Source organism: Phaenicophaeus curvirostris, chromosome 1, assembly GCF_032191515.1.
Source record: "Phaenicophaeus curvirostris isolate KB17595 chromosome 1, BPBGC_Pcur_1.0, whole genome shotgun sequence".
NCBI lineage: Eukaryota > Metazoa > Chordata > Aves > Cuculiformes > Cuculidae > Phaenicophaeus > Phaenicophaeus curvirostris.
In genome coordinates this window covers 104,860,352-105,004,530 of record NC_091392.1, presented here as the reverse complement: position 1 = coordinate 105,004,530, position 144,179 = coordinate 104,860,352, and positions in this window count along the sequence as shown.

Here is a 144,179-nt window from a genome sequence, read left to right as displayed (position 1 = left end):
TCCACAGGTTAGCTACACATAGATCTGGAGTCATGTAGGGATCTGGCCTTGTGTAAGTTATCTTGATTATTTCTTAATCTGTCTGTCCCAGTCTCCTCAGCATCAGAATACGATTAATAACACTAATGAGAACTGTGGTTCTGCAGACAACCATGACCTGATGCTTGTTTTCAGCTGGTGACAGAAGCCACTTGGCTAATTCCCAGGAGGACCCACAGGCAAACTTCTATGCGTGATGACAATTAACCATGGCGCTAATTTGCCGGGCAGCACGGTTCAGCACCGCGGACAGCGGCCCGACCGCCGCCTCGTAGAATAGGAGGCGGCGGTCGGGCCGCTGTCCGCGGTGCTGAACCGCAACTTTCCCATCCCTGCCGGTGCGTTCCCTGGGAGAGCGGCGGTGATTAAACTAACTCCTCCCTTCAGCTGCGATAATTGCACCGCCACGAGCCGGTAGGAACGGTGCCTTCCTCTCGCTCTTCACCCCGCCCCCCCCACCCCCCTTTTTTTTTTCCTTCTGCCTAGACTGTGCAAACTACCGACCGTGCCGCCGAGGAGGCTTTAATTCCAGCGAGATCTGCCAGCAGCCCTTCCCCGACAAACTCGGGGCACGCCTCTGGCATCCCCTGGGAACGCGTTTCGGGGCTCCCTGTGCCCCAGTCCCGCCGTCCAGGTAAGAGCCGGGGGGAGAAGGGAAAAAACGGTGTAGTGGGGCGCAGGCTGCGAGCGAGAGAGCGAGAGAGCAGGGGGCTGGGCGGGCCGGTAGAGCATCCTCCTCTTCCTCCTCCCCCTCCTCCTCCTCCCCCTCCTCCTCCTCCTCCTACCTCCGTGACTTCCCGGGCGCTGACGGTGCCGGGTGCTCCCTCAAAGGGCGCCTCCCGACAGGTAACTTCCCGAAGTTTGGCCGGGGCTGCAGGTGGGGAAGCCGGGAGGGAGAGGAGGATCCCAGGAGCGACGTTCGTCCCCGGGTGGTGCGGGTAACACCTGGTGCAAGACAACGCGTTGCTTCCAGGAAAACTTGTTCGGGGCATCCCTCGAGATCTTAATGCCAAAGCTACGGGAGGGATCTGTGAAGTGCTGGTGTGAAGAAAAGGCGTATGAATTTTGCTTGTCTATCCTCTTTTACTGACAGCTTAATGCGTAAAAATGCTGAAAGTCTTTTATTTCAAATTATGGATTGTAATATACAAAGTGGTTTGTCTCATAAAATGTATTAGAGTCTGGTATGTAAACTGGAAATTGCAGACTTCCTTTATTAATTTGGAACTAGCATAATATATTCAATTTTGTTGATGTTATAGTAAGAAAAAGTTAGGCTATTCAAAGAGCTGTAATTAGCACTGGGAGAAGTAAAACAAATGCAAATGAGTTTGATGGCACTTCAGTAGAGGTATGTTTTGCTGAAGAAAACCCAACCTTATCAATTTAGGCTTTCTGCAACCAACACAGCAGGAGGCCTTTCTTTTGCAGCTTTCAAAATTTTGGATTAGAGGAAATACGTCCAGTGTATACATATGTGTACAGAAAAATAATTTATGGTCAAGAAGGAACATTAATATACAAGATAGGTCCTTAAATAGGCCTTTCGATTTGGAAAAATAGCCTCTACTTATATTGCATAACAAAAAACCCTTGGGTCAGGAATGGCCAGGGTACCAGCTGTAAATCAAGGGAAATAACTATCCTGCTAGCCAAAGATATGACTTGTTATTTAAAGTTGTTGATGCTGGGTCACTTATTTAGAACTTAACATAAGGCATATGCACTTAATGAATCAAAATACTTGCAGAAAATACCTGTTCAAAATCAATGTTACTTTATTCCAAGTGTTAAGGGAAATTGATGATGTAAATTAATTTTGGATTTACATATTAGGTATCACATTTCAGGTAGTTCTTTGCAGTTGGTACATGTTCCAGTATTTCTCTGGTATTTTTATACAACCAGACACAGAAAGTGCAGAAGTGGTCACTCTGGGATTTTACACAAAGCATAAGCCAGGAATACAAAGGTGATTTTATTGAAAGGATTAATTCACTTGTCTTGTGTTTCATGCTAGGTGGCAAGAAGTAGGTATACTTGACTGCAGTTTAAATCTGATACAAATAAGAGATGTTTAACCTGCATTTACCTATCCAAGACTCCATCAACAGTGTGAGTCAGATAAATTAGAATGATTAACATAGACGTGGAATTTTCGTAAGACTATTGATACAATTAACAGTAACAGTGTACTTTCAGCTGTCTGTCCATGTTAATAACTTGTGTGCAATTGCAGAAAACTCAAAGCAACAGAGGTACAGGCTTCTTCTTAGTTAATATGTAGGAATTGAATGTAAATGTGTGGATTTTCTCTCTTAAATGACCTTTACCTGTGTGCAGAGGACTGCAATCTGATCTGTGTTGCTCAAGCTCTTAATAGGTTACTTGCAGTGTGCAGTTTCTTTGACTGGTTATGAATTTCAGTTGCGTGTTTTCCTCTTGGCTTCTGAATGAATGAAAAAGCCTGTGCTGACATCAGTAGAGCTCTTGAAATCAGCAGAGAAAAACGTTTATACTGAGGATTCCTTTATTCCAAAATTCCTAGATGAAGCAGGTTATAAACAAACACCAGATGAAATCTGAAAAAAACCCAAACCCCTACCCAGTCCTGTATCCAGTCATAGAGAAATGAAAAGGAAAACAAATGGCTTTATGGATGAAAGCCATTTCTTAACTTGTTTTTACTAAACTTCAGTAGGATTAATGTTTTGGATGTAAATTTTTGTGCAGGTTCAGGTGCTAGGTGGATGCTATTACCTTCCTTTGTCCTTCACTGACTCCTTGTTTATGCTAAATTAAGTTTCCCAACTGCAAGAAGTCATCAGGTTTTTTCACAAGTACCAATTGAAATTGCCTGACATGCCTACAAAACTGGAAGCCTAGTCATCTGTTTAAAGAATGTTTAAAGCTGGTGTTTTAATTTTGTCAGTTATCTGAGCAGTGGAGAAACAGTTTATCTGACATCAATTCCCTTGGAATATGTAGGTTTTTCTGTGGAATAACTTATCTTAATGAATGTGGGGAATTGGCATCAGATTAAATTTTTATCCATGGTTCAGCTGATTGAAAAAACATAGGAATACCTTCAGCTCAAGGGGTTTGCCTTTAAACTTTGAAGGTGGAGAATCTGTTACAGGGTCAGCTAGGGATTATAAGGAACAACAAATGACTACTTGCGAAGTCTCTTCTGATGAAATATTTTTTTGAGAAGGAGAAAACAATCTGCATCATTGGGAGGAGGAGCTGGGGGGGAAACCCTGGAGCCTGGATACCTGTTTATCTGAGTATCACAGTCACAATATTTAATTAGTCTGTGATATCCTGCTAATGCGTATCTGGTTTACTGTGAGTGAGAGGAAAGTACTTTACAGAAAAGAGAATAGTAATAGCTGTTACAAAAGAAAGAGACGAGCAGTGTGGCTACAATTGGAGCCGAGGCAGAAGGCACCCATATTGGACAACATGGAAAAGACTAACTTGACATCAGGGGATAAACTTAGGTGAACAGGGAAAAATAATGCTAGTCTTTGTCCAAAATAAACTCAGTCAAAATGTCAGAACGAGATATTGCTTTTATTACAATGTACTGATGCTCAGGCATTGATTTTTCTTTTACCTGCTGGTCTGCTTCTCAATCAACAGAATTTCTTCATCAGCTCTTCTTGGCACCTCACAACTTCATGGGGTTTGACTGGGAATTGTGGCTGGGCCTCTGGAAAGTAGCATGCTCTTGATTATGGGGAAAAATATAACATTACATTCTGAGTAGACTAGGCAATGTTTTTTCCCTTTCTTATCTGTTTTAAAACATGACGAGGAAAGTAGCTGTTTTATTTGTTATGACAGCTTCTAAAACCCAAGGCATCCAAGAATGCTGAAGTTTCTCTTTTAGACATGAGACAAATGCCCCACAGCAAGAAATCCAAACCAATGGCTACGGAAGAATTTCCTTACTTGTTCATCCCATAAATAAGAAATTTCTGTCACAGAAATACACTAGCTAGATCCTAGAACCATTGATATAAAATAATGGATAAAAGAGTGTTCTTAGGAAGCTTGATCAGAATAAAGCCTGGTTCAGCTCACAGACAGCAAGTGTCTGCCATCAAAGTTAGGTGTTTCTAGCCCTGGTGAATCAGTTCTTTTAAATCACTAGGTAGAATTATGCATTGGAAAGATATTTAAAAATATTATTGAGGATTTTAAAATTTACTAGCTGTTGTGCATTTTGTCTTATAGAAGGCCAAACAGATAGACTCTGGAGAGATCATTTAAGAGATAAGTGTCATTTCAATAAATATTAAAAACTGCTTGACTACTCTCAGAACGGTTTTTGGTAAATTATGCAGTCTCTGAGTGTATGAAGGTATGATTAGTGTTATGGGTGGAACATAACTATCTCATTCCCCTGGGGTTTCTGGCTACTTGGATTCTACATAATTAACAGGAAAAAAACTAACCACTGTTCCTATCTCTGTTGGTAGTCCAACTCAGAAAACTAGGTGATTTTTTTTTTTACCTTTCCCATTCTGCAGAGCTATTCTGCTCTGGAATATTTTTTCAAGTCCAGAAATGTTATTTTATGTTAGGCAGAGGGCATTTACAAGAATAACTATGCCAATGTTCCTTGATAGTAGTAGTGATGTAAAAATATGTAGTCTATAAAAAACACTGTGGTTTAGTAATTTATTAAATCATTAGATCTCTCAACAATCCTATGTGATGCCTCAGTGACATTTATTCAATAGATCAACTTCCAGATAATTCAGTTTTTCTAAACAGTAATGTACGATATTATTATGTACATTTGTAACTGTACAAAAAAAGAAGCCAGTAGGGACTAAACTTGCTCTCGGACAAATTTGGAAACCCTGTGTATGTCAAATAGCACAACTGGCATATATTTATTCATATGTTGGTTGTTAAGAAAGGTAGTAGTCTTTGATGAACTTACTCAGATTTACTGTCCTGCTTCTATGCACCTGAGATGCTTCACAAATCAGACTGCCACCAGGCCTCCCTTGGAATCTCTCCATTAAGTATTGCAAGTCTTTTGACTGCTGAAAGAGACTGTATAATTGATTTCTGCAGCCATGCTCCTGTGCTGGGGAGACTGTAACAGTCCTGCTTCTATGTTCCCAGGAGTGCACAGGGCTACATAGTTTCCTAAGCAAGTCCTAGCAGCGATTTACCATTCTCATTTGTGTATGAGACATCCAGATATTTCAGAGTGGTTTCCAGTCATTAAATATATACTATGACACTCATGGAGATAGTTGTTAAACCCTTTCTTCTGATGGGAGTAGGAATTTTTTTCCTTTATTTTTTTCTTGCTGAGCTGGAGAAAAGGATGCACTCTGAAGATTCTTGTGCTAAATTCTACCTCTGAAGAGATGAAGTTAGGGTTGGATCTTGTTAGCTGAACCATAACAACTGCCTTCACCCTCCTAGGCAGCAGGCTAAAATATGTTGGCATAAGCACACTTGCACTGAAAGGTCTTTACATTATTTTGGTCACCTTAGGGGTTTTGGAAGTCCCACTTCCAGTCTCAGCAGACAAAAAGGTACCAGTGGAGTTTCTTTATTCTAGCTTTTTTTCCTCTCTGCACTTAAAGTGAAGAGATGCTTTAACCAAAGCATTTGTTTCCCAGGGGGAAATAAAGCTAAATTACACCAGTCTTTGTCTACTTCTGATTTGTATTGGAGACTAACCAGACCACAGTAGCATCTCCAGGACGTGAGAGGTGGGCAAGTGATATACACCACTTCTTATTCCTTCCTTTTGCAGAAATATAGTTATCTTACCTAGTGTGGTGCCCCCTTTTCTCCTTCAAAGTGTAAGAAAAGAAAATGCATCTTAAATCTCACCACTTTCTAATGTAAATGTAGAGTATGGAAATCAGAAGAGTGGATGCTTTAGAAAGGCGCTTATGTTTAAGCAGTGCATCTTGTTCCCACTCCTTTATCTTTGCTTTTTTGTTGTGGACTTTCATCTTAGAAATGAGTATTTCTCACAGTTTTCTTTTTCCCTAACCTTTCAGTATTTTTTCTATGTGTGTCTAAGATCAAAGTTGTAATCTCTGAATTTAATTTAGTACACCTTTCTCTGTGTGATGTGCTGCTATTTCAGAGGGTACAATGCCACTATTAATCATCATAAAGAAAATGCATGAAAACAGGCCAAAATATGTGTCAAGCACTTCAGTGTGATGGATGCACAATATATGGCACCATTATTATCACTCAGCAACTTGAAAACTTTTGGTCCTCACATTTTCTTCCTTGCAGACATCATTAACTTGCTCATGGGATCCAATACTTTGTGAAAAATATATTGCTTGCTTTTCCCTCATCCTTCATGTTGTATTGACAGAGCCAGTTACCTGAAATTTCTTAATGCATTGTAAGTTTACTTCTCAGTGTATGAGATATCAAAGAAAACCAGAACAAATGGTTTTATGGAACAAAAGTCAATTATATTGATTTTGATCTGTTAATGCAAAAGAAGATTGTATGAATGATTATAATTAGGAAACATGTTTATTGGTCACAGTTGTATTTACTCTTTGGCTTTGTTCTGTTTCATGAATCAGGAAGAATCACAGAATCACTAGATTGGAAAAGACCCACAAAATCATTGAGTCCAACCATTCCTATCAGCCACTAAACCATGCCCCTCAGCACCTCTTCTACCCGTCTTTTAAATGCCTCCAGGGACAGTGACTCAACCACCTCCCTGGGCAGCCTGTTCCAGTGCCCAATGACACTTCCCATGAAAAAGTTTTCCTAATGTCCAGCCTGAACCTTCCCTGGTGGAGCTTAAGGCCATTCCCTTTCATCCTGTCCCCTGTCACTTGGGAGAAGAGGCCAGCTCCCCCCTCTCTACAACCTCCTTTCAGGTAGTTGTAGAGAGCAATAAGGTCTCCCCTTAGCCTTCTCTTCTCTAGGCTAAGCAACCCCAGCTTTCTCAGCCACTCCTCACCAGACTTGTTCTCCAGCCCCCTCACCAACTTTGTTGCTCTGTCAATGAATGAGGATAATATTCTGCTTCTTTTAGGATTTTTACAAAAGTCATGCACTGTCCAGGTTCAGCAAAGCTTACAACACTTGGAGTAAACTGGATCCAATTTATTATGGTGGGGGGGCATGTTAACAACTAATGAGAAATGTTTGTGTAATCTCACAAACTAGATGGGCTTAGGTGTAAATTTACAGCATTTCAAGTACTTGCTGATAAATAGTATTACCCAATTCTGGATGTTGTTGGCTGGTAATGGGTAATGATACCTGTATTCCTGGTTTTAGTAGGCAGAGAGCAGGGCTAGGTGTAACCCAGTGCAGAATGGGGAGGGCTATGTGACTTTGGAGTCCTCATCTCGTGTGCCAGGCAGTACAAACTGTACCAGGTGCTGCTGACTGCGGTAGGAAGACCTACTCTTTTCTAAACTGTCTGGTATATTTAGCCCTAGAGTAAGTTACATGAAGTGGTATATATGTGGAATGTGTACTAAGAAGGTGGCTTGCCTTATGCACTGGTGGTACTGTGACACTTACTTTCTGGCCCTGTCCCTGGAAAGTCAGGTTCCAGAGTCTTGCTGGAAGACCTAAGAGCTGCTTATTTCTTGTGCCTGAAGCCTTCGAAAGATTGTTTTGATGCCATGACCATGATAACACAGCTCCTTCTCGTTTTTGTGACCCAGTCTGCACACGAGCATCAACCATCCATCCCTTAAACACAAGTCTAGTGAGACAGAGCACTGCAGACCACAGATTTTCCCCGAGTGAGATCATTCATGTGTTGTGCTCTAATCATAACCTGCAGAGACAGTATGTAGGGAAGTGTTTTGAATGTGGAAACTGAGGATTATGAGTAAATGGGGTTGCAAGCAAGACTTCTGCAAGTATTGTGTTCAAACGTATCCAAAGCCTGTTGATATTTTATAATGTATTATATACGTATGTTTGAAAGGTTTTTTTTTTTGTCTGGGAAAAAAAGAAAGGAAACAAAGTTAGATGCTCACATTTTGCCATGCTGCATTTCATTTTCTTGCAAAAAAGAACATACCTGATTTAATAGGTTTCTTTTTGTTTCTTTATGAGATTTTCGATATTTTGTATTTTTTTTCTAAAGCACTGCTCTAAAGATAAATGCCTTGCCTAGGAATCTTGGCTTCTATGACTGAACTTTGCTGCTGTTTTGTGAAAGGACTGAAATGGTGAACCATGAAGACAGCAACAACATAGGACAAAACCAAAATATTGTTTTTTATTTGATTGTTTATGAAGTAAGAGTATATTTTTGAGTGGTGGGTGCTGACAGAACTGCTTTCAATGGCTTGTTATAGTTTCCACAACTATCTTCTGCTCCCTTTGGTGATACAGTACAATCTGTATCAGATACTATCATCTGAACAACTGTAAGAAAAACCTAAAAAGCTAAAGTTGTCCAATAATTAAACTTTTTATTGTAAAATATGTTTTGTTTTAGAAAATTAAACCCCATCATTTCAGTCTTAATGAAATTGCCATGAAGGTCTGTAATGTTTTGTAAAATTGAAATGACTAAATTTCAGCACACAAAAGAACTGAAGAAATTATCTTTCTAAAGGCTAAATACCTAGGTTAAAGTATATTTGCCTTCATTCATGTACCATTAATTCACATTTACAGTATGCCTGTAGGCAATTTTTATTTCTCTTAACACTACACGTGCTGTTTTCTTTATAACATTAATCTGATGCTAAAAAAAATCAATTTTAAAAGTATTACAACTCTTACATCTTTCACTTTAAATCTTAATCAGAGTATGGGAGAATCAATAATTACTTAAACTTTGAAAGATTCTGAAAGAAGATTTGATTATAAGTTAGTGAATTACTGATTTAGTATGTTACTGAATAATCATTAATTACAAACTGATGCTCTGAATCGCTTTTACTAAATAAGTTTTAGAAGTTCAGAATTACACCACATAAGTTTCTGGTGGATGTGCTTAGCTGAAGAAATAATCCTTACAAGCAGAGGCACGTGTCCTAATGTCACAAGAAGGTCTGTTCTAGCAGTGAATGAATTCACCAGGGGACAAGCACTCTGACCTCCTCTAGAAGCCAGTGAAGGACACGTGATCTACGCTGCAGCAAATCCCAGCTGGCGCTTAATTTTGGTGCTCCTAAACTAGGAACCTAGTGTTGGTGAGAAAATTTCCTCCAGCCTTCCAAGTCTCTTCAAAACTAAGTATCTCTTCCTCTTCATAAATCTGTTATGTTTTGAAGCTGGAGAAAGATTTTGCATGTTCTGATGTCTCATGTACGCCAAGTTCACTTTTGCAGAAAGAGAGGAAGGTAACTTTCCGTCTCGTGCTGTAGCATGATGCAGAAGGTATCCCTGTGAGGTAGGTGTCTTGTGAATCTTTTTTAGAATCACAGAACAGAATCATAGAATCATTAGGTTGGAAAAGACCTCTAAGATCATCCAGTCCAACTGGCAGCTCAACACCACCATGCCTACTAATCCATGTACCAAACTGCCACATCTACATACTTTTTTAACACCTCCAGGGCTGGAGACTCCATCACTTCCCTGGGCAGTCTGCTTCAATCCTTGACCACTCTTTCAGTAAAGAAATTTTTTCTAATACCCAATCTAAATCTCCCCTGGCACAACTTGAGACCATTTCCTCTTGTCCTATCACTTGTTACTTGGGAGAAGAGACCAGCACCCATCTTTCAGGTAGCTGTAGTGAGTTACAAAGTCTCCCCTCAGCCTCCTCTTCTCCAGGCTAAACAACCCTAGTTCCCTTAGCTGCTCCTTGTAAGAATTATGCTCCAGACCATTCACCAGCTTCATCGCCCTCCTCTGGACATGCTCCAGCAACTCCATGTCCTTCTTGTAGTGAGTAGCCCAAAACTGAACACAGTATTCAAGATGTGGCCTTGCCAATACCCCAAGTACAGGGAGAATTATTTATAACTTGAGTCACAGCTGTCTCCAAAGTGACAGATACATAAGGTTATCAGTTCTGTTTTCTATCAGATGGGCTCTTAGAGATCTCAGGTGGAAGTTCATGACTTCTTGCCTTCTGTGCACAAGGACAATAACTACCAGCTAGAAGTGAGGACCAGGAGTGCTCTTGCCAACTGATAGCAGCACTGAAAATTTCTGGTGTGGTATGGGTATTGTTACACTGCTTTTGTATTTCTTCTGAGTTTAAATAGGAAAAATCTTATCATTACTGTTCATTATACTGGGTAAACAATACTGATACTGCAGAGAGGTCCTCATTGGATGATATCTGGTTCCACAGATGGCCCTCAAAGGGATCTTGCATTTATAATGTCTTTGGTAATGCACTAACAGAAATGAGGTTAAAAAATACAGTCTTTGTAACAGGCAAAGTAAGACATCAATGATAAATTCAATTATTTTAAATGCATCAGAGCAGGTTCTGATTTCAGTTACGTGGATATAAACAGGCCTGCTTGTACCATCAGTTTTTGTGTGTGTGAGAAAGATCAGAATCTGGCTTCAGGCACAAAGATTCTCATCCAATAAAATACATCTGGTTTAGATTTTACAATCTGTATTAGCAAAAGTTTTACTCTGTCCTTGGCATTTCCTTAGGCATCACTGATCTCCAGTGATTATAGCATTCAAAGTCCTTTGAGCATATTTTTGTGGGTTTACTGTTTTGTTGTCTTTTTTAATATTATTTTTTTTGTGTGTGGCTATATAACTCCAAGCATTTCACATACCTGCTAAAACTCTTGTATTGGTCTTCCATTTCAGAGAGATTCAGCTAATGGGACACAACCTGTCAACTCTTTAATGACCACCACTGAGAAATTAATTAATTGGGGGGGAGGTTGTTCTTCTATAATTTTCAAATCTATTTGATGAAAGCAATTTAATGTCTTACCTTAAAGAATATTCTGAGTATCATATAAGCTTTGTTTTTTAGGTATATATTTGCTATTAATTCTAGTAGGGCGAAATACAAGTTTCAACATAATGACGGTTAAAAAGAAGTATTTATAACCACATAAGCTATAGACTGCAGCATCAGCCACAGAGTGGTAGCAACAAGATGCAATGATTATGTCATTTATTTTAATAAATAAGTGGATATTTATTCAATGCACAAGTGAAATGTGTATACAGGAGGCTGTCTGTATTAACAATGGCCTGGGAAGCCACTTATCCCTTTCTGCTATCTATACCATATATATAAGTGCTGTAAGGAGAGGAAAACTATACTTGAAATAGAATTTAGTCACGTAACTCTATGTTTAATCTGCAGCTTTCACTTTTATGAGGCAATAATGGCATTCCCATAATTTACCAGAGAACTGGCATATTTTTGATTGTTGTTTACCAAGTCTATGCTTGCATAGACTAAATATTGTTTTACAAAAAATGTAACTGTGTAAAGAAATTTATAAATTAATTATATTAAAAGAGTATTTAGTTCTACATAGTTGATATACTCAGACACTCAGAACAGACAAAAGCGTATGAAACAATACAAGCAGTAATAGAGGGAAAGCAAAATAGATGTAAATTACTGCCACCTCCAAATCAAATTTTGTGAAGATTATGGATTTTAATGGATCAAGCCACTGAGATAGCAACAAGTCTCTAGTAATGCAACTGAAAGCCTCCTAGCTTTTTGTGCCAACGCTACTTCAGCAAAAATTGCATCTAAAACAAACTTCAAACTTTGTTACAGTCCTTTATAGGATAGATTTATCCATGTTAGCTGATTTCCTGGCAAGTGACTGCACCTGGTTCACTCTAAATTAGTTACAGCTAATTGTCAACAAAGGGGAAGAAGGTCCCCTTGCCAATTTTCTCTTGTCTGTGAAGCTGGCAAATGTAGTTATTGTAGTTATTTTTCAGGTAGAGTATTGTTATCTGCTTAAGTTTAGATTAAAAAAAAAAAGGAGTAAATAGTGGTGATGATTGATCTTTTCTCTGTACTTTCTTATGCAGGAAATGTGTGAGCACAGCTGCCTTAAGTTATGTTGAGGTACTTGTTAATTCAGTTGAGCCCTGGTGAGAGAAACCATAAAGGATATGAGGGTTACCTTGTTTGTCTCTCTACCAGTTAATGGAGAATGCTTCATTTAGAAGAAGGAGGAGAGAGAAGAAAGGCTTATAGGTAATATTTTATATCTTTGTTTTTTTGGTACGTTTTCTGATACTTCTCTTTTAGCAGCTTTTGAGTGGGGGAAACAAAATAGTTTTTTTTGTGGAGAGTTTGATAGAGTGATTAATGAAATTTTTGCTTCTTGGAGGATGTGATTGGCATATCTTTTGGCCTTCCTTCAATAAGCCTTGCAACAACAAAATGTTAAGTATGCTTTTAAAATCTGGGGTTTTATTGAAATGTAATTTTTTGTCACCTTTTCCACAAGATAACTCAAAGGAAAAAGAGGAGAAATGAGAAGACTTACCTTCTTCACTACTTCTCCTGACCTGCTGTATCTACTGTTCCTATCAATTTGGTATACTTATGACTTGATTCTGTCCTTGGTCATTTTATTCCTGTATTAGAAGGGCTGAAGAAACATTAGTGTAAACATAAATGATAAAGATTGTCATAGACTTGGCAACTAACCTTTTTTACAACAGTGTATTCTCTCTTAGAATACTTGTTCTTTAATTAAGAAATGTGTTTGCTTGAGATAATCTTTTTTCCCTGCACGTACTGTGGAAAGTGAGGCTTAGGGTTCAGAGGAGATTTATCTTTTGGTTTCTGACTCAGTTTTTTGCTTCTATAGCGGCAGTATCCTGATGAATTTTCCTTGACAAATTGAAGCTCTAGTTTGAAATTTCAGCTACGGATGGGGCAGTGGCTCTTCTTTGCTTCTTTCTCTTTATGAATTGTCCCATAGAACGTAAGAGACTTGATGAGAGTGGCATCTATCAGGCTTGGGTTTCCTTATTCTTTGCATTTCTGTGTTGTGAAGTGTGCGGCCTCATCCCATTCTCTGCAGTCCCCTTTTGCTTTCCTCTGTCTTCCTTCCATGGATAGTCACTGCAACATACAGAAAATATCTCTTGTATCCAAAATCCAAATTCACATTTTTTTCTTCTACTGTTCTTGTTTTTAATGCTATTTTAATGCTATGGATGGTGTTTAATGCTATGGATGGTGTTTAATGCTATGGATGGTGGCTTCTTCCTAGTAAGTCAGTCATCATCTTCCTCTGTTTATTAATTATGAATGTTCAAGCCAAAACGGCTTCTTAAGAGTTTGAACCCCACAAGGAAGCATCTGATAAGGAGTCTTAATGCTTTCTTAGTTGTGACATTCATATTGCAAACAGCAGGGTTGTAGTGACAAATGCCAGCTTTTTAGGGAGTTCTAGCTTTCTGTAGATAAAGTGAAAACAAAAATCTTCTTGGATATTTTAATTAATAATAGGATAGTAGGTAAATAACTAATTGAATACCATCTGTTTGCTTACACTGAGAATCAAAAATGTGTCTGTTAGTTTGGGGAAAGAATATTCATGAAACAGAGTATCTCTCTTGCAAGATACTGATTTACAAAACTGTCTTACTTTGCTGTGGAAAACCATGTATTTTTTAGGACACTTATACATATTCATTGTTCTACAGTTTTGCTCTGAGACTACCATTTTTAGTTGTTTGCTTCTCCTTTCCTCTCATGTTAAACAGTTGAAAAAAAGGCAAGGCAAAACAAACAAAGCACTGTAGTGTCACTTCACCTCTTCCCTCCATATGCCTACTTGAGTGGGGATGAACTATTGAGTGCTAGCTGGGGAGGGCACTGTTTTGCTGCAACTCTTCTAGGGGAGCCTACAACAAACTCCTAATGAGAAAGTCAAGGTGTCTGCAATGCTAGCCCTTCTGCACAGAGTAACTTCTCAGTTTCCAGAACCTGTTTTGAACAAAATGCCAATTTTCATTCTGAACAGCTGCATGAAGTCTATAGGAGGATACTTAGTGATCTGTGCCTGTAGTTGGAGTGCTGATTAAATGAAAATGTGAAAGTCTGAGTGTCCCAGCTAACAGGAAGAAATTACACCTCCCCATCCCCATGACAATTCAAGTGAGAAAGTAAAATCTTGTCATTTCTGTTGCTTTCTTCCCCGACCCCATACATGGGGGTAGGTGGGAAGAGGAGAAATTCAAGTGTAGTGTTGTGCTACGTGACAGCCTGTGTAGTTCTACTTACATTTTTATTGCATAAATAATACTGGGTTATAAATAATCAGAATTGAGGACTGAGTATAGTTTCCAGTTGAAGCATTTGTTGTGGGTGCCATCTGCATGGGTTTATTTTTTTAGTGTTCCTTTTAAAATGAAACTTGATGCAATAGCAATATTAAAAGTATACTTTATTAGCCAATATGTAAACATTCCTTTCTGTTAGTATTTTTCCTTTTTTTTTTTTTTAAGTTTTTTTTTAATTCCTACAATGCTGTTTGCAAGAATTTTATAACTGTTTATAATGGAAAACAGTAAGTTTTTACAGTAACATCATTTTTAAAACTACTTAAGGAATTGTTGCAAGATTTTTCCATGTGCTGGATAAATTATCTAACTGTTCATATAACAATTTCTGTAATACTTGCTTATGCTTTAGGCTGGAAGTTACATTCTAACATTTCCCAGCCAGGCATGGGTAGTTAGTACAGTTCTGACAACTCTGTATTTGATTAAACAGATCTTCTGAAGAAGCAGACCTGAGTCATAATGCTAAAAAAGAGTGGGGGAACAATATATAGGTAATTGTTGCATATGTCAGTGATGAGGAAACTGGGAGCACTGGACGATGTAGTTGATTGAGGAAGAACTTCAAAACCTCGATGAAACTCAATTGCTAGTACAACTCAATAGTGTGTTAACAACAACAACAAAAACCAAACAAAACCAACCAAACAAAAAAAAATCCAAAAAAACCCCAAACCACCCAAAACAAACCCCACCCAAACCTACAACTCCTAAACCCAGCTGGATTGGAAGCTGGGGGGTTGGAAATACAGAACCTCTGTATGAAAGATGAATCCAGCATTTTCAAAGCAACTTACTTCTGTTTTATAGTAGCCTATGAAGTCCCAGTCTTGAGCAAACATAGTTGGGAGGTTCTGAATGAAAAAGCATTTTTACTGGTGACCATTTATTAAAGTAGATTAATAGATGTGTAATAAAGAAATTTGTGGAAATATTGTTTTGTTTTCCTTCAGCCAAAATTATATTTCCTAAGAGTTACAACAAAACCATTTAATAATATTTCTTTGTACAGCATCCAGTAATGCAATGGGTAGAAGACAAGGAAGCAGTGGAGTAACTGAGTGGACCCACTGGATATTAGCAGTAATTCTGATGCTGTGGAGCCACCAGATTGATGGACAAGGTAAGTAAAGATCTTTTACTACAGTTTTCCATTTTCTCAATGTTGCATAGCATTGGTTGGAGAAACAAGGATGTGTGATGAAGTGCTGAACTTTTGAACTGCTGGCAAGAAATAAGAATATCCAAATCTGAAATACTTTGTTTGAAAAGTCAAATGCACTTTGGAAAATGATGTCTCAATGCCTTGTGGGATTTTTCCAGATGCTTGAAACTGTTTTCTTGTGCTCAGTGATTGGAGTATGTCTTGACCTAAATCTCACATTGTTATCTGTTGTTTCCTCTTTAGGTGTGGAGTAGTAGTTAGTTAAGAGATTATAGATGTGGACACTTTGCATTACTTATCTGTGATTTCTATAATGAATATGCTTTATTCAGAAAGGCTTTTGTGCAGAGCTATAAAATTTTTCCATGTTGTGTTCCAGTCCCACTGATGGTGGTGCATCATAACAGCTGCAAGAATGCAGACAGGTGAAAAAAAAAATCCAGCTTTTTGGGTTTTTAATTTTATTTATTTTTATTGTTTGTTTCTGATCCGAAGACTCTAAAGGCTGGTAGCAGGAGAGGTAATAACAGGTTATCATATATTTTAAATGTATATTTAGCATGAGAGATGCTTGCATGTTGTGTCAAATTGGGGAAGGGGTAAATCTGTGAGTGATAATTTTGAAGCATCAAAATTAAAGGGAAGTGGATAGGCATTGCTTTTTGAGGTATGTCAGGCCAACTTTTGGAAATGTGTTACAGATGAGTGGAGATTTCAGTATCCTTAATTTACTCTCTGAAGTGGGGAAAACGCTCTCCTTCCACCAACTACAGGCTACCTGCTCTATATAGCTCTGGTCAATGACTATAAGCATGATGTTGGCTAGTGTATATAGCATGTGCTAGGTCTATTCCATGTACAGTGTGGGCAGAAGTAGTAGGTTTTGGCTGTTGGAATACTAATGGTGTTTACTTTTGCTTGGTGCAGTTGTAGATGTAGAAACTGGATGTAAACTGTGTGCTGCAATTCTGCAGGAAACTTCTGCAGAATTTACTGTTGCCTCTGCAGATACTAAAAGCCAACCTCGCAACTTACAGAACACTTTGTTAGGGCCAGGGTCATTAACATTTGCAGCTGATCGCTGGACATGCAGAGGAGCTTTTTTGTTGTGTAACTGTCATTGTGCAAAAAGGTGAGTTGGTTTTCTAGAGGGTTGTTTTCTTTCTTTAAGAAAAACTTTCATTTTGACTGTAGTATTTGATTAGGAAAAGCAGATATATTTGGAGAGTTATTTTTGTGGTATTGCACTAAAATGTAAGAGGTATGTCAGATTTTTTTTTTTATGAAATACTGGTGAAAGGTATTGGAAAGAATGGAATATTAGAAATCCAGAAACAGTAACCCAAAAGAATTTGTGTTCAAAGTGGACAGTGCAAGGGCACTTGTGTTATGAAACATACTTTCCATGGTTTTGAACTGACTTTTAGTTTCCAGCTGATGAGAGGTATTGAAGATTGTAGTCTTCATCTGTGAGCTGATCTTTCAGTCATGTAGTTCTATATGCTTCTGTTTTCTAATAATTACCAAAATATAACTTGGAAAAACGAAACTTTAGTAATGTGACAAAATGTTATGTTCTCTTTGAATGTGATATGTCTTCCTAAAACTGGCAATAACCCTTACTTGGACAAGGGCTGTAAACTTCTGTCATGCTATTTTGCTTTAGTTTTAAGTAGTTCTGCTGGGTTGCTATGTAGCTTGTGAATATTAAGTACATTTAAGCAGGCCCAATGTAGTAAAGCTGCCTGTGTTTCAGTCTTGGTAGACATTGTGCTCAGCTGTGATGGAGTGTAGCCTTATGAGCATATGTACTGCAACTGCTGATGACAACTGAAACCTTAATTTGAGAAACGTGAGTTTTTAATTCTTTGGCAATGATGTAGTAAATTAAAAGCAAGGATAAAATATGTTCTCCATATAATTACATACACTGGGTATTTGGAAAATGTGAAATCTCTTTAAGAAGCTAGATATATCCCTAATTTTTCTATGGATTTCTATTAACATTTAAAGTAAAAAGCAAAGCTTTTTGGTCTTGACTTATAGGAACCAAAGGAAACATAAGGGATAACTTGAGTAATTTAAGTAAAATAATGAAGTTTGACTATTTGGAGTCTATCAGGAAAATAAAATGAAGAAATAATTATTCTGTGTCTGGGCATTGAACCAAAAGGGTTTAAAAGCCATATGGCTGCATTTAAAGAAAACAGCTTCCGAGTCACATAACTTCAGTGTCAGTGTGTTGCTATGGAAGTTAGAAAGAAGCCAACATTTGTTCTACTTCAATTTCCAATCTCAGTAGTAAAATCAAATTAGCCCCGCCCCCGCCCCCGCCAACTATTTCTATCTGTCCATTTTTACATATTAACCCAAGCTATCCTCTGTCTTTTGAGGTCTGTGGAGCTGCATCTTGCTCTATTAATGTGTTGATTACCATGAGTTACTCCTGTCTATCCAGTGTAAGTATGAAGTGGAGACTGGAATATGGATGAGTTTTTTCTCACTTTATTCTCAGCTGTTGCATGTTAGTCAAATCTGTAATCTTGAGTTTTGCACCCATCCTGCTTGTCTTGCTTACCTGAGTGAGCTTTGAGCTTCACTACTCTGTCTCCAAACCACCCCTGGACTATATTTTGTACTCAAAAGTAACTTCAGAGAAATATTTTATATCTCTGACATTGAGCCAGGAGTAATCTGGAAAAATGTTTTGAAATGTTTACGCTTTTCTTGTTCTTGATGGACTTGGAGAAATCGTATACCTGGAAGTCTAAAGTTATTTGAACAGTGAGCAGACAATTACTCTTCTGTGATATTCTCAAACAGTGTTAATATTGGTATAAATATCAGCAGATGAGTAAGGAGTCCTGGAACCTAATAATTTTCAGACTTAAAAAAGAAGCACTTGTTTTGTGTGTGTAATTTCATTGCTGTATAGAGTCAGTAGGTGCTCTCATTCAAGCTCTGGAGATGCTGGAAAAAACAGTGTCTGTGAAAGGTCATTTTCTTTAATGATCAAATGTAAAGGCTGTGCAATGTGCTACAACCAAGTGGCTTCAGGGCTCAAACTGAATGTGCTGGAAAGCAGTAGATGTGACTGACTAGCTGAGCTCTGACTGCTCACCTGCAGGAACATTTCTTTCCCAAACATGGGCCCATTTGGAGAAAATAATCTTAACTTTTGATTTCAAGTAATATTGTCAGGGATATTTTTTTTCTTTGTGCATTTGATGACTTTAACTAATGATAAAGCAGGTTATACTCAGCCAGCATTACAACTTACTTGCAATATACAGTATATATCAATATACCTTTAAAAACATGGAAAGGACTTTATGCTGGACTTCAGCTATAAGAATCAGCCTCTCTGTATACAGGCATTCAAATTACCTCACTTCTACCTTTCTTTTTTTTTTTTGTGTTGTTGGGGTAAAACAAATTTGCCCCAATAGCTATGGCTTGTTATAGGTGAGAGCAGATTGAAGATACCTGTGGCTTCTTAACAAGCCTAACCTTAGTAACTCTCTTTGACTATGGACTGGATGCTGAAATATTGTGACAATTCTAACTACTTAGAAATTGAAAGACTAAGCTTTGTTATCTATTTGTAACTACTGTGCACTGATGTGGGTGAAAGTGTACAAGTTCAACTCTTTGCTTTTCTGACAAGGTAAAGAGAGAATTTTTTATGTGTGTGGAGTATGTATGTGTATCCGTATGTGGTTGTATAATGCTAAATTTATAAATAAGTAGCGATTTTGGCTTAAAAACCACAAAACACTACAGAAGTTAAATCTCTACATAGCAAATGAGTATTGGATGTTTCACACCTCATCTAATCCTGATGCTGTACATTGGCACTGTGGTGCCGTGTCTTGCTTCTAGCATGGCTGAATCTGCCAACTGCGTGTGTATATTAACCTGGCTCCTGATATGAAGATAAGCAGCACCATGGTGACCTGGAGTAAGACCCAGGTGGCATTGCTGCCTCAGGGCTGGGGCCAAGGCTGCTGTCCAGACCAGACTCATGCACGAGGGAGCTCAGCTGGCCAACAGGTCAACCAGCCCATCCAAAGTCTGTAGCATGACCTACCAGCAAGTGACAGCTCTGTACGCTCAAAGGAAGAAAGCTGAGATCTGTTCTGGGTGCCTGATGTGAAATGACTTGCAGGCTTTTGTTTTAATGTGAACTTTCACTATCTGAAAATTGGTGCTTCTACATCAGTCTTTCAAACTAGCCTTTTTTAAAAATGTGCAAAGCCACAGGTAATCTATAAATGCTCTTTAAAACATATGATGTAAATATAATGCAGTTCTCCAGAAAAGTTCATGGATATTTTGGTGGGCAGTGTGTGAAATGTGAGTCAGCAACATTCCCCGGAGGTGATGCAAACAAGCTACATGCTCTCTGGTATTAGCATGAGTATAGCAGGCAGGCTGAGCTCCTGTATTTAGCACTCAGGACTGCATCTGGGTTGCTGTGTTGTTTTAGGCCTGTCAGTATGAGACATGTTGGCAAAATGTGGTGAGGGCAGCTGAGGGTCACCAAGATCATTAAGGGGGCGGAAAACAGAAGTGCAGGAAGATTAAGCAAGGTTTTCCCTAAAGATGAGCAAGAGCAGTGGTCGTGAAATGCAGCAAGGAAAATCAGAATTGGAGACAAGGCTCCAGTGACCAGTGTGTGGTCACTGACCCTGGTTGCCCAGACAGGTTCAGGAATTGCTATTCTTGGACGTAGTCAGGACTTGATAGGACAAGGCTCTGGGCAACCTCATCTAAATTGAAAGTTGGTTCAGCTTTGAGAAGAATGTTGGATGCATATGTTTTCAGAGGTCCCTTTCAACCTGTCTTTTTCACAATAGTATGGATGTTTATCTACAGAATAATTGCTCTTTTAAATATAAGATAAATTATGTGCTTCCTAAAAAACCAGCAATGTAATCCAACTCCCAGCAACTACAAAGTTATTGATTTCGGTAAAATATTCACCCAGTAGCTGTGTAGAAGATCCTTTCCCCACTCTGTTTAAGTAGCAAGATATCAAATAAGTTTTTTTGGAATTTGCAGGAAGGTAATCAGATTAATGAATTAGAGCTGCTGGGCAAGTTTGCACTTGACATTGCTCACCATCTTCGCTTGAAAGTATTGTTACACCTTGAGCGATTCTAACAGACTTTTGATGTTCTGGATTTCCTGAGACTACACAAATGGGTGTCTCACGTGAAATCCCATTCAGAGTTTGCTGAGATGAAGTTTGTCACAATTTCTGCTGTTGGCAGGACTGGAGTAGTAGTAGATTGTCTGGCACTTACAAGAAGAGTGGCTGTCCCTGGAGCTGGTCTGCTGGTCCCTCCCTGGTAGCACAGTGAAAAGGCAGTGCCCTACTATGGTTAGGCAGGAGGGGAGTGGGGGTGAAATCCTTTGTGATTTCCCTTGAATCTCTGGATAACTTCACTTGCTGTCATTAGAAGCAGCAAATATAAAATAATAACCTTCAGATACTGGCAAAAAAATAAAATAAAACAAAACAAAACCCTGAACAGTCTCCACAATAAAGTGGCATCCAAACACTGCTCTATGTTGGAAAAAACTTCTTTTCTGGAAAGCAGGTAGGAGAATTGGGAAGAGATATTGCTTGCAGGAACTCCTGTACCCGTTTATGAATTGTGTTGTCATCCCAGCTTGCTCTCCGAACTCTACTTAAATATACTGTAAAAATTTCATTTAAAAGACATCATCACCTACAATTAATATCTCCTTTTAGGTAAGTAGGTTCTAATGAATACATATGTACTTTTAATGCCTCTCTGAATATTATCAGAAGATGTTGTAGAATGTATTGAATTGTTTTAAGGTACTTTAATGAAACTGAAGCTCATTACATCAAAATAATACTAATCTGCACTGCTCTCCTGTGAAGCATCCTATTGCAGAGAGTTGGTAAACACTTGGAATTCTGCAACAAGTCTCTTATAGGCCTGCTTTTTGATATAGATCTAAATTAAACCCAGATGCCAAGCTTTAGCAGTCTTGGCTTGTGCTGTTACCTATTCAGATGGTGTGGTAAGAATAACTGGGAGTGGGACAACCAGAGCTCTCCATGTTGTGTTACATTGCAGTTGTTCCTTATGTCTTACCACTTCCTCACCATAGAGTTCTAGATGTTTCAGTTTAGTTGTGCTGAAGGAACTGATAATGGGGCTAGACCCATCTTCTGCATTTTCCTCATGGGTGTGTAAAGGCATTTAGAGACATTTGAGCGATTTCTGTGGAAACGACAAGCCCAAAGCCTTTGTTCTTGAGACCGAGTTGTATGGCGCTGGAAGGAATAAAAGGCATGTGTGTGAATAATACATCTAAAACTCATGTGCTTGCTTCTGCCTATGTGAATTTTATGTTACTTTTTATAGGTGAAAGGGAAAGGTGGTTTGTATACATCTGTGTATAAAAGAAAAAAGCAATCTTGAATTGCAAAGAGAAATATTATTTCTGGTTCAGCAGTCTGTATTGGCGGGGTGGGGGAACCTAGCTTTGGTGGAAGAAGCTTCAACTGTAATGCAAAGTGATTGTTGTATGTCTTGTAATAAAGTTTGAAAACACACTATCAGCATGTACCTTTACCACATCAAAATACTGGTAGTTTTTTCAAAGCAATTGAACATGATTTAGTACTTAACCTTTATCTCTTGTTCATTATGCAGCTTTGCTAATGGATAGCAATGCTATATTTTGAAGGGAGGACTTGTTTTGTTTGTTTTTAATGGAACGCTTAATGTTAGCCACTTTAAAATTGGCAAGTAGCCTTTCTATAAAAAAAAACACTAAGATGACTTAGCCAATAATATGTTACATTTTTTTAAAAGAGGCCTGGTTGTCTTCATTTGTCTAGGCAACACCTTTTGCAGGAAGTCTTAATGAAAGAAGAAACCAATAGTGTTTCTTTAAGGTACTTTCTCATTGTGTGTGTTCCTGCCACAGGTATTGACTAATTGAGAAGTGAAATGCTTGCTGCCTGTTTCAATTTAGCCATGGTTTTGTTGTTTGTGTGTGGGTTTTTTTTAAAAAAAACAATTGCACATAACATTTTGGAATGCAGCTGAACTCCTACATAAGCTATTTTGAGAGGAATTTGATCAGAAAGCATGTTTTGCTTTCAATCTAATACATTTCCATTTGTCATAAATCCTTATTGCTGTCAAAGACACTGTGTGAAGTTAATGCAATCTACAAATATGGCATTTTTCTCTAGAATTAATCTTCATTGACTTCCACAAAAAGTAAAAGATACTAAGCATGCAGGCATACCAATGGTTAGGCAATATTGAGAAAATATTTCATGCCATACCTATTTCAGAGAGGTTCAAGATAAGTCAAAAAATACATAAATAAACATAGAACGTATCCTTATTAAGGATTCCACTACAATGTCATTTTCAGAAACTGTACAACAGAACGTAAGAATGCTTCTAGCATGCAGTACGAGAGCATATAACTTGGGCAGGCTACCTGTTATTAATAAGGAAGTAGAAAATCTGTGGTAATAGTTGCCAACTATGTAGCTGAAGACAAAAGGATTCTTACTACTGAAGAGACAAAACCATGACATTTTTGGTATGATGTAATACAAGGGCCTGGCAATTCTAATGAAAACTGTGTGAACTATCTAAGTGTAAATTTAAATTTTCCTTTATGACTAATTTGTATAAATTTGTCTAAGGTTATTTGCATGAATGTTTTGCAACCTGAATACTATCTGCCTTTTTTGTGGTTTGCATTTTCTGTAGATGTATTCCCCAGGATTTCTAGTCTGCATCTTTGAGGAGTGAAAAACCTGCTTTCTCTGCAAGTGTTTTATGGGGAAAAGAATTTATTTGTGATGTAATGGGCAACAATATGCAGGAAACTAAACCTAATGCTGGGAATGAGACCTTTTATTCTTCAGATATTATGTTAAATGTTCCATACACAGAGTGAGAGTATTCTGTCCATCTTTAGTTCTCTTGTCTTAGCTAACCAAAGAGTGTTGAGGGAGATGAGGGATAAAGGAAGGCAGGTACAGGGTAGTTTTCTCTTCCTAGCAGAACTTCTGTTGCAAAAGTAGATGTTACATTTTTATTACATGAAAAACTCAAGCAATTGCACTGTTAAACTCTTGAATTACTGGTCTAATACTATTCAAGATCTAGGAATTTTTTTTTAGCATGAAGGATATTAAAAGGTTAGTTATGGGCTGAGAGGAGCTTTATAGCAAGAATGCTTCTGACACCAGGTGTGTTGTTTGTGTGGGGTGGTTGGTTGGTTTATGTGGAAGTTTCAGGGTTTACAATCTGCAATAGGTTAAATCCTCAAGAACTGATTTCCAGGAAACTTTAGTTTTGAATAAAGAGAACTTTCTAATGAATGTATGAGAGCTTCAGATGTCACGTCCTGGAAAAAAGCTTCAATGATACAGGTAAATTTTGGTGCTGCTGTGGCACGTGCTGCTCTATGTGGGCCAGAACTTGCCTCCTGTCATGTAGGAATTTAAGATTATCTGATGAGCCTAGGACCAAACTTAAAACGAATTGTTGTATTCCTTTACAAAACGTAAACTTAATTATTGGAAACCAAGATATAAGTAAGCCCACCATTTGATACAATTTAAAATTTAAAAAACAGAATAGTTTCACTTGGTATCATTTAAAGTAAATCTTTTAATTTTGAAAATATGGTGTTCTTGATGTTTTAACAGAATGTTTCAAAAAATGTTCTTGGCAGTCACTGTGGTAGTAAGCGTCAAAAAATAATAAAAATTGGCAGTAAAAGGAATGATACAATGCATGTAGTATAAAACAGTCCTGGAACCTGTACAAGTACTAAGTGTTCTAACGTATATTTATTGAGATGCAGATTGGAGTTTTATTTATGTTGCACTTTAAAATATTTCAGGATTCTGTTGTCTTTCTTTGTCCTTTGTACTTTATTTTAAGAAATTACCATACTCATAAAAGCTCAAGTCTCAGCGAGTTGAAATGAACATCTAGAAGGATATTCTGGCAAGAAGCCTGTATTTCCAACAAGCATGTTTAATATGTTGGGTAGCTGAGATAGGTTTGGTTTTAAGCAAGGTTTCTTTTACTTTTCTGCTGCTGTTTGGAGTTCTTATCTTACAACATTTAAAAAAAAAAAAATCAAAAAAACCCCAAAACCAAACTACACTCAACAACAAAAAAAACTAACCACCAGACCAAAAGAAAAAAAACCACCTGAAACCCCTCAAATGAACCTAACAGCAAAATTCTTTTAGGTTCTTTAAAAACAACTCCTCATAAACAAGTGCTGTGAAGGTTTTCTTAGAGTGAAAATTCCAAGCCAGGATTCCAGGATTAATAGCTTTGCAAGTTCAGCATTTGCCTATCTACGCATTGTCAGCTCCTATGCTGACTGGGTGACACTTGGGCAACTGATATTCGGTTTTCGTTCTTCCCACTTCATGTACTGTGTTTAGAATATCATTCCTGAAGGAAGAATACAGCCCAGCACAAGTTTTGGAAAGTCAGACTTTGACTGAAAAAAGCCAGCGAAATTATCTCGGGATTAATTTTGACTATTGGTAACGAGAGCATGAAATCTCAACTTCCAGAAGAAAAATACCTGGGGAAAACTGTCAAAACGTATCTGCATAAGTAATGATCGATAACTAAAGAGTTCTGTGAAGATACAGAAAAGGCATGGAGAGGGAGGAGAACTGGAAAGTGCCATTCTTTGGATGAAGAATAAAACAAGGTTAATTGGTAATCAGTAGCCGTCCTAACTCTGCTTTGAATAAAATTAAGAGGAACCAAAGACTATTTAACTGCAGGCATGTAGTAATATAAAGGTAAGGTGTCCTATGCAGTATCTTGCATGTAAATATGTTAATTGAAATTTATGCTGAGTCCCTCTTAGGCCATTTGAGTGCTCACTTCACAGGTGAATTATTTCTTGAAGCTCTTCATTCTTTCTGTATCTCAACAGCAGTTAAGGAATCCATTCAGGGATGACCATGTAAGAAAGATATAATTTTTTTAAAAAAGAAAATTATGGTTTTTGTTGGGGGATTTTATGTGATATTTCATTAAAGTGAGGAGCTTCTCATTAGCAGTCTGTTCAGGGAAAGTGGCCTTCTAAGGATTATCTCAAATGTATTAGATGAAAGTGTTCAACGATTTGCAATTTCACTACAGTCTCTCATTCACAGTTTAAAAATTGCCAGCAAATGCACAATTAATTACATAACAATTTAACTTTGACAGCTCATTTCTGGATCAGATAAAATAAGTCACAGGTTTCTAATCTTGTTAAGTGAAATTTCCATGCTTTGTGACTATGCTTCATAGTTGTAGGGTCATATCATTAAAAATACATAGGTAAGAATGTTGTTTCCATTATCCTATATGTAGTAGAAAATGCAGATTATTTCTTGTATCTTTAAATCTATTACTGTGAAAGTTTTCAATTTTCTCAGCCTGCATTAAAGATAGAGAATAAATAGCAACTAATACATTTCTTTTAATTGCTAAAGTTCAGGCAAATACTATGTCATTCAACTACATAAGTTAGAAAGAAAATCTTAGTTAGAAAAATGGAAGTTTTATTTTCCTGCTAAAAGTAATGTATTGTATGCTTGAAGTCAAAAATGTGCTATTCTCTTTATGTTCAATCTGCAATATGTGTTTATTTCAAACCTCTGACATCAATCATTATAAGTAATAATAAATCCTATGAATTTTGCTTATCATAGAAAAGTAGCTTAGGTGAATTTTTATCGTGTTTATTGCCATACTGCAGATACACTTGTGTGTGTGTGCAAAGCTCTTTCCCCTTACTGCCTGCTGGTATGATTTGCTGCAACATTTTATTTATTATTTTGATATGAACAAATAATCTCATTTACAAGAGATGTCTATTCCTGAAGTGTGGCTGGAAATTTGTCTTCAGTAGTAACATTCACAAATCACCTCGTAGAGACCTTGAAGGTTTTTCTGCTTTAGAACAGCATCAAGATCCCAAGGGAACTATACAAGGAATGTGAAGTTTTTGAGTTTCACAATGTTTATACTTAGCACCATCCACCTGAATTTAAAGGTTCAAGAGTATTGTGTGAAAGATTTCACGTTTTGTTCCATAATCTCAGTTGAAGCGTAAAAATGTATAAGATGTTTAGTTGTATATAGAAAGCAGTTAGGTGTTTTCAGAGTGGCTTGAAGTTGGAAGGGACCTTTCAAGGTCATCTGTCAGCCTCTCCCTGTTCAATGTGGGCTCAGATAGTACAGGCTGCCCAGGGCCATAGGTAGACACCTGTGCTATACAAATATTTTGGAGATGTAGAATGATTGAAGATGTAGACTATCTTAAGACTAGGAGGAGGGAATTTGCAATTCTAAATGCAGTTTTGCATATTAATTTATGCATGTGTATGACAGGTGAATTCTGTCTCTGTTGATTGTTTCACTGGGCTGTCCATCAGCTGGAGAATGAGATTAATCAATATGTTCGTTCTTGTACAAATTGGAAAGCAGATGCTGTGCTTGAAGTGCCACCGTACACAGCATGAGTTTATACAAGTCTGTTAAGAAAAGTAAACACAAGGATGATGTACTTGCATGTGAAATTACTAACTTCATCTGACAGGTCACATTATCGTTATCTCTGACTTGAAATGCAGTGGCAGCATTTTTATCCCCATACTTCTCCGAATGTTTCTTTTTCTTACAGACCCTGTATGTTGGAGCAAGATGTGAGGAATCCTTTTATTTTTTTTTTTTTTTTAGCTTCTAAGGTACTCAAATATTCTGTATTCATAGCATGCAGAGTCCGCCTTTGTTCAGCAAAAAGGGGGAGTTAGGTGCTCTGTTTCTCTTCAAATCTATGATGGCTAAGATTTTGCAATGATGTATAAGAATATTTTGCTGAATTGGTGCCTTAACTGGTGGAGTTTTAGCTTGATCAACAAAAGCTCTATGACCACCAGGAAAAAAAAATGTATGCAAAAGTTCTCTTCTGTTTATTGCATTTACCTTTGTTATGGGTTACTATTTTTCATGGCATAAGTTCAAATCCACCTTTGATAGTCTAGCATTTGTGCGCAGTTGATGCACTTATGTCTTCTATAGACAATAACTATCATTTTGGCTACTTGATTTGTCTATTTACCTTTTTACATGAGAAATTCTGATTTTCTTCATCCAAGGAATTTTTAAAGAGCTAATTTAATGATACCATGTTTTCAAGTTGAAAATGAATGATAGACAGGATAACTGTGATGAAGGGCATCATGCACTCAGGCCTTGTGTAGCTAAACACCTGTAAGATTTAGTTCTATGTGAGCTTCCAAATAAGATGGCCAGCTTCAATTTTGTTAACAAAGCAAGCAAATAAATTAATTCTAAATGTTTAAAATTGGCTAGATGCCTGGTAAGGATATAATCAAATAGAGAAATGTTTTACTACTTTTGGCATCTCTGTTATGCTGCTCTTTCTCTTTTCACGTCAGCTCCAAGTGAAAGTATTATTGTGATTTATGCTCTCTACCAAATCTGGATCATAAATCTTGCCATTCTTGAATCCTGTTTAAGATTGCCTGGTCCTTTATAAGGCCAGCGACTGAGAAATCTGTGACTTTCTGATGGCAGGTTATATGTTTGAAGTATTTATTTTTTCACCAAAAAAGAAACCCTGTAAATTCCTCCAGTGTTTTCTAGATCTGATACATAGAACACTTCCATAATTGGCATAAAAATGATAGTTTACCACCTTTCTTCGTGAGTGTCTATTTTAAAGCATACATAACTTGGACTGTATGGGTTTTTTGCTAACCCAGATACAAGTCATCTACATTAAAATTGTGAGAATGTTACTAAGTGGTTATAAGAAGAGGTAGTTCTTGCTGAAGTGGTGCTGGGAAGTAATGCATTTTAATTAAATTCCACAGAAAAATCCAGAAAATCTTTCTGTGAGAATGCCTTACAAGCTTGCTGAAGGCAGCAGTCTCCTCACTGTAAAAGCATGAAAACAGATGGTTCTAATTCTTCTTGTTTTCACAGTAATAACTGTCATAGGTTAAAATAGATAATTCCATTAGAGCACTTGTATTAGGTTAGCTTTAGCTTGTTGAGAGGTAATGACTTTCCTTGAAAGATGAGGAAGCAAAAAAAAAAAAAAATCAAATTAGTAATCTGCAAGTACTTTGTAAGAAAACAAAGACAGTAGTTAGTAAATTTTGTAGTAGAAATATGTATATTAAGGATGGTGATATCTTTTTTAGACTTTTTCAATTTATCTATACCTAAAGCGTTCTTGTGGAAGTACATATGTTTTGCATCTATAAATTCCTGTGTAGCTTAGACTATACAGTTCATATATATCATATAAAATATATTGAAGTTCAAATCCATTCCACTAATCCCTTGGAATTAAACCACACTTCTTTCTAATCTCTAGTGGGTCCTTGCACCTGGAGTTGAAAAGGACTGACCTAGATCATTTGACAGTATATTTATGACTTCCAGAGCTCGTCATATTTTAATTAACATCTAATATTTTTCAAGGCAGCAGTGAGAAGATCTGAAGAGGCCTTTAGTGGGAGCGGGGCATGATATGGATTTATAACACTTCTGCCAATAAGATAGTACTCCAGCCTTTTTCACTGGCTTGATGCCAATATATCATAGGCTTTTCTGCTCTATACTCTTATAGTGACTTTTTATTAAATCTGCTGTGCTACTTTCTAAACTATTTATGTGTAAGTATGAGCAGATGGACACAACCAGTGAGTTGTGCAAACAGTTGTCATCATTCATATGTGCTGTATGAGGATTTGCCTGGGCAAAATGTGTTTATAAAGGTATAATAACACAAAGTTGAAGACTATTTGTTGCCTTGAGAGTAATACTTTGATTATAAAGTGAACTAAGTAGTGTCATATGTTGTTTGGAGACTGGCTGCAGGCCCCTTTCTTGGAGAAACTTTTATTTATGTTATGCTGAGAAATACCATGTACAACAAAACACCATTCATTTTATTGCATTGCATACATGCTGTACGTGTTATTGCTGTATCCAGGCAGCAGGAAAAATGTAAGATTTTCCATAAAGATTATTTAAATAATTTGTGTCTGTCTTACCTGGTCAATGTGTAGGAATACAACATACAGAATTTACTTACCCTTCTACTGAAATAGTATCCAAGTGCATGTTACTTTACTACCTTAAATTTATTAAAGAAAATTTGGAGTACATTACTATGATCTTGATTATGTTTCTGTGAAGATATTAAATGCTGTGTCCTGTCTTCCAAGTGCACAATATTAATACAGTAACACCATTTCCTAAGCAAGGCTGCAGTGCTTATTGTAACAACTTGTCCAGGCTGTGAATGAAACATGTTATCTGTGTCCCCCAGGTTTTCAAACCAAATGAGGATTAAAGGAGTGGCTTCTGGCCTTGGGTGCCTGGGACTGTCTCGTTAAGCAGAAGCATTGCGTGTTGTCTTTTGGTGATACTCAACATTGGGATGTCACTGCTCCCTGCAGCTGGCACTTCCAGCCCTTATGTGTGTGCCCCACCCCTTTCTTGGCAGAATCATAGAATAACCAGGTTGGAAGAGACCCACCGGATCATCAAGTCCAACCATGGAATACGCATCTTGCTTCTTCATTTTAAGACGGTAGAGAGGTGCTAAGTCATTGAAGTCTCTCTTTTTTTTTTTTCTTCTCAGCTGTAGCAGTATTGATCTTGCAGGAAGCTGAAGCTGCCTGTTTTTGAGGAGACATGGAATGGCTTAGCTCCTGCTGCAGCTGCCAGTGAGTCCACCTTCCCAACAGGGCATCTGCACGTTCTTAACCTAAAAGAAGGTAGATTTAGATTGGACATAAGGAAGAACTTTTTGAGATGATGGTGGTGAAACACTGGAACAGGTTACCCACAGAGCTGATAATGCCCCATCCCTGGAAACATTCAAGGTCAGTTTGGACAGGGCGCTGAGCAACCCAATCTAGTTAAAGATGTCCCTGCATATTGTCAGGGGAGGGTGTTGGACTAGACGACCTTTAGCAGTCCCTTCCAACCTGAACTAGTTTTTGATTGCGTTGTGTGGGTTTTCCTCTGGGATAGCATGGGGCTCCTGGTACTGTGGGAGTGGTGTAACCTCATGTGCATCTGGCACTCCCGCTGCCTCTGTGGAGCTTCCATAACCTCTCCCATGCTCACATGCACATGTCTTGAAATGTGTCTTGATGTTTAATTCATAACATGAAGCTTGTGATTAGGGGAAAGTAGCAGCCTCAGATTTGGAGCTGGAGAATCTGCTGTATCAATTTATATACTCAAGTTAGGCAGGGACTCAACATCAAGCGTTTTGGCAGGGGACCAGCTAAGCATTACTGTCACATTTGATTCTTTATTAGACACTGTAAATGGATATTGGAGTTCTGAGAAAATAAGATCTAGTATAAATACTGGCTTAATTTGTGTATGTTAAATGGGTTTACACCAAGCTTTGACTTGTTTACTTTCAATTAGATACAGTATAGAAAAAGATTTATGTGATAATCCACACCAAAGGGCTGGTTACTAATGAAGACATTGGTAAGTCTATAAGTAATCAAATTTAATCTGAGCTAATTACTGAAGTATTCTAATTTGAAAGCCTCTAGCCACAAATATTGAAAATCCATTTATTTAACTCAGCTTTTACTTAGTTTGTTGCACTAGTTGATAATACACATTCAATTCTAAAGCATTTCCCTTGGGTCTCCTCTTCTTGCTGTGGGTGTGTACCCATTTGATACTTCCTTTCTGTTTGAAATACAGCAGAAAATGGTCTTCTATACAAGCAAGTCCACAAAAAGCAAGCCAGAATCCAGTGGGATTTTGAATCTTTGACTAGAATAAAAACTGTTCTTCAGGAGAATTGAATCCGTATATCGCAAGTCTTGTTATTTTCCCCATCAGTCTTTCTACACACTTTGTCTGCTGATGTATCATGATATGATAAGATTGTTCTAGTAGTTATAACATGGTTTTATTTTACTAGAGCTGATAGAGCATAATGGGAAAGGAAACTTGACTCCTTTATGATCAATTCAGAATTTGGTTGGAGTGAACTCAATGAAAAACCTTAAATAGCTAAGGACCTGATTCTACTTGCATTTAAACAAAGCTTGTAGAGATTTTATTATATTTTGATGTAATTAACATGATCACCTTTTTCTCCCTGTATTCCTTTTCCAAAATAAGGATTTACATAGTCTTAGGAGCAAAATGGAGGGTGTGGCTTGTATGCTAACTTTCATTCCTAGATGAGTAGCCTTACTTGAAATTCTCTTTCATAAGCTATTTATAAAGAGATTTATATACACGGCAGTGCCTGCAACTGTTTTGCTGATAATCTATGTATTAGAATAGTGATTAACTTTATATTCAGAGCATTTGTTTATAAGTTGCTTATGATGTGTTGTATAAATGGCAGTATATTCTTACATGCAGTTCTAACTTTTTCATCAGTATTACCAACAATACTCTCTATTGAAAAGCTGTTCTCATTTTAAAAAAAAAGCACCACACAACTTTCACAGTTTTGCAGTGATTTATTGATTGCCTGATAGTGTTTAAAAAAAAAATTAACTTGGTAAAGTAGTTGTTTTAGTATTCACCATTATTATTCAATCAAACTACTTCATAGACATTTTCTTGGTGATGCATAAGAATTATTACTACCTTGTCACATGTGTCTAGTCCCAGTTGGAAGGAAATCTGTTTTCAGAAACTAGAAAGTCTTATGATCTGTTTTTTAAAACAGGCTGAAATAATTCCTAGCACTACTGATTATTAATTTCCATCAGCAGTGCAATTGGAAACCCTGAAAGCTATGCCAAAAGCCACTGCACCCAATATAAACCCCCAAGGACTTCTAGAACATCTGTGTTCCCCAGCGGCCTGATATATTCAGAGGTTGGCTCCTTTTGTGGCTGCAAAGCAAGTTACCCTCTCGCCTTCACAGTGACACAGCGAACCTTCATCCCTGTCGAGAAACTGTACCCAACTCTAATGCCAAATGAAAGGCTACCATTTTGTGTTATGGATAACATTGTTTAGCATTAGAGCTGTGGGAAATCTTTGTGTGAGAAGTTGTTTTGATGGAAAGGCAGACTTGAAATCAAATTGTGAAAATCACCAGCAAGGTTCATTTCACAAGTTAAAAAGAATGCTGCTCAATTTAAACTTATTTGCTATGCTATTTTACATAAATAATTCAGAAACTAGAATTTCAATTTCCAAACTTTTCTGTAACACGTTTACCCACTTATCCACCTTTCATCCCCTTTAAAAATCCAATAAGAATAACAGCATTTTAATGGACTTCTAGCATGTGCATTACCCGGAATTTTAGATTAAAGTGGAAAATTAAGTACTTGTGACTGTTGTAAGTGATGTTTGAGGGTTACTTTAGGAATGATAAAATATATGCCACTTAGATTGTATTGTGATCATAATATTTTCCAATTTGAGAACATATTCTCCAAACGTCACCTTCAGTACCCGAAAGTTTAGATACCATATGATTTGATCTGTTCTGGGGATGGTTAAGTCAAACTCAGTCATTTTACTATTAGTAACCATGAAGACGGCAGCCTGGTACCTTTGAATGGAAAGTTGGTTCATAATAGTTTTCAGTGAATATGGTTGTGTGGTCCCCACAGTGCTAAGTTGCTGTTGATTAGCAGGTGACAGGTGCTCAGACACAGAAATGATGGGCAAACATTTAAAAGTCCTTGGAGAAATAGCCACATAAATAAAACTGTGTGGATTAATTTGTTGTAAAATGGCTTCTGGTAGTTTGAATTGATCCTCCTGCTTCAAATACTTCTTTCTTCCTGGTACTTGGTAATTGAGGGATGAAACCAAAAATGATCTATAACAGCACTGTGCTCAATATTATGATGCACTAGTTGCTCCTAAAATTGAATGAAGGTGGAATTTCTTGCTCCTTTTGCAGAGAGAGGGAAAGCAGCAATGATTGGTATTGATGGCCAACAAGTGTGTAGATAGTGTGGAAAATGTAAAATAACTGCAGGCAAGAGAAAGTTACGCATTATTATTTGGTGTCTTGGGGTTGTAATTAGGGGGGGAGGGAGGTAAAGCTGCACTAACTTGCAAGTGTCCTGTAATATTATGGATTACTAGTTAAATATACTTCTCAGAGTTAGCTCTTCTCTTCATGTGTCCTGTAGCTGGTGGATGGAAAAGGCTTGAGAAGTGCAAAAAAAGTTATGAATATGGTCTATAACAAAATGGAAAAGAATTGGAGGTCAACTTCACAAAAACTGTTTTTTTGTGATAAAAATACTGATCAGTGAGTTTATTATTTTAACTTGATCACTTTTATTTATAGTTTAGTAATAAGACTAAAAGTGACTGATTAGGCCATCTTCATTTTATAGACCTGTTTGCTAAGGGGAAAAAATAAGAGAGAACCACTTTAATAATAAGATGCTTGTGATTCTGTGTCAGGCATAGAAACAGCTGATGAAATTAAGAGGTGTCTTTTTGTTGACTTCACCAGCACCTTCTCAGTTACGATTAACTTACAGTCAGCATAAAAAGAACTCATGTCACAGGTTTGTAAATGAAATACAGCAAGTATAGCTTTCTGATCAACCCAAATCAGCAGTACTAAAGTGCATGTCCCATGGTGGTGCCAGCATTCCTTAGGTTGTAAAGACTGACTTGACTGTTTTGTCCATTTAAAATGTTGTTAATATCCGAGGGCCTAGTCTGTGGTGCTGGATACAATGGTTCTGAAATCTGTTTGTGGCAACTTCCCAAAGTTGCACACCCATATCTCAGCTATGCATCCGAGTGTTTTGGTCTGTTTATTTCGTTCGAAGCCAGAATTAATTTTGCTTTTTGATTTTTTTGCCCTGTGAGTGTCCTTGTTGGCCTCCAGATCACTGTATGGATAAATGAACCCCCTTCTTCGACTATGCAGACTGAAGGAAAGCCCAGACATGAGTGTGTAGCTCTTGGATTTTGGGGCATGACACAGGTGTTGTATCTTTTTACAATGAATTCAAACCCACTTATTCAATGTAGTTTTTGTACAGGAAAATATTACATGAATTATCTCTATCTGACCTTTGTATTTTTTGTGAGAAACGCTCGTTCACTGGTATAAGCGTCAAAAATGCCTTCTTTGCCTCAGTCTTTAATTCTAAAGAAAGTTGTTCCTTCTGTGTACAAACCCAGGAGCTAGAGGAGCAAAATGAGGCTCCCATGATCCAAGAGGAGGTGGTCAGAGCCTTGCTAGCCCGACTAGACACCCACAAGTCTATGGGGCCAGATGGGATTCATCCAAGGGTATTGAAGGGGCTGGCGGATGTGCTGGCCAAACCCCTTTCCATCATCTTCCAGCAGTCCTGGAAGACTGGGGAAGTCCCACTGGACTGGAGGCTGGCTGATGTTGTGCCCATCTACAAGAAGGGTCGCAGGGAAGATCCAGGGGACTACAGGCCTGTCAGTCTGACCTCAGTGCCAGGGAAAGTCATGGAACAGGTGATCTGGAGTGCTATCATGAAGCACATGCAAGACAACTGGGTGATCAGGCCCAGTTCAACATGGGTTCATGACAGGCAGGTCTTGCCAAACTAACCTGATCACCTTCTATGACAAAGAGACTCAACTACCGGACGAGCGAAAGGCTGTGGATGTGGTCTTCCTGGACTTCAGTAAAGCCTTTGACACAGTTTCACACACAATTCTGCTTGAGAAACTGTCAGTCTCTGGCCTGGACAGGCGCACACTCTCCTGGGTGGAAAACTGGTTGGATGGCTGGGTCCAGAGAGTGGTGGTAAATGGTGTTAACTCCAGCTGGAGGCCAGTTACAAATGGGGTTCCCCAGGGCTCAGTGCTGGGTCCAGCCCTGTTCAATGTCTTTATCAATGACCTGGGTGAAGGGATTGAGTGCTCCCTTAGCAAGTTTGCGTATGACACTAAGCTGGGTGGAAGTGTTGATCTGCTGGAGGGAAGGGAGGCTCTGCAAAGGGATCTGGACAGGCTGGACCGCTGGGCTGAGTCCAATGGGATGAGGTTTAACAAGGCCAAGTGCTGAGTCCTACACTTGGGGCACAACAACCCTGTGCAGTGGTACAGAGTAGGAGAAGTCTGTCTAGAAAGCTGCCTGGAGGAGAGGGACCTGGGGGTGTTGGTTGACAGCCAGCAGTGTGCCCAGGTGGCCAAGAAGGCCAATGGCATCTTGGCTTGTATCAGAAATGGTGTGACCAGCAGGTCCAGGGAGGTTATTCTGCCCCTGTACCCAGCACTGGTGAGACCACTCCTCGAATCCTGTGTTCATTTCTGGGCCCCTCACCACAAGAAGGATGTTGAGGCTCTGGAGCAAGTCCAGAGAAGAGCAACAAAGCTGGTGAAGGGGCTGGAGAACAGGCCTTATGAGGAGCGGCTAAGAGAGCTGGGGTTGTTTAACCTGGAGAAGAGGAGGCTGAGGGAAGACCTCATTGCTCTCTACAACTACCTGAAAGGAAGTTGTGGAGAGGAGGGTGCTGGCCTCTTCTCCCAAGTGACAGTGGACAGGACAAGAGGGAATGGCCTCAAGCTCTGCCAGGGGAGGTTTAGGCTGGACATTAGGAAAAAATTTTCACAGAAAGGGTCATTGGGCACTGGAGCAGACTGCCCAGGGAGGTGGTTGAGTCACCTTCCCTGGAGGGGTTTAAGGCACGGGTGGACAAGGTGCTAAGGGGCATGGTTTAGTGTTTGATAGGAATGTTTGGACTCGATGATCCAGTGGGTCTCTTCCAACCTGGTTATTCTGTCATTCTATGAAAAAGGATGAATTCTTTGAAGCAAAGGCATAAAAATTTATTGAAAATATACAAGTTGGCTGAATTGGGGTGTGTCTCTCTTTAAGAGGAAAGCATACTAGTTTACAAAAATTCAAAGAATTTCTCTCATTCTTAATTACCTGTTTACCTGTCTCTCATAGGCTGGGTCTCACATTCTGTGATTGGTTGCCTTATCATAGATTTTAGTTTGTATTCCTTTCCTCTTAACCTGAAAGAATAATCACTCTCTTATCTGATCTGTGTCAATTTGTCTAGAGACTGGCTTCTTATCTATGTGTCATTTCCTGACATGAAATAGCTGCACCTTGCAAAATAGTTAAGTGTACAAAATGGCTGAAGCAAAATCTATGAATCTATTCTCACAATCCACCCCCTTTTATCATATCTTTGCTGAAGCCCATGACTTTGTTGTAATTTGCACAATGTTAATTGAATCTTCTCATCTTGTTCTTCCTTCAGATCTCTTTTCTTCAACACTATAATCTTCTGGGCCTGAGGCCACCATTTGTGGATTTATCGGCATACTGGTTACTTGTATTCCTTCAACCATACTGAAAATCAGTCTTATAAAGCTTGGTAAAAAGAATAACCTACCAACTGCACATAATAAGAAGCCCACTTTCTTTAAACTAGCTACCCCAAGAGATTATCCCACCAACCAGACTCTATCATAGATTTCCATTTCTGCACTGGGACATGTGCAGAACCTCAATTGTGAGGTTTGTTACTGCTTGGCTGTTATCATCCATCTTAAGACAACTATTAGACGTATTCTATTTTCTACGTATGCCTCCCTCTTCTGCCAATAAATAATCTAAAGCCAATCTGTTCTGATATATTGCTCCTCTCATCTGTGTTTGCTGTTTGGCCAATAATTGATGGCCAGTTGCTGTCTGATTAGTAATTAGTTCTGCTGCTGCCTGTAATCTAATTATTCTATTAAACATGTAAATAAGTGTCAGCCCCAACTTCCATCTTGTGACCAAGTGGCTGGTCCATATGGCTGGATAGTTCTTTCTAGGGCCATTTGTCTTCTCTCCAGGTTTGAGTTCCTCTGACTTCTGTGTGTGACCATTTTTCCCTCTTTAAGTCTTCAAACAGGGAAATTCCTGACCCGTTCCCCTCCTTGAGGGGCAACATAAAAAAATCCCATTTGGATTTTCCCTAACATAAAGCTCCCTTCCCAATTACTGGGTAGCTTCGAATAGGCTGTTTTCCTACAAATCCAGAATAACCTATGAGGGGTTTTCCACCAGTTCTTAAAGTGTTTCCTGAGCTTTTCCTAAACTTTGGGAACCTGGATAACTCCTTAAATGGATTCTTTCTTGAACAATTAAAAAATATTTTCTCAGTGGCATTGGTATGATTGCATGGCTAGCAGGTCCAGGGAGGTTATTCTCCCTCTGTACTCGGCACTGGTGAGACTGCTCCTCGAATCCTGTGTTCAGTTCTGGGCCCCTCACCACAAGAAGGATGTTGAGGCTCTGGAGCAAGTCCAGAGAAGAGCAACAAAACTGGTGAAGGGGCTGGAGAACAGGCCTTATGAGGAGCGGCTGAAAGAGCTGGGTTTGTTTAGCCTAGAGAAGAGAAGGCTGAGGGGGAGACCTTATTGCTCTCTACAGCTACCCGAAAGGAGGTTGTAGAGCGGAGGGTGCTGGTCTCTTCTCCCAAGTGACAGGGGACAGGACAAGAGGGAATGGCTTCAAGCTCTGCCAGGGGAGGTTCAGGCTGGACATCAGAAAAAAAAAAATCATAGAAAGGGTCATTGGGCACTGGAACAGGCTGCCCAGGGAGGTGATTGAGTCACCTTCCCTGGAGGTGTTCAAAGGACGGGTGGATGAGGTGCTGAGGGGCATGGTTTAGTGGTTGATAGGAATGGTTGTACTTGATCCTGTGGGTCTTTTCCAACCTAGTGAATCTGTGGTTCTGTATTATCTTTGGACCTATACCACAGGGGTCTTTCAGACCACCAGGTCCCATGAGTGCCATTGTAAGTATGCACACTTTTTACAGGGGGTCTCTCCTACACACTCTCCATACTTTGTACAACTTATGTGCTCTATACCAATTATTTCTCCCTTGCAGGTATTTAGTTTTACAGTCCTTGAAGATTTTGCAAATAGTCAATGCCACTTGCGGTTCTCTGTAAATTTCCTAATTGTCTTCTCTAATCAATTTTGCCAACTATTGACTTATTCTCACTTATTGCCTAAATGTTAACTTGAAAGAATCACTCCCTGGTTTTGCAGTCCATTCTCTGGGAGGTGGAGCTACCAGCCCTTTTACCCTACTGACATGGATCCACCTCTTCTCTTTAGTTCTTATGGCTGCTTCCATTTTCAGGAGTACCAGAACCTTCCCATGTTGGGGCTAAAGTATTCTCTTTCCAGGATTTCACTAGTACTCAATCTCCAGATTGTATCTAATATAGTCTGAAATCCAGGGAAGCTGTTGGGGGCAGCAATCCATGCTTCCTTAAGTCTGCAAAAGATTGAGTTATTCCTTGCAAATAGCTTTTAAGGTACATATCATTGATTCTGGGGATTGGCACACCCTCTTCTCTTTCTAAATATGAGAGGCCAAACAACATTTCATACAGAGATAACCCCAAGTCCTTTCTTAGGGTGGACCTGATTCCTAATAAGAATTCATAATAAGAAAGGCAGGCATGTGGTCCATGGTAGCTTGGTTTCTATCATTAGCTTGGTAATGTGTTTTTTGCGGGTTGTATTCATCCTTTTGACCCTACTAGAGCTCTGAGAATGCCAGGGGGTATGGAAGTCCCATCATATTTCCAAGGCTGCATGAATCACTTGCATTGCCCTCGAAGTAAAATATATACATCTATCAGAGTCTGTTTTTGCTACTATTCTGTATTGGGGAACAATTTGTTCCACTGAGTGAGTGAGATGGTCTACTATTACTCGTAAATGTTTCCACCTTTATCTTTGGGAGTTTTGTATAATCAAAATGTATACTTTTAAATGGCCTAAGAACTGATGCTTGTCTTCCACTGGGGCTTTTCCTCATCACCTTCTTGCGAATTTCCTGGCAAACCAGGCATTGATCTGTTTTTTTGTTTAGATGCTGTATACACTCTTGAGCAGCCATAAGTTGTTAAAAACTGGTTGCAAAGAACTTGAGCTCCTCAATGAGTTTCTGAATGTAGCCTGGACAGTATTTCCCTGGTAATGCTTTGTTCAGCATGTGTCTCTGATCTGGCAGGACACATTTGCCTTCCTGGGTTTTTACACATTCCATCTTTTGGAGAGATTTTACTTTTTCTTCAGCAAATACTGGCAACTTGACTGGTGTTTTTTGCCAGGTATAAAAATCTGCATTTTACCATTTCCTCCTTTGAGCGCTGTTTCTTTTTCCTGCTCATCAGCTAGCCTATGCCCTCTAACTTTGAAATTATTCCCTTTTTTGATGTCCAGTTACATGCAGTACTGCTATCTCCTGTGGCTTTCTCAGGGCTTCTAGTATCTCCTGTTTCATGAGCTGTTTGTCCATCTGCTCCACAAAGAGGAGGGGACACATGGGAGAATACACTCTATCAGTCATTTCAGCTATATTGTCCATGTTGGCAAGCAAGAGTCTTTGCTTTCCTTATATATTTAGGTCATGCAAATCCATGATGAATTCACCACTGTTCACAGCTCAGAAAAGGCAAGACAGTTAAAGATTCAGCTGCAATTAACTTTTGATACATGTATATGTAATTTCCATTTGTCTTTAAAATGTCCTTATATATCTTATTAATTTTATTCAGTTACTTCTATTCAAGATCATAAAAATGTGACTCAACATATGCCTTCAAAAATCTGTTGGACTGTTTTATGTGTTTGCATGTGTTTTACAGCTAGCCAACAATCTTCTATAAAAGCCATGTAACTGAGAATCTTACAAACATATAATTCAATATGTTCTAGTTAGGTGGTGGGAGGGGGGTAATTATGTTAGCTAAAGTGCTAAGAGAAAATTTGCTTTTTTTCTACTTTTCAAGGTTTTTGTTTGGCTTCCATCACTGATTTTGAAAGATTAGCTGTAATAGGGAGAAAACTGTACAAACAAACAACTTCCTCTGATAGGTCACCTTCATGTGAAAAGTTTAGGTAATTACATTGGATGTGTTACTGTAATACCAAAATCTGTCACAAAACTTTAAGGTGTTTGTTTCACAAAAGCCTTACAAGATGGCAAAGTACAGTGCAACCCATTTTTCAGAAGAGGACACAAACTACAGTGATGTTGACAAAGGATTTAGAAGCATGTCGTCTGTACTGTTGTATGTTGATACTGTTGGCAATGCTAAGCCAAAAATTGAGCCCACTTGCAATCTCCTTTAGATACAGACTGGTGTTCTTCTGAAATCCTAAAGCTCCCTTAGTCATTATATTGGAAAAAGTCACCTTAGAAATGATTGGACTGTGTAAAACATAGATATTACTTTTTGATTTGTTAATTAATTGGAAAAAATTCTTCTACTGTAGAATCTGTTGCTTTATGCTACTAATTTTTTCAGTCTTTAAGTACAGAACTTGTGGTCTTGGAAAATTGTTACACGTGCTTTATGTGCAGTTCATTTGCCTCGGTTTGACCCCCACTGACACAGGACAAGGGAAAGCTGTGTTACTCCATAAATGTTTAGGAATATACTCAGAATATTTCCAAAGAAATGACTGTGTTTTTCCCTACATAAGGAGCTGCTTAGGTTGCTTGCAAAATTTCCTTTGTTACTTGTGCCTTTGTTGGTTTGTTTCCTGCCTTTAGATCTTCTGTAAGATCAGTTGCTTATCAATGTGGACTGAAGCTGAGGTCAAAAGGTCTCTCTTCTGTATGTAGTCCCAAGACAGAAGTATGTAAGGATTCTTTTTTTTTTTAAATAAAGACTTGTGTGAAATAGCAAGACTCAGGTGAAGTTAGTTAAGTTGGAAGTTGACCTTTGGATTTGCTATGCTGCCAATTATCTGATTCTATTTCTTTTTCTTATTCTGCTTGAGTGCCACAGACATGCCTTAAGTATTGAATTTTGCTTGCATCCTAGGTATGTTGGTATATGTATGCTATAGTTATTCATGTTGTTTTGTGCTAGGGATGCATTCAAACTTGCTTAAAGGGAAGATGTGCAGCTTTTAATGCCAGTACTTTTGAAGAAATAAGTTTTTATTAAATATTGTTTTAACGCTTCTTTAAGGAACAGACACATGCAATTTGACTATATTCGTTACAGTTGTTTATAGAAAATGTTAGGTTTACTTAACAGTAAAAACAACAATTTCCATCAAGAAATATTTGTTGTTTATACATGACATAATATAAAACGGACTTCAAGTTGGAAAAAATAGCTAAAATTCTATAGTCTGCTTTTTTACTACATTACTTCAAATTATTTGTACATAATCACTACTTCTTTTTTTTTGTATGAATTCCAGTGGGTTTACAAAGCATCTACAATGAATCATTCCCTGTTGAATTTCAGATGGCATCCAAGCTTGGCAACAGAAGGTACAAGGGATTAATATTTCACTGCAAAACAACAGTTTGAGCAGGTGGCACTTGATGCTATTACACATATAGGTCACTTGGGAAAGTGCTTAATCACTGAATTGAATATTAATTAGGACAGCTTTCTTAGCCAATTTTTTAAAAGGAATACTTCTTAGGAGGGAGAGAAACACATCAGGCCTACTCAAGTCTGGAGTTTTGAAAATTAAACTTACTGTTGTAAAGACTTGCTATATACAAGTTGGGAACCAATTTTTTTCAAATGGAGTAATTTTGTGACATGAGACTTGGATATAACCTGGGTGTGAACCTAGTCTTTCTTCTTAATTTCTCTGTCTGACCAAAAATGCTTGGTTACTCGAAGCTGTAGGTTTGCATATGTACTGAACAGTATGATTTGGTTTTGGCTTGAAATCCTGAAAAGAAATGGGATTAATGTAGCTGGGTGGAAAAACTAAACAGTTGATGAAAGCAGAAAAGAGAAATGGCTGACTTCATCGCAATATATTGCAAGGAGTAAAATATACCTTTTTTGACTTGGTTTTCTGTATAAGCCTTGCTTTAGCTTCTAATATATCCAAGATCTTGTTAAAAAAAAAATAAAGTGTATCTGCAGTATACGCAGATGCTCTGAAGTGTAACATTAATCTCTCTTGGTCTTGCCTGACGCTGTTATGAAATAAGTCTTCTCATATTTGGAAATCCAGAAAAGCTGATGGAGTTTCCTGAAGCTAATGTTAGCTGTTGCCTCTGTGGTCCCCACAGCCCAGCAGCCGGTATTGGTATGCCATATCAACATGCCTCTTCTGTGCTGCCTGAAACTCCTTTAGAGTTTTGGGTTTTTATTTATTTTTTGTGTGTTGTTTTTTTGTTTTGTTTTTTTTTTCCCCAGCACTACCTTTGGGAGCTGCTGGCTGTCACAGCTTCGTGACAGTGATGAGCAGGGGACCCAAGCAGGAGCATGGAGACCACACAGCTGTCCCCTGGACTGGGTGTTTGGAGGCTTTGCTACCCGGGGGAATTAGATGTTTCACGTGGAAAATGGGCTTAGACATTGAGGAATCAAGGGTGATCCTGGGGAGGGCAGGAGCCCCTGGTGTGGGGCTGGGACCTCTGGAGAAGCAGCTACCCTGCTCTTGCTTCCCCTTGCCCCTCGATGTAGGGAAGTGTTCTTTGGGGTGACAGAACTGTGCCTTCCTGACCTACTGCTTTCTGAGTTCAAAGCCCTACTCCTGTTTCCACCCCGTTTACCATGAGCATTTAGTATCTTTCCTACCCTTCAGTGAAAGGCCCTGGCTCAGTGTCTTGCATGTGTATTTTTAGGCTGGTTTTTCTGTTCAGGCAGTATGTGTGTGATTTCACTTGGGGCTGGTTGTTCACATTAACTGCCTTGAAATGCCTTTCAGAAGGTCAAGAGTTCAGTGGAAGTGATGCATGCCTGATGAGACGCTGCATGGTTGTTTTTTCTTTAATAGCATCTTTCTTCTGAGGCCTGGTTTAGCATCATGAAGTGATAAAGTACTGTGAATACTACTCCTCTGAGATTTTTTTGGCTGCATTTGGGATAAACTATAACCTCACTTTATAGTTTCTACCATGCAAATGGGTGCCCATCTTTCCCATGTAACAGACCGCTCCCTGAGTCTCAGTGTTTGCTTATTGAAAGCTATCAGTAAAATTCAGGTTTTATATATATTGGTCACATAGTCCTGTGAATATGAACATGTTTCCATTTTTGAAAGCTTATCTTAAGTTATTCTTAAATATGTTTGGGAGAGAGTAAATTTCCTTTTTTTCAGTACAAACGTGAAGTTAAATATTGAAAATAGAAACTAGTTAATAGTTGATGTCAGTACTTAGCTAGGAGAGGTTTGTCTTTACTGTTCAATGTAGTAGACACCTAATGAGATGGGAGATATCCCAAGTTCAATGAAGATAAGAAGAAACATAGGTCTACAGGAAGGAAAAGAAAAGCTGGTGTAGAAGTGAGTTTGAAACTGATGGTGAATTGGGCCCTACTTACACAGAAAGAATAGCAGCCAGATGGCACTCTGTCGGAGTTACCTGGGATAAGAAGATAATGCAGTTTCATAGGATTTGGGAAAAGGGCAAATTTGTCTCTAGAGGTTTCAAGGTAAATCTGGGAAAATGGGAAGACTTGGGAGACTGAGGCTAGGAGTACTGATTTTCAGATCAAGTTCCTGGTTCCTAGGAAAAAAGCATAGTTATTGCTGGAGATTAAAATGGTGGACCTAAGGTGGCTAGCCTGTGGAATGCCGAATGGGGAACTAAAGAAAAAATAGATGATCTAGGTGACATAGGTCAAAAGAGTGGGATGAGGTTAGAAATTCTAGAAGGGGGATCCTGATTTTTCAAGAAATAGTTGGGAAATTGAGACTTGGGAAGAGGGGAAAAGCAACATATGGCAAAATATAGATTTGAATTACAGGCTGGAAGACCCAGTTTATTGGGACGAGTTGAATGGTATGAAAAGTCTGTTGCCAAAAGAACGTGTCTCCTTCCAGAGCCCAGAATCATATTCCATGTTCTTGGTTCTTGTTAACAAATGTATGAAATCTTTCTGGCTGATTCTGTCCCCAAAAACCCACAGTATAACAACTGCTACCATTTACTGCTCCAGCTGAAGACAAAGAGGTCTGTTGTAGGTAAGTTTCAAGCATAGACAAAATGGTCATGGGACTTAGTTTTAGTTCTGAAGAAGCAAACAAGGATGTTGCATGCAAGTAAAGATATACTAAAAGAAAAACGATGAGTTCTTATAGTCAAGTATGGTTAATGATTCTTGCAACAGAAGTTGGCCTCCAGCTTTGTGCTAATACTCTAGCCCTTAATTATGTTATCCCATGCTATTATTTTCCAAAGTATTCTTGCCGTGTTCCGTTTGTGAGATGAGCAGTTTGTTTAATGAACAGATGTTCACTATTTTGTACAACGTGTGGCCTCAGGCCTTATTTCCTGAATTTTATTCAGACCCTTACTCTGAAGTAAAAATGATTCTTTTCCTCAAGGGCTTTTCATGATGCTCATCACTGTAATATCTGAATTGCTTCTCCCAAAATAGTTAATTTACCTTCACAACACCCTTGAGGTGTGTGAGTTTTATCTATATTTTATAAACCAGCAATAAAGGCAGAATGAGATCAAGATCAAGTATTTCCTCTATTTTCAGACTGCTAAATCAGAGATACCAAAGATACTATCAATATGGGGACTTTGTCAGTTTCTTTTGAGGCACAAAGCATTAAACTTTTGCCCTTTATTTCCAAATTTTAGTGCTTGTTGGCTCAAATCATGAGGCATTAAATCGAGGAACCTGAAAAAGAGAAAACCAGATTTTTCTTTTTGTCTCTTAACGTTTTATTGGTGATTCATTTAGCATCCTAAGCATCCTCTGTCAGGATCCGAATCTGGGCCTTGAAGTAGCAACTACCTGACACAACTTTCTGCTTTTAACTTTCTCTCATACCGTTGAATGTGTGCAAGAAATTGGACAGGGATCCCACAAATAAGTGTTCATCCTTAGTCACTCTTTCTCTCTGAAGTAGGCTGGATCTATGCACCAAAGGAAACATCTTCTAGGGAAGGAATCATAAATAACTACATCATATATCAGCCTGCTTATACAGTATATGGGTGTGTGTGTCTGTCTAAACTCAAGTTAAGTTTTTGGCCCATTATTGTTTGGGTTTGTTAGCACTAGTCTGTGGATTTTAATGCTCTCCCTTGTATTGCTGAGGTTTTTTGTAATATGTTTTCTTCTTAAAACCAAGATGACCATCTAGAAAATGTGCAGCTATAAGGAAAAAAATTGAATGGTCCCCAGTCCTTTAAGTAGGTTATGAATTGGTAGGTATTGTTTATATTACAATGAGTTTTACTACAGCATATTGTCAGTTTTTAGTAAATTGTACACTGTTCATCCAAGTTCTCATATGAAAGACAAAAAATCAGTGAAACTTGAAATTTCTCTCTGAAGCAGCTAAATTGAACAATCAAGGTATGATTGCAAATATGAGTATGAACAGAAATTAACTTTTTGTGTCATAAATTAAGCAATTGTCCAGAAGAAGCCCTGATTAGAGAGGTAGCATCTGTTACAGAAAATGCTTCTCCTGTGGTTGACAGAAGCATTTTGTTTCCAATCTAAGGAAATAGACAAATGAAATCTTGATGCTTGTTATTGAAAGGTTAACCGCTAAAATCACTGTATTCCAAGAACACGTTGGAATACCTGCTCTGTTCTTGTTAGGATGGTACTTTCTTGTACTGTGTGAAGCTCATTGCCTGGTGAATCTGAGGTATCTTTTTGCCTTACAGGGCAAATTGAGTACTAGCTCATCAATAAGTCATATAAGGAGGCGTTTGGGAAATAACTTTTTCATACATCTGTCAAAGCATAATAAATTTACATTTAAAATTGAAACATCAACTTATATAGAAATCGTCATAAGGAATTAAATTTCAAGCTTGGTTGATAGAAGACTTCATTGATTGTCTACAGTCAGGGAGAGCCCAGAGTTCACTTACCTGACTTGTGTGCAGCAAAAGAGAAACTTCTCACATGATATTGCTCCAGGAAGGCTCTGTTATTACCTCCTGTATATGCCTCTGAAAGCTCTTCTGCTTCATTTAAAGCAATTAAAAATACTCATTAGGCTGTGAGATTGAGTAAAGAGAATAAGCTGTGTGACTTGCTGCTCTCTTTCTTGTTAAGAAATGCTTTCAGTCCCTGTTTTAAGGTCAGTCTCATTCACTTGTACTGTACATTTCACAGTGATGGTAGTATTAGGTAACTTCCTCCTCTTCTTCCTCACCCTGTTAATTTTAAAAACTTTTTTTTTCTTTTTAGCATTTGAAGTAAACACTTATATGCCTAATTTCAGACAAAGGTCTGTGATTAGGAGTAAAGGTTCACTCCTGTAGATCAGAGTTGCAGAAACAGGTGTGGGACTTAACACCTGGAGAGGTTACCTATATCTGGTAGCATCCTGCTTAGGGTAGTGATTACTGAAGTCTGTCTCTGTTGTTTTTTGACTGTCTCACTTCAGGGTTGTGTATAGAATTGCAGAATAATTTAGCTTGGAAAAGGCTTTTAAGATCATCATGTACAACCCTTAACCTAGCACTGCAAGTTCACCATTAAACCATGGCCCTAAGCACCACATCTACATGCCTTTTAAATACCTGCAGGGAAGTATTTAAATACCCTGGGCAGCCTGTTCCAACTGTTGATGGCCCTTTCAGTGAAGAAGTTTTTCCTAATAGTTCATCTAAACCTCCCGTGGTGCAAATTGAGTCTAGTCTCTTGTCTGACATGGTGCCCAAATACTAAGACTTGCTAACACTGAGCGTTTTAATTAATGTACCCTTTGTAGATCTAGCCTTCACACCTGTGTTTGATACTTCACTTGTTAGAGATATTTCTCTGTTTTGTGCAGCTGTGAGATGGTAAGACTATCAGATGCTAGCCTGGGGATGTGTTGTGGTGGAATAAGAAATTCGGAGTGTGTGATTCTGCCATTTGCAGAGACCAGACCTAGTGTCCCTGAGCTGTAGGGGCCCTGGGGTGAACTGGGAAACCAAATTTGTGTTGTAGCAAATCCTTCTACAGGGATGTGCCACTGGCAGCATAATCTAGGTCCTGAGGTGATCCATCTTCAATTTTGAAATTCAAGAATGTTCAAATCCCAGTTAAGCTGCTCACAATGGAGAAGACAATAACTTGTAATTTCTTAATTGCTTTTGTGGCACAATTTCATATCTTCAGCTGTTCAACCTGCTCTCTCCATCTCCCTGCTGTGCAATCCTGTGCCGATATGTTCCTGAATTTGACAAATCTTTCTCAAGTCATAAAGTTGCACTGAACTTCATTAAGCAGCCTTGAATTTTCCCCTACGTTGAACTGATGTACCTCCTAGTGCAAAATATAAAATGGTGGCTAGCCTCTGGGATGTAGTTTGCAGTTAGTGGCAGGCTGTGCTGTTCATTTGATGATTATCTTCTGAAAGAAGTACCTGCAGGCTTTTAAGTCATGGAGAAACTGTCACTGCTCAGAAAGTTGAGCTACTGTTTTAACAGCATCAGTGTGAGAACATTACACTCTGTAGGAAATTTTGCTTGCTAGTCTTTGAATAGGGAAATGACTTCTAAGGTTAGTTGCAGGGTTTGTGGGGAGAAATGAGTGTGAAGAAAGCTTTTTGTAATTCATTCTGTGCTTGCATTTTACAGATTACAACTTGAAATGGCACAAGCAAAGAGGAGGAGAGGCAGAAAAGATGAGTGGCACCATATGGGTTGCTGGAATAGGGAAGAGCAGTCGTGGGTGGGGGTAGCATTATGCCTATTTAATGACAAAGGCACTGCCAGTACTAGTACATAAGGAACATGAAAATAGCAGTTCACTTTCTGCTGTATCTCTAACTGGAGCTGTCTTTTGAATGGCTGGATTTGACAAGGTCATGATCTGTGCATCTTGTGAATCTGACTGATCTTAATGACCTGAAGCAGGGCAAGCAGAAACTGTCACTGTCAGAGGAAGGTTATCCAGAACACTAGAAAGAGTTAACAGCATATAATATTTATGAATGCAGTGGTGAAAGTTGCTGACATGACATAAGAATGTGCAGCATGTTACCTGAGCCTGCATAAGGTGGCAGGGCTGGTGTGCCTCATCATCTGCTTCTGTTGTGCATTTCTAATTTGTAGACAATTTGGCAAAATTAATTTGCTCTTTCTGTGACTGTTATCTGTATGTGTGTGTGCAATATTTACTCTTAAATTAAAGATGCCTAGTAGACTCCATTGATGCGCTTGTTGCTGTTTTTCTAAATGATGAAGGAACAGTGGGTCAGAGTGATGATAAAAAATGGGTATTTTTCCCCCCAGTCGTATCTGTGCTGCAGAAGTTGCTGTTAGTCGTCTGTGACCTATACATCTGGAGTTGACGCTTTCAGTTGAAACATTTAGGGGACATAAACAATGCTGAAAGCTCCTAGCAGAGAGTCTCTTTGTGTCTTTGTATTTTTTAGCATGTTGAGGTCTGTATTGGATGTTCTGTATTCTGCGTGTTCCTGAAAAATAGGAAAGAGAAGGCAGGTTTTGAAATTCAGGGTTATTTGTAATATCACATGATGGAAGTGTTCATCTAATTAGTTAAGAAATTAAGTAAAATTTTCATTTTATGTTGTGATTTCAAAATGATAGTCACAGGTATATGTGTTCTCACTTGTATGCGTTGGCAAGTAGAAAAATATTTTGTAATTGTGATCTGATCATGCCAATACATGACTAAGCACTTACCATGTGAATTCAGGAAGTCAATCCTGCGCTTTCCCATGATGTTAGGTCGTTTTTACAATTAGTTCAGCACAAAGATTTCTTTGTTTTACTTTCTGATCTCAGCTCTGCAACGCTGGAGACGACCACTGGATGGAACCATTACATCTTACTTAATATGATGTTGCAAAAGCTTACTGTTACATGACTGAAATGCATGTTCATAAGGAAAAAAAGCTTTTATAAAATAATGATGTTACCAGTAACGTTTAATCTTAAAAGAATGTATAAAATACATAAAGAAAATTTTAAGTAGAACTTCTGTGAATTTTGAATGATCAATGGGGGATATTTTCTCTTTTGTGATCTACAGTTACTTTATTTGAAATAATCAGAGTTGTAAACCAAACAGAACTTAAATTGCACTTTCTGAAGTAATTAGAAGCTTTCAAGAAAGATACTATGTACGCTATACAGTAGTATTAGCCAGCAGATTATACAGCCAGAAGCTTTTCAAGACTTACTGCTGTTTGCCAGATAGCAAAAGGCTTCCACTATGGGAAATGTTAGGCAAGAGGCTTTTAAGAAGTCACGCTTCTGTTATTCTGGTTAATTAAAGAGAAAGTAAATTTGTAATTAAGGGAGTAGTTGTTCCTTTTTTTTTTTCAAAGTTAATTTAGAACTAAGATGGGGTTTATTCTCTTGCCTTTTACTTTGTGTGGATGAACATTGATGATTGCTGTTGTAACATTGTGTGCTACATGTGGGACCTCCAGAGATGAACATCCGAGTTGATCAGCAGTTTGAATTAAAAGAATTAGCTCCTATATTTGGAAACTTTAACAGCTTCATGTATTTCAGATCCGTATGAAGATGTTCTTTACATGGTGATGAGTGTGGTAGCAAGAATTACAGCCAAAAGCTACTTTTCAGCTGTACTAGCGAGGCATTTTGCCTAAATACTAAAAATCAACTTGTGTATAGTGGTGTTAAAACACCCTTTTTTTTTTTGCCCCTTTTGAAGGTGAAAGTGTGATAATAGCAACTCATTACAGTATTATTCCCTAGGTAGCAGACAGCAGGCAACTGTTACTGGGACCCAAACTCTACGTAGAATTCTAGAATAGTTTGGGTTGGAAGGGACCTTAAAGGTCATCCAGTTCCAAGCTCCCTGTCGTGGGCAGGGACATCTCCTACTAGCCCAGGCTGCTCAACACTCTATCCAACCTAACCTTGAACATTTCCGGGGCGGGGGGGGATCCACAATGTCTCCTAGTAACCGGTTCCAGTGTTTCACCACGCTCATAGTGAAGAATTTCTTCCTAATGTCTAATCTTCCCCTTTCCATTTTAAAGCCATTCCCCCTTGTCCTATCACTGCATGTCCTTGTAAAAAGTCTCTCTTTAGGTACTGGAAGGCCGCTATAAGGTCTCCCCAGAGCCTCTTCCAGGCTGAACAACCCCAGCTCTCCCAGCCTGCCCTTGAATGGGAGGGACTCAAGCCTTCTGATCATCTTTGTAGCCCTCCTCTGGACCTGTTCCAACAGTTCAATATCCTTCTAATGCTGGGAATTCCAAAACTGGACACAGTACTCCAGGTGGGGTCTCACGAGAGTGGAGTGGGAGAATAACCTCCCTTGACCTGTTGGCCATGTTTCTTTTGATGCAGCCCAGGATACCGTTGGCCTTCTGGCCTGCAAGTGCACACTGCTGGCTCATGTCAAGCTTCTTATCAACCAGCAACCTCAAGCCCTTCTCTGCAGGGCTGCTCTCAATCATATTGTTCCCCCATCCTGTATTGAAATCAGGGATTGCCCTGACCCAGAGGTGGGACCTTGCACTTGGCCCTGTTGAACCTCATGAAGTTCAACATTTTTTTTTTTTCTGGGGAAAAGAAGATGATGTGTCTAAATTGCTGCAAGAAGCAATGAAGCTGTTTGTTAGAGCAAACCAATTGCTTTGGAGTTTTTCAGTCATACTTTTTAGATTACTGAAATCCAACAGAGAACAGCTGTGTTTCACAAGGTAAATTAACTATGCTTGCTGCTTTTTCTCTTTTACTGTGACCTGAGTGTGAAGTGGTGGTGGCTTTTTTTTCTCCGTTCACCCTAGAAGTTATCTTTGAATTATTTTTTAAAACAGAATAGATTTCACAAACCAAAGTTCACCTTTTTTTTTCCATATTTGAGAAAGTTGACTATTAAGGTCATAAGTAAAACCAAAAATATGTTAATTATCTGATAACTGGCATTTTCATAATGTTTGTTACTTACATTCATTTAGCTTTACTCTGACTTCTGCTGCAAAAATGCTCACCACCTTAAATATGCCACTATAAATATTTGTCATTTTGTGATGCCTCTCGCTACAGAACTCTACCTACTTCTGCTTCTAGTTGTGAAAACTTTTCTTACATGGCTGTTGGCTTAGATGGCTTTTTCTTTAGAAAGCTGTTGGCTTAATTAATATAACAAAATGCTGAATAGAACCAAAGGGCTAACCATGAGTGGAGCTTTCCCTTAAGGAAAGCAAAAATTAATTTTGTTTTATTGTTACCAGTCATAATGTTGGCACCTGACTCTTACTTCACATCACCTCCCAGATGCTGAAGGTTTCAATCTGACCTGCTTCATAGCTCCTTACCTACCTTGCTCCTTGCAATGAGGATACCATGGTGTAATTGAGAATTTCAGGCTGTATAACCATCAGATGACAATGAGATTTTTTTTGGTTTAAGCCTAATTAACTGTTAACTTGTTAATTGGTGAAAATTCCTGCATCAGAGATCAGAAGTTTATGCTGCTAATTATGATGATCTGGTATGTGAAACTGTGCTGACACTGGCAATATTGGCAGGCTGGAATAATTAGAAGCAGAGCAAAGCAAAAACAGAGTACTTATAATCTAATAGATTTAATGAGATACTCGGTTTTTCATGGCTCCCCACTGCCTCAGTAATAATGAGAATAGTATATGAGCTGCTACGCATATTGGAAGCTTGATTTGTATCTGATTGTATGATCTAGCTCTGTAACCAAATAGACAATGTATGAGTTACTGTAAAAGGCTATCATGTATGTATATGATTTTGCACAACGTTTTAAAGGGGAGTCAGAACTCCCCTTTTGAACTTTTGGCTGCTGGGGCGTTGCATGTCATGGTTGGGTCAAGCATAGCAGCTTGGTGCTGCTTGGATTGGTGAATGACAGTTGTGGTGCCCAGGCTGGTGGCCAGAGAGGACAGAGCACCTTCTGGGTCAGAGGCAGGTCGCTTGGGGAGAGCCAGCAGTGTAACATAAGAGGGAAAAGCACATAATGTAGAATAATGTCTGAAGACCCACAGTTGTCATTAGCATGACGTACTGCAGTAGCTTTGGTAGGTGTATACTTGGTCTTATTGTGACCAAATTTTAAAAAACATATTCCTAAATGTTTTAGAACTACTCATTTCTACAAAAAGGTTTTTACACTTTGCTTTTTTCATGGGGACTTGAAGTGGTGTGAGTTTTTATCGTATGGGGGGAGGGGGGTTGTTTGCTTTTGCTTTAAGCTGGAAATGCGTTCTCCTTGTAGTATAATGTCACTAAGCCTGTTATCTCTCTGTATTTCATCTTGCCTTTCTGTTTTGTTTTCTGTATTCACTGATGTTTTTATTTTCTCTGCTTTCTTGTGCTCTTTTACTTGCCAGTGTGGTATCTCCTTTGCATCGCAAGTGACAATGGGGAGAAGTCAGCTCCTGTGGCTGCCTGACCATATAGTTAACACAGTGTGGCTAGACACTTAATAAATGCAATGGAAAAGTCACACCAGCACTTTACAGGTCAGTGAGATTCTGGCACCCAAATGGTGGCCGTGATCTGTTTTGATCTCCTTCTAGGAACATAAAGAATTAGGCAGAGCTGAATTTTGAGAGAGGAAGATGTGTTGGCTGGGTGTGTTCAGTGCTGGGTGAAATCAAAGAGGATAAAGCAACACAAAAGAGGAACACAGAAAGGAAGTGGAAAGCATTGAGGTGTATTAATGGCCATCCACAGATAATGTGTCGTACAGCAATAAATAGAGTATAAGCAGAAGGGGAGTGGAAGAAGAGACCGAGGTGGGTGAACAAGTAAGTACGAAATGTAGTTGCAGACAAGAGGGGAAAAAAAATGTGATAGGTAGAGATCTGAGAGAAGGCTGAGAGGAATATAAAAAAGTTGAGCGAGTATAAAAGTTGATGAAAAAAGAAAGGTGGAGAATAAAAAGAAGATTGCCCTTATTTTTAAAAGAGTTAAAGATAAAATGACTTTTTTTTAAGCCAGGTAGAAAAGACATTCCTCTTGCCTGAGAAACCCTGTAGTATGGGAGATGGTGAGGAAGATATTAGCAGGTCACTTCAAATCGGTTCAGAAACAGCTTCACAGTGCAGTGGGTAGCTGCCTTGCCTGGACTGTGCTGCCATGCTGTGCTACGGTGGTGTCTGGCAGGGTGGCACTGGCCTTGCTTGCAGGGTGGCAAAACTGGGCATCTCCGGCCCCGCTGCTGTGTTGAGGTGTAGGGTGCCCCAAATGCAGGGCTGAAGCAGGGTGAGCGAGGCTATCTCTGTCTGCTGGGACCCAGAGCAGAGCTGTGGCAGAAGCAGTGGCCGTCTTCAGTGGGGTTAAGAGCAGCAGGCTCCATCTTCCAGGCTCAGCTTCATGTCTCTGATCTTCTCACCGCTGGCACTGGGCAAACTCTCCCCCTCACTCTAGTTATCTATCCCCCACCATGCAGTTAGGAGTATCTTGGAATGTTTTGGTTTTTTTCATTCAGTGAGCTAGAGTCACTACTTCATCAGGTGCATCACAAAGCAGTACTTAACCCTCCAGGAAAATGCAGTCACCACTCTTCAAATGTTGGCCTTTGCTTAAAGAGGATTTTCTGCTTCATTGGTAGAAAACGGCATGATTTTTCTTCTTCCTTTGCTGGTTCAAATTGTCTTCCTGATTGTAAGTACTAGAGTTCCTTGGATTTGACAACAGATAATGAAGTATAGACCTGAGCTGAGTCCTTTACCTCTCCTCAAGACTCCACTGCTCCCGTGGGGTAGAAATCCAACAAACAGGACCCTCTTAGCTCCTCCTAAGCCTGTACTAGCATGAACGTTCAAATAGTTCCCTCCAGAACAAAGGGCCCTGGTTTGGACAATACCTCAAATTAAAAACCAAACAAATAAACCCCAAACAACAACCTTAACTCAAACAAAGAAAAAATAAACCCCAAACCAACCAACAACAAATCAAAACATACCACCGAACAGCAACTGTGTATTAAAAACTTGATAGAAAAGATAAGGGTTTAGTAAGGAGAATTCTTTTGTTATAAATGAGTATTTGACTCTTTCCTCATCAGAATGAATTTGATTTTTCACAGAAAACATGAGAGGGGTACCTTATAACGGCTCATAGCTTGACCCCTGTGGCATGTGTTGGGGCAGTGAGGTTGAAGTCCTTGTTTTGAACTGAAGTGTGCAGTTGTGTGGCATGTGAATTTGTTCTGCTTTCATGAAGCTTTTTTTAAAGAAAAGGCAACATTTTGGGTGACCTTTTATCAGTTATACAGCTCAAATTTTGAGTTATACCTCAAATATCATATACAAAAAATGTATTTTGTATGAATTTTTATAATTTTTTTAGATGTTACTTTTCAAAAATCTTGAGGATTTTATCTGTAAATAATTGAAAACTGCATATGATCCAACAGAAAAAACATCTAAAATACATGGAACCTGATCCAGCCAATCAGTCACCTGTCACTACATCAGAATTTTTTCTCCTGGAGACAGGGGAGGGAGGTTATTTTTCAGCACATACATTGGTAGCTTTGGCTGCATGTTATGTGGATCTTACTGCCTGTGTATAGTAATGTGACCTGTAATTCTCAGACTTTAGGTCCCCAGGTAAACGACTGCGATGGATGACGAACAAGGGCATTTCGGTAGCATCTTCCATAGTTAAACTGACGGGTCAGAGTAATTCAGTGCGTTTATTGTCACACAGCACCCAGGGAGCTTGAAGGAGTGTCAAACAACAGCTGAAGATGAACTAATCCAAATGAAAATCTGTTGAAGTCTGTACTTCAGTTTTATGAGAATTGGTGGGATTTCTGCCGATGTATTTATGTTAAGGAGGTGTACAGCATAAAATGTTACAGTGGGAAATTCCAGAATAGCCTACCTTAGTTTCCTAAGATTATGAAAGAAGTTAGTTAATATTCTAGAATATAAACATGCATCCTTGAGTTTGATCTTAGTATGTTTACTTGGAAATAATTTCTGAGACAATGCTAGCTTATTCCATTGTAACTTGTTTGGTCTCAGTGTTTCAGCATGAGTCCATTTCCTACAGAAAAGCATTGCTGGACTGTGATGCCAGTGACTGCCGGTAACCAAAGCAGTAAGTAGAAGGCCCAGAATATGAACATGAATGCTACTTTCAGCTTTTCTCAAGCTTAACATATTCCTACCTTTAGCTGAAGGTGAATTCTGATGGTGGCATTGTTTAATCCATCAGCTACACCGAGCATGTGACAGGGACCATGTAAAGCATAGCTACTTGACTTTTCAGTGAGGAAATGAATCCTTAAAAGCTTCTTTAAAAATCATAAGTAAGATTTCTATAGTAACAGAATGAAATTGCGAAGCAAAATTCGTAGTTATCTAACGTATCTCAACCAAGTGCATGTAAGCAATAGAACAAGCAAAACAAATTTTTGACATTTTCAAAGTATGTTTTAAGTACTGCATAACAAAGGTGAGAGATTAATGCCACATGCTTTTTTTTTTGAGTATTTCTATATATTGTGTTTGAATACAGTAAATCATTTCTAATAAATAGAAGTCATAAAACAGTGTGCTATAAAAGTGCAATTTATTTTACACTTGATAATGCAGGATGCAGTAGTGTAACACTAAATAAAATCTAATGCAGTGAATTTGGCAGAGTACTAAGTGTACATTTAGATGACTGCACCATTAACCTCTTCCACATACCCTCTCTAGTTTGTGGGCTACCTTTTATTACATTAATAAGTGATATGGACTACTATTAGCATTCTGAGATGAATAGTGCCCCCTCAATTCAATTTTCTCATCCAAACTTTTATGACAACGACCTATGTAGTCTTTAAGATGAAATTAATTTTGTTTCAGCATATGGCTTAGGATTCCCTTAAGTCCTACTTTCATGTTTTATTTAGTGGCTCTTCTATAACAACTAAGCACAGACTAGAATACTGTATTATATCTTTTGCTGTGTTTGTTTTCTTAAGTGCTGTTCATTCCTTGGAAATAATTGTTCGAAGTATGGTATAGAAGCATAGAATCATAGAATAACCAGGTTGGAAGAGACCCACTGGATCATCGAGTCCAACCATTCCCACCAATCTCTAAACCATGCCCCTCAGTATCTCATCCACCCGCACCTTAAACACCTCCAGGGAAAGTTAGTCAACCACCTCCCTGGGCAGACCGTTCCATTGCCTAATGACCCTTTCTGTGAAAAATTTTTTCCTAATGTCCAGCCTAAATCTCCCCTGGCAGAGCTTGAGGCCATTCCCTCTTGTCCTGTCCACTGTCACTTGGGAGAAGAGGCCAGCACCCTCCTCTCTACAACCTCCTTTCAGGTAGTTGTAGAGAGCAATGAGGTCTCCCCTCAGCCTCCTCTTCTCCAGGCTAAACAACCCCAGCTCTCTCAGCTGCTCCTCATAAGGCCTGTTCTTCAGCCCCTTCACCAGCTTTGTTGCTCTTCTCTGGACTCACTCCAGAGCCTCAACATCCTTCTTATGGTGAGGGGCCCAGAACTGAACACAGGATTCGAGGAGCAGTCTCACCAGTGCCAAGTACAGAGGGAGAATAACCTCCCTGGACCTGCTGGTCACACCGTTTCTGATACAAGCCAAGATGCCATTGGCCTTCTTGGCCACCTGGGCACACTGCTGGCTCATGTTCAGTCAGCTGTCAACCAACACACCCAGGTCCCTCTCCTCCAGGCAGCTTTCTAGACAGACTTCTCCTAGTCTGTAGCACTGCACAGGGTTGTTGTGCCCCAAGTGCAGTACCTGGCATTTGGCCTTGTTAAACCTCATCCCATTGGACTCAGCCCAGCGGTCCAGCCTGTCCAGATCCCTTTGCAGAGCCTCCCTTCCCTCCAGCAGATCAACACTTCCACCCAGCTTAGTGTCATACGCAAACTTGCTAAGGGTGCACTCGATGCCTTCATCCAGGTCATTGATAAAGACATTGAACAGGGCTGGACCCAGCACTGAGCCCTGGGGAACCCCCACTTGTCACTGGTCTCCAGCTGGATTTCACACCATTTACCACCGCACTACTTATATAGTTTGGTGGTCACAAGACAGGTGCTGCTGCAGCTTCCCATTGTCTAGTCCTCAACTGTACTGCTTCAGATAAGAGTCTCATGACTTGTTCTTCGATTAGATTTGTCACATGGTCTTTAGTAAAACATTTCTGCAGTCTAAATAAAGTTTTGTAGAATATGGCACAGAATGTATTTTTTTAAAAAAATTTCAGTTTCATTAATGAAACTTTTCTTTTGAATTGTATGGTTAAATTAATCAGGATGGATAGTGGTAGAATACTCAATGCAAAACTGCAAGTTTTGTGAAAAACTATTTTGTAAGACACAATCAAGTTTCTGAAGGGTAAAGTTGCAGCTTAATCTTACGTATTACTAAAACCCACGGAGTTCACAAAGAAAGATTTATGAAGACCTTTGGATAGAATTTGTGCTACGTATACCAAAGAATCCATTCCTCTGTTGAGGCTTTGCCCTGCTTTGATTTTTCTGATAACTAACATGGGATGAGTTGAAGTTCAAGAGTAAATGAATGCTAGTGATTATGGAGACAAAATATGAGCGTAATGTGAATCATTTCATATATCCATTTAAAGCTAAGCGGTGTTCTGTAGTCTCATGCATGCTGTGAAAGTCCTCCGTACATATTTTCAGTAAATTTCCCCCTCCCTTTGATATACTTGTGCCTTCATTTTAATGCATGAATAGCGTTTTTATCTTGCTTAGGTTTAGGTATCTAATGAATTTCAGTCTATTCTCCCCCTCCCACCAAGGTGTTTAAAGATTTTATCTGTTTCTGCTTTATGTGGGAGTCTAGCACTTTTTTTATATTTCCATGTTCTGTGGACAGTGGGAGCTTTGTGAAGTGTACTTTTCTCTGTATTCTGTAAAGGAATTGGTATCTCTGAAAAGACAAAAATCCAAATATAGCCATGATTTGGATTAGTTCTTTTGAAGCATGAAGGAAGAGTGCATTCCACTTAATGCTTCTCATTGCTCTTTACAAGCACATTGAGCCTTGGAAACTGAGGTAAAGTAAAAAAAGTCTATGCTTTTGAAGGCAAGAAGATTGCATACTGGCACAGATGAAAATCCAAATTTCAAACGCATAACATAGTCTTAGAAATTAATTTTAGGAAAATGTGGCACAGTCTACTCCTAAATTCAGTCATAGGTTGCTTGAGACTGTTCTGACATTTAGAATGGTCCTCAGCATGGCAAGCTTTCAGGGTGACATTTAGATGGAACTTTTTAGAAATATATCACGTTCTCAGTAAAGTGCTGCAGTGTACAGCAGATTTATAGAGCGGGGAGCCTATTATGCAGAACTGTAGATCACTGCTGTCTCCCAATAGGGCTAGCTTTTTTGCTAATATTCACCAAGTGTCCTTTACATTTCTCCTTTCCTTGTTGAAGTAACAATTCAATTTGATAGTGGTCTTTTAAAATATTTTTTTTCTGGGAACACTAAACTTCTGTCTTTTGTCTAATCACCTGCTCAATATGCCAGTTGCTCTTCCTTTAAATGTTTCTTCCATTTTGCTTTAATCTGTCTGTTTACTCCAAAGTCAGACAGATGAACACATTGTACATGTAATGATCCAGAACCCGGCTATATGGAACATCCACAATGTTCCTGTGTACAGTATGTATACAATTAAAATTATAAATCAATGAAAAGTCATTTCTAGAATGCAGCATTACTATGTGGATTACATGTTGCCCTAAGAGAAATGTACTGTTCAGAGTGGAAATTATGACATTTAAAAAAAAGGGGGTGAATGTGGAACACAGAGGGAGGAGGCATTAAATGACTGCAGGTACCTGGTGTCAAATTTTGTGAAATGAATATTATAGCACACTGAGTTCTGTAAATTACATGGCATTTTCTGTAACATAGATAAAAATACTTCCTAGAAATCTATAACGGTAGGATGTCAAGAATGTTTAATTTTTTTTCAAAAACCTATGGCTACTAAGCATTTCTCTCTAGGCTGTGTGTTATGCTTCCTAATCTAAAGGCAACACAGCTGAATTTGCATCATCTGGATTCAGAGGCTTGAATCCCTGGAGATTTTACTCCTGCATCGTCTTTTTTTCCCCACGTATCCAGTTCATCCAGTTATACGGAGTAGAGGCTTGGCTGGCTGTTCGTTTAGATTGAGCAACTGGCTTAGTTGGCCTTACATGATACGCGCTTCTCATTAGTGTTTTAAATGAGGGCGCTTATTATGTATCAATAGAAAAGGCTGGTGAAATAGGAATAATGAATGCCTTATATGAATACAATGCATTAAATAAACAGAGGCCACAACTGTGTTTGAATATCAGAATGCTGTTTACTGATGACATTACAGAAATGTGCAATTGAAATTTTAAAGATGTGATATAACAATGAGGGGCGGAGGGGTTGTGTAGGTTTTAGGTAGATTAATTCATAGTTAGTTCTTTCTACCAGTCTACCATCACATCATATTTTTTTTTTTTCTGATGTCCTCATTTATATTACTTCTATATTCTACTGCTATGGAAGTATATTCCAATTATCTTTTTCATGGACTAATGTAATTGAAGTTACAGCTTGGTAAAGCTGAGGGTCAGTGCACCTTAATGATGATTGGGGTATTGGGAAGATATTTAAAAACTTAAACTTGATAAAAATGCATGAGAGGAGAACCAATCATTAACCTGATTTCAACTAAAAAGAAATCCGCTATTGCTTACACAGCGTTAAGAGTCCTTTTAACTTGTAAAAAATTTGCTGCACTCTTCTTTCTATGCAAATTTCTAAAATTATGTGAACTCTTGATGTTGCAAAATGTAGGGTGCTCAACTAGTCTACTTATGCAGATGAAATTAGATATTTTTGTGTTAATGATGAAAGGGAAGTATCTGACATTTCATTATTTCATTTAATGATCTGCATCTTCATAAAGAGATTTACAAATGAAATACGGAAAAATGTCATTCACTTAACTCTGTAGAACTTGCAATGATAGAAATAGCAGAGAATATTTATGGAGAGCTTCATTCAGGCTGTATGAATAATTTACTCTTCAGTTTAGAAAGCAGACAGAAAACTTAAAAAAAAATGAGGTCAAGCGAGGCTGAAATAAATGTATCTGTGTACAGTATGTGAACATCACTTAACATTTTCATACTCTGAAAAAATTTAGTCCTAAAGTGGTGGTATATTGTTAATGAAAAATTTCAGGGAGAGAGAGAAAAAAAAAAAGGAAATGAAAGCATGGATGAAAATAACTTTATTCCATTTTCCCTTGGCAAGGGAATAAAGTTTTTAGAGCACTTACGCAGAGATGAGCACTACAGGCCCAGTGGTTTTCTTGTATAAGTCTCCTCCAGCCCTGCAGGTGAACTCCCTAATCCTTGTCTGAAAGGTATTTCAGGGTTGCTTCTGCTTTTCTCAAGAAAAAAATCCTCCCATGCTTAGGGATGAATGTACTGGCTATCAGGGTACTAGTGTTCTAAATGTCTTGCTCTTTAAGCATGTTCCAAAACTGTAAAAGAGCAAAATAAAGTCATTGATATCAGCTTTCTGCATTAGACCTTTTATGGAGATCTAGAGAGTAGATAGTATGTTGCTTGTTTTATTTATTCCTAGTACCTACACAGATATCAGAGTGAAATTAAGGTGTCAGATTCTGTGGTTGCTATTGTTTTCCCTCACCTTCCTGTTGTAATCAAGTATCTCAACAGCTGGAAACTTGTATCTCGACAGTAAAACTTGCAAAATCAAGCTAATCTGTAATAACAGTAAGTAACTTTATGAGAACTAGCATAAATATCAATGCTATTTAAATAAGGGGGTTGTGCCTAGTAACTGGCTACAGATCTTAAATGACTACTCCTTGCTCATTAAGCTTTTACAAAACGTTGCATAATGAGACTCAGTTTGAAATAGACAGTTATTTCTTTTTGATTGATTTTGGAATTATTGAAAACAAGACTGAACATGTCAATTCCCCTTGTGTACAGAAAGGGCAAAAAGCATGAACATAGGGAATTTATGGCCAAAACTATATGCAGTAAGGATTTTTACCGTTTGAAAGAGTGGAATAAATTATCAGTCAGGGTAGGTGTTTTTCTTGGAGACAAGAAGTTAAATAAACCCCAAAGTTATTAGTTTACATGCATAAGGACAGTTGATGGCAAAACTGGCACAGGTAAGGCAATGAACTTGATAATGGGGCTAGTGTTTCTATGAATAACTTCATGGGCTGTAGCTTCAAGCGTTGCTCCACTTATAAGATGATTAAGAAACAGAGGACTCTCTTGATTGAAGTCAATGCCTAAAATTCCTACAGAAGTGTAGAAAATTAAATGGTTGTTCTGAAATTGTGTGTTTTCCCATATAGCTTTATTTTAAAGCTTTGTTTTCCAGATTCTTAAACCATGAAAGTTTGCTCTTTGAATTCCTAAGATATTTCCCCTAATATTTTTTAGTGAACAGTTTTGTCTTTGCCTTGAATGACCACAGGGTGGCAACATTAAGAAATGAATCCCCAAAGCATGAGCCCACATTAGAGATGTAAAGATAAAGTGAGTGTGTAGGTTTTGGGTTGTTCCAGGAGAGGGCAAGCACAACTGGTTGTAAGTTTGTGTCTGAGGAAACCTTTTTTTTTTGTATCAAGTCTATGCCTCAGTCTTTAATTGTAAAGAAAGTTGTTCTGTCTGTATACAAACCCAGGAGTTAGAGGAGCAGAATGAGGCTCCCATGATCCTAGAGGAGATGGTTAGAGACTTGCTAGCCTGACTAGACACCCATGAGTCTATGGGGCTGGATGGAAACCACCCAACGGTATTAAAGGAGCTTGCAGATGTGCTTGCCATACCCCTTTCCATCATTTTCCAACAGTCCTGGCTGACTGGGGAAGTTCCACTGAACTGGAGGCTGGCTGATGTTGTGCCCATCTACAAGAAGGGTCGCAGGGAGGATCCAGGAAACTACAGGCCTGTCAGTCTGACCTCAGTGCTGGGAAAAGTCATGGAGCAGGTGATCTTGGGTGCTATCATGAAGCACATGCAAGACAACTGGGTGATCAGGCCCAGTTCAACACGGGTTCATGACAGGCAGGTCTTGCCAAACTAACCTGATCGCCTTCTATGACAAAGTGACTCAACTACTGGACGAGCGAAAGGCTGTGGATGTGGTCTTCCTGGACTTCAGTAAAGCCTTTGACACAGTTCCTCACAGCATTCTGCTTGAGAAACTGTCAGCCTCTGGCCTGGACAGGCGCACACTCTCCTGGGTGGAAAACGGGTTGGATGGCTGGGTCCAGAGAGTGGTGGTAAATGGTGTTAACTCCAGCTGGAGGCCAGTGACAAGTGGGGGTTCCCCAGGGCTCAGTGCTGGGTCCAGCACTGTTCAATGTCCTTATCAATGACCTGGGTGAAGGGATTGAGTGCTCCCTTAGCAAGTTTGCATATGATACTAAGCTGGGTGGAAGTGTTGATCTGCTGGAGGGAAGGGAGGCTCTGCAAAGGGATCTGAACAGGCTGGACCGCTGGGCTGAGTCCAATGGGATGAGGTTTAACAAGGCCAAATGCCAGGTACTGCACTTGGGGCACAACAACCCTATGCAGAGCTACAGACTAGGAGAAGTCTGGCTGGAAAGCTGCCTGGAGGAGAGGGACCTGGGGGTGTTGGTTGACAGCCGACTGAACATGAGCCAGCAGTGTGCCCAGGTGGCCAAGAAGGCCAATGGCATCTTGGCTTGTATCGGAAACAGCGTGACCAGCAGGTCCAGGGAGGTTATTCTCCCTCTGTACTTGGCACTGGTGAGACCACTCCTCGAATCCTGTGTTCAGTTCTGGGCCCCTCACCACAAGAAGGATGTTGAGGCTCTGGAACGAGTCCAGAGAAGAGCAACAAAGCTGGTGAAGGGGCTGGAGAACAGGCCTTATGAGGTGCGGCTGAGAGAGCTGGGTTTGTTTAGCCTGGAGAAGAGGAGGCTGAGGGGAGACCTCATTGCTCTCTACAACTACCTGAAAGGAAGTTGTGGAGAGGAGAATGCTGGCCTCTTCTCCCAAGTGACAGTGGACAGGACAAGAGGGAATGGCCTCAAGCTCTGCCAGGGGAGATTTAGGCTGGACATTAGGAAAAAATATTTCATGAAAGGGTCATTGGGCACTGGAGCAGACTGCCCAGGGAGGTGGTTGAGTCACCTTCCCTGGAGGTGTTTAAGGGACAGGTGGATGAGGCGCTGCGTGACATGGTTTAGTGTTTGATAGGAAGATTTGGACTCGATGATCTGATGGGTCTTTTCCAACCTGGTGATTCTATGATTCTATGTTCAATAGAATGGTTACAAGTACTAGCTTTGCTTTGTGATGCAGGAAGGGCAACTTGCTTGAGAATGAAACATTTTCAGCCTTTACTATGTCCAAACAATTTTATCTGATGGAAGATCATGTTTTATTCCAATAACCTAAGGTGAAGATTTACTTATCTTTTGAAAACGTTAAGGACAAGGCTGTCTGGCAGTGGCTGTGATGTTGCCATGATAAGTGAACAGTACAAAGTGCCAGCCTGCTGCTAATATTAAAAATCATCTGAAGTTTTAGAGCTAGTGAAATCATTACATGCAGAAATAAATTGTTTTTAGAATTCTCAGTTGCATATTAAAATGCATATGCTTTGTTTTACCTTCTCTTTCTAATATCATCCATTTTTTAAAATATTCTTTAACCATATTTTGTCCCATTTAATGCCATTTCACAACTGGTTTATGTTTTTTTTCCTGAATGTTTGGTTTTTAAAAGAAAGAAGTCCTTGAGAATTCAAATAGCTTATCTATTTACGTATGTACAATTAACACCTGTTTGAGTATTGTGATGTGCTTATAAAGGATTGTTCTACATTTATTTCTAGGAATTAGTTCATAGAAGGTATAATAGCTTTCTATTGTTGCAGTTTAACAAAATGAAGAAGTGTGATGGGGGATGAATGTAAGCCTTGATGATTAATTTATGAATGGATTATAATCTTTTGAAAAAGGAGTTTGGCTGGAGAGTATTGGGTTTCTAATTCATATGGGTTGCTTTCTGCTCCTTTATTGGATGACCTGATTTTTAATAACTAGGAAAATATTCTGAATGAATCACTGGAACTTTGAACTCCTTCAGGACACAATTAGGAGGATGTTTAATAATAATAGATCTAGTACTTGGGCTATGTATAATGGTAAAACCTCCTAAATCATTTCCTCTTCCATTTATGAAAATATTTGAGTAAATCTGTGAGACTCAGTCTACCCTATCTGCTTATATAAAACTGCGAAAGTGGAAGATATTACCAGCTACCTGTCAGATTTAATATCAGCTTATGGTTAACCATGTCTGCAGCAAGTAATTGTGTTTGCAGGTGTATATGTCTACAAAAAGAGCAGCTAACCCCATAAGCGGTTTCTACAACTCTTATCGAGTATAATACATATTAATATAAATTCCTTTCCAGATTTGTAAGTACATGATATGGCATCCTTTTCTACATGCTTGCCACTGTTTTATCCTATCAAGTATTTTTTTCCCCTTTTTTACTGGTATGGCAATAAGACAATGGTAATTAACTTTCCCATAGGCTGTACTAGCTCTATCTGGCAGAAGGAAATTACAGAATAGTCCTACAAAAGCACTTCCTTAAGAAATGGTCATCAGTAATTTGAAGCCTGTTAAACCAAGAAGGAAATGCACACAATAAACCTGTAAATAAGGTCTACCCTATACTGCTGAATTTTCATATATTTGAATTTCATGCTACGTGGCATCCAGGCAGTATTGCTATGCCTTAGCGGAGAAAAGACTAGTGTGCAGTTAAATATATATGTTTAATGTTTTCTGTAATGTTTTTTCTCTGCCTGTTAGCTCCAAGTTGAGATTTAGACTTTTGCTTTGTGCTAAGTGGATGTGCAGACATTTCTTTTAAGGTAGTGACAGCCACTGCAGATGTCCCAATTAATCACTTGGCTTTAACACAAATGTGACATGATCTCATTAAACTTCTGCCATGAGATTTTATTGCTTTAATAATTTGTTGTAATATTTATAGAATACTATGATGAATTGTATTAAATATATTGTATAATCCAATAAATAATATGGCAGAACAATAAATCAATTACGTTTCAAAAAATGTTAAAATTGCATCGTCTAAATTTCTAGATCCAAGAATAATGAGGGTTCCTCTGAAAATAAGAGGAGTTGATTAACTTTAAGTCTTTGATAGTAAATGGATTAGTTTGGGTCTTGATCAGAAGTGCCTTAAGCAATTGCCTGGAGTTGATGCCTTAACTTTTTAAAACAGGGTACTCTGGAAATGAGCATTTTCTTCTCCTGGAATATGTATATACACTGAGTGCAGGAATGGAGGATAAATGATCACTTGAGGCCTTGAGCTGACATGATTCATGTCAATGCTGACTTGTCTTTTAATTTGGTTGAATAGTAGTGACACTACCACTAGGATTGAAGGAGCAGGAAGGGAGACTACATGAACAGAGAGCAGAATAATTTATAACAAATGCTTCTTTTGGTTTCAGCTACCTTTTGAAAGAATTGGAATTGCTGTTTCAGTGTATGTATGAGGAGATACCTTGAGGAGAACTGGGCTGTGATGAAATGCATATTCCTGTGTATCTGTGACTATACATCAATAGCTTTTAAGTAATAAAAGAGTTAATGCCATATGTACTAAGGAAGGTGAAATTATAATAGAAAAAAAAAAGGCTGAAATGAATTATAAAAGCTACAGGTTCTTATTTAATCCTCCAGGTTATTAATTTTTTTTTTACTTAAAATAAGCTCTGGATATATACAGATCACCCCTTCCCCCTACGTTATGATTCATTGTAGATTGTCACTGTAGTTGTTTCTAAAGTTGCAGTTTTTACTTGTCCTGTAATCCAAATAATATAAAATCAGAAGCAGGATGCCGATATGATGAGGATTACAGAACTACATACAGAAATGCTCCCAACACCACTGATGCAGACCCTTGACCTATGTTGTCTGCTGTCTAAGTACATGGTGAGAATAGGGAAGGATGAAAATGGATGAGGAAGTACAAAGAGATTATTAAACAGTAATAACTATTTGAGTCAGCCCATCAGCAGCCTTATCAAATTAAGGTTTCTTACAGACACAGAATTAGATTTTTAAGGATCAGAAGAATTATGTTAAGATTGATTTTGTGAGTGTATACAATGTTATCCAAGCATAAGCTTTGTGCTTGATTTCTAATACAAAAAGAAAAAAAAAGACCGAACTTAGACATGGACTAAAACTGGAGTCCCTCTTCAAAGAAGAAATTTAAAAGGACAAAGTAATTGGGATTTCTGTGGCAGCCTGGATTTAAAATTTGAAATATGGTATTGGGTTGTGAAAGAAAATTACATTTTCCTATTAATATGAATATTTTTTAACATTTTCAAGTAAGTAAAACTTCTTGCATCGTCAAAATGAAATGCTATCTTTTATGTATGGAACTGATGGGGAAGCATGTTGTTGTTGGTTCAGTTCTACTTTAAAGTATCTCTACCTGTGGCATAAGGGTGCTGTTTTTTTCCTTTACACTTCTGTTCTTGCATGTTGTAGCATGCACTCTGTTGTATCCGTATGTACAGGCATGTGACTTTCCATTAAGTGCTGCTTTTTGTAGTTTGAACTGACTATGGGAAATATAGCTAAACCTGTAAAGCTGGAAACAGAGCCTAGGCAGAATGGAGATGAGAGGTCTAACTGTCCCTTTCTAAAAGCTAATGAAAAACACTAAGTGGAATCAAAGCAACAGGGAATTTCCAGAAAAAATATAACTATTTATGTAGCATGCTAATATGAGTCATTTCAATTTAGTTTAGTCCTTTGTGGAAGAAAGTTTCTTATTTTCCCTTTCATAAGGTAAAAGTGAAACAATTATGCTTGTTTGGTTTGTCTGTTCGTTTGTTTTTTCTTCCTACTCAGCCATTACTCTGTTGTCTTAGGTAGATATTTAGCAGTTTCCATGGAATTTTGATAGGAAGCAGATTGGCAGTGCTAGGTCAAATAAGAGAGCTTTACATCAAAATAGCCTAAGGGATGTCAGTGGAGAGATTATCTAATCAGTGAGAAATTTTAATCCCTAATCAGAGTCCAAAGGAATAACTTTGAAGTTTGGAATCTCACATCATGGTATGGTACTGTTGAGTTGATCTCTGTGTTGCAGGCTCAGAACAGTTTCTTCCTGCTGTGGAGCAGGGAAGCATTTTCCATCATGTCTTGCTTCTGAGACAGAAAAGCATCCTAACTTGATATTATTACATGGAAAAAAAGAGGACAAACCTCTTTTTCAAAAATTATTATTATTTTTCTTTTAATTCATGCACTTTTAAAAAAAATTAACTTACTAGTCATCAGAGTGAACAGCTTACTCTCAGAAAAGAGAAAGAAAACACCTCAAGGAAATGTAGAGGAGAACACTTTGGTACACATTGATATTACTTATCCAGTGACTACCTTAGCTGAGGCAAATACTGCCAGAAGAAACCAGTTAATCCACTTAGTTATTGCTACAAACATCCTCTGACTGAACACAAGTTTGCTAATGATACAAAACTGGGAGGAGTGGCTGATACACCAGAAGGCTGTGCTGTGATTCAGTGAGACTTGGATGGTCTAGATTGTTGAATTTCATTAGGATCCTCTCTACCCAGCTAAGGCAAGTGTAGGGGGAGACCACCTGCACTAATACAGGTTAATGGTTGACTTGTAGGAAAGCAGCTTTATGGAGAAGGACCTGGGAGTTCATGATGTTGATGAAGATGATCCAGAAATGTGCCCTTGTGGCCAAGGAGGCAAGTGGTATCATGGGGAGCAACAACAAGAGTGTGGCTAGCAGGTCAAGGGAGGTTATCCTGCCCCCTCCTCTGCCCAGGTGAGGATACATCTAGAGTGTTCTGCCTGGTTCTGGGCTCCTCAGCTCAAGAAAGGCAAGGAACTGCTGGGGAGAGTTCAGTGGAGGGCCATGAACATTATCAAGGGACTGAAGCGTCTCTATTATGACGAGAGAGTGAGAGACCTGCATCTGTTTAGCCTGGAAAAGAGAAGGCTGAGAATTGGACCTTATTGATGCTTGTAAATATCTAAGGGACAAAGCTCAAGAGGATGGGACCACACTCTTCTCATTGGTGCTAGCAACAGGCCAAGGAGGCAACAGTACAAACTTGAACGCACAGGAATTTACCCTTCGACATGAGGAAAAACTTTACTGTGAGGATGACAAAGCACTGGAACAGGCTATCTGGTGAGGTTGTGTGGGAGTTCTTTGGAATTATTCTAAACCTGACTGGACATGTTTCTGTGCAACCTGCCGTAGGTGAATTTGTTGTTGTAGAGGTTGGACTGGATGATTTCCAGAGGTCCCTTCAAGCTCCTACCACTGTGTGATGGCTACTCTGAAGTTTTCACAGTATTTAATTTGCTCACAAAACAGCCCTCACACCCAACAAAACCCCAAATGATTTCAGACGGAAGTAACTACTTTTTCCAGCATTATCGTGTCGTGTGTCAGTCTTCATGAACTTATCTAGCCTCAAAAATTGAATAATATCTCCATTTACTTACCTACTGTTATTTTAAAAATAGCCTTACTAGCTGTACTCTTTCAGTGGTATCAGGGTGTTAAATATTCTCTTACTGTAGAACTTGTTGTAGTTTTTTTTACTGCTTTTAATTTATTTTTTTTAATACTGTTTTATATTGTAGTAACTTGGGGAAACACGAGTCGTCAGTCAAGATATTTCTTTCCTATGATGCATATCCTACTTGTTCTGACTTCTAAATGTCTAGATTAAAAAAAAAAAGTTCAGGCATTTCTAAGGACAAAAAGGAAAATTAAATGATTAATAGAGCCTAGTAATGTGTTATACTTTAAGCCTGATTCTGAATGAGTATTAGTATCAGGTGTATGAGTTCTCTTACCCTGTTTCAGCTGCTGCTTTCCCAGATGCAGCTCTTGAGGTGAGCTTCCCTTGCCACCATTCTCTTTCCTTCACTAGTGTTTGGGAAACAAGCAGGGAGAGTTGGTGTGACTCAAATTTGGAGGGCTACTTCGAATGGATGTGTCAGAGAATCAGCAGAGAAAGCAAGACTTTAGCTTAGTTGGAAGTAACTTTTCTGGAAAACTAGTGAAATGGGACAGAGACAGTATTTGCAGTACTTTTGCAGAAATATCTGGTGAAATGACTACACACTCCTTTTAGAAATAGCAGCAGAACTAATTTTGCTTGGACTCTGGATGTTCATGCTACATATCTATTATTGTGAGACTGCATCCACCTCCTCCAAACTATGGATACATCACCAAACAATGGCTAGATTTTCTTCTTTAGGACATTCCTGGTTTCTTTTATCTGTTCAGGTAAGGTTAGCAAGTTTGGTGCCTTTTTCTTCTTGTTGCTGCTGCTTTTTCTTTCATAAACTGTTACACATCTTGTCTTAAAGCTAAGGCTGCTTGAAGTTATTAATAATGTGTTTCATTTACATTAACTTGGCATAGTTTTGATTTCCTTTTGCTCCATTTTGAAGAGGAAATGGTCAATAACTTGGTGACTTCCTTCTAATGCAGTAGGCAATTGTGATTTTCCACCCATTTTCTTAATGAGGATAAATGAGAAGTGGTAGCACTAATTAGAGGTATAGGAACTCTTAGTTCTAAGATTTACCATGAAGAGCATTCTTTTCCTCTCTCCCGTTGCACGCCCCACACCTCCTCCACCTCAAGGCTTACCTTTAGCCAGACATTTGGTGTTGCATGAGACAAACTTGTTTTATGTATGGTTTTGTATTTTGAGGAAATATATCAATTCCATTGGAAATAACATTTGAGTGAATAATAATATTGATATTGCCCAAAATGTCTCTTTTTTTCCTGCACTGCTTTTTCAGGTATGACTAAATTTCAAATTCAGCTAATGTAAGAGTGCACAAAGGACTTCCAGTATTTCAATACGAGTCTTAAATTTACAAAGGATGAAGGCAGTAGATCCTAAATAGGTCTGATCTCCCTAGGTGGCTGGCAAGGGGACTAGCTGTGCCAGCTTCCATGCCACACTGCTGCAAGCACTAAACCTGGAATTTGTATGTGCGCCTTTTACTAATGATCTGCTCATGCCTTTCAACGAGAATCTTTTAATGGTGTTATCAAGAATTCTAGTAAGGAAATAAGTTATCTTACATTAAACTAAGGTCTAATTGAAAAAACAATGGAAATACTTGAGTAGTTTGATTTTTAAGAATAGTAAGTTTTACAGATATACTTTACATTAAGGAGTACAGACTTTCCTATGTAAGGTTTGTTGTTTTTCATAGAGTGGTCATTTTAGAGACAAATGATTCTGTAAGACCTTCAAAGAAAAAGGTCGCTTAATGCAGAATGTGCATCTGTACAATTTATACACCAATTAATATCCTGAATCATGGCAACTGAGTTAAAAATCATTATAGTTTCATGCCAAAATCCATAACATAACATTCATTTTGCTCTGCATAATATAATTTTATTTGGAGAACATATTTGACTAGATGAAGACATCGCAGTGTCTTGGATGAGTGTCTGGCAGTAATCCCATATACTTGCCATCATTATATTATACAGTTGTCACTGCATCAAGGATTGAAAAAAACCCTTCATTGGGAAGGCTTCTTTCACCTTCCTGTGGCTTCCCTGGGAAGAATTTAATAGTTCTGGAAGATATAAATGCAGTTAAGTTTAAAATAAGTATATATGTATGTGTGTGTAAGCTGGGCACTGTTCCAGCAGTTTCCTTAAGGATTCAATTTTTCTGCAGACTGAGAAACCCTGGGGCTTAATACAATTGGAGCTGAGATATGGTGGATGTTATGTAGGGAAATGATGCTACGCTTGCAAAGCTGTATTTTAAATTATTGCTGTACAGCACACCGATAGCCAAGGACTTTAATTTAACAGTCTTCCTTTTCCAGGTTGTGAAATTTTCTTGTAGCCTTAAAAATAAGTTAAGTATATATGTAACATGAAACATGGGAAGAAAAATTAATCATAAAAATGAGCAATTTATGTGATATTAAAAAGTAGCCATTTGAGTTCTCTCTACATATTGGTTTAAGCAAGAGTTATGCCTGTAAATTATCAAAGGATTTCTGAAAAATCTAATCCAAACTGCATAAGCTAGCAGTATTTTATAAATCTTTCAATCTCTTAAAAAAAAAATTGTGCCCAGACTGATCAGTAGCTAATGCATTTACCGTTGGGAATCCTAGAGTATCACTTTAAGTGATTAAGTAATGGGAAAAGAGCTTAATCTCTTACAGCTTGTCTACAAGTAAGGAAGATCAAAGACAGAGTGATTGGGTTTACCAGCTTTGCTGCTCTTTTGAGGCTAGGAAATTAAAACAGTTCCTGGTAAACTTAGATTTGTAGTCCTGTCCTGAATGAATATGCTCATAAATATATGGGAAGATGAAGAAGAGAACAATTTGTCTTATCTCAAGAGAAAACTATTACCTTCTTTAAGAACTAATACATCAATTTACAAAAGGTCTGTCAGCTCAATGAGATCAGCTCCAGGATAGCACTGGCTGGAATTTCTCATCTAGAGTTATTCTGCTTGAGCATTTGTGTCTTCTGAACATGCAGTGTACAGATACTCTGTGCCACGTGCTTCTGTGGTTCCAAGTCTGCCTTGTTGCTCTGGGCCGTACACTTGAAAATATCTCTCCTGGATGTGTAGTGGCTACTCTCGTCATGCTCAGTGGTGATGAAAGCAGATCTTCTCATGGGATTTCTGGTTTCCCTTTTTTTTTTTTTTTTTATTTTAGTGATAGTTGATCTGATATCTGAAGCAAATTTCCTTAGAGGTAGAACGTGAAGTTACATCAGGGGATTCAGTCTGGTGGTGGGTGAGATCCTTACTTGAGGAACCGCTTGGTCATTTTTATACTTTTTAATTTGTTGGGCACTTTGCTTTTCCTTGTTTGGTCTGCAACATTTTTTGCATCCAAATTTATTATTTATAATGCATTTTTATGCACATTAGATACTTAGGCTTTATATTTTTCATTACCCTGGAAAACCAGTTCTGCCCAGCAAAAGTAAAACAAATTAGCTGTAGCCAGCTGAACTCTAGAAGAATTGCTGTTTACGTCAAAATTGAGTGGAAACAAAGCTTGGTGCAAGAGTAGGCAAATTTAGACAAAGCAAGCCTGGCAAGCCTCAGCTGGGAACCCTTGGGAGCATTGTACAAAGCCTGTGGCCTGTTATTATCAGTGGCAATACTTAATGCCAGGGTTGCCAGTACTGGGAAATTACAGGATTTCAGGGTTACACAGCCTAAAGTACTTCACTGTTTTCTGTACTACCTGTTATATAGATGTGAAAACTTACTTGGAAAGTGCTAAAAGCAGCTGAACCTTGCAAGAGAGCTTATGTTGAGATTTTTTCAGCAATCTCTGTGAATGCTGATGCTATTATGGTGATACTTGAAAATCCTGTTTTGTGTGGTGTTTTGTGCAGGGAGTTTACTAAATACCCAAGTCCAACTCATGCTGATTTGGAGAATAGGGTGCTGGCTCAGGTGTTACTCTATTGCAACTTGTTATGCTGGGTGCACATAACTGAAAGGTAGGGAGAAATACGCTGGTGAAAATCTGCCCAGGAATAAATCCTTACTTTCTCAGGAGAAGAGACAGTGGCTGTGCTTGGGAATGGACTATCCTGGTCTTGACCCCTAGGTGTTGACCCAGTATGACATGCAGAGCTTCAAGAGAAAATCTGACTGCTAGCTCAGCATAAATGTTCACTAATCATCTGATCCACCAAATCATTATGTGCTTCACGGTAGCTATCACCAGGTGGTGCTGGTGTACATAGCAGTTACATTTTAATCTGTGTCATTTCTGATTCTTGTTACAGTGGTGTTGTCTTCAGGTGCTGTTATTTTTGGTGTATAAAAAACCAAACAAACTGTTGCTGTGTGAAATGCAGGGCAGTTTCCTTCAGAAACTGGAGGTGGCCTCTGCTTAAAGTAAAGCCTTGAGGCAGGGGTGCTTTTTGAAGAGTAAACATTGAGCGAAGATTCTTGGAAATCTTGCGGATCTCCACAGGTTATCATTTCCACAGGAATGTATGTGAAACCAAGGAAAGTTGCACTTTAAATACAATTAGATCCATATTCATTGTTTTGTCCTTCAGTGCGAAGCTGACTCTAAAAGTCTTGAAACATTTTTACTTGGAAAAAAGGGCAATGGTAGTTCTGGAATTTTCAGTTGAGCCAAAGCCTCCCCCTTTCTGCTTATAGGTATCTGCATGCTTATATATAAAAGTCATTAACAGGAGAGTGAGTGTAATTAATCTGCTAATATAGAGGTTGCTTGTGAACCTGCAGCTTTACTTGCACACTTCAGAAATAGTATCAAATATTGCTGTTTGGGAAAATTCTATGTGTTTTTAATAATGGTTTCGTGATATTAGCTGTTTCAATCACTAGCAAAAATAAAGGCATTTGAAAAAGGAGAAGATACTATACAATTCTTGTGGGTCTAACAGTGATTTTTTTTTCCCCACGTGAACAGGAATGAATATATTTTTACAGTGAGCAAGAGAGACATTGGTATACTTGGTCAAAACTAAAAGTTTTCATATCTGAGTGTAATTGAATAACCTTAGCGAAAAATGTATGGATATTCACACTGTTTAATAAAGAAATTTATGGGGAGAATGCTTGCAGATGTTTAAAAATGCCTGAAACACATTTTTCACTGTAGATCTTGCACCTGTGAAATTTTATATGATGGTTAAATTACTCTGGGCAAGGGACCAAAAGGAAGTAGCCAAATGAGAGCAATTTGATAAGGGAATTGAGGGTATATTGTAGGCAAAATGATGTGGGTGCAGTTTTTAAAATCCTTTGAATAAGGAACAATCTTGTTAGACTTTTCTTATTAAATAAGATATTTATAAGCAATTTTTGAAATAACTGTCGAGTTTAAGCAATTTAATGAAATCATCTGGGACTAGTATTTTTCAAATAGCTAATAATTGTGCTGGCTGCTGCTACAAAGTTTTATTTGAGTAGATTATTAACTAGTAATTTAGTTAGAATTTCAGAACTGTTATCACAAACTTGTGTATTTGACTTTGATTTAATTTAAATGATTGAGAGGAGCCAGCCAAAGAAAGAAAAGCTCCAGAAAATAACCCTAGAAATCTGAAAAATACCTATTCCTTATACAATAGATCAGAAATTTGCATTAGATATTTCAAAGATAATCAAGAATTTGAGAGATTCTCTGAGGAAAATTTGCAACTGTTACATGAGAGTGAAGTAACAATTTTCTGGCTCTAAGAAGAGTATGAATGGCTAAAAATGCCTTAAAATCAGAGGAAAAGAAAACATGAGGTTAGCTGATTATAAAATGCAGAAAGAGTAAGAACCTAATAAACACTTCTGCTCATTTTCTGCTTTTTAGAGATATTTCCGCCAGGTATATTTTCTAGAAGTGGATTTTCAGATAATTTCTATCCATATGGGTACATCTTAGAGGACTTTTACTTTCTTCACTGTATTCTGCTACCAGTGTCTCATGGATGCTGAGCTAAATTGCTAATTATTTCATTGCTTCCCTGCATGCATACCCAAATACCCAAACACAATGCATGTATGAACATATCTCTTCTCCTTCCTTGTCTCTTTTATCTGCACCACTGGCTGGCTAGGATTTGATGGTCAGATACCCAAATATCTTCAAATTGGACAGGCTTCTTCTCTAACTAGTTTTCAGCTGCTTAAAGTTACCATGCTTTCCCTCGTGCTATTATGTCACCCTCCCTGTAAAGTAGCAATGATTTCCCTTACCTAAGCAGTGCCAAAGCTAGCAACTTTTAATGTAATTCGACTCTGTCTTGACTTCGAAACAAGGAATCACATTGCTGGCAGTAATGCAAAGATGTTATTCAGCTGCAGCAAAATCACACCTCTTGGATGCTGCAAAAGAAAAATAGGTGCTTTTTTTTTAACAGCTAAAGTACACTTAGAAAGCACAATGAACGCTATAGAAGATGTTTATATCAACTTTTTCTGCCATAGAATATTATACACTTACTTAGTTAATCTAACAATATATTAAGTCTGAGGCTGTAAAAGGCAAGTATTTCCAAAGCTTCCTTTAATGAAAACAATTCTTTAATCGCTGTAGGAAAATAATTTTGTTGACGTAACCTAGTTCACTTACAATGAGGAGAACATAAAAAAAATAAAAATAATTTTAGTCCTGGCTGAAACAATTTTCCTGAGAAAGAACCCTGTTTTCTCTCAGAAAAATATCCTTTAGCCTATACAAACTGATGTTGTAAGGATCTTAAAAAGACACTGTGCCATTTATGAAACTGAATTTTTTCAAGTAACCTTAACAGCCAACAAGGCATAGAGGACCCAGGATTATATCTCTGCTTTTTAATGGAATGGAGAATTTATTTGTGTTTTGTTTTTTATTTCAGCGAAACTTTGTAACTATTGGGATAGTCATACTAATGTTGTCTTACATGTGTGAGCTGTTCACTTCATTCTTCTAGGTATACGAATACTACTAAGAAAACACGAGGGGTTTTTTAATAGCCAAAGTTTGCTATAGTTGTCTGAGAGGTGATCTGTCTGAGCTTCAGCATCTGCTACAGTGATGATTTGGTATTTATATCAAATAATATTTACTATTTATAGGAATCAGAACAGGATTTACAAATTACTGCTGAAACATCATCTACTTTGTAATGTTGTATACCAGACAGTGTGGAGTTTCCATCCTTAAAAATACCCCAAAACCACCTGGACATGGCGCTGAGCAGTTCGGTCTGCCTTTAAATCCAGCTTTCGTGGACTGCATAGCCTCGCAGTTTTCTTTCCTCTGCCTCCTTCCCCTCAGCCTTAAAAGACTTATGTAGACTTTAACACTGATGACAGCTTACTGTATAACATATAGAAGGCATGCTGTAAAGAACTGTGAAGGCATTTCACAGTGTATGCATTCTTTTTATAGGGGAATACTCCATTTAAACGTTCAGTTGAATAAAATTTAGTTAGTAATTAAAATTGTTTAACCCACATAAAAAATTTTATGTGGGCTATACAATTAATTTTATTACAGAAATTGCATTTAACTTAAGAACTGATGACCTTATCTTAATGCACTAATGTATTTTTCATTAAAATGAAACATCCTGTAAGCCAGGCAATAACCAGCAGAAAAGGAAGAGATGGAAAAGGTCTACAATATACCATGTACAACATCTGTCTTAAAGAAAAAAAATAGCCAGTAATGCAGCATATTTCAATTTATTACTGTGTCAGACCAGAAAGTTTAAACTGTAATTAAATGGATGGGAACTACTAATACACTGTCATTTTACAACTTGGATGGCTTCTACTGCTGAGCTGTCCTACCTTCTTCAGTAAATTACAGCTGTTGCTTGGTCTTTTATACAGGCTTTTACACGTGGGTTATAATCATCAACGAAGATTATGGAACGCATTTCCAGATATAAGAACAGCCAGTATTTCTTCTGTCAAATCCAGCTTCCACTTGTTTACTACAATGCTATATGTGTTTTTAGGGTTTTCTTGTATTGATGTTGTATGCTGAGAACATGCATCTTGCAGATGAAGTTATCTAAATAACTTATGATAATAACTCTGTGCAAGAGTGTGTGAATAATGCTGTTTTTGCTGTCATGGGATGGTTTCTAAAGTACAGCAAATGTAAGTTTTGTAATATGAGTGTTTGCTTTTAGGAGCAAACAATATTTTTTAGCAATGTTATACTTTGACTAGTACGGTTTTTTTTTGTTAATATGTAGCAAGCTGAGTAATGTTCATGGGTTGCACGTAGAACCTTACCAATCAAGACTGACTACTAGCAGGTAGAGTACAAGCACAGACTAATGGGGTTAAGACTACATTTCCTTTTACCTCTGAGAAATCAGATTATTAACCTGTTTTTTTTGATGGGAGGTACTTAACTTTGTCTTTTTTTTTTTTTTAAATCATGCTTTTAAATGTTATGTTATTGTAAACAGGTCAGATTTGTTATAGCAGGTTGCTTAAGAAAAGATGTCCTAAGGCTTGTTCATTCCTTGTCATTATGAAAAAATACTATTTTGGATGAGTTTATTAATATTGATCAATCTCATGCTGCTGCCCCTCCCCCAAACACAAACAAAATCAAAAACCAAACAAACCAAACCCAAAACGATCAAAAACATGCCAAGAATAATAATAAAAAAAAAGCCCAACAAACAAACTGGAAAATCTTAAAAACAGAGGTTCAAACTACGAACAACTTTCCCTGGTTTTGAGTCAACAGCCCGCTTATACTCTTTGGAGAAAGAAAAACACCTCTGTTGGCTAATTTTAGGCATTGGGTTTGTTACAGAGGTGGCCTTAATAGATAAAGTTCCAAGGATAGTGATGCGGTGGGGTAAGCCACGACACATAGAAGTTGTGGGCAAAAGGACATCTTTATTGAATTTACAAGACTTTTTATACTCCTTCTCAAGCTGCGCGTTCGTGCACGATTGGTTTAGCTAGAGACCAACAGTTCATAATTGGATGATTCCTTCTCAGTTGTAACTTCATAATTGGATGATTCCACCTGTGGCCTGGCCGCTTCCTAATCTTGTTTACTCTACTCTTCTTGGCACCTTCCAGCTTCTCCAAGGATACATGGGCATCTATTCAAGGCCAGTGTTTAAGATCGCACACTCTGACTCCCTGAACTAGCTGGGGTTTCCCACAATGGTGGAGCAAAAATAGTTTTCTCCTTACTTTGTAGATGGCTTGGTGGGTTTTATAGTTTCTTACGCTTAGCTGCTAATAGTGTTTGTTCTTTCTTTAAATGGGAAGAGGTAGATCTTCTGTAAATGTGTTTTCTTTTTGAGTTGGATCCAATACTATGATTGTAGAAAACAGGAGAAAAAAAAAAAACATGCTATATCTATTCAGAGGTAGTGAAATACTCTGTGCTTCTATCGCTTTTCGAAAGAATGAACCACTGAAGACTATTTTGTGTAAATGACTGCTGGGCTGACCATCTTGGTACTGTAGCTAAATTCCTTGAATAAAAAAGTTAACCCATGTTTCAGATAAGGTTTCTTGAATCTCATTGGGGTTTACTTTCATTTTAGTTAGGTATTTGGGGCTTTTCTGTGTGTTGATGTATGTGTATGTACATTTGTTTGCTTTGCTTTAGTTGAATGTTGTCAGGATGGTGGGAAGAGAAAAAACTAAGATATGTAACCATTCAGTATGAATTTGATTTTTAAGGCAGGAAGGTACCTCTGGAAGTCATCTAGTCCAACCCCCTGCTCAGAGCTGTTTGCTCAGGGCTGTGTCCAGTTGGTTTTTGAATATCTCTAGCATTTGTTGGGTACTCCACAGCTTCTCTGGGCAACCTATTCCAGTGTCTGACCGCCTTCACTACACAAAAGTGTTTTCATTATGTTTACGTAGAATTTCCTGTATTTCAGGTTATGCCTACTGCCTCTTGTTTTCCTGCCATTGGGCACAACTGAGCAGAACCTGGCTGCCTCTCCTTTACTCCCTTTATCAGATCCCCTAAGACTTCTTTTCTCCATACTGAACAGTCCCTGCTTTCAGCCTGTCCCAGCTCTCATGCTCCAATCCCTTAATAATTTTTGCAGCCTTTCCCTGGTCTCGGTCCTGTATTTCCCTGTCTCATAGTAGGGAGCCCAACACTGGACCCAGCACTCCCAGGTATCTCTCATCAGTGTTGAAAAGAAGAGTCATCCCCCCTGCAACCTGGTGGCTGCCCTTTGCCTAATGCTGCACAGGAGGCTGCTTGTCCTTCATTGCTCCAAGAGTACATTTATTGAGTTGGTACACAGCTTGGTGCCCATTAGGACCCTCAGGGCCTTTTCCGCATATCTGCCTTCCAGATGTCAGTCCTCAGCCTATACAGGTGCATGGCATTTTATTCCTCTCTGGTTGCAGGACTTGGCATTTCCCATTGCTGAAATACGTACGGTTCCTGTTGGCGCGTTTCTCTAGCCTGTTGAGGTCCTACTGAATGGTAGCACAATCCTGTGGTGCATCAGCCTCTCCCCCCTGTTTTGAGTCATCTGTAAAAATACTATGCTTTGTGTGTAAAGGCTAAATACTTGCCTCTATTGCAGAAATAATACAGACAAGCTTGAGACTGAAACTGCTGCGTGCTGACCAGTCTTGTTTTTAGAATGGTTGAATGACAATTATAAATCCTTTTTTGACTTTTTTTTTCAGACATTTGGCTATAAAAGTGGATAAGGTCTTGTGGTCAGATACCCTTAGTTTCTTTGCTGATTATTTGTTGATGTCCTATGGATGGTAGTAGTAAAATGAAACTGATTGTATTAGATAAATTGCTGAATCAGGTTTTTTTACAGTATTTTTTTATTTATTATTATTACTGTTGTATATAGCTTAAAAATAATTTTAAGGTAATTACGACTCATATGCGTGGGATACACTTCCAATTTCTTCCAGAAATTATGATACTGCAGTAGATGAAATCCTACCCTTATTAAGGAATTGATGAATTCTCTTCAAGGAGCTTGATTTTTCTGGGGCCAGAGGGGGATTGAAACATAGATGAATTTAGAGCTTTTGTTAATTTTGCACCATTACTTAACCAGGCTGCAGGGAATTAGGTACCCAGTAAATACAAGATAGCTATATTAGTATTAAAGTTTTAAATGTTGTTACTTTTGCCTCATTGTGATTGAGCAGGTGAAATAGCAGTTGTACAGCATTTTATCGTTTTTTTGTGTTCAGTCTTCCCTTTAACGATAATGCTGAACATTTTAAACTTTTTTTACTATGTACTCTGATTCCTAAATGTGACATGCTTGTGTCAGGGGTATTCCTGGAATACAGATGTATTGCTTGTGAGGGTTAATCGAGGCATGCAAAATGTCTTGCTCATGGACGTGCTCCTCAGGCATGACCACAAAATTAAGCAAAGCCCTAAGTTGTTGTCTTGTCCCTTATAGATAGGATGCTGAAGATGCTTCAGCTGTAAAGACCTATCAAGTGGGAAGGAGTCTGTTCAGATACCTACTATGAGACAGTATGTGACAGAGATTTTACTGGCTGAGATGGCATGTGACAGAGGAAAGTAGCACTTAAAAGCCTTACTGGTAAAGTTTTCACACAGTGGTAAGGAGTACTTACAAGGCTCTTAGATGTTGTAGAGGGGTGCGTTACTTCTGGATGTGGCACCAGAAGCACTTTACCAGCTTGGTGGGTCATGACTTGGAATTTAACAGCCTCAGCACCCAACACACTGCAGATGCCCTTAGCGAGAGGCTCTTGGGATGGGGCTGAGATTATATTAGTAGAGAATCTGTGTTGGTCTTCCAAGTCATGGCTCCTGCTGCCAGCTGGGAGGTAGAGAGGTACTGAGGAAATCTGAATTTCTCCTCTTTGGTGCATCTCCAGTTTTTTGGTTTTATTTTTTTCTTCTTACTGAGATCCATTACTTTATGTGAATACTTCTAAGCCCCTCCAGGGGAAAGCTAAGGAAATTGTTTTAAAGACCAAATCTCTTTGGTTCTGCCCTAGTAGGAATTAAAAGCATTCTCACCAGGGCTCTTATCAGGGTGCGTGCTATTGCTCGCAGAAATCGGGAGCTATTTTTTAAACAGCTAGTCCCTAACTGAAAATTGCTTTCAGTCCATCTTGGAGCAAAGCCCTGTAACTGAGCTTAAGCCTGTTGGATGGGGCTTAACCTGACGTGTGTGACTTTGCAGTAAAGTGCACTAGAAGCACTCAAGTTCTAAAGGCCAGATGAGATATGGCTGAGAAAAAAAAACCTCTTCCTTTACTGTTTCTCTGTCTTCTGTCCCTATGTACATCACTCACTGTGAGCACAGCTGGCATAAGCACACATGAATCCTGGCATGCTAGATAGACAAACTTCAAGTACAGATGTCAGGAGCTTAAATGGTGATGGAATACTCATCCCTCCAGCACAGCTAGGCTAAGACGGGTTATTCTGCAGTTTGTTAAATTTCAGACTGGGCTGCTTAGAAACACGGCCACTCTTGGCAGTCAGATAGCCTGGCAGCAGAGCAAACATCTGGTTTAAAGTGGCTAGATGTTGGTTTTGGGAATCCTGGCCTGGGAACAGACTTAGTCACTAGCGTGTGACACATATCTGCATAGAGAAGACAGAATTGTTATGGGAGTTGTAAATAGCGTGCTATCTACTTTGTGAAAACAAAAAATAAACCAGAGGGAAGAGAACAAAAGGTATGTACTCCGTGTTAATTTAGACTAACTGAATATTAATGAGAATAGGATGAAAGAATAGTTCATCTGAAATATTAATATGAAGCAAGACTTGATCAAAGTTACTGAATGTAAATTCTGTATTTTGATTAATCAATTTTTGTTGTATTTTTAAAAATTATTTTTAGCAACTTTACTACCCTTGAAAATGTAATTGTGATTGGGCATCAGTAAGTAGCAATAGTAACTGGAAGGCAAGCGGTGCAAGAGAGATATTTTGCAGGTATGGCTGCTTTTGTTTATTTTATTTTACCTTAAAGAAACTAGAATTTATATTAATGCTGTTGTGGTCAGACCAGGCAATGTTGGTTTCCGGACTGTAGCTATAGAGGGAGCCTGTACTCCATCTAGGGAAACATGCCCTGTTGTGCACTGAATTGAGAAGAAATTATGTGCACTTCTCCTGGCATGACAACTTGAACCCCCTGGGTGACATCCAAACTTATGTAATTGCAAGACCTAGATGACATTAATCATTCAACCACAAATTGAGTTTCAAGCTAAAGAAGTATTTGTCTTTCTTTCAGCAAATACACCATTCTTGAATACACAACCATTTCAAATGTTTGGGCTTTTGGAGAAAAGGTGAGCACAATGCAGAAGAAAGAATATACTGGGGAAAGAAAAGGCAAAACAAAAAAAAAAACCTGCCTGCCATTTCAATGTATTTACTCTTAGTGAATAACTACTTTTCTGATTTAAAAAAAATTTTATTTTTCCTTTGAGACCACTCAAATCCTTTAATGCTTTTCATTCTTATACTTAGGATTTCCACAAAAGATCGTTATACACTGAAGAGACCCTAACTTTTAACATTTTGCTTGAATTTAAGCATTGAATAACGTCAATAGCACTAATATCCAAGAAGCTATATGCAATATGAAACTATAACTTCATCTATGTGCTGTTTGGATTACATATAAAATGTTTCTTTTAAAAAATGAGCAAACTTCTTGTACAACTGCCTGCCTTCCTCATTTTGGTGTCATATAACTGGAGGTAAGAGAAGCAGGTGTGTACAACAAAGATGATATTAAAAGCTTTAAACAGATGCTTATTCAACACAGTAACAGAGAAAGATACTGAGAAAGGGTGCTTTGATTTCTAATACTTCCTTAACAACATTGTGTTGGAGTGCTAACTGGCATGCAAACCTATTCTGATAACGGTGCAAGCTTGCCTCTTCCTCCAGTAAGACAGCAAGCTCTTCCAGTTGAGGTGGCTTACTTTTTCATTCTACAGATTGTACATCTAGGTTCATTATAGTGTCTCAACTGTGCAGGTAAATTTGGGAATTTGAAAATAAAGCTTCCACTAGTGTCAGAATAACTGAGAACAACCTGTTCAAGTGTCCCACAATCTTCTGTACTTTAAAATTATTTTCCAATTTGAATTCTGCAATTTTGCATAAATCTCTGGTGAGCAGTAGCTTAGTGTGAGGTCTGTTTGCATTGCATATTACACCTGGACTGCTGATGAAGTTTCAAGAAATATTGTAGCATTCTTCAAAACCTGAGTGAACGTTTTTTGTAGGGTTATTAGGAAGCTTATGTACCAAAAGCATCTGGAGATAAGTCTTGGAGGCTATTGTAGGCAGATATTGCTAGAGAGCAAGCCACTTGTTACTATGCTTTCCATCTAACTAAGTGCAACATTTTAATAGCTTGATAAAACATTGTTAGGCCCTTGCTAGCCCCTAACTAAAATCTTACCTGGTAGGTGTAGAGATCGCAGAAGAGTATTAAAAAAGCTGCATCACCATTGTAAGAGGAGTGCTCCGTGGAAGAGGTGTTTTGTGTATAGACATCTGGAAGACAGTAGAGGACGTACTCTGAAGCACGTTAATTTAGATGTACTGTTTCTGCTGAAAAGAGCAAGTGGGAGTGAAATCAGCATGCCTGTTCAACATACAAAAAATTAAATTACAGGTGGTGTTACGTGCTATTTCAAGCCCATATGTTAAAATAATCTGGGGGAGGAACTATTGCTCTTTCAACGTTCTTTTCAAAAGGAAACCTAACTTCTTGACACTGCTACAGTCAAATGGTAATTAAAAAGAAGTCTTGAAGCAGGAAAGAGACAAACGTGCAGCGCATTTTTTTTTTGTTCTCTTGCTGATACACATAGAAATCTCTCTTACGTTTCTCCAAATTACTGAGAAAAATCTTTCTCTAGTTAGAGAAAGAACGTGCTATCTTGCAACTTCTTGTCAGGCCATAGTGATCTTCCAAAAGATTTACCAGATAAAACACTAAAATCTACATATGCTATGATGTTGTGTGGCTTCACTCTAGTAAAAATCACTTTGTGTTTAAAGAGAATCTAGCATAACAGTTTTCGATATGAAGTAGGATAATAAATGTCTGTTATGTAGGACTGCACCACTTTGCCATGCCAGTTCTTAACAGGATTCTTGATGGAGAGGGACAGGTTTTCACTGCCTATTTTTCCATCAAAATAAATCTAATATTCATAATGTATTAAATGCTAGTCACTTAGAGGTATTTGCTTAGGCCTGTTGATATCTTTTTGCTGCCATTCTAAGTATGAAAAGAGGAGAAAGAAACCTTCTGTTGAAGGTTATTTTTTTACAGTTCATTCTACAACATGGGTGAGAACCATGGCAAATTAAGATCCAAAATGTCACTGGAAGGTGAAATTACTAAAATATCAATGCATTAGTCAACCCTTGTATGAGATTTTGAACAGTCTAAGGAGTAGAAAGGTCTTTCCTGAGAGAAAGCAATGACATATTTTATGTGTGCCACTTTACTGGCTCTTTGTTTAGCTGGAATAAATCTGTATGAAATGGCATCATTTAAAGAACTACATAATCTGTGGGAGTTGATGATGAATTTTTAATTTGAGAAAGACTGGCTTCCTACAAAATAAGCCTTGTGATCTAAGATGTAATGACTACAAATTGCTGTTTTAAATGCCAAGGCTGTGGCTTCATTATTTTTTGCACATTAAATAATGATTTTAATAAAAGTCTAGAGTTCATGTTCTCTTCTGAAAGCTATTACCTCTCAGCTGCTGGCATATACCTCTTTGTCTAGAGGGCAAAGTGAACAACATCTCATATTTTTCTTAGGCACTATATGAAAGCATTAATTTCCTTCTGATGCTTTGATGGAACTCCAGTGCTGTGGGGCAAGTTAATGCAAAATGATCACATTTTCACTCATAATCAATATAGCTGTATGACAGTGGGCATCTATTTTTCATTTCAGCATTCAGCAAAGCTGAATGATGTGTAGATTTTCTGCAAAAGGATCCTTTTGAAAAGCAGAGGTAGAAATAGCATTTTTAGCAGGAGGCTGAGTCACTTGGTTATTACTGCAGTTGCCTCCCAGCAAAGAAATATTTCTGTGTTTCTTTGTACACAGAGATTTTCCCTTATTTCTTACCTGTCGCATTTGAATAAATCAGATATTTGCCATTTTACTTAAGAAAAAATACCAACCAGCTATTGATTTCTTGAGTTTCTGGCAGAATTAATTTCTTCCATTTCAGTTGCTCTACTCACTTTTAAAAAGTGTGGAAAAGATGAATCTGGGAACTACTGACCTTTCAGCCTCTCCTCTGTACCTGGCAATATCATGGAACAGATCCTCCTAGAAGCTATGCTAAAGCAGGTGGAGGACATGAAGGTGATTTGATACAGCTAGCATGGCTTCACCAAGGGCAAGTCCTGCCTGACCAACCTAGTGGCTTTCCATGATGGGGTAACTGCAGTGGACAGGGAAAAATAATGGGTATAATCTATCTTGACTTCTGTAAAGCCTTTTGTGTGGTTCCCCACAACATTCTTCTTTAAATTGGAGAGATATGGATTTGATGGGTGGACTGTTCAGTGCACAAGGAATCAGTTAGATGGTTGCTTTCAGAGATTAGTGGTCAACAGCTCAATTTTCAGATGGAGATCCATAACAAGTGATGCCCCTCAGGGGTCCATACTGGGACCAGTGCTGTTTAATATCTTCATCAATGATATAAACAGTGAGATTGAGTGCACTCTCAGCAAGTTGGCAGATGTGACACCAGAGTGGTGCAGTTGTTACACTAGAAGGATGGGATGTCATCCAGAGGGGTCTGGACAAACTGAAGAAGTGGGCCTGTGTGAACCTCATGAGGTTCAACAAGGCCAAGTGCCAGGTCTTACACTTGGGTCAGGGCAATCTGTGGTTCCAGTACAGGATGGGGGATGATATGATTGAGAGCAGCCCTGTGGAGAAGGACTTGGGATTGCTGGTTGATAAGAAACTCAATGTGAGCCAACAAGGTGTGCTTGCAGCCAAGGTGGCTAACTGTATCCTACACCACAACAAAAGCAACGTGGCCAGCAGGTCGAGGGAGGTAATTCTCCCTGTCTACTCTGCTCTTAGATGCTCTGTAGTACTGTGTCCAGTTCTGGAATCTCCAGCATTAGAAGGATATGGAACTGTTGGCATGGGTCCAAAGGAGGGCTACAAAGATGATCGGAGGAATGGAGGCTGAGAGACTTGGGATTGTTCTGCGTAGAGAAGAGAAGGTTCTGGGGAGATTTTATAGCAGCTTTCCAGTACTTGAAGGGGTTGTACAAGAAAGCCGGAGGGTGATGAGATGGGACATTTTACTAGGGCTTGTAGTGATGAGGGGGAATGGCTTTAAATTGGATACGGGAAGATTTAGATTAGACATTAGGAAGAAATTTTTCACGATGAGGCTCATAAGCTACTGGAACAGGTTGCTTGGGGAAGTTGTGGAACACTTCCTCCCTTTGGATGTTTGCAGCCAGGCAGGATGGGGCCTTGAGCAACCTGGTCTAGTGGGAGGTGTCCCTACCCATGGCAGCAGGGTTGGAATTAGGTGATCTTTAAGGTCCCTTTCAACCCAAACCACTCTGTGATTCTATGATCTTTGGCTTCTTATACCAGAGTGATAAGAGAAAAGGCTGCTAAGGACCCACACATGCCCTGTCAGTTGGAATACTGCTCCAAAGCTTCACAAAGGCACCAACACACCCTCCACCCCACTGAAAACAACACTTCTGCTAGAATGTTCTGATGTGTGGGGTGTGTTGAAACAACTTCCAAGCACAGGACATGAGAGATCAAAACGGTTTCAAAAAGAGTAGTATTGAGTTTGTGTTGAAAGGTTTTACAAGCAGAGTGGCTACTGTGAGAAGCTGTTAGAGCTGCCCAATAGAGCTAATGCCAGCCATCTGCTAGACAAACCTGCTGCTGGCTAAGGCCAAGCCTATCAGTGGGTGATATCATGTCTGTATTTAAGTAGGAACAGAGAAAACTATTCAGTTGCAGTTGGAGAAAGGAGTGAGAATATGAGAGAAACAACTGGGCAGACACCAAGGTCAGTGAAGTAAGGGAAGAGGAGATGTTCCAAGTGCCATCCTAGAGATTTTCTTGCAGCCCATGGTGAAGACCATGGTGAGGTAGGTTGTCCCTCTGTCGCCCGTGGAGGTTAATGGTGGAACAGATATCCACCTGCTGTCTGTGGACTACTTCATGCTAGAGAAGGTGGATGTGTCTGAACAAGGCTTGTGACCCTGTAGGAAACCCATGCAGGAACCTGTGAGAGGAGCTCAAGCTGGAGGGGGTTTTCTGGCAGGACTTTTGACCCCATGGGGGACCCATGCTGGAGCAGTCATGAAGTACTGCAGCCCTTGGGAAGGACTTGTGTCAGAGAAGGTACTAGAGGACTATCTTCTGTGGGAAGGCCCATATGGTGGAACAGGAGAAGAATGTGAGGAGTCTTCCTCATGAGGAGGAAAGAGCAGCAGAAACAATGTGTGAACTGACTGCAAACCCCAATCCCAGCCCTCCTGTGCTGCTGTGGAGGAGGAGGTAGAGAATAAGGGAGTGAAGCTGAGCCTGGGAATAAGGAAGGTATGGGAGAGAGGTTGTTTAATATTTAGGTCTTCTTTCTTATTACCATATCCTGATTTGATTGGTAATGAATTAAACTAATTTCTACAAGTCGAGTCTGTCTGCCCATGGTAGTAGTTGCTGAGTGATCTCCCTGTCCCTGTCTTGACCCATGAGCCATTCATTGTGTTTTCTCTACCTCGTTCAGCTGAGAAGGGGGAGTGATAGAATGGCTTTGATGGGCCCCTGATGTTCAGATAACTTCAACCCATCATGAGTTTGGTACTATGTTTGAAAAATGCAAACAAACTAAAAAATTTCAGTATTTCCTGGGCTTCAGTCCTAGTTACTAACATTTATAGGAGATTGTTGTTCTTATCAAGTGGTCAGGATTCAGAATATGTTACTATATGGTATTTGAATTCCTTAGGAGAACAAATAGAGGATACATCTCTTCAAAGACAGAAAATATTAGGTCTTTGAGGAACTGGAGACAATTTTCATTAGTGGAGTAAGTTAAATTTAAGATGTTTGAAGTTTCTTTTATAGACTTAAAAGCAAAGGCAGGCAGTTGTAAAACTATTGTTCCTATGTTGGTTGGAAGACCTTCCTACAGATAACTTAATGTGAATGGGAGGCTGATCTCCTGATGTTCTGCTATCAAATACATAGTAGGAGGGGCATGTAAGCAGAAAAATTAAGTTTAGAAATGAGAAAGGTGTTTTATTTATAAAAAACATTATTTTTCTGTAGATTGCCAGGGATGTATTCCAGAACTTCAACCTCATCATTAATTGAACTGCATTAATATGACAACTGGCCTTCAAGAACAAGAGTGAACTGATTGTATTTAGATGCTTTTTGACAGCAATGATGCTAACACATTTTGCTAGGTCTGTCAGAATAGTCCCACTTTTTTTTAAGTAGAAGATAGGGTTTTATTTCAGTAAAGTTATAAGTGGAAAATATTGACTTCTAAGAAGTCAAATAACAGCAGGTGTCAGCAATCATACAATTATATTACCCTGATAAGAATATTGGAAAATATATATGCTTTAGTTATCTATAACTTCCTTCTGAGAAGAACAGAGGATCCAATATGCTGGTTGGCCCATCCTCTTAGGGAAGTCTGCTGCCTCCCCAGTGCCTGGGTTAAGGACATCACCAGGAAACTTCATAGCTTGGTATGACCTTCTGACTGCTGCCTATTACTGCTTTTCCATGTGGATGGTGATGAAGCTGCAAAGTGTAGTCCGAAGGTGATAGAAAGATATTTCAGGGCCTTGATTTTCTTAGTAAGGGAAGCTGGAGTAGAGGTTATTATTTTTCTTCTCTCCTTCCTGTTGCAGGCAGTGGTGTCAGAAGAAACAGATGCCTATTAATACATGGCTCTGGGACTGGTGTCACCACCATGTTTTTGAGTGTTTTGGGGTTTGTTTTGTTTTGGTTTTTTTAATAATGGCATGGCCTACAACACATAGGGCTTTCTGGTGTCAGGTGGGATTCAACTCTGTCAAAGCGGGAAGAGAGTCTTTTCTCAGGAGCTTGCAGAACTCCCTGACAGAAGGTAAAACTAGACTTAATGGAGGAGAAGGATAAGGTCAGGTTTGACCGTGCCAAACTGAGGGATAACATGCCAAGGCAAAAGGTGTGGAGAGCTAGTGAGGGCCCACAGCCCATTGCTCGGAGATGTGCTGGCTACACTGCTGTATGCTTGAAGTCTTGCGGCAATGAGCCAGGGCCTCCAGAAGTAACAGAGATTAAGAGGAAAAGCACCAGTGAAATACCTCCAAGGAATTAAGTGATATTCCTCTAAGAATGCTACATGGACAACAGCCTGGCTGAAGTGTCTTTACACCAATGCATACAGTATGGCCACAAACAGGAGGAGCTGGATCCCACCATGTTGCTAGAAATCTATGACCTAGTTGCTATTACTGAAAGTCGGTAGGACAAATCCCATAACTGGACTGTGGCTATTGATAGCTACTGGCTGTTCAGAAGGGTCAGATGAGGAAGGGATGGTGGAGGCATTTGTGCTTTATGTTAAGAAATGGATAGAGTGTAAAGAACTATCTCTGAAGAGTAGCCATGATCAGGCTGAAATCTTATGGGTAAGAATTGGAAACCGAGGCAACAAAGGGAACATTGTGGTTGGTGTTTACTACAGGCCACCTATTGACAAAGCCTTCTTAGTCCAGCTATAGGAGGCATTGCACTCACAGGCCCTCATCCCACTGGGGGACCACCCCAATGTCTGCTGTAGCACGATGAGCTGTAGGCAAACCAGGAGATTCCTGGACTGTACTGAATGTGCTGCCCAAGCCAGGTAATAGGCAGCCCTACTGGAGGGGGTGTGATATGGATTCTAATGGTCTCTAACACAAGCTAATTGGTAATGCCAAGACTGGAGGCAGCCTGGGCTGCAGTGATCATGCACTATTGGAGTTCACAGTCCTGAGGGATGTGCATCAGGCAAAGAGTAAAGTCATGACTCTTAAGAAAGCAAACTTTTAGCTTTTCAAGAAGTTAGTCGATAGGATCCCCCTGCGAAACTGCCCCCAGGGGCAAGGGAGCAGAACAGAGCTGGCAGATCTATAAGGATACCTTCCATAGAGTGCAAGAATTCTCAGTCTCCAGGTATAAGAAATTGGGAAAGGAAGGCAAAATAATGGCACAGCTTAGTTAAGACCTGCTGATCAAGCTACAAAATGAGAAGGAAATGCACAGGCAGTGGAAGCATGTATCCTGGGAGTGGTATAGCAATGCTGCCAGGTTGTATAGAGATGGCATCAGAAAGGCCAAGACACAGCTGGAACTGAAACTAGCAAGGGATGCAAATAATAATGAGGGCTTCTTCACGTATCTCAACCAGAAAAGGAAGGTCAAAGAAAGCGTTCCCCCTACAATGACAATGACTAGCAATGGAAACAATGGATGAGGAGAATGCTGAGATACTCAACTTTTTTGTCTTGGTCTCCACTGTCAGTCTCGCTTCCTGCACCTCTCAAGTGAATGGACTGCAGGGTAGGGACTAGGGGAACGAAGTCCTTCCTGTTTTAACAGAAGATCATGTTCGTGACCACCTGAGGAACCTGAATATATGTTAAGTCTGTAGAATCTGATGAGGTGCATTCCAGAGTCCTGAGGGAATTGCCTGATGTAGTTGCTAGGTCACTCTCTGTGGTATTTGAGAAGTCATGGCAGTCAGATAAAACCCCTAGTGACTGGAAATTGAGGAAAATTGCATCCATTTTTAAAGAGGTTTAAAAGGAGGACCTTGAACTACTGACTCAGCTTCACCAAGGGCAAGTCCTGCCTGACCAGCCTAGTTTTCTTCTATGATGGAGTGACTATATCAGTGCACAAGAGAAGAGCTACAGCTATTGTCTGGCTGGACTTCTATAAGGCCTTTGACATGGTGCCCCACCATATCCTTCTCTCTAAATTGGAGAGATGTGGACTGTTCAGTGGATGAGGATGGTCGCATCCAGATGGTAGTGGTTAGTTAGTCAATGTCCCATTGGAGACTGGTGACAAGTGGTGGTGTCTTTCAGGTGTCCCTACTGGAACCAGAACTGTTTAATACTTTCATCAATGATGTAGACAGTAGGAACAAGTGTAACTTCAGCAAGCTTGCAGATGACAATGAACTGAGTGGTGTGGTTGACATACTTAAGGGATGGGATGCCAGCTAGAGGGACTTGGGCAAGCTTGAGAAGTGGGTCCATGTGAATCTCATGAGATTCAACAAGGGCTGGTGCACCTGGGTTGGAGCAGTGGCCATTATCAGTACTGGCTGGAGGATGAAAGAGTTGAGAGCAGCCTTGCCAAGAAGGACTTGTTGGGGTACTCATGGATGACAAGATGGATATGAGCTGGCCCAGGTGGTCAACTATATCCTGTGCTGCATCAAAAGAAATGTGGCTGGCAGGTAGAGGGCAGTGATTGTGCCCCTCTGCTCTGATGAGACCACCATCTGGAGTACTGCATGTAGTTCTGGAGTGCTCAGCACAGGAAAGACACAGACCTATTAGAGCAGGTCCAAAGGAGGGCCACAAAAAAATGATGGAGGGATAGAACACCTCTCCTACAAGGAAAGGCTGACGTGAGAGAGTTGAGTCTGCTTAGCCTGGGGAAGAGGAGGCTCTGAGGAGACCTTGTTTTAGCCTTTCAGTACTTAAAAAGGGCTTATAAGAAAGATGGAACAAAGTCTTTAGCATGGCCTGTTGCAATAGGGCAAGGGGTGATCGTTTTAAACTAAAAGAGAAAAGAAATCAGACTAGATGTAATAAAGATGATTTTTAGGAAGAGGGTGGTGAAATACTGGAACAGGTTGCCCAGAGGTGGTGGATGCCCCATCCCTAGGAACTTTCAAGGTCAGGCTGGATTTGGCTCTGAGCAACCTGATCTTGTTGAAGGTGTTCCTGCTCACAGCAGGAGCTTTGCACTAAATGACCTTAAAGAGCCCCTTTCAACCCTAAGTATTTTATTTTATGACTATGGAAGATCAGTTTTACTTTTAGTTATTCTATTTCTGGTAAGAAACTGACAGTGCAAAAATTCTCAGAATTCTTGTTTCTTCACAGAATTGGTGTATGAGATAAATCTAAATTACAGTATTATGCAAAGTTAAGTGGGGGCAGGGAGCTGAGAAAAAAGGATAAAAATAACTTTAACTTTGGCATTCTGTGAAAACAAGCCCACCACTAGCTCACATGAAAAATCAGGTATCAAGAAGTACTTTTTTTGGTTCACTGAATGTGATTCGGACCTTAAACTTCCCTTGCAGCTGGATTGATACCTGTTGCACAACTGCAGCTGTTTGTGAGGTTGTTTCTCCTTTCATTATCTGGAGATCTGAGAAGGTTTTGTGGGTTGTTCCAGATACAACACAGCTAATTAGTCTTGAAACAATGTGTGTGATATTTTTACCTTGTAGAAGTGCCATAGGATTTCTTAGTTGCATGAATTTGTGTTGAAAGGAGGGGATCAGGCAGACTGAGATGGATCTGACAGTCACAGAGGCGTACATTGTTTTACCAATAGACCAGCAGATGTTTTTATGTGAAGAAGTGGTGTTCGTAAATTTTGTGCCTTCTTCAGAATACTTCCACCTGCATGACCTTCCTGTGACCTGGACTGTATGTCAGCCAGCAGTGTCTTCTGGCCTCTCTATCTGCCAGGATAATGAAAGGGCTCCTTTTGAGGCCAGAGAAAAAAAGGTCATAAAACCATCAGAATATTGATGATTTTCTAGCCTGTGTTAGAAAGTGCTCTTCATTTGTTTGCTTCCTTTAACTAGTAAAGAAGTGATGTGACAAGCTTTCAGCCTCATGAGACGTGACAGGTTTAAAAATAAATAAATAAATAGATTTAAGAAATCTTGACAGCAAAGATGTGGAAATGTTTTTTTATTCTGCAGTATCTGGAGGTCTAGCACTCCTATCAAATGCAGATGACTGCTGATTTGTCATCCTGAAGACATAATTATTCACTGGGCGCCATCTGCACATATGGCTAAACCTTTCAGTGACTGTCAGACATATCTAACTTTTGCAAACCACATTTCAAAGAATATGAGATCCCTTAGTTGTTAAAGGTTGCTTTCCATGTTCTCTATTACGTTCATGTTGTGAATAGTTTCCTGAATTAAGGAGCCAAAAAGATTCTTAAGCCAGAAAGGAAGGAGTTGAAACCTTACACACAAGCTACTCAGAGAGAAGACTAGATGTGAAAATTGTGGAAGGAAATCTAGGTTGGTTAGAGGCTGATACCAAAAACGCGTTTTGAGCAATCATACAGAGGATGAGCAGAGTGCAGACAGGAAGATACATGAAAACAATGTTATCCATGGGAAACTGATTGGAGACTGTCCTTGTTCTGTGGGCTGGGTGCTTCCTTAGGGTTTTGAAGATCTGCACCATTGTTGAAAGAAACATTCTCCTTTCTAGACAGCTTTTTCTTTGTTCCGCAGAAAGCTCAATACTAGCTTCCCTCTAATGGTAACTGTTATCTGTCTAGGTTTCATGGAAACAGTCATGGGGAAAGGCTTTAGGTCAGTTAGGATACTGTTACTGCTCTTCTATACATGCTTTTTTGGCACAAGTGAACAGGTGTGTTAAATACTGCCTGTGTTTGGTTTATATTCCTGCTGTGAAGAAGCTACAGTTGTACTCTGGTACAATTGGATTGTGCTGCTAATCTTTCTATGTAGGTGTGAAATAAAATTACATATGAATCTACTGGGCAATATTTGTGGGGTAATTACATGTAGATGAACGAAGTTATAGAGTGCAGGTGAACTCTACACATGCTTCCACTTCTGGGGGTGTATGTCTCTATATACATGCTCCTGTTCTGCATGCACAGGATGGTGAGGTAGATGGGGGAAAAGTATAAAGAACCCTATGCTCATGGAACCTTTTCTGGTAATATATTCATCAGTACCTGCACTGACCTGAGAAGCCAAAATTTCCAGCACCACTGTGACTCTGTATTTATGTGTCTGTGCTATTGGCCTTGGTCTGTTGCAATAAACAATATTCTACCTTATAGGTGGGTAAATTCAGCAACTGTCTGTGGTAGCAGATTGCTGGGTGTAAGAAAAAAAGAAGGAGGCAGGCAGGAAAGAGTCTGGCTTATGCCAGGGCCCATTGTCAGCTATATCTTCTGTTCATTTGGTTATTGGAGAACTGGAGTGCTGAGCTCAGCTCTTCAGTACTCTGCAAGCACCTCTGCCGGCAGTTGTTTTGGTCTTTGCTCCAGGTGATACCATAGTTTAACTTTAGCAGACTGATGAGTTTGCTTTGTATTGTTCACAGGTGTGATGACTAACCCTGCAAGGCATGCTTTGTATATTGTGAAGAGGGTAGATTTAACATTTATTTAATTTTATTCTGGAAAAAAGTGTTGTCTTTATTCTTCACTCTGTGGCCAAAACAAGGCCATGCATGTTGTATTGGTGGGTACCTTCAAGTCCAGGGACCTGTTTAGTTGCTCTAAGTGGACATTCAAAAAATATTTTTGTTAAAACAGTGATTTAACTAATTTTACACTACACATCAATGTGCTTTGGTAGAAAAGATGTGGAGGCTAGTTAGGGACTCATTCTGATCTGAAACACTGATTAACTTTGAGGTGCAGTTTCTTTGGCTGTTAAATGAGGATAATATCTATTTCACTTGTAATATATCAAATGGAACAGATTCATATTTACTAACAGTAAGTGTTGTCACTGTAAGAGGACTCTTGCATTACTGAATATACAGTAGCTGTGAAGATTGCACTGGTATAAAGAAGAAGCCTGTGAAAGCAGATGTAATTGTAGCATCGTTAACATGTGGGGAAGCCTTAAGCATCCTCACAATTCTGATGCTATTGTCCCCTACAGCAGCGTTTACTAATGAACTTTGCCTTAAAATCCATTGTGATCTTATTTCTTGCTTTTATTTCTTGTTTACACATGTTTACATGCTGCAAGTAGCTTTTGGGGACTTACATGATGTTTTGTCTTTTGGAGAGCCTAAAGGTGTCCTCTTTGTTCTTTTTTTGGTCTCTTCCTTCTTTATCTTCTCAGATTTCTCCTCCTTATTTCCCCCACTCCCCACCTCACCCCCACCATCCCTGTTCCAGTTTCTTTGGATGAATAACACCCTTATACCCAGGACTTGTATCCTGTCTGTATCCTTCATATGTGGGCATTTCCTTGTAGCTGTAAATCATACTTTTAAAGTTTTATCCACCACTACCCACAGATCGCTCTGTGCAGTGTATTATTACTGAATCTATAAATAAGGGAATAAATCATTGGTTTCTGGCTTGCAAGGAATATGCCATGGCATATGAAAATACATCAATTTTTAATTCATTTCTGAAGGTGACCTAGAAGCAAATGATCATGATGCAAGTAAAATAGAAATATGAATATAATATAGTCCCTGATGAAGAATTATATTTTAAGAGCATCTGCAGGATTTATGACTTCATATTTATAATTTGCATATGTTCTGTATTTGTTTTGAATTTAATATGTTGTAATTTCATAGTCATGTAAATAAATTCAGTGGGTACTGCTGCCATCTCCTGGTCAATATCTAAATTAAACTCAAAAAATCTGTGGTTTACGCGAGGCTTTCAAGGTGTTGATTGCTAAAGCTGAATTTAAAATTCTCAAGGGCTTCAGCTTTCAGTATAGGACCCTGTATGTTGGTTATATTGGTTTTTGTGATCAGAATCAGTCAAATTTCATATGAAAGACTGGCATTGCTTATTTTTTTTAATACCGCAAACTTTAGTAGAAATATTAAGGCGCATTAACTGTAAATGTATCTACTTGTACATTTTGAGATCAGGTTTGTTATTATCCTCTGCAGCTGGGAAAATTAAGGGCCTCTGGTGCTTGGTGGGACCTTTCCCAGCTGAGTTTATCATCTATAGTAATTTCTGTTCTTTTTCCATCTTCCTCAGTCAACAGACTTATTTCTTCTACATTCTTCTACCAACACTTTTGCTTAACAAATTTGGGAGGGTAAGATCTATTTAATCATCAAGATACAGTTTTGAGCGTAAGCTGTTTGAGCGTCCTTGTTAATGTCTCCATGTTCATTGTTTGCGATAAACTGACTTCCAGCTTCACCGTGAATTCCACCACTATAAATTAATGTCATAGAAAGTTCTTTCTTAGCTTTGTGTTTTCAAGTCTGCATAAAACATGTTAAAGCTCAGAAAACTTGTCTAAAACAGATGTATTTGGTTTGTTTTCCTCAAAGCATATAGTAGTACAACGTTGTGAAAAATAAGACATCTCCCCTGCTTTCTTCATGTCTTTTTAGTATGCCTACCTCATTTTGAGTACAGAATGTGAAAACACCTCATAAAATAATTTTTACAGTTCTTATGGTAACTTAACTTTCACATAGCCTGTATTAAGCTATGCTCTAAGATGGTGGAAGTGTGCAAGGTCTCTAAACTAGCACTGCTATCAATTTTTAATTTCTCATTGCTGCGAACTTTAACAAGTTGATTTTTAACACTTATTGTTGCAGTGGTATCTAATGTCTTAGTTTGCAATGTAGGCTGACTAATTTTTAATGTTAAGTGGTTTATTGACTCATGCATGAAATGAGAGGAAAAACTTTGAAATTTTGCCTTTGTAGTAATGCTTTCAAATTCAGCAGAGACACTGTGCTATGTTTTGGTGACAGTTTTATATACATTAGAATCTGTCTGGTCACTTTGAAATGCCTAAGAGACTCCATGCGCAGGCAGGAGTGACCAAAGGAAATGCAAGCTCCCTTTTAGTGCTTAGTTGCTTTTCTAGATGCTAGTGTAAAGGCACAAAATGTAATCAATTTTTATGATTGTATGTCACACAAAAGCTGAACTGGTCAGACAGCTCCTAAGATCACTATTTTATCTTAAGTTTAGCAATATGATTGGAAAATTAACTGGTATAAATAATAGGAGGAAAAGTGTAAACTTATTTTAAGAAAGGAGGAGAAAAAGGAAAGAGCAAAATGATAAATATCTAGTAGGTTATGTGATTTTGATTAAATGCTGAACTGAACTTATGTCTGATTAGCTCCTTCTGTGCCTTGGCTTCAACAAAACAACATTGTTGCAACAGACTGCAAGTCTCATCCTTGTTTTAAAACTCATCCAATTTTAAGTAGTAGAAGTAATATAAAAGATTAAAAGATAACTATATAAATGTAGATGGAAAACAAAGCTTTTTTTTCCAGCTGCAATATTCTAGGAGTGCTGTGGAGATTTTGTTCAAGTTCTCCATTTCTTCCTTTTTTGTGATACCAGGCATATGAAGAAATTTTCCTTTCTCAGAATAACTTGATGATAGAAGTGGTATGCAGAATGGTGCGTATTCAGTCCCATTTTGAGCAGCCCTTCAGAGTCAGGATTGTCTTGCTACAGATTAAGTGAGGATATTTATGTGTCTCTTCAGGCAAAAAATAACAATGTATGTGAAAATATTCCTTAACTGACTCTGAAAAAGCTAGATTTGTTTAACAGAGTCATCAGGAATGTTTTACGTGGACCAATAAGCCAATGTCAACAGGGCTTTTTCTACTGGTTTCTAAAGAAATAATCCATTTAGATTTTGATCTCGATCTCCTAGTAGCAAGGACTGTCATCTTTCAGTAAGATTGTATGATCCAGCTGTGACATTATTCATACTGCAAACTCTGTTGTTCAGCTGAAATTTGTGGAAAAAATTGTTTAAAGTAGAGTGACTGCAGGGTGTAGCGGCTAGCTATTGGTCACTTACAAGTTATATGCAGCATGGTCCTTTCTTGCTGTTATTGCTGTACCTTGCAGGTATAGCTTTAATTGTTTATTTTGACACCTTGTAAGTCTACTCTTTGAAGGTGGAATGCTGGCAAACCACTTCTTGGGATGGACAGGGAAGAAAAAAGGTTTGTAGCTAAATAACTCGTCAGACACAACATAAGTCCTTATTGAAAACTAGCGTTTGTTTGTTAATTGAAGCTCACAAAGCATGGCTCTGAAACCACCCCTTAAATGAGAAGTAGAGGTGGATAGATAGCCTTTGAAAACAGTATGGGAAGGCTGAATTAAGAACAAAACTGAAGTATAATGCTCTGAAGTCAAAAGAGTGTGGGGGATGATGATTCTCGGTTATACTTCCTAAAGTAGAGGGGAGATGCAAGGAATGGGAATCAGGCTGGCCCAGCATGCGCTGCTGCACAAAGGCATCCTGTCTGGAAAACAGCCTTTTGCCTGTGGTTCCATTTGTTGAGGATAACAACGTAGAGCTTTATTTAAGATTTTAAGGGGAACATTGAGGTGGTAGTGGTGCTGGAGTAAAAAGTGGAGTCTAGAGAATGACTTAGGACAGAGTAGCCTCATGGTCATATGGAACAGGGTGCAGAAATAAATAAGCTGGCTGTAACAAAATTAGCTCCAGGAGCAGTTTATCTGTGACAGCGCAAGGCTGTGCTTGAGCCAAATGGCCTTGGGTTTGGGCCCTGATACAGTATTGCTACACCATGCTGCTACTGCCCTGCATAGCTGTACCAGCCTGCTCCAAAGATGACAAGTGGTATCTGCACCACAGTTCTTTGGATCATATCAGTGCACCCCCAAATCCCCTCCTTGCTTTACGGTGTTGCTAAACTGAATACTGACTCCAACTGACTGATGGTGGAATGCAGCATTTCTAGCTAGTGTAAGTATGCTGCAGAAGTGGGAAGTGTCTTTACTTAAGTACCTAAGTCTCAAATATAATGTGGTCGGAACAAAGTTTTTAATTATTTCCTTTAGATAAAGACTTTAATTATATACATCCAGAAATGCGTTCTTAGCTCTACTCAGTATCTTAAGGAATCTGTTTTCTGAGACAAAACCCACTTTTCTCCAAAGAACTGTTATTGCATTGAAATCTTCAGATGGGGAAGGAATAATTATTTAATCAAATGTACAGCTAAGGCTTCTGTTGTCCAAATCCCCCAAACAATCTGTAGTTGAGGAACTAATTATGTTTACATGCTACAAACAGATCAGATCTGTAAGGAAAAAAAAATATTAAAAAGCTTCAAGGTAAGTGGGTAAGTTCTGATTTCATGCCACTGGAGGAAAATCCTGTAAACTTAAAGGAATTTCAGATATGTGTGACAAGCATGAATTTAACCTATGTTTTTTAATGCTCTTTCCAGTAACACTTGAAGACATTTTGTATGATTTGAGTCTTGCATTTGCACGCCCTGTGGTGGTGTGCATAATTGACTAATGATGTCTGTAATTTGCCTGTGTGATTAATTCATTTGAAGCTAAAAATATTCTATATTAAATTATGCAGAAAGTCAGCAAGTATTTAACCAATTTATTGAAATAAAAAGTAATTTCTGTGTTTCTTTTTTTTTGTTCACTAAACAAACCAAGAATTAAAAAAAAATCAAATTATATTTTAATGGGAAAAAATTATAGCAATAGTAAATAACATAGGTACATGGTTTTACTGTGATATGAATGGAAGAAGGAAGCTTTCTTTTATTTCTGATTTTATTAATATTTTTACAAAATCATGTCCTTAGCTTAAGTTGAAGTCTTCTGAGAACCTAATAGAGAATAAGAGTCTTGTAGGATTTTTTTTAATGTTTTCATGAGTTCTGTATGAAAGAAGCAAGATACACTTTGTCTTTCCTTTTACTCTTACAAGGAATTAGATGTTTTATCTCTGAATTAAAAAAACCCTGAAAAATATTAATGAAATGCTCATAACATTATTTAATGAAACAAAATTTGTCATTTTTTTATTTAGTGGGCTGACACATTTTATTTTTGTCTGGTTTGACTTGATCTTATGGAAGCATTTTACTGCCATGTAGAGAATAAAGTTTGGTTGGATTAATTTATTTTACATATGTTTAGTGATTACAGGACCCCTTGGTGCCTAATCTAGCACAATTTATGAATATTCCTCATAAATGGATGGGGGGAATCATGGCTTATACACATCTCTTTGCTTTTTAAAGAAAACAGCAGTTAAGAAGGCAAATCCTGTTGTGACAGGTTTGAAGAGATTCAGAGATAAATGAACTAACATCAGGAAGAAAAAGGTGGCCTGATTAAATCTTAAGAAATAGTTTATTGTCCTTCCTCACTGTATGCTCAGTCATGCAGTGTATCATCCTTAAAGTGCATTCCGACAGGGCTACTGATAATTGTGCTGACTTTCATCCAGGAAGTTTGAGGCTATCTTTCTGTTACAGCCTAAAGTGAGCAATTCCTTAGTGATTTGTGTCATGAGCTTCATTTCCATGCAAAGATACAAGCAGAACATGGTCATGAGTCAAGATGGTGTTCTCATGTGTTTCAGTTCCTCTTAAATAACTTTTTTAAGAACTTTGCAGTGTCACAGGTCCGAGTTTTCAATAGGAATGAAATTTTACACTCAATAATATGACCTTATCTTTTGTTAGCCGGAACCATATTTTAATATTTGATATCTATTGGTTTGAACCTCTTGGAGGACAAAGAGATGTGAAAGCAGTTCTAAAGCTGAGAATACAGATGTTTAGAGTGCCAGGTACCATGTATGACTGTGTGATGAGAAAATATCGCCTTGTCGAGCTTGGAAATGTTGCCAGTGACCAAACCATAAAGAAACTAGTATTAACTACCAAGAGGCTATAGAGGACTGAGGACTCCAGACTAACATGTGGAGGACTGAGGAACAGTATTCAGGTGATGCTGGGAAAAAAACAATAATAAGCAGATAAGATATTTCTGTTATCTGAAATGCAAAGAAGTCAAGGGCAACAATACAAATGTGAGTTCTCTTTTCCATCTGCTTGTAGCTTCCAAATTTCAAACAAACTAAGAAGTGGTGCTGTAAGACATCTTTGCACTAACTGAAACCATTCTAGGGAGAGATAGTAGGGAGGAGGTGAAATGAGTACTGCTAGAATTACCACAGAATTATGTGGCAATCGCCCGTATTATAGCTGGATACTGAAGGGTAATTCAGCTGTGGGAGATGTCTATCCATATACTTAAGAAAGATGCTACATTTGAACATAAAACTTGTAGAAGGATTAGCTAATCTTCAGAAATGCAAACTGGAAAAATTATACTCTGGAATGTTTCAAAGGTCATGATGTTTGCCATAAAGCCTTAAGGTTAAACCTGTGTCCTGCCTAATATGTTAAATGAATGGTAGTATTAGAAGCTGCAACAGTATGACACTAGAAAAATTACTGCACTAATTGGCGCTGCTTTTACAGACCTTAATATTGCTACTATAAGTTCTCATTGTTCACTTAATAGTTACATTACAAATCTCCTGGTGAATAGCTTTTTGTACAGAATTGTCAGATTTTACTTCGATGATTCATTTAATTTAATGGATGTCTAATTCAGATAGGTTAACTTCAGAATGAAAGGGTCATCCTGAGAGTGTATGCAACAGAAAACAAAGTAATTCCTTGTATCTTTGACGAAATGAGTCAGGAACATGTTCATATTTAAGGATGCTTAATCAGGAATAAGTAAGTAGTCTTAAAAAGAATACACACCCAAAAAAATTGGAAATCTTAGTTTAAATCTTGTTTTAATAGAGCATACATTTGATTAACTGACATACAATTTATGCTGTATTCCTAATACTGTAAAAGCCAATAAATTACGATGAAACCAAATCAGTAAATTAATCTATTTTGCATTGAATGACAATACTGTAGTGAGATCCAACTGGAAAAACAAAGCAAGAAAAGCCAACTGAATGTCAAATCAACCTACTTTGGAAAACCTGATTATATGTATATGTATTTAATGACAGCTTACAATTTGTAAACTAACTGCAGTAACCTCACTGCCCTTCCTAAAATGTATCATTTGAGGTTGTTTAGTCCGGAGAAAAGGAGACTGAGGAGAGACCTTTTTGCTTCCTAAAACTACCTAAAAGGAGGTTGTAACAATGTGGGTATTCGTCTCTTCTCCCTGGTAGCTAGTGACAGGATAATAGGAAATGGCTTCAAGATGGGCCAGGGGAGATTTAGGTTGTATATGAGTAAGAATTGATTAGTTGTCAAGTATTGGAATAGGCCACCTGGAAAAGTGGTTGAATCACCATCCCTAGAGGTGTTTGAAGTATGAGTAGATGTCATACTTGAGGGGGCTTAGCAGTGCTGGATCAGTGCTTAGACTTGATGATCATAAAGATCTCCAACCAAAACCATTCTGTGACTTAACAGATATTTAACATAAAGTGTGGATAGGATCCTGCAATGTATTGAGAAGTGACTGGGAATATGTTGATGCTTTCAGGACTGTACCTGTCACTGGAAAAGGTGACAAGGATGCTTGATCAGGCCTTCCCCCCGCCCCCAGATGCTGCCATATGTATGCAGGGGAAAGCCATCCTCTCTTGCCATGCTCATGGCCCTCCAAACTGCAGAAATGTGTTCAGCCCTCTTCATATTGTCCAAACAGGTTTGGTTTATTGTCTTCATTTAGTATGCAGTGATGGAATACAAAGCTGCCAAGTGTATCCCCAGACAACCCTGATTACTGTGACATTTGCACACCTTACTATGTTTCATCCTATTTCTTCGCTGTCCTTTTTATCACCATTGAACTTCCCTGTCTTTGTTCCAGTCTTCTCCCAGATAACTTCTCCATGTTTACTTTCCTCCTATTGGTGCAAGTTTAACTAAGTTCATACCTCAATTTGATATTTCTGACACGATTACCTAGGCAATCTTGGCCTTATGGTATCACTGGTATCACCCAAATACTGTTGACCATGCAGGAAAACCTCCTAATGCTCTCCAGTGCTCTGTTCTTCAGTTGTCTGTGTGGTTGATTGTTTCTCATGTAAGAACCCCTCAACTGTGTGTGAAGGTCACCAACTCCTCCTGTTGTTGTCTGTAACTTTTGTGAATTTCACACATCTTAAGCTGTTACATCCATGACTTCTCTTGTGCCATGTCCAGCAATGAGTGAATTTTTGAATCTGCTATGGAATCCATGAAGTCTAATTCCATTAATTCATGGGAAAACAGAAGTAACAGGTGTGTTTTAGAAGTCTGTTGGAGCTAAGCTCTTCTTTTGTTGACATGGCACAATGTACTACTATGTATATGAATATCCTTAGTTTCTTGAGAATCTAATTCAAGTTTTAAGTTGTGCATATTGAGAGAATTGATTTTTTTCCTGTTTATGATTGCATTTCTTAGAAAAAATAAACATGGATTTAAAGAAGCAAAATAACAAAGATATGCATGTGGAAGAGGGACATCTTTAGTTAATCTGAGAAAAATGTGACAATGGAGCTGGAGACGAGAGAAAGTTAGCAGTTTAAGGAAGTAACTTTAATGGTCTAGAATCCTTCTAAAGTCTCATATATTAAAGTGAGAGAAATGAGAATCCAAACGAAATATGGCAAAACATGAAAATATAGAAATTTAACTTTACCCTTAACTACTGCTGGGTGTTTATCTTATAGCTTGTTGCCTCTGGTCTTAGATTAGACTGATTTAAGAATAATACAACACACTTTTAAAACAATATCCCTCATTATCTGTCTTTTTATTATATATAATTTCCTACTGAAATGACCTCTAGGCATTGAGGAAGTACAAATAATTAATAACTGGTATTACTAAAATATAAGTCATAGAAAAGTCTGTCATACAGTTAATCTTGTGCAAACTGTAGCTGCAAGGTTTTAACACTGTGATTATGTAAACATATGGCACAAAATAGGTAATAAAACTGTTTTTCCATTGTGATGTGAGTTTCTGGATGAACCATACTGTTTTCACTGGGATACCAAAAATTTTAAAAAGTGAGAATGAGAGGAAGAAAAGGGCTACAAAAAACTTCTCTAGCTTGGAAATACTTGTGCTATTAGAAAGAAAGTATTCTCAAATTCTATTTTTTTTTTTCCAAAAAAGTGCAGATCATCTTTAATCAGGACAATTCTTGTATAATTTGGGTATGTTTAGCTATTTGGGTTTTTTTCTGAATGTTTTGCAAGAAATGTTATGAAGGTAGCAGATTTCCTTCTATTTTCAATATAATTAAATACAAAGAGACTATCTTTTCTTGTGTTTGGCTATGCTGGTGAATTAAACCTCGGCTGGACCCTTCATCCCTGACTCTTGCTCTAGAATTTTATGCAGTTTGTGCACTGTCTAAGCCTATAACTATCCCAGTGAATGTTCTCCAAAACCTTGTTATAGACTTGTCTGTTCTACAAAGATCCGTACTGCCTTAAGTTACTAACAATTATTAATCAAGCATTATTACTGAAGGGCTATGATTGTATGGGCTCATGGTTGGTTGTTCTTTGCAAAGGTTCAACATATAGGACAGAAATAAATCTTCTGCCTGAGCATAGCTTTCATGTTTTCTTTTCTTCATTTTGGAAGAAATAGGACTGCTTTTTCAGTTTTAGCCAGAATATGAAGGGATATAAAGGATTACATACACTGGTGTACGTTTCTTCCTAACCTCAGAGATTTCCTGATGGCACTTGTCTGAACTCTGTGACAGAAATCTTTATTTTGCCTCTTCTTTATGAAATATTTTTGTAGCCTATGATGCTCTTCAGTCCCTTGCTCTGAACCTATGTTGTCTTCTGTATCCAAACAGTCCCAGGATGCTGAAAGGTAGCAGCTGAAATTCTAGTCAAGGGGATATTTTTAGTTGTAGTGTTAGCAAACCATCCCCTATGCAACTCAATCTGTAATGCTCAAACAAATGGTTTTCTTTAAAATGACTTTTTGCATTTCTCTCTCTCCTCACCACAAAGTTGGTATTACTCATTACAAAAAAATGTTTAGCTAGCTCTAGACGCATTTTTCTGTGATACTTTACAAACCTATTCCTTCATTTTGCTTATATTCTCTCTCCTCCTAAAGATGGAAAGATTTTTTTCACCAATTTAACTAGGAATAGTATTTCTTTAAAAATAAATATGTATTTTTAAAACATAGAAGTAAATGTTTTTTTCATTTGGTGTATGTCCATAACCAGCTCTTTACATTTCAAAATGTTTTGTCAACATGTCACTACTATGCTTGTCACAGCCTCTCTAAAGCTTTTAGAGTGAGTCAGAGTGATTTTTCTGCCAGAGGAGCCTGGCAGTGATTACAAAGCTAGTGATATTTCTGCTGTGCAGAAAATTATTATTGATGGTGCTAAGGATAAGCCTGACGAGGGAAAAAATTTTGGACTGAGCAATGATAGGGGGAGGTTGGAGTTTTGAGTTTTTTTTATCAGTGAGCTGTCCTTGGACATATCCAGCAAAAAGATAATACGTTTTTACAGGACACCAGGTAGTAAAATTGACAGTCTTAAAACCTATCCTAGTTTTTCTCCTACTATTTTAAATTATTTTTCTGAACAGCCTATTAATTCTAGTAGAGCATGTTGATAAAAAAGAAACGTCAAACTTGTTGTGTCAGGACAGGGAGTTTCCCCAAAACAATGAATGAGAGACTTAAAACATTGGAACAGTAAACAATATTAAAAATTCCTAATATTTTTCCACGTGCACTGGTTCTTTTGTACTGTATGTGGTATAATGCTTATTTTGTAACTTCCTTTCAATTACAAAGAATTCTTATCTTCTCCTCTACTATTATGTGTAGTGCTTCACAAATGCTAGCTTTGTATTGATCTCTGTTTTGAGTGAAGTAGGCTCTAAAATTTTCATAGATCAGGTCTGTCACACAAATGGGATTATGGCCATGACTGGTAGGAAATCAAAGCCAACAATCATTGTGAGGGTCAAATGTGTTGCTTCATGGTTTGTACTTGAAAGCAACCATTGGTATGCTCTTAAATGTTGGTAATAGCTGTAACTCAGTAGATCTTCATTCCTGAAATTATTGCTGAGTGCTGTAGGAGCTTAAAGTGTTTTGGTGACACACTGATGTTCTTCACTCCTGTGTAATATAAAAGTCTGGATCATGCTGCATATAACAGCATGACATTCAGTCCCATTGTTTTCCCTTGGTTTTGTGCCAGCCTTCCCCAAGCTATTTAGAATGAATTAAGTAAAATTATATGAAGGGAACTTAACTGGGTACTATTAATTGTGTTTAGCTGGGATATCCATAGCTTTTAATAACAGGCCTTGAAGACAGCTAAAATGGGGAAAAAATGCTTAGATTTTATTGAAAAAAAAATAAAGAGGATAAACAGGAAGTAAGTGGTTTTTAATATTTGCTAAAATTAAGTTTACTTAATTTGGTGGGTGTGAGCAGTGCTGTACAGGGCCAGTTGGCCCTCAGGGTTGGAGAGCAGACCCAAGCCTCTTCTATTAGCATGGACGTAACCCAAATACATTTACTTTTGATCCTTAAGTGAAGTGTTGTCCTTTGGGATGCTGTGAAGTAGCCGTGAGTTTCTGCAGACCTTTGGCTGAAGTCATGAAATAAGTCAGAAGCAGCTCAAATTTTTTATAGGTTTCAAAATAGTTTTTCATGGAGAGTAGTAATCCTTTTAGTGCTGGCAGTAGACGAAGCTTGCTGTGTTTGGATGCATAATAAAAGTGATGTGTTAATTCATTTGTAGCTTCTCTCTGTAGGGAGATTTTTGTGTTGAGGACAATGTCCCCAGAGTCTGTGGGGAGATGACCTCTACATTTTTTAATAATTTTTTGGTAGCTGTTTGTATCTCTATGCCTAGCAAAATTTCAGCCAGTACTGAAAGCAAAGGACATTTACAATGATAGGAGTTTAGAAGGGGGTGAAAGATGAGGAAAGACACACTGATAGTAACCTCTTTGACTGTTTACTTACACTACCTATGCAGTGTCTGAATATTTATTGAACTGTGTCTCTAGCATCAGATTAGGAGGATATATCCTGTTTTAAGGTTAGCTGCTCTGCTACAGCACTACACATAAGGTATTTAATATTTGCCAGTTCCCACAGGGTATTAATCTCTAATTCCATTAATCCTAGAAGTGCTCCTTTGTCAGGCTAAATTTGGTAAAGCTAGTATTGCCCAAGAAACTGAAGTTTTTACACCTTAAACTTCTTCCTTTTTTGTTTAGAAGAAAGCAAACCAAAACAACAAGAAACTTCAAGCAAAAGCATAGCTGAGGAGCAGCAATGTTGGGGTGCACGATGTATGTCACATTTGCTATGTGACAGGCTTCTCCCATCCCATTTGACCTGCAGCTGTTTGTACTAGCTCAGGATGTGACCTATCACCCCACAAATGGCAAAAGCAGGAATAAATGCTGACCTTTAATGCAGCCTGTGCTCCTTTCACTCTTGTCCTGTTTTTTGACCTAGAATAAATCACATTAGTTCAGCAAACAGGCTGAAAGCTAACCTAAACCTAATGGTTTAGTATTGGCTGTGTGGCTTAGCAAAATGAAAGAGCTCATCACATAAAATGACGAGTTCTAGGGAGGGATGAAAAGGCTGGACTGCACTAGTAACTGGGAGCCTGCTTGTGACTACCAAGGAATCACAGCCTGGAAACAGGCAGTAGTGCGTTCTTTTCCCTGTCTATTAGTAAGTCTGAGTCTTCACACTGTTAGAATATTTGTAATTATTTGTGGTACATTTGGTTGATTAACCTAATCACCTTCTATGACCAGATGACACACTTAGTGGATGAGGTAAAGGCTGGATATTGTCTACCTAGACTTTAGTAAAGCCTTTGACAGTGTCCCCCAACATTCTTCTGGAGAAATTGGCTGATTATTCCTTGGACGTATATACTCTTTGCTGGGTAAAAAATCAGCTGCGTGGTTGGACCAAAGGAGTTGTGGTGAATGGAGTTAAATCCAATTAGCAGTTAGTCACAAGTGGTGTTGCCCAGGGTTCAGTGTAGGGGCTAGTTCTATTTAATATCTTTATCAATGATCTGGATGAGGAGATTGAGTGCACTCTAAGTAAATTTGCAGATGACACTAAGTTGTGCAGGAATGTTAATCTGCTTGAGGGAAGGACAGCTCAACAGAGGGATCTGGACATGCTGGATCAATGGGCTCAGACCAATTATGTGAGGTACAACAAACAAGGCTGAATGTCGGGTCCTGTTCTTGGGTCCCAACAACCCCATGGAATGCTAAAATCTCGAAGAAGAGTGGCTAGTAAGCTGCCTGGTAGAAATGGGATCTGGAGGTGTTGATCAACAGCTGTCTGAACATAAGCCAGCAGTATGTCCAGGTGGCCAAGAAGACTAGCAGCATCCTGGCTTTTATCAGCAGTAATGTGGCCAGTGGAGTGGGGAAGTGATTGTCCTCCTGTACTCAGCACTGGTGAGGCCGCACCTCAAATACTGTGTTCAGTTTTGGGCCCCTCACTGCAAGAAGAACATCAGGTTGCCAGAGCATGTCCAGAGAAGGGCAATGAAGCTTATGAAGAGTATGGAGCACAAGTCTTAAGAGGACCTGAGGGACCTGGGATTGTGTAGTCTGGAGAAAAGGAGACTGAAGGGAAAATCTTATTGCTCTCTACAACTACCTGAAAGGAGGCTCTGGTGAAGTGTGTGTTGGTCTCTTCTCCCAAGTATCAAGTGTGAGGAAATGGCCATAAGTTGCACCAGGTGAGGTTTAGATTTGATATTAGGAAAACTTTTTTTACTCTAAGGGTTGTCAAGCATTGGAAAAGGCTTCACAGGGAAGCGGTTGGGTCACCATCTCTGGAAGCATTTAAAAGATATTTAGGTGTGGAGCATAGGGACATGATTTAGTGGTGGAGTTAACAGTGTTAGACTAAGGATTGGACTGTGATCTTAAAGATCTTTTCCAATCTAAATGATTCTATGATTCTATTTCTCAATCCCATCTCTAATGTATGTAAATGAGAAAATCTCTCCCCTGACCTTAACTACTTATGAATGGGGATTTGAGTGACCCTGTCGTTGATCTTGCAGAGCATTTCACAGTCAGTCTCAAACTTGCTAGGCCAGAACAGTATGTATTTAGTTGATATACAGACATATGTGTACTTATAGACTGTGCTTTATTGAAAGCATATTCTCTGCGTGAAAGAGTAAGATTCTTCTGCCTCTCTCTCAGATAGTAAGTGATATAAACTATCTGACTGATGTGAAACAAATAAAGTGCTACTTATGATTTCATCCATTGGAGATAATAGATAAATCTTTGCTCTCAGCCCCATGACATTATTTCAATTCTGTAGTAAACATATTTTCAATTTCAAAATGAACTTCAGGCGAATCTTTAGCAGATACAATCTCTCAGCTGCTTGAAGGATCTAATCAAGTAGATACTATGTCTGATGTAAAACTGATTTGCAAACTTGCTTTTTCAGGAAGAGTGGGAAAACCCACTTTAAGTAGTTCTCATTTTTCACCATTGGCACTGAAAGAAGTTTGTATTAGAAACTCACCAAAAAAGTCCAATTATATTTACAGAAATGTTCGTGTTTTTTTTTAATCAAGTACAGAAAGTTTACTATGTTGTGGTATGGCATAGCATAATATAACAGGGGAGGAATCTTGTTTTTTTGTCAACGTGACCTGTTATGAAAATAAATATTTAACTGAAGAATGTTCACAAAAAACCCCAAATTACTTAATTGCTGTTTTATGAAAAGGTCTGCAGGTGGAAGGCATCTTAAACCTTATCTTTCTTTGCCCTTGCAAATTTTCAGCAGAGGCTGGCCGATATGATGGAGACAGCTATACCAGCTATACTAACAGGTACAGCTCAGCACCCCAAATCTGATTATAACCCCATAAACTCTTAGCAGAGTCACGTGTGCCTGCACCACTGCTATTGCAGTGCAGATTTCTAAGTTTCTCATGAAAGGGATTTGGAGCTAACTCTGGGTTTTGCACCCATGCAGGCAAGTCATGTAATGTGCTCTCTTCCACCAGTTAATGCTGCGAGAGCAGGATTAAAAAAAGCCAAAAAAGATATCTGAAGGCTATAATATCTTTTGGTAGCACAGCTGAATTTGCAGGGTGTCGTCATTCAGCACTCTCATTGCCAAATTTCATCACTCTTCTGTGAAAGAGCAGATCCCTTTTGCACAAAGAAGAGGTTCCACAAATGCAGTCAAATAGCAAATACAGTCTCGGGGGGCATTTGTGCTCATAATTTCATACTTCTAATAGGAAGGAATAGCCTTTTTGCTGTTCTATGGAATATTACCTACATTGTATTTCTCAGTCATAGAAAATCAATTCTAACTTCAGTTGAAGAGTATTTTGCTTATTTTTGCTATAGTTTTTGTATTGCAAGAGGAAAAATGTAAATTGTGCAGAAGATGAATTCTGATTTTGATGGCTTTTAGATTGTCTTGTTTCAGGGAGAACAATTGCTACTTCACATTTACATGCTTGGTGCCTGAGGGTGCCGAGAGACACAGGCATCCAAACTGGTGATATTCCAGGGAAATTTTAAGAGTAATTTTTAGATTGGAAAATCAATAATATTTATCAGGTCTTTACAAAAAAATATCGTAATATAATTTCAGAGTATATAGATTATTATGGGCCTTACTCAAATCAAAGTTGAAATTAACTTCAGTTGAAATCATTTCAATGGTCAAAAATATCTTTTACTTTCAGTCTTTTTAAATATAACAATATATTTGAAGGTAATCCTTTCAAACTTGACAGACTGAGGCAGAGTGGTGCATACTACTCAATCAGAATGTTGTTTCAGCCTCAGTGAAGGAAAAATCAGAGTCTGATTGCCACCTGACTCATCCCCACGGTGGATTGGTGCAGATTCCTTCCTGTTGAAAAGCCAGTCATGAAAGACAGAAAATTTTTTTTTTGAACTTTGAGGAATTTTAGTGATTTCACTAAGGGGAAGGAAAACTCAAATTTAAACTTGTGGGCACATAAACTGTGTTGTTTTCAACCCATTTAGTGTTTGGAAATGGTCCAAGTAGATAAGATTATTCCTGATATTTCTAGATGTTTTAACTTGACTTTTGACTTTTTCAGTTTAGTGCTTTTCATATATCTTAAAATTTACTTCCAAATTTAGTGTTATAAAGCGAATAATCATTTCAAATTACATATATCCACCGCTTTATCTTCACAATTCACAAATACTTTTGTTTTTTAGGATAAATATTTTAACTTCTAAATTTTATTCTTAATTATCTGTAGACCCAATATTTTAAATAGAGCCAGGTGAAGATACCATACTCTGTTTTGCTGTCTGTTATTTAACATAATTTTATCATAATCAAATGGGGAATAGCTCTTTAGGCAACTGTGCCACAGAAATGGGTCTTAGGTTGTTATGGTTCCAAAAACTACGCATTAGTAACAACTGAAACACTGCTTCCCTGGTGGTTGTTTAGATGGGTGGATCACATGTATGGCAGGCAACTGTTGTATTCTTCTGGACTTGATGTGACCTCAGGTGAAATACCATATTCTGTTTTGTAACACACACACAGAAAAGCAACAAAACTTCAAACAACAACAGCAAAACCTCTTATTACTTCTGTTTTCCATATCAAATATATAAGGAAGTGCCTTACAAGTGACTTTCTCAAATTTAAAAGCAAGAAAAAAATCAATATGCAGATGTAGGCAAAACAAAAATAATATTGCAGACATCCCAGTCAAGCATTGGCAGAGGCAGGTAAACGCATAGGACAGAAATGTGGTAGGGCTGAGGAGGAGACCAGTGTGGGGACATGATCCAGAGAACAGCAGCAGGTAACAGAGGGGAATGCTAATATGCAGCTTGAGGTCTGCTCGCGGTGACTTTTAGGGGCACAAGAACAGTTTTGATTTACTCACCTGAAAAAGACCACAGGGAAATGGTCTGCTGGAAAGTGTTCGGACGAATTGCTTCTTATACAAGAGAGGAGTACTTCTAGTCTTATGGATTGGAGTTATCAATGGTTTGATGCAGGGAAGGTCATACATTTAACCCTCAGCATTTTTCCATCCCATGCCCTCAAGCTAAAAAAGGAAAAAGCTTTTCTAGAAAAGCATGGCACAACTGATTCAACCTAGACATTAGTTTGTTGAAAGAAATTTTGGGGACATAGGCTGAAAACATTATTTAACACACACTTTAACAGCAAGAATAGTATAAAAATGGAAGGCTGCTGGGAGAAACCTTGCTGTTAAATGAAGAACATAATTTGATGATTGAAGAGGTCACAAAACTCCTCAAAGAACATTTTATAGCTCTGATTAATATAATTCATTTAATTAAAAAATATAATAGTAAAGGCTACAGAAAAATACCTTGAAAAATAAACTGACTCTGAAGAGTTCTCCAAAAGATTAGCAGGAAACGTGTTAAAGAACCTGGAGTTTTATAGCCTGGCAAATAATTGTTACCTGGAGGTCTGTTCAGACTGCAGAAAAAGCTGAAAATAACAGGAACTATCCTAATACTGTTCCTCCTTTTCAGAAAAAGATAAAAACAAATCCAAAATGAAGCCAGAATAAGAGCCACAGATATTTCTGACATAGCTGCTTCTACAAGTTTCCTTCATCACTGTTGGAACTTTGTTTTACTCTGGCTAGTAGGTATGTGAGGATGGATGCAGAGATCTGACATACAATTCATATTGAGGGGGAAAAAAACAAACAAAACCCCTAACACAAAACCAAACAAAACACTACAAGAACAAAAACCCATAAAACAACCCTCCCAAGCTGCCTTTTGCAGGTGGTTTTTTTTTTGGTTATTTTTTTTTAATTTGTATTGTCATTAAACAAGATTGAATAGGAAAAACTGTGGTTCAAACTGTAATAACTATAACATGTTTGGGGTTTTGATTACATGAATCCATCTTGGCACAGTAGCAGTTTCAGCCTCATATAGAAGAAGGAAGAGTGAACTAAATTCACAAGCCTGCTGTGTCATTCCCCTTTTTTGTAATAGTCTGGAAGTGAGGATGCTCTTTGAGAATGGGAGAAAGCAAATTCCATCACCTTCTCTGCTGCTTGGATCCTGCATCCTTCTTTCTCTTAAAAAGGATGCTAAAATCGTCAGGCTATTTATTATTCTGAATGCTTGTAATTTCCCTTTGCATAGTAAGTGAATGTGCTAGCAGTGGCTGGAATCCTTTTTTTCAGGTAACTATCCTGAAAATGCACTTTTATTGAACAATATATTAGGGATTGGGAAATTCTTCTTGAATGTGTGGTGCCCAAGTTTAAATGCACTTTGCCTTCATTAAAGGCAGGACCGTGAACAGACTTTCAAAGCATTGATAGTAGCACCTGACATAGGGTATTTTTCAACACATTGGTTTAGGCTTATGCTTGAGAAAAGAGAGTTTATATTTAGATATAAGTGTTAGGCAGTGTCCAAGCCCGTAATGACACAAACTGAAGCTGAATTATACTAACCTGAACTTTATATTCAGAGAGCATAGAACATTATTTACCCTACTCCTCCCTCACAGACCAAAATTATTACTTAGCTCAGCTCCTAATATCACTTGCACTGGGAACATGAAAGACTTCTATCGTTTATCTGAAATATGTGCCTTCACTAAAGCATGGTAGCAAAAATTCCCTGGCTAATGTTAGTTGTGGATGTTACTTTATCTAAAGATGCCAGTGCTGCCAGCTCCCCTACTTGCCTGTGTGACTTAATGGTACAATTGGCATAAAAATAAATATACATTATTTATTATTTATACACAGCAAGAGTCTAGGCTGGAAAAATTCTTGTATCTAGAGTAGAATTTGAAGATCCCTCATCGTCATTTTAATTACAGGTGCAGCCAAGGCAGGTCAATAACACTTCGTCTTTTCGGTAGAAACTGGTTTGTAAGATGTATTAGCTAAAGATTCACTAAAAGTAATTCATTACTTCCTGGTGTCTTAGTTGTCGAATTTCTTTTCACCAAGCATGAGAATCTGAAAAATGGAGTTCCATTTCCACCTATGCTGCTTGTTGGTATAATTTAGGAGCTGGCACATGTCCATGTATTGGGAGGCTTGTATTATTTTCAAGTGTAGTACATCCATCATTCAGTTGTACACTCTGAAGCTCTCTGTGTTCAGTTCATTTATGTTGCTGGTTGTCTCCTCACCTGCTAGCATCCATTAGGAAATTTTTAAAAAAGGAAAGATTCTTTATAATTAGTATTTATGAAACTTGGTACTTTCTAGGAAGTGCTTTGATTTTTAAACTGACTGGAAGGATAAACAATATTTCCAATTTTATCCACATCAAAAGCCTCAATAGTGCCTTAGAACTTCACAATCTAGGTTTTTGATGCAAAGTTGCAACTGTTTAGGAAAATGATAGAAGTCCAGAAAAAAATAAAGGTGTTCCTAAGGGAATCCTTTAATTGATAAATAGCACTTTTCTTGTTATGCCTGGCTAAACACATTTATTCATTCAGTTGGAATTAGCATCACTCATGAACCATGGGACAATGTTTTGGCAAGAAATGAGGCTTGTCATCTGATTTCCAATAAAGATTTGAGATGAAACATTGTATGATCACTTAATCTTGTTAAACGTAGCACAAAACACTAAGTGTATTAGAGCGTGTATTTAAACGATAACAAATCCTGCTGTTAGACCTAATAGAAAACAGTCCTTTCTCCACTCAGCTGCTGCTCTTAGAAGACATTCCTTTGCACTTTGGAGCTATTTCCTCTGCCTTTTTGTTGTTGACCAATGTGTCTTGGTACATACTTTCAATTGTTTACTTTTAAATATTTGCATTTATTCATTACCGTATTTTTTAAAAATGAACAAAATTTCATGAAGTAGAAATATATATTACTTAATTATAGTATATAAAAGGTGGATCATACCAAATGCATGTATAACATAAACTATATAATGCATACAGTTGTATTATGAATTATATCATGTATTACAACAATACCTATAATATATGCATGCAATTCTGAGGTAATGTCATAATAAAGTGTTTGAAATATCCATCCCAATTACAGGAAGAATCTACATCCCTTTTATTGTTTTCAAGAGTAGGTGACGGCCAAGGCCCAGCTCTGCAGTTATTGAGGAATGACAGCTAGCTCCTTTTAATAGGTACTGAAAAGCAGTATAACTTTGAGGAGTTCTGTTTAAAACATTGTAGTAGCTTAAAATGAACTATGTAAACCCTTTCCACAGGACCAATAAAACATCTGTTGATTATTGGCTGATTTTTTTTCAGCCCTTCTTATAGTGTGGAGGATCACTGTGTCACGCATTCCAGCCCTGCAGCTGGTGCACCCATTGCTCCCCTGTCTGGCCTCTTTTACAGGTGTAGAAGCATTATGTGATGTGCCAGAGCAGAATCACAAAGGTTATCCACACTTACAATTGTACTAATTTTTCACACTCACTCACTCTGTCTGATTATTGGTACCCGGTGCAAAGTATAAAAGGTCATGGTTGTGGTCTGACCTATGTCTGCATGACTGGTAGCTTTCAATGCATTAGCAACAAGGTGCTTTCATAATATTGCTTATCTACACAGTTTCTCAGTATTTCACTGTGATAATGCAGCAAATGTAAAATGCTTTCCTTGAGAAAGAGGTAAAATTTCTTTGGCATATACATGAGATGCATCTCTTTTTCAAGACTAGAGACTAAGGAAAGCTTCAACACTGAAACTCTGTGTATTTGCCATGATTTCAGTAGATGGGTGTGATTTCCACCTGCTGCTTTAAAATTACAGCTTTGTTTTGATAGTTATTGCTGAGCTGCGAATTAAATTTTGTATTTTCTAACCTGGTTTCTACGATTAAATACAGGTGTAGAGACCTGAAATAACATTAACCTTGCATAATTCTGAATAAAGGAGTGTTTTGGTGAAGGGTTTCACACATTGGCTTTGAGTGATTTACTCTTAAAGTTAAGCTGTTACTGTAAAATATACACATGTATATTAGTGAATGTGTCTGCGTGTTCTTTTGGAGAATGTTAATAAAATATGGAATTATAAAACTATGCACATTCCAGCAGCTGCATATTCTCTGGCTACTATTGGTTGTCCTTGTTCATGTCGAGTAGCTCTGTGAGCACACATCATCTCTGCAATTTTCATTGCATTAATGTGATTCATTAGCTGTTTAGGAGGAAGAGATGTGTCAGATGTTGTAGAAGTAGATTAACTTTGAGGTTTTACTGAAAATAGAAGGGTAATGTTCTGCAAACTCCCTGTGAAGGTGTGCCTAGTGTGTATATAAAGTAAATATAAGTGATGGTGACTAATGGCAGAACTGCCATAGCTGGGCACACACTGATCTTTCCCAAACAGCAAAATGAAGTCTGGTAAATTATTTAAGTAGCTGTATCCCTATCACATTTGCTGGTGTGATTGTTCCCCATGAGTCAAAGCCCAGTACTGAGGGACACTTATGTTGGACAAATTCATGTCTGATTTTGCCCTTGGTTTGTGAACCAAGAAGTGCAGGGCATAAGCTACTATACATACTGCTATGTTTTGCCCGTCTACACAGCATCCAGTGCAACCAATTTTTTCCTAATGCATTTCCAAGTGAAACTGCTTGGAGCAGGTCATGTCCATGAGGATAGACAAGTATGAAGCATGTGATAGCTGCGAATAAGGAAAAATCCCTGTAAAGAGAGTGCTCATGATGGCAAACCGGCCTGTGTGGTGGTGGGAGGGGAGAAGGAAAGAAAATAGGTTACGGTGTTTAATAGTGTAATTACAAAAGGTGATTTGAATTTGATTGTCTGCAAGAAATGCTGATAAGGGTAAATCTCTGTGCACTTGGAGATCTGAATGCTGAGGACAGATCAAGTCTCTACAGACTTGCATGGAAAAGCACAGCTATTTCATGACCTCCTTCTCTCTCCCATTAGGCTTATGCCTTGTAAAACCAGGACAGATTTTGGACTGCATTTTATAAATGAAAAAATGACCAAGTACTTTTCAGGCATAGCTACAAAAGGTTAATTTACCTTTTGTTCATTCTTTGTGAGAAGAAATTGAAAAAGCAAAAAGCCTGGGGAATCTGTTTAATGAAATCAAATACAGTGAAGGTAAATATATGTTCCCCATTTAAGTTTTGTTCTTGCATAAACTATATATCAAGATCCTGTTTTGCTTCAACAACAGAAAGAAGAAGAAGACGACAAAAAAGTCTTAAATGAGAATAAGCTATTGTCTGTAAAAGAATTTTTTTAATTTCCTAGGCAGTCCAAAAGAAGTTGTAAACTGATCTGAATTCTTTAATGTATCCTTTATTGCATTTTGTCTGTAAGAGCAGTTTGTGATTAACTTTGTGACCTGTGAAGAAGCTTTTCCTACTTTTTGTGAGTGAGTTTTCTTTTTCTTTTTATTTTCAATAACATTTCTAATATGTCAGCAACAACCTTAGGTTGCATAAAAGCAAATAGTTTCAAGGTCTTGCATACAATCACAGTGTACTGGGCAAGTCTTTCGTACTTTGTGGAATGGTATGGCTGACATGCTCCACCACTTCAGCCTAAGTTTATTTCAGCTTTTTGTACGGGCTATTGCCCGATCCCAATTATAAAGCAAGTGCCTATCTGTTCTTGGCACCTGTAATTCCAATTTATCTTAATGATGGAAATACCTGGCCTGTTTGCTAAATCTCCACTAAATTCACATGTTCATATGTCTTTAATTGGAAAATGAAGAGAACAGGTTTCCATATTGTATCTGAAAGTTTTTGTGGCAGTTTAGGCTCCAGAGGGAGTACTGAGATAAAAACCATGGTTTGGGGTTGTAGGGTTTTTTTTTGGGTCAAGCGTGAAAGAGGTAAAATAGATGAGGGACAGTAGTAAAGGATATGGGAGAATATATATGAAATTATTTCTGGATTGGCAGTTTATATCTGTTCCTGATAAAAGGCTAGGCTGATACCTACTCAGAACACAAACCTGTATAGTAAGATGATATTCTATGCTATTCACATATTTCTAATGAATGCAATACAAAAACTTTTTGTAGCTCTTGCAGGGAAGAGCTCTCTATTCACTAAGGAGGGAAATGGGATGCTAATGGCTAACTTGGAACCGTTTGTAACTCAAGCTCCCCAATTTAATCCTAGCAACAAACTGACTTCATTAAATTGCATGTATGGATACAATACAACCTTACCCATTTGCAACCATGTAAATTATTGAGATTAACAGTTGAGACCTCTGCAATATAAACCTCCTTTTTTCCTTTGGTATTGTCTTTAAGATCATATATCTTTGGTTTTAACCATTTCAGTTGTATTTCTCTTGCTTTCCTTTGTTTTCACTTTTAAGAAATTACTTCCCATTTGGGTTATAGTATATTTTTTGGCCTATTTTTCTGACTAGCTGCATGAAATTCCTGTGTCTCCTAGGACTTCTGGATAAGTTGAGTGGGTTTTTTTTGTGTGTTTGTTTTAAAAAAAATCAGTTCTTATAGTTGGTGGAGTTATGTGCAGGAGTTATCTTCTTCTTTAGAACTGCAGGTGTTCTCTGCTTGCTTTAGCTACTGTTGCTTTTTTCTTGGTAAAGGACTAGACATGAAAATTTTTCATCTACTTTGCTATTCGTGTTAAGCTGCTTTGTAGCAAAAGTTGTAAATATTGCTAGGTAGGTCCTGTAGTAAAACTCAACATATGCTGTAAACAACGTTACATGAAATTACACCTTTAACTAATGCACACAGTTACTTGGTATTAGAGCTTCTATGAACTGTTACATGTAAAGCTTACTCAGCAGCATGACCTACACAGCAGTTTTTATTCCTGGTATAGAAAACCATCATAATCAATCCCCATAAGGAAACAATTTTTAAGCTGATTTTTTCCAGACAAAATAGTTTAGGGCTTAAACAATGTGGAAAACTTGCCACCATATAGCAAAGTGTGAGCAAACTTATAGGATAGAAAAATACAACTGATACTAATAATAGCACTCAAGGAAATGTCAGTAAATATGAGATGGAAGAAAGCTAAGAAAAAAAAGTGCGTTTTTTCAAACATTTCTTTCTTGTGTACAGGATACTGGGTAAAATATACATTTTAATAAAAAATGTCTCTTACAAGTACATTCTACAATGCAGAGCAGAAGCTTATATCAAATTTCAGTATTTGTCTTGGCAAAAGCTTGGTACTAGTGAAATTAGAAATGTAGGGAGATATGAAAAATGAAGCAGCTACTTAAGGAGCAATTTTTTTAATTGGACCATGTAAAACATGTATCAGCTACGTGAATAGGCTGAATGTCACTAAAATAGCTGTTTGAGGGGGGAAAAATGCACTTTTGACATAGCTACTAAAAATGAAGTTAAAAAATAAAATTTCTTATAGATTCATTTTCATTTGATTGCTAGTTTCATATCAAAGCAAAACTATGAAAATTCACAGATGTTCTTATTTTATAATGCCAGCCCTATGTGACATATGCATCATTTAACATTATATTTAATGGGAGAGAAGCAGGCAATCTTGACAGATGATTCTTTATCTTTTTACTCTTTAACTAAATCTTTAATGAGCTGCACTTTCTGTTTTGTTTTGCCTTTAAAACCTATTGAGGCCTTGAACCATGTGGAAATCCTAAATATTCTAATGGCAGGAAACCTTAGCTGTGTACTCCTTGCAAACTTCTTAATTGTGCGGACTGCACCAGTAACTGAAATAGCAAGGTTGGTTTAAATGGGGTTATTCAGTTGATAAGGTTATTCATAAGATGGTTATGTTATGGGGGTTTTTGCTTGTTTTGTTTTGTTTTGTTTTTTTCCTTCTTTTAAGCAGTCTTTCAATTTGATGGCTTTTCCGTTATTTTCTGTGTGGCAGGTTTTCACAGCTTAAATACACTCAGCATATTAGTCTGGCTCTGATATCCAGTGGTCAAGTTTCAAGTTTTCTTTCAAGGAATAGGCTAAAGAATAAAAAGTAACAATGTGTTCAGAATCAAATGGTTTATGGTTCCTTGAAAGGAGTTAAAGCTGACATGAAGTGCAGAAGATGTGGGCACATAACTTGCCATTCTGTGTATCTACTGCATACAGAACACTTGAAGTTGTAGATCTGTCCACAGAGTGCTGCTCAAAAGAAAAAATATTTTGATAAAATTAAATAAAAATGGCAATACTGTTAGAAGTCATTTGGGTTTCTTCTAAGACTTGTAGTATGATTATTTTCAGAAGAATATGCCTTAGCTTAAGATATTTCCTTAATGCATCTCCTACATTATGATAGATTATTTTTCAGATTCATAGGCTAATGCAACAGGATAACCCTACAGTGAAATGTTCTGTACTTCTTATGTTCTGCAGGTAATTAGCTATTGCACTTTAGTTCATTACTTCATAGGTGATAAATTACTTTGGGGAAAAATGCTTTTAAAGAGTTTGACAAGTTTAATTAATCTATTAAAACTTTGACTCTTGGATGAATTTACAAGAAACATCTTGGTGTTTCAAGGGCAGCTCAACTACCACCCTCTACTATCACATCAAAATGGCACAGAGCAAGGAGCACAAACAAGACTAGTGAGATAAAGGAAAATGGTACTCCTGCTGCACGTGGACACCCAGCATATAGGCAATTACACGTTTCAATGAACATACAGCAGAAGAAAATCCTGTCTTAGTACTGTCCATGTAAAGTGGTGGCAGGTAATTAGTACCCAAAGCAAAAGAAATTCATGTGGTCAGATACACTTTCCACTGGGAATGCTCTTATTAAATCACAAAATCAAGGAAAAGAATATTAATATCGTACTTAGAATGCAAATGTGAGTACTCAAAAGGCAAAATAGGACTTCCTTAGGTGTTTGCATTCCTATACATTTTAAAATATGCATGTATTTTTTCTCTTTTACCACATTTAAAGTATAAAATAGCTTTAAGAAGCAGCTATTCAGCATTCTTGTTTTTTCTTTTTAGTTCCATATCTTTATTTTTATTTCTAGGCTGCTGTTCAAATCCTTCTCTGAAGGTTAAATTCCAAATTTCTTCAGTTCAGGATTCTTTCTTGATACTGTATTTCTTGATACTGTATTAGAAACTGTGTGTTTCTAATATATGATCACTTAAAAAAAATATTTTTTTATTACAGCAACTTAATAAGTCAAAGAGGTGTGATTATTCATGTTTTGGTGTTAGTTATGTTGAGGCAATAAGGACAAAAGCAGATGCATATAGTTACATGAGCACCCATTTTGAATCACTGAAAATGTGACTGTATCTCAGCATGAAACACTCAATATGTCAAACAATCAGAAATCAGTTGCCATTAGCATAACTTTTGGGTGAGAAAATTCAGCGTCTGGATATCAAGTTTTTGGACACAAAGCAAATAAAGAAATAGTGGCCATTTTTCCAGTTTATTTCAGTGACTTTACTACTTTTACACTGGAGTCTCTAATTAAGACGGTTCTCAAAACTATCCGTCACCTGTTTTAACCAGTCATCTTTTTTGCCTTCTATCCAATTTTACAATTTCTATCTGCTTGTAATCATCATTCTCAACAGGAACAGCCATCATTCTTAATAGGAAAGAAGGCTGTTGGTATGTTTTTATTGCTACCCAATTTCAATTTATTCCAAGACCATTTTATTCCCATTGGAATATGATTTAGCGGTGACAAAAATAACTCTGTAATTGTATAATTAAAGACTGTAGCATCAGAAGCATAGACAAGACATGAGCTGCAGAAAAAAAACCCCAACCCTTTCTTACATATGTGACAGCTGACAAACTTTAGTCTTGCAATCTAAGTACCTTTCTAACAGTAAGCACGAAAATAACAAAAGCTGCAGAGTAGAATGTGTCCATTAGTTTAATGTATATGTTTCATCAAGTAGTTTTGTCTGTTTACAGGTTAAATAAAATAAAAGCTCTGCCAAAAGCCATATTTTTTCATCTCCTTCCCCCTGTGTGGAGTTGGTGTGTAGAGGTCAAGCTGAAATGTCTCTTTCTATTGAACCTTATGCATCAACCTACATATTGACAAGAGCATTCAGACTACCATCTAAATGGATTAACACATACAGGACATTTCTGGCTATTGATTGAAACTGGATAGAAAATGAATAATGAACCACTTGGCGGTTGTAGGGTTCCTAATGGGTGACTGACTCTTAAAACCTATTCTAGCAGGACACGACAATATTGACCTAGGCCTGTAGTGTTAAGTGTGTGGACACAACTGCATGCACACACATAGCACCTCAACATGTAGTTTGCTAATTTGTTAGGGAGCATTGCTGTCACAGGGTATCATATGGCCATGAATGCAGGTCATCATCAGTGTCAGGAGGTCTGTGTCCACCCCGTGGATGCTTGATGTTCCTGCTCATGAAAGAGCAGATAGAACAGAAGGGTGTGCCTGTAAGGGTTTTTTTCTCTTTGCAATTCAGAAAAGGCTATTTGCCCCAATTTGAGAAGCAAAGGTTGTTCAGCAGCAAAAATGGTACTTGCGTGCAGCACAAGGTAAAATGCATTTCTTTTATAATGTACTTCTTGATTGGCTGTGTTCTGGAAGAAAGGGTAACCCAGGCAACTGACCCAACAGTCTAGCTCTTAGGCAGCCTACAGGCAGTCAGGCTTTACAAAATAATAATAATAATAAAAGACCCCTCACAGTGCTAGCAGGAAGTTCAACAGCATTCTTGAAAGGTGGAAATCTGCACTGCTGAGGTAAAGCAGAGGGGAAAATGGGCAGCATGACTAAGTGCTAGTTCTGTTAGCTTCATGACAATGCACGCAGACATTCAATAAAATAATCATTGAAAACATATATAAACAGACAGTATTGTGTAAGAACACTGTCCTAGGATAAAGGGCCAGGGCAAGAGTTGCAGGAGAAAAGAAAATACTATATGGTCTGCAGCAGCAGAGTGTGTTATTTATACCTCACTCTCTGCAGCAGCAGAAGAGGGCTGAAAACAGCAGTCCCTTCCCACTGTATGGCTTTACTTCATGGTGAGAGGGAATGACTTGATGCTGCAGCACTTCTTTGCAGTCTTCAGTTTGTCCTAACATCCCATTGAAAAGATGACTGGAGAAGACTGTGAACTGTGTCGGCAGCCCTTCATAGGCTCAGGCAGAGAATCCCTCCTCAGCAGGAGAACAGTACTAATTCTGGCATCAAGAGTTCCCTGGAAAAAATGATTTGTAGACTGAAAGGTTTCAAGACTGAATGATGGATGACATCTGTTTTATCTGTTTAAGTTTCTGTTACTGGTTTAAGAAATGATGTGGCTGCATCATTAGAAACGAATGATTCCCTAGGAGGGAGAAGACTGCTCTTTTCCTTGGACAGTAATTGAGCTGATTCCAGGGAAAGAGGGACCATGGAATGTAAGAGGCCAGGGGAGAAGGAGCCGAATGTGACATGGTAAATAAAGTGCAGAAAGGAGTTAGAAGCAGACTCTCAGGCCATAGAGGAGATGGCAAGAGATTTGTATGGAGCAGAGAGGCCTAGGGTTTGCTAAAACTGAGAAAAGATATGTTTAGAAACAAGGATCTGCCCTGGTTCTTTGAGTTCTCCCTCTTTAAAATGGTAATTATTCTAATTAGCGTCCACTAAAACTTTGCTTACCATTTTTATTTTAAAAGCCTTCAGATCTATTTTGGTTTGTTCAGTCTTTTCTAAAAAACGATGCTGTAACACACATACATGCAGTGAACTCTGGGAGCTTTTCTTCTTCTCATTTTCTGGGAACCTTGTAAAATTAAGAGCTCTTTGGACCCCCTAGTGGGTGAATCAACTGACTGTCCTAATCACTTCGTCTTTTATTATAATTGAAGCATGTAATAGCTCAAACAAAGTTAATGAGTTGTATCAGGCGCACTGTATTTTTTTTTACAGTATATATTTTTCTCTGCAAGAGATTTTTGAACTTATTCAGCTAAATGTATAGCTGGTAAAAATCCATCTAGCTGTTACTTAGTAGCAAAACTTACTGTAGATGATTAATCTCCCCTTGATTTTTTCCCAAATAAACAAAGTGGATGAAACTTCTATGAAGGGTTGAAATGTATGTTGAGCAAAATGACAGATTTCTTAATTTGTTTTTTTATGAGCCAGTGTATTATTTTTTTGAGAAGATGAGGTTCTGAAATAACTTCAGATTTGTGATTCAAAGAGAAGATCAAATAAAGTGTTAAAATACATATGAAATGTGACAGAGAATGGTTGACTGATGTGGATTTCATCACACCTTCTTCCTATTTTAAATTGATCTATATGATGAACAAATATTAAATTATTAATTAAATTATTAAAAATCTCTGTGTGTGTAAAGTAATTAACTAACAGCAACCTCAGTTGCAACTTACAGCAGTGCACAAAAAGGGAGGTCTGTATAGAAACAGGGTTTTTACACTTAGAAAATATTGCCATTATTTACTCCTCCTGTCTAAAAAGGCACTTGGAAAATGTGATCTCTTTAATAGTTATTTTAATATGCTGTGATATAGAGCTGTATTTAAACAAAAGATAAAGGGCATATTGATGTTTCTAGTAAAGCTGGACTTGACTCTTTTACCTTCACTACCTTGTTAGTACTTTCAGAGCCTAAATTTCCTATCTGACAATCTTTTCTGAGAATATTTTGCAATTTGTGTTAGTCAAAGTCCTTTAGGATTATTTTTTTTCAAGGTGAATCTAATAGAACCTTATAAAATATTCTCGGAAGTGGAGATCTACTATTTTAGAGCAAAGGGATGCTAGATCCACGCAGTAGAAACCTATAAAGGTGGGTAACAGCATTCAGGACCTCTCTGAAGTGAAAACCATAAGACACTGTAACAGGACTGTGAAATGTGGTAGTGCGTGAGTGATTTTGTGGAGTTTAAAGTTATATGAAGCAAGGAGTTTAAAATGTCATTTATCTAAAGAGTGTACTACCCTAGCAGGAGAAGAGAGAACTTAATACTAGTGTCTATTAAAAATCACCCTTAATAAGGATGTTTTGGATGATTTGGTGGTGTTTCTTATTTGAACAGCTGTTTCATGTACGCACCAGAACGACAGAAACTGTAATCGAAGTCTCTTCAAGAATGACAGTAACAAATTCTATACCTTCCATACGTATGCCACTTAATAGTTAAACTGAGTATACACTTTTAAGAATATTGCTTTTAGTAAATCAAATCATCAGCATAATTTACTGAAAAGGAAAACTGAACCTGGAGTATTAAATGACTTCTTGGCCTTTGTTCCTGAGCTTGTTACCAAACCAGAACATCTTTGAAATCTGGTTCCACTTGTGTTTTTCAAGTAATCTGAGGGACCAGAATTCAAGGTGTTCATGGGGTCTGATGGATACATATAGAGCTGGGTTTTTTCTTACTGAATGCCAATTAACAGTTTTGTTATACCTTCACATACCACCGTTTTAGGTCTAAAAGTATGGTACAGCATAGCAATGTACTATTGCTGTTCTTTCAAGCTGCTTTCGAACTGTTTACCCATGAGCATTCTTTTCCCTGCCACTATGAGTGGGGGTTTTGTTTTGATTTTTGATTAGCAACTCACTTTAGCTGTGCAGTCACAAATCCAATCACAGAGCATACACACAGCCTTTGTGTGTGTGCTGGCTTGTAAGGGTAGGACTATGTTTCTGTCAAACACATCAATGCTAAGAGATGCCAAAAAAAAGAGGCAAATGGTTTTGAGGGAGTGATGCTTAATTATCTTAAGAAGTAACAGCAGCCTTGGGTACACCTGATAACCCCAAACTGTCTTTTGGTATTTCTATTGATTAGGCATAGCTAGAAGTCTGTCGCATTGTATCATTTGTAGTTTGTATTGATTTTACACTCGCTGAGAATTCAGCTGTTCTTGATGCAAAGGCAGCCTCTGGTGCAAAGCAAGAAAAGGGAGGGCATCTGAAGCAGATCTGTATAAATAGGGGCTAAATTAGCTCTTGCGGGTAGAAAAAGCTGCGGTGAGAGATTAATACTGTATTGTCCAATCTAAAATTATTGTCAGTGTGTTTTCAGCCAATGTCTAGACAAAAGCTAAGTATATGAGCCTTCCCCAAAGATAATTCACTGAAAAATGTGCATGGTTGTACACAAATTCTTGAATATAGACAGAAAAAACAAATAATAGTTTAAGGCGGAAAATAGTTGAAAGTCCTTCAGTGAGGTTACACAAAAGACCTACATTCAGTCTTGTGGATACATCAGAAATCTCGTTTTACTGAAGCTACGTATGATGATTTGAAGTGATGAAAGTTCAGGCCTGATATACGTAGCAATGCTTTCAGATGATTTGGAAAAAGCAGACAGCAAAGACTCTCCAAGAAAAGTCCTGATGAATAAATGAAAGAGCCTAATTACACTTAGAGTTTAGCAGGATGTTTGCAATGCCTCAGAATTCAACTAATGGCATGGTAACTAGAGGCACTTTGAAAGAAGGGGATTATAAAATGAAAAGTTCACTGGTAAAACTTAGGTGTAGTAAGAATGCAAAGAATAAAATAGCTAAGGAATGCTGTAGTTACATACTAGAGATGCATTGTGAACACAGAATAATTGTAATTATTTCCTTTTCAGTTCTCCCACCTTCTTGCTTCCTCCCTCCCTTAATTTTTTCAACCATACAGAGTAATCGCCCTAGTGAGAGCTAGAAAGTTGCATAACTTGGATCACCACAGAGAGTTTCCAATCAGTTTGTAAGCGTGAAGTAAGAGTCTTCAGGTGAAATGACAGATTGGAATTGTAATGTGTATAGGGTTTTGCTTTCTTTACATTGACTGCTATTGACCATTTTTGTCCTCTGGGGATATAGTTAGGTTTTCACAGTACAGAGAAATCTTTTAGATGATGACATAAAAATATGTATGACTTTATGGACAATAAAAATCCATCCAAACAATAAAAATTCTTGTCCAAACTTCCTAAGTATTTTGAGTGGGTTCCTAGTCTGTCCAAATCTACATTTTAGTTGTTTTAAATGTCTTTTTGAATTTCTGGACCTTACCATGCTATTGTCTCCTCCTTGCAAAAAAAGAGGTGGACAATTTTCTCTATTCATCATCCATCAAGAAGTACTTTTGTCACCAATTGAGAGCTTGTGCTACTGGCCTCCAAACCAGTGCTGCCTTTTGTGGAAAGGTTCTTTATCAGTACAAATTTAAACAAAGAAGTCTTCGTGAATATGCTTGTCCATGAGGAAGACAATGGCTGCAGTTTTCTAATGATCTTGCAGTCATTTGCAACTCTAGCAGACTAAAATGACAGTGAACTCAATTTCTCCAAGGTGAATGCTTAAGACATCTGTCCCTGTTTTGAAGATGAATATGAAGAAACACAACAGTATGAGTTGTTATAAATGCTCTTCTGGGCATAGATATATAATGTCGCTTGCACTGAGAAAATGCTGCCAACTATTCACCATGGATTCTTGTGCTTTCCTTTCATTTTTCTGCAGATATTAGATCCTGAATTTATCAGTATGAGAAGATAACTGGAGTGGGTTTTTTATGGAGATGGTGTGGGAAAGGAGAAGAGCACTTTTAATTTAGACTGTGATTTCAGGATCAGCAGCTCCAGGGACCATCAAACTGCACAGTCAATGGAGCAGTGAACGGCAGCAAGAGGATAAGAAAGGCAGAGGCCTGAAGAGCAGCCTGCCCTATGCTCCTGTGAGCCATCAGCTCATGCAGTGAACAATTTGGGGGCATCTGAGAGCTCCTCATTCGAACAGCTTCTATCTTTTGGGGTTTAAAGGGAGAAATGCTTATCTAGTCTATAGATCTGCTCTGTCTGAGGTTTCTGTCATCAGTAAATGTGGCTTTTAAGGACTTCTTGTCAACTTCCAGCCCAAGTTTTCATATAAATATCATTTTACTTCTGCCTGAGAGTTGAATTATCTGAGTTTGCCTCAGATGAGAGAGGTGCCCCTTACCCTTTGCCCCAGGTGAGAGTTTTGCCATTTTGCTTGATTATAAGCAAACACATTAATGCAACATAGACAAGTCAAGAATGGAGGATTGTATGATGTTACATACATAAACTTACGTGACACATAACTCTTGAACAGATCCTCCTGCAAACATATTAGTGAAAATGAAGGCCTTGCCACCAACCATGGGTAAAAATTGGTAAGAAACTCAGTAGCTTAACTAGGTAAAATTTTCCTTCTTCCAGAGCTTACTTGGTGAGTTTAGGAGATGAAAGCTGAGAAGGGCTTTCTATTCCCTCTTTTCTGAAAGACACAGAATAATACAACGTGAATATTTACTTAACACAGAAACAGGTAATTGCATAAGTTTAGTCTGTTTTCTTTGGAAAATGTCAAAATATTCTGAGTTTTGTAGTGTTGTCAGAATCTGTGGTATAAATGATATCAACTGGTTTTCATAATCTTATCTTCAAGAGAAAGTGGGGTCAAAACTTTTATACTTAGAGTGAGGGTTTTTTTCTGTTGCAAAGCCACAGTGTCACAAAAGTTGAAAGCAAGCCAGAATGAGTAAGAATCCTAATAAAAGATTAAATATCCTTCTTTAACCTTTTCTAAATATATCTGTCTGATTTGAAGTAATTTCTGAAAGAATTTATTGAAATCCATGTTACCTGAAGACTGCCTTAAAGTAATTAACAGAAAACATAAATTTAAAAAAAAAAGTCAGCTATGACAGATATTTAAATACAGTTCTTCAGAGTAGTTTAGACATGTTGTCTTTGCATAGCGAGTATGAAAATAATTCCAGTATCTAGATTTTGTGACTAGTAATCCAGTGTTGTCCTTTATTTCAACAGACTTCACAACCCTGTTAGACTATTCATACAGTGAGACCACTGCCTATTACAGGAATAATTACACTTTATTTTTTTCCCATGGGCGATCCATGTGTTATCTTATCTTTTATTTTAATTTTTTCTTCTTTGTTCTATGCCTGTGAAATACCTGAAATATTAGGATCTTAATCTCTAACTAGGAATCTTAGACCCAGTGGGAATATGAAAATAATAGCAATCTATCTTGTTGTCAATTTAATTCCGTGTTTGTGACAGTCACTGGAATATGTGAAATGGTAGAAGATTCTGGAGAAACATTGCCTCAACAAAGTCTGTTTCCAGAAAAAAAGATTTATATAAAACCATTTCCAGAGAGTAGTTATCAACACTTTCAATTTTAAATTGAAGGATTTACAAGTGGGATTCAGCTTTCTTGGATCTGGTATTATTGAGTAGCTTTGCAAACAGCTTGGGTAGTAGAATAGGATGTATGGTTATTAAGTGAACAAATGGAATAGGTAAAGAGTGGCACATACACTATAAAAGAGAAGACTGGGATTTAAAATAATATGGATAAAAAATATTAAAAATATCTTTAAAAGAATAAAGTAAAACTCAGATAATGCAGATGCACACCTTGTGCTGTATTTATGCTTCCTTTGTTTTTTTTCAGTCTGACTGCTTTGTTTCAAGAGTCTCCTTGCAGTCCATCATTACTGCTTAACGTGGTTGGTGGTCAGCTTCCTCCTTAGAATTATTGCTTTATGACAAACAAGTTTTGAGTGATTTGGTTTATCCTTAGTAATTTCACTCACTGTCCTATCTTAATTGCTGTTGTTACCCAGGACTTTTTGCCATGTGTGGGCTGTGTGAAAAGCAATGCCACACAGGCAAAAATGTCAGATCACTGTATAGAGAAGAATATTACTCACAGCTCACAAGAAATAATTATTCTCTTCTGTTCAGTACTACTAAGCTGAAACAATCTTGTGCCTGTTTTAGAAACTACGCCTGTGTAGACCATGGAGAAGTCTACTAAGATACCGGTTTAGAAACTGACCAGAGGAAATCCTATGGCAAAAGGGCTTATTTGATCTAGAGGGATGACTGATGTGGAGGTAGTAATGCTTGAAACATTTCCACACAGGTGGTTACAAAAGCGGAAGGAAATAATTGTTCCTTTTTATACTGAGCAAGAGGCTTACTCTGAAGCGAAAAATATCCATATTAAACATCAGGAAATAGGGGATTTTGCCACAAGGTCAGTGAAAAGTTTGTTGAGGAGGTTGAAGTGTCTCCAATGTAGAAGAATTTTAGGAAAAAGTTATGGTGGCATCTTTCAGGTATGTGTTAGGCAGTTACTAATGTCTTAAAGTGGATTTGTTGAACAGATAATTCAACAAGTTTTCTCCCAGTAATTTTTTCCTTCTCTGTGTACGGGCTGATGTTCTGTTTTAAATTACAGAGATCTAAAGTAATAGCTTGGGTGTAGTCTTTTATACAGCAAAATTAAAGCATACAATATCACCATTCGGTCTCCACTATGGTCGCTGAACTTTTCCATTAGATGCACATACATATATTTTATATATGTGAATGTATAAATATAAAATTGTCTAGCTATATTTCCATGAAGAACCACAAGAAGTAACATAAAAGGAGTGGAACCATAACTCCACCATCTGCACATTCACTAATGTAGGAGAAAATGATGTGTTTGTGTGATGCTATGCTAAAAACATTGAACTAATAGTATAAAAATTTTAAAGCTGAGGGGATTTGGTGTGGAAAAAAATGTCCTTCAAGAAATGAAAAACTGCAGCAGTGAACTGCTCAAGAAACAGGAAGATTTAATTTGAGACTGTTGAAATGTATGTTTTGACAGTGCTGAAAGAAAGAGTTTTAAGAATGCTAAATGGAGAGCAGAAGTCCATACATGTGTGTTTTAGCTTTTGAGACAAACGATTTATCTTCCTGTTCAAACCCAGCAATTTTGAAGAACACCTAGTTCAATTATGATCAAAATTTTCTACTGCAAACAGAAGTATGTTTAACTGCCAATTTAATTTTTGGTGAGGAGTTGGCTGCTTTAGCTAGGTTCTGCCACAGGTGACACTGCTTGAACACCTCATTTCCTCGTGTGACTCTTAATCAAATGAATGGTTTGTGCATACTTTGTGTGGGTAATTGGAAAGGTTTATGCTAGAAGTATCTAAACCCTATTCACAAATAAAATAGTAGCTGATTCTTTAAATGTCTGTTCATAGGGATTTTAGCCAGCAAGTCTCCTCCTGAAGTCTTTAGATGTATGGCAAAATCATTATCTAATTTATCTGGCTGCTTTCATATAGGCAAGTAAATTCTATATTTCTGAGGTCCAATGCCATATTTTTATCTAGGTAGATTAATTTAATAAGTGCTAGGCTTTTTATGTCTTTGGCATGTATTACCTGTGATAGCCTTTTGGTTCTTGTCATTCAGCTGGTTGCTTTTATTCAGTTGATTGGTTTCTAATTCTCTGCATGCTTTTACCATTCACTGTGGAGATTTTTTTTTCCTTTCCCACTGGTGTACACCAGTGCATTCACCTGAGTCTGAATTCTGTAACTTTGGTGTATAACTGGGGATGTCAGTCAAGCTGGAGAAGCGGTAAGGAAAGGTATATATTTTCTTAAAAATAAATGTAATAGATAAAAATCTTTATAAATTCTATTTTATATTATGAATGTCAAGTCACTATAATGATAAGAAAAATTGTCAAATAAACATTAAAACTAATAATGAAAGAATCATAGTATAATAGAATGAGTTTGGTTGTAAGGGTCCTTCAAGATCTTCTAGTTCAACTCTCCCCTCCAGAGATGGGACAGCCACAACTTCCCCGGGCAACCTGTACCAGTGTTTCTCCGCTCTCATGGTGAAGAAATTCCTCCTTATGTCTAGTCTAAATCTTCCCCTCTCCAACTTATAGCCATTCCCCCTTGTCGTAGTCCCTCCCCAGCTTTCTTGGATGCCCCCTTCAGGTACTGGAGTGTCAGCCTTTGGCACAGAATCAGATCCTAATGGACATAGGGTCATATAAGAAGTGGACCTCTACACTGACCAGATATAGCTTGTTTTGTGATTGTGTAACTACTTAGTTCTTAGGTGATTATCAGCAAGAGACCTTATTGCATGTATGGAAATGGAAGTAGAATATATATAATTTACTTTCCTTTGTCCATTTTCTCATTGACTCCTTCAGAGAAATAGATTTGGAAAGCATGACTTCCCTTTACAGAGAATACTTAGGCTCTTCCTTAATTACCATATCAATCTACATTAGTTTATTTAGGGCATTTCTTATTCCTGGATCTTCCCTGAAGCCATTTAAAATTGCTACATATTTGCCATCAAGGTAATTTAAGGGGTAGTTTACTGATAGAATTAATAATTAGGATATTTAGTCTCTGACTTCTCTTAGAATGTAGGTAAATAATGGTGATTAGTCACTGTACAGCCTGTCAGTCTGTTCTACGGATGTTCATATTTCAAAGAGTTCCTCCAACACATTCTTTGTTTTTTTAAAAAAATAATTTTGACATGTGAACAGTCTGTGTTATAGAACCAGATATGAGAAAATCCTTCAGCTTTTTATCTGTTTTGTCTTCTTTTAAATTTCATCATCCGATTGGCCTCTCTAACAAGGTTGTGTTACTGAGAAAAATGGTTGTTTACTAATTTTCATACCTTCTTCAAGTTGCTTTTTAATCCCTTTGGGCCAGCCTAATGTTTACATTTAAGCTGTCAAGATTTATAATCCTTCCTATTACCTGATTTAGGCATAACTTCATCTTCTCCAAAATAGCCTTCAGTCTCTCTACAGCTTTCTTACTTGGCTCTGTAGAGAGAGCATCTTCTACAGTCTTTGTAAACAGTTTTGGACAAGTGAATTGCATTTCCATTGAGCCTACAGTACAGTGTGTATAAATAGGCTCTGGTTTGATGTCTGTTGTGAATATTTTCATCTTCTAGACAGCTTTTTATCTTTTGAAGAGAACTGTTATTTTTGTGTACTTTTTTTTTTTAAGTTAAGCACCACTAGAGTTTGTTTTCTGACTTGCTGCTTGTGTAAGATGCAAGCTCCAGGTACATTATTGCCACAGGTGCCGAGTGGTTCTTCAGGTGTGTTTTGAGCCAGGTCCTGTATGCTGCTTCAGACAGGTGTCCAGAGGTGCTTCTCCTCTCGTGGTGTCCTAGACTGAACTTTTGGCTCTCCTTGACAGCAGCTAGGAAGTCAGTCTCCACATCACAACTGAATGTGATAATTGTGTGGCCTAGATCAGAGGTAACCGAGGTTTCCTATTGCTGTTGTGTTTTCCCAGCTCTGTTAGACACCTTGATCTCTCACAGTATGCTACACTCACTGCCACTTTTCTGTCTGAGCTGCTGGTAAGGCTGATGCTTTCTCTTCTACGGAAAGACTCAACTAAATAGAATATATATCTATATGTGTATATATATATGCTGAACATGTCTACATATGTAATGTGTGCATACATGTAGATGCATGTATGTACACACGTAATATAAGGCATAGAAATTAATCAATCACAGAATTCTAGTAGCGTTTGCTTCATATATTACAGTCTCCTTTCATTCTCAGGGCAAAACCACATATCAGGATGGTGCTGACATTTATTGGCAAGCCTAAAATTACTATAGCTATCAAATTCCTTTTCCTGAATTTTTTAACTTTGTGAACAGTGGCATCCTTGCCATATTTTTAAAGAAGTAACCTTTTATGCTTTCAAGAAGAAAGAAGATAACACCTCAAAAAGAAACTGTATTTTATTTGCCTTGTATCTTTGATGTTTTGCCTCACATTAATCTTATTTAGTATGCAAAGAAAGTGTTTGTTTCTCATATCACTTTCCTGACAAATTTCCTATGCTCTGTTCTTTGAGATAGGAATCTCTTCTCAGCTTTGGTAGAGAGAAATTTTGTTTGTTGGGGTTTTTGTTTGTTTTCATTTGGTATTTAACAACTTTTTAATTCCTTTAAGAACAGTTATATGTCTGTCTGAGTTCATATTACTTTAAATAATTACTTGATCAGCAAATGATTTCCATGTATTCAGTTTTTACTACTTCTTAGAAGTTTTGCTAGTATTTGGAAAGATCTTGCACAACAGGGAATGAACAAAACTCAAAGTCACTCCATAAGAAATAGCACAACAAAGCAGAAATGTGCCAAATTACCCAGAAACAATTTGGACGGCTGGCAAACAGGGTAGCCTGCTGGTTTGTGAACAGTGTAGGTAATTTGCCACTCAACTCTCCTCTATTTGCTTCAATAAATTGTAGGGTACTTAGTACCCTACTATCTGTTATCTATCTGTCTATGTTTCTCTGCACTGTCAGTGTCTGACAGTAGTTCTGCTTCATTTTGTCTGTGTCTGTCTTTCGCTCTCAGCTTGATGGAAAACCCTTTAAAAAAGATGTGTGTAGTGTTTGTGGGGCTGGGATCCAAGAGTTCATACATCATAGTGCATCTATGTAGTCTAATCTAAAATCCACTGTTGAAAAGGAATAAAAAATTTTAATCTTATAAACCTAAATACAGGGCAGCAGCACAAAATTAAAATAAATTAAGTTCTCATGGTGCAACTGGGAAGAGTGCTCAAGTCACATAATTTTCAGTCAACATTCTTGTAAACTAGGTGTTACAAAATGTGAAGCACATCTGTGCAGTACAAGGATTGTTTAATATGCTGGTCAATTATTCTCCTTACACCAGAAATGAAACTTCATTTAAGTAGAAAAGCAATAGGTTTTCTCGGTGTTTGGAGAAAGGAGAATAGAAATTATTGACATGGCAGGTAAGTTGGAAGAAAAAAGGAAATAGAAATCCTTAGCTTTTTTCCTTTTTTTAATGTTATGTATATGTTCATGCTTGTGTGATAATTTCCTATTGCTTTCCTTTTGTATTGGCATTGTCAGAGTACAGCATGAACACCCCCCCCACCCCAGAAAAAAAAGAAGACTGACACTCCTGCTTATGCAGGCACCTGAAAAGGAATGACATTTCTAGCAGAACAGATTATTATGACCAAGGATTTTGAGCTTAGAGCCTTTGTTGTTCTGTGAAGAGTGAAACAAATCTGTTCTTTGAATGTACTGATTTAAAGTCTGGACAGAATTGTCAGTATTGCATTCTTAGAGTATGTTAGCTATTGATCATTCACTATTTGTTGTCTGCTAGATGACTGATCTGTACAATTATTATTTTTGTTTCTGCAATATTTTTTAAAAATACAGTCTTATGTACCTGAGGAATATTTTGGTATGAAAACATTAAAACTGTGTTGTTGATTAGTACATAATTTATTGATTGCACATATAGAGTGAACAGAGTTAACATGGCTGCGTATTTTGCAATACATTGAGGTTGTTGGGAATACTGCTTTGCTGAGAAATCTATAGACTTTAAATGAAAGGGGTTGTTACTATTATTTTTTCCTTATTCATCTATGCCTCTCTCCCCCTCACCCCATAAATGAGGCTGTGTTAGAAACCAGAAATGACAGTGAGAAACTAGAAAAATAACTAGGAAAATAACTTGTTTGATGTAAGCTGTTCATTCCAAGAAAGGTAGCTAGGGCTGTGACAAAGGCAAAATCATATATAGTAGCACATGGAAAATAGTGCACCTTAAAATGAAGAGTTTGTTAGCCTACAGTGACTAGATTTCTGGACACCCAGCAGCCAGGTTTTACAAAGGATACAGACACTTTGCACATCATTCCATCCAGGAAAGTGGCAATGTGTAGCCAGAAGTGATAGTCTCTTACCAGGTTTAGTGGACAGTTCTGCAGGTGAGATCTCAAAGAACCATGTTTTTGCACTCAGAGTATTGGGTGAGTCTAACTGTAAGTGGGAATGAGAATTTCACCTCATCAGTTAACTCGGTTGTTTAAAGCTATGTATTATTCTGTAAACCCCTGCAAACCCTGAGTGTGTCAACAACCTAGTTGCTGCTTTCACAGAATCACAGAATAACCAGGTTGGAAGAGACCCACCGGATCATTGAGTCCAACCGTTCCCATCAAACACTAAACCATATCCCTCAGCGCCTCATCCACACATCCCTTAAACACCTCCAAGGAAGGTGAATCAACCACCTCCCTGGGCAGCCTGTTCCAGTGCCCAATGACCCTTTCTGTAAAGAATTTTTTCCTAACGTCTAGCCTAAATCTCCCCTGGCGGAGCTTGAGGCCTTTCCCTCTTGTCCTGTCCCCTGTCACTTGGGAGAAGAGGCCAGCACCCTCCTCTCTACAACCTCCTTTCAGGTAGTTGTAGAGAGCAATGAGGTCTCCCCTCAGCCTCCTCTTCTCCAGGCTAAACACCCCCAGCTCTCTCAGCCGCTCCTCATAAGGCCTGTTCTCCAGCCCCTTCACTAGCTTTGTTGCTCTTCTCTGGACTCGCTCCAGAGCCTCAACATCCTTCTTGTGGTGAGGGGCCCAGAACTGAACACAGGATTGGAGGAGCGGTCTCACCAGTGCCGAGTACAGAGGGAGGATAACCTCCCTGAACCTGCTGGTCACGCCGTTTCTGATACAAGCCAAGATGCCATTGGCCTTCTTGGCCACCTGGGCACACTGCTGGCTCATATTCAGTCGGCTGTCAACCAACACCCCCAGGTCCCTCTCCTCCAGGCAGCTTTCTAGACAGACTTCTCCTAGTCTGTACCACTGCATAGGGTTGTTGTGCCCCAAGTGCAGGACCCGGCATTTGGCCTTGTTAAACCTCATCCCATTGGACTCTGCCCAGCGGTCCAGTCTGTTCAGATCCCTTTGCAGAGCCTCCTTACTCTCCAGCAGATCAACACTTCCACCCAGCTTAGTGTCGTCCGCAAACTTGCTAAGGGTGCACTCGATGCCTTCATCCAGATCATTGATGAAGACATTGAACAGGGCTGGACCCAGCACTGAGCCCTGGGGAACCCCACTTGTCACTGGCCTCCAGCTGGATTTCACACCATTTCCCACCACTCTCTGGGCCCGGCCATCCAACCAGTTTTCCACCCAGGAGAGTGTGCGCCTGTCCAGGCCAGAGGCTGACAGTTTCTCAAGCAGAATGCTGTGAGAAACTGTGTCAAAGGCTTTACTGAAGTCCAGGCAGACCACATCCACAGCCTTTCCCTCATCCAGCAGCCGAGTCACTTTGTCATAGAAGGCAATCAGGTTAGTCTGGCAAGACCTGCCTTTTGTGAACCCATGTTGACTGGGCCTGATCACCCGGTTCTCTTGCATGTGCTTCATGATAGCACTCAAGATCACCTGCTTTGCTAAATACATTAATGTTACTAGGAGGTGCATATGATAAGAAAAGAAAATGTACTCCCCATGTTTTCCTCCATTCTTAACAATACAGAAAACTCCAGAAAATGATAGTATCATACTGTTAGGTGGGGTTTTTTTGTTTGCTTTTTGATAAAAGACAGCAAATCATTAGCGAAATAGACTGTCACAGGATAATTAGAAATTATTTTCTCTTTCAAACACTGCTTCTGCTTCCCTTCAGTATTTCTGTGAGTAAGAGACCATTATTTCAATCGCAGTACCCCACTTCATTGCTGGGCTTTTCTAATGAAACTGGAATTTCTGCAGGAATTCAGGAGATGATTAACAGAAAATTCACTGAGCAGTAATGTTTCCAATTTCTGAGTTCTGGACACCTCTTCAAAGACTCTCTTGACAACTGTGTACTTCTTTTAAATAAATATTGACATACCAGTAGGAGAAATACTGAAGTCTCTTTTCTTCCTGAAATATGCAGCAATGAAAAAGATTTTATTTTTTTTTTCGCAGTTACTTTGGTGGTTAGGATTGAAGCTAAAACAATAGATAGTTTGATTATACAAGAATTTTAAACTGCATTACTAAGCTATTATTGGCAGCTTGGATTCTCGGTTTGCAATTATATAGATCTGTAAATTATTTGAAATCAATATGTTGATACTTTGAGTGATATGTGTTTAATATAGGGCAAAACATTTATTTATGGAGGTAGTTAATTTTTATTGGTCTGGTAAATGTAGTTATTCAGAAGATATATACAGGTTATCATCATTTTAATAGCTTAAGTATATGTCTGAAAATTGTAGATGGCAGTGGCCCAGCATTCCATCTATTTCTTAAATCTTGTACACATGTATGTACTGCAAAAGACTTGAACAGCTTCTGCTGAAGAATTATTTGTAGGCTTCCTTACATATGCAAAAGTAGTTCTGGATTTCTTTTAAGAAACTGAATATAAGAGTGGCATGATACATATCTAAATATGTTTATTAATAGACATTGGATTATTTTTCTCAAAATAAAAGGTCCAAAAAAAGTAGTATTATTATGTTCAAAACATTTCTGAAATTAATTTGCTCTTTAAGAGATTGTATATTTTATAATTTTTAAGTTTATCATCTGAAATACAGATGTTCAGATGTTTTCAATGTACTTTTAGTTTAATTGAAAACTTAGGTTTGCACTGAAAAAAGGGACCCCATAAGAAATTCTGGATAAATCTCTTTCTTACTCTTCCCTACTGCAGCTTTTTAGAACATTTTACTACAATTAAAGTACCGGACTTACATTATAGTTGATACTTACCAGGGTTGTGCTCTTGATTTATAAAGAAGTGTATAATGAAATGATATTTTTCTGCATTATTTTAATCATAGAAGGATGCAGTTGACAGGGTTAGAATTTAGGAATATTAATGGCACTCAATGTATATGAAAAATATTTTCTTTACAGCAGTTGCATACTTTCTGATTTCACATCTGTTCCTTGAATTGCATCAGTGCAGAGGAGAGTGCTGTCTTAGAAGTCTGACAGTAGTGTGCTCTGCTTCTGACAGAGAACGCCCTCTCATTATTTCTTCAGATGGTCGCTTTTGCTTTTAGTGAGGCTTCTCAAATGTATTTTTATTCTTCCTGAAGTAGAATAAACTTCAAATAAATGAAACTTCTTATCATATTGTCTTCTTTATGTGGTCTGATCTTTCTTGTCCTAGTCCAGTAACTTATTTGTTTATTTAAAGTGATGGAGAAATAGAGCTGGGAATAATTAATCAATAAGCAATAGGAGTAGTTTTTATTGCTTATCAAATAAATGTGAGAAATGTCTTGCAGGTTAGTTCTTGTTTTTGCAGGAATCTTTGTCTTAAATTAAAGCTCTTCAGCATTTAATTGTAGAGTGAGTTCAGGACCTCATCTTTTAATCTCTATTTATAGAGAAAATAAAGGCATATCTAGGGGTGCATGGCCGGTGAAAGTAGGAATCTTTCCCTTTTCGTAATAATTGAGAAATTACTCAAGTATTCTATATATGGAAATATGTTTTTCTTTCTGTTTTTCCCTCTTGATTCTGTGCTTGTTCTTAAGTTGGCAAAGTTATACTAGGAGGTAGGGGTAGATTTCCTTTTTTTAAAATGAAGTAATTTTGGAAATTAAGTATATAGGTACATTTCTATAGGATTTTTTATGCATATAATCAATATTCCTATGGGTGTTTTTCTGTTTTAAAAAGGAAAATTTCCCGGGCTCTATTTCATCAAGGGATGTGTCTTTAAGAGTTAATTCTGCTGTGATTACATCTGATTTCTATATGAAGACCAGAAAATTGACATGAATTGCACAAACGTGAGCACTGCACGCTTGAACTTCTAAATATTCCATTATTTTAAGTGTAATCATAGCTACATACACATACCTAAAGTTATTAATCTCTCTGTGAAATTTTAAGAGGGCATTTCTGTTCACTTTAAAGCTCTGCTTGCAGTTCAGTCATTTAAGAGTGCTGTTTTACAGAAGCACGTTAACTTTCAGAGCCAATATTGGCTTATAAAAGGAACAGCCCAATGTGCAGAAGAGAGGGCCAAGGGCAAGAGTAAATGGGTTGGTAGGTCTCTGTCTTAAGAGACCGTTAGTTCTTCTTTCAATCTTATTGACACATATTGCTTTTTTTCCAGCCTACTGTATCAAAACTGATTGATGGTAGAAGTGTGGAGTGTGGTGGCAGCAGTAAGTTCTCCTAAAGACTGTGAAGCATGAGAAGTTTGTTTCTTAAAAAAAAAAAAAAAAAAAAAAATTAGGGAAAAAACCCCAAAAACAGAGCTTTAATGGAGGATTGTTTATTCACATGTACTACTTAAAACTTAGAATGGGAGCAAATGTCCAGCTATGTAGTATGAATAAAAGAAATATTTTCTATTTGAGTCATAGCTCTGTTCTTCCTTTTAGTAGTTTTGCTGCTGAAGCACTAGTGTTGCTACTCCAATTCATGGTAGAGGATTGGTGTTGAGCTTCAGCATCTGGCTGGATCCCATATGGTGACTGCACCACCATTCTATTGAACAATAAGTGCAACAACTTGCTGGTATTTCCAGGTTTTAAAAAATAGTGATTTTAAAAAATAAGTAAATGCAAGAGTAGATGTATTTTTAGTTCAAATTGTTCACTTCCTGAAATACTGTAAGAATGAGGGTGTGCACATCCCTTAACAGATCATTGAAAAGCAAATGAGCAATTTTATTGCTGGCTTGAAACTGAGCTCCTGTTTTGAACAGTCACCCCAAATCTGCCTTGTAATTCTTCTGAACTTTCAAAATGGGGCCACATCAGTATTCAATTCATAACTCTCCTAAGTATATAGCTTTTTTTCCTTACATTGGATTTTTTTACTCAGGTTCAATATAGTCCTTTTTACTTTAGCTTTCTTCCAAGTAAAGCATACAGAATATAGCATGGGTTGGTTTTATGAGCAGCACATTGAAAGCAATTAACACTAGAATTGAATCTACATCAAGATAACAACAGGCGATTATACCACTTAATAACTGTTAAATGGTGCTAATGGTTAAGTGTGGACCACAAACCCAACAGATTAGGACACTGAACTTCAGCAGGCATGTAAATTAACAAAAATGAACTGGATAATTTAGGAATATATTTGCCACTAAAGAGCTGCAAATTATTTTAGAGTGTAGTAATTACCTGAAATTTTTTTGTAAGAGAAAACAGGATAGTGTAAGGAAGGTCATATTGCTGGAGTTTTTTTGAATTAAAAAAAATAAATTGGATTAACGTATATTTTAGGATGGTGTTTAGATGCATTACATTCTTATTCTTTTTATGTTTCAGTTTTCTGGGTTGATAACTGCTATTTTCATTTGTTATACAGAGAGACTTAGCTAGATGAAGGAACCTAGTTGACAACAGTAGGCAATCAAGTACACAAATCACAATTTAATCCTGGAGAATAAGTGATACCATGAAACAGCCAAATTCAATAATCAATGCCAATTTGATTATTAAGCAGGTATTCCTTTAATACATAATATGATGTTGGACACACAGGGAATCATTTAACTTAATGTGTGTTACCATTAAGGCTGGTTACAGTATTTTTATACTAGTTAAACGTACATATTCATATAGATTCCGAGAAACATTGGTTACATATTCCGGGGAAATATTGGTTAAACATACAAAGAACTCATTATCATATCTTACCACCCACAGTTGAATGTACATCACAATTCCTTTGTGTCTTCAGAATCCTCTGATGCTCTTTATTTTACCTGCATCATTGTGTCCTCTTGGTGAGCTCAAGTCTGTCCTTTGTTCCTGCTGTGAGACTGTCTTTGTTTCAACTAGTAAACAAGCTAAACTTCTGTTACAATCACATTCTTTCTTACTGCAAGCTGGCCAAGATTTGGTTCTTATTATTCTTATTGTTCTTATTATCGTTTAAGCTAATTAATTCCCTTGTTGTATTTCTATTCACCTGATAGGAAAGACATTAAAATGTAACTAAAAATTCAAATTTTGTCTGTAGAATCCATTTCACTGCTCTAGTGGCCACCGTGAGCACAATTTTAGGTTAGTATTCTAGTTTGCTGTGTATTCTACCTATTCTATCAGCTGCTCCAATTTATTTAGTGTTTGCCTAGGCATGCAGAAAAAGCAAATCAACACTTTCCTCAAACTCCTTTCTAAAAGCAACTTTTCTGAAGGCACTGTAATTCACTCTGTGGGAGCAGGAAAAATTGAACCAGTTGTTTGGACTTCAGCTGTATGAATGCAAGGACGTGGTCCCAGTCTCTCAGCTGTTGCATTGAGGCAGAGAATCCTGCGTGCGTGTGGTGGGACTTGCCATATGCCTCTTGCCAGTGATCTATATTGCGTATAGGCTACTCCTGTCATGTCAGTATTGGGCTCCTTATGTGCCCAGCACACATTTCCAGTCCTGATAATTACAACACTTTTGCTGGTGTTCAGGGCTTTGTGCCATGGAAGCAGTGATAAACATAGAGATCACACTGAAGGCTTTTGTAAGAGCTCAGTTTTTATCTCTGTAGTTTTTCTGTGATGCTGTCAGATTTGAAGATAGTCCTTTCAGAGATACAGTTGCAACATACTGATATATTAAGCTATTTAGCAATTTTAATTTTGCCCCCCCCGCCCCTAATCAGTTTTAAGCTCCTGCTAATCTTTGTCTCATCAGTTTTGAAATTTAGCTACAGGGAATTAGCTAGAGTTGCCTACTTCAGGCAGCATTCTCCATAGTTAAGTATGCATTTAGTATGAACCAAATCCTGAACGATCTTAAGTTGCCTTTGAGTTGCAAGTCCCATAAGGAGCGAATGAACCCTGATGGGTTATCAGTCCAGATAGATGGGAACAGAACAACTGAGCATGTGAATGATTCATTAAAAATACCACTTTTTATGTTAACTCGAAGCATGCAGTAACCTGCTTAGTGTCTAGGCCTTGCTTTCCATCTGTTAATTGCATGTTATTAAGGTTTCGATTTCTCAAGAAAACAGATGGCTGTCAACTTAAACAGGTGTTCACATTGCACTTTTTAAAGTCTAAATGCTGAACAGGTATAACTTGAAGTTTGCTTTGTTACGAAGGGAATTAGTGCTTTGAAAGAATGTGTGAGTAGAGAATAATTTGTGAGGAGGAGGGTCAAGTAATTCACTGGAAACAGACGTACACATGCTTACCTATGGACCTTTGCTGTTATAGAATGCAAGGAAAGATGACAGCAGAAAGATTTAAAGGAGCACAGTTTCTTTTGAAGCCCTGTTCTCTATCTCTTGGTGAGAATTCACACCATGAAAATGTGACCTGAATGCATTGCAGCAAGTGAAAGAAGAGGATGTAGAGAAACATCTACCATTGAGTGAGTTTTCCAGATTTTTTGGGTGGTTCAGCAGATTTCCAGCTCATTAGAATGCAAACACACAAAACTAGACTTCCTCTGGTTGAAATGAAATCTCATTCATATTTTGTACTTTGTTGCTCCGTTCAGTGATTATAAAAATTCTCTCATTCCAAAAAAAATATTTGCTAAAATAAGGTAGATGATTTCTAATATAATTTGATTATAAAGTAGCATAGCATTACCTCTGACACTGACCACCTGCACTGTTTTCCAGCATAGCTTCTGTATAATCTCCTTGTTCAGCCAGTTTTGCAGTAATATAAAAAAAATGTCAGTAAATAATGCAGGGGGATGGGCTGTTCTCACACGTGTACAGTTTTGCCCCTGCGCTTCTCATCGAAGATTCGAGGAGCCATGGCTTTAGTGAGATCTTATTGTGAAGACCCTATTATTTTTTATATTATATATTTCAGTATATGTGCTAGTATTAAGTGAACAGATAAATAATTTAAATTGACATATATTGATTAAATGAACAACATAGACTTCTATGAGGCTAAATCTTTGCTTGTTTGCTCATTTGCTAATTAGCAGATACATGCATCTATATGCAAGTACCAAAATAAATGGTATAATAACACCCTGATTCACTCTTCTTTATGGGTTCTGCCACCTTGTGGCAATCAGCCAGGGAAAAAGGGTTCAGTAGGTATGAAAAACTTGCCCTGCTCTTTCTTTTCATGTTGATGTGCTCTGAATGTTTGATAGGACGGAGTAATTGAACAGAACTTTGCCTTTCCTTTTGGAAGCCCTTTTGGATTACAGAGTGACACTGTTTTCTACTTTTCATGACCATCTGTAGGGTATTTTCCCTCAAGAGCAAAGAGTGAAGCAGAATTATTGACAAGGCACACCAGTTATCCATAAATACATGAGGCAGAGCTATTCAGGGAGGTACTGATTTCTGATCTAAGTTTCTAGTCTGTAAAGACGGTATGCTATTGAGGTTTTTGAGATGTCTTGGCTATGACTGGAGTTGCAGCTCTGGCTGATGGTAGCTTGAATATGCTCACGTTTATCAACCTACTGTGTGAAGAATAACAGCTGTTGAGCTAAGGTACTAGTACCTTAC